The 144,179-nt window shown below is 39.4% G+C and overlaps 9 protein-coding genes across 9 annotated transcripts; all 9 read left to right on the top strand.

Moving 5' to 3' along the window:
• The first annotated feature begins 55,886 nt into the window (after positions 1-55,886).
• Positions 55,887-59,087, top strand: LOC132680437 (protocadherin alpha-1-like). Its single transcript, XM_060634133.2, has one exon. The coding sequence runs from the start codon at positions 56,673-56,675 to the stop codon at positions 59,085-59,087; it is 2,415 nt and encodes an 804-aa protein (XP_060490116.2). The 5' UTR covers positions 55,887-56,672.
• A 4,407-nt stretch (positions 59,088-63,494) lies between these two features.
• Positions 63,495-72,325, top strand: LOC132677253 (protocadherin alpha-4-like). Its single transcript, XM_078432281.1, has 2 exons — positions 63,495-65,897; positions 72,269-72,325. Exons 1-2 carry the CDS (start codon positions 63,510-63,512, stop codon positions 72,323-72,325), a joined length of 2,445 nt encoding a protein of 814 aa, XP_078288407.1. The 5' UTR covers positions 63,495-63,509.
• Positions 72,198-75,130, top strand: LOC132677098 (protocadherin alpha-5-like). Its single transcript, XM_078432246.1, has 2 exons — positions 72,198-74,812; positions 75,095-75,130. The coding sequence occupies exons 1-2, from the start codon at positions 72,419-72,421 to the stop codon at positions 75,128-75,130; spliced, it is 2,430 nt and encodes an 809-aa protein (XP_078288372.1). The 5' UTR covers positions 72,198-72,418.
• Positions 75,131-82,161: 7,031 nt separating this feature from the next.
• Positions 82,162-86,239, top strand: LOC132676619 (protocadherin alpha-7-like). Its single transcript, XM_078432215.1, has 2 exons — positions 82,162-84,604; positions 86,222-86,239. The coding sequence occupies exons 1-2, from the start codon at positions 82,208-82,210 to the stop codon at positions 86,237-86,239; spliced, it is 2,415 nt and encodes an 804-aa protein (XP_078288341.1). The 5' UTR covers positions 82,162-82,207.
• A 2,451-nt stretch (positions 86,240-88,690) lies between these two features.
• On the top strand, positions 88,691-93,142 carry LOC132677281 (protocadherin alpha-10-like). The gene is made up of 2 exons (XM_078432168.1): positions 88,691-91,331; positions 93,110-93,142. The coding sequence occupies exons 1-2, from the start codon at positions 88,932-88,934 to the stop codon at positions 93,140-93,142; spliced, it is 2,433 nt and encodes an 810-aa protein (XP_078288294.1). The 5' UTR covers positions 88,691-88,931.
• Positions 93,143-95,282: 2,140 nt separating this feature from the next.
• Positions 95,283-104,209, top strand: LOC132677259 (protocadherin alpha-10-like). The gene is made up of 2 exons (XM_078453190.1): positions 95,283-98,189; positions 104,090-104,209. The coding sequence occupies exons 1-2, from the start codon at positions 95,802-95,804 to the stop codon at positions 104,207-104,209; spliced, it is 2,508 nt and encodes an 835-aa protein (XP_078309316.1). The 5' UTR covers positions 95,283-95,801.
• On the top strand, positions 104,192-110,445 carry LOC132676862 (protocadherin alpha-11-like). The gene is made up of 2 exons (XM_078453164.1): positions 104,192-106,723; positions 110,431-110,445. Exons 1-2 carry the CDS (start codon positions 104,318-104,320, stop codon positions 110,443-110,445), a joined length of 2,421 nt encoding a protein of 806 aa, XP_078309290.1. The 5' UTR covers positions 104,192-104,317.
• Positions 110,446-111,534: 1,089 nt separating this feature from the next.
• LOC132677484 (protocadherin alpha-12-like) lies at positions 111,535-113,931 on the top strand. Its single transcript, XM_060629308.2, has one exon. It carries the CDS (start codon positions 111,550-111,552, stop codon positions 113,929-113,931), a length of 2,382 nt encoding a protein of 793 aa, XP_060485291.2. The 5' UTR covers positions 111,535-111,549.
• Positions 113,932-121,437: 7,506 nt separating this feature from the next.
• Positions 121,438-130,354, top strand: LOC132676523 (protocadherin alpha-13). Its single transcript, XM_078453092.1, has 2 exons — positions 121,438-124,053; positions 130,286-130,354. Exons 1-2 carry the CDS (start codon positions 121,657-121,659, stop codon positions 130,352-130,354), a joined length of 2,466 nt encoding a protein of 821 aa, XP_078309218.1. The 5' UTR covers positions 121,438-121,656.
• The last annotated feature ends 13,825 nt before the right edge of the window (positions 130,355-144,179 follow it).

Raw genomic sequence — 144,179 nt, 5'->3', positions numbered from 1 at the left:
AAAAAACAACAACAACAACAACAAAAAACCAAAATTCCAGAGGAGAACACAGGCAACAACCTCTTTGACCTCAGCTGGAGCAACTTCTTACTAGACATGTCACCAAAGGCAAGGAAATCAAAAGCAAACACGAACTATTGGTGCTTAATCAAGCTAAAAAGCCCTGCACAACAAAGATACAATCAACAAAACAACAAGGCAGCCTATGGAATTGGAGAAGATATTTATAAATGACATATCAGATAAAGGGTTAGTATCCAAAATCTGTAAATAACTTATCAAACTCAACATCCCCCCCACCCACCCACCCAAATAAGCAATGGCCAGAAGACATGAATAGACACTTTTCTAAAGAAGACATCCAGACGGCTAACAGACACATGAAAAGATGCTCAGCATCACTCACCATTAGGAAACTACAAATCAAAACCACAATTAGATACCACCTCACACCTGTCAGAATGGCTGAAATTAACAACGCAAGAAACAACAGGTGTTATTGAGGATGCAAAGAAAGGGGAACCCTCTTGTGCTGTTGGTGTCAAAGCAAACTAGTGCAGCCATTGGATAACAGTATGGAGGTTCCTCAAAAAACTAAAAATAGAACTGCCCTATGATCCAGTTGCACTGTTAGGTATTTACCTAAAGAATATAAAAATACAGATTTGAAGGGGCACCTGCACCCCAATGTTTATAGCAGCTTTATCAACAATAGCCAAACTATAGAGAGACTCCAAATGTCCATCAACTGGTGAATGGATGAAGAAGATATGGCATACACGCGTGCGCGCGCGCGCGCGCACACACACACACACACACACACACACACACACACACATACACACACTTGAATAGTACTCAGCCATCAAAAAGAATAAAATTTTGCCATTTGCAACTACATGGATGGAGCTAGAGTGTATTAGGCTGAGCGAAATAAGTTGGAGAAAGACATACCATAGGATTTCACTGATATGCGGAATCAAAAACAAGAACAAAAACAAAAAACAAAACAGATAAACATGGAGATGGGGGAAAAAGAGGAGAGAGGGAAAGAAACCACAAGAGACTCAACAATAGATAAACTGAGGTTTGATGGAGGGAGGTGGGTGGGGAATGGGCTACACAGGTGATGGGTATTAAGGAGGGTATTTCTTATATAATATAAATGTAACTTTTATATGCACTGGGAAATGAGAAAATTCATTTCACTCACTTTATTGTGGTGGGCTGGAACCAAACCCGCATTTTCAAGGTATTCTACCAATGTACCATGTTTTGTTTATCCATTCATTTATTGAAGGACATCTGGATTGCTTTCAATTTTTGGTAATTATGAATAAAGCCACCATAAATATTTGTATACAGTTATTTTTGTGGACAATTTTTCCAACTCATTGAGGTAAGTACCTAGAAGCACAACTGCTAGATCATACAGTAAGCCTATGTTTAGTTTTCTAAATAACTGCCAAAGTGTTTTATGAAGTGGTCTTGTTCCTACCAACAATGAATGAGAATTCCTGTTGCTTCACATCCTTGACAGCATTGGGTGTTGACAGTATTTTGGATTTTGGTCATCCTGATGGTTGTATAGTGGTGTCTCATTGTTTGTTTGTTTGTTTAATATAAAATTTATTGTCAAATTAGTTTCTTTTTTTAATATCATCATTGCTTTTATTAATGATTAATTTTCTTTCTTTTAAATGTGAAGTGAATTGTCAAATTGGTTTGCATACAACATCCAGTGCTCCTCCCAACTTTCCTCTCCCTCCCATCCCCCATCAACCGTCAGTTTATTCTCAGTTTTTAAGAGTCTCTTATGGTTTGCCTCCTTCCTTCTCTGTAACTCCCCCCTCGGTATCTCATTGTTTTAATTTTCAATTCCTGAATATTATGTGATGTTGAAAATCTTTTCATATGCTCTTTTTTGTTGTTGGCTGTTTGTATATCTTTTTTGGTGAGACAGATGTGTGTTCAGATCTTTAGTCAATTGAGTTTGTTTTATTGTTAATGTTTTTTAAAAATTAAATCCAAGTTAGTTAACATATAGTGTAATAATGATTTCAAGAATAGAATTTAATGGGGCGCCTGGGTGGCTCAGTTGGTTAAGCAGCCGACTTCGGCTTAGGTCATGATCTCGCGGTCAGTGAGTTTAAGCCCCGTGTCGGGCTCTGTGCTGACAGCTCAGAGCCTGGAGCCTGTTTCAGATTCTGTGTCTCCCTCTCTCTGACCCTTCCCCGTTCATGCTCTGTCTCTCTCTGTCTCAAAAATAAATAAACGTTAAAAAAAAATAGAATTTAGTGATTCATCATTTACATATAATACCCAGTCCTCATCCCAACAAGGGTCCTCCTTAATGCCCATAGTCCATTTAGTCCATCTCTCTACCCAACACTCCACCAGCAACTCTCAGTTTATTTTCTGTATTTAAGAGTCTCTAATGATTTGTCTTCCTCTCTGTTTTTATCTTAATTTTGCTTACTTTCCTCTATGTTCATTTGTTTTGTTTCTTAAATTCCACATATGAGTGAAATCATGATATTTGTCTTTCTCTGATTTATTTCGCTTAGCATAATACACTCTATTTCCATCCACGTTGTTACAAATGACAAGATTTCATTCTTTTTGATCTTTCACTCATCATTTGATGGACATTTGGGTTCTTTCCATACTTTGGCTATTGTTGATAGTGCTGCTATAAACACTGGGGTGCATATGCCCCTTTGAATCAGCACTTTTGTGTTCTTTGGATAAATACATAGTAGTGCAATTGCTGGGTCATAGAGTAGTTCTATTAAAAAATTTTAAATATAATATTGTCAAGTTGGCTAACATACAGTGTATACAGTGTGCTCTTGGTTTTGGGAGTTGATTCCCGTGATTCATCGCTTACCTACAACAGCCAGTGCTCATCCCAACAAGTGCCCACCTCAATGCCCATCACCCATTTCCCCCTCTCCCCCGTCCCACCATCAACCCTTGGATTGTTCTCTATTTTTAAGAGTCTCTTATGGTTTGCCTCCTTCCCTCTCTGTTTTTAACTATTTTTACCCCTTCCCTTCCCCCATGGTCTTCTATTAACTTTCTCAAGTTCCACATATGAGTGAAAACATATGATATCTGTCTTTCTCTGACTGACTTATTTTGCTTAGCATGATACACTTTGGTTCCATCCATGTTGTTTCAAATGGCATAATTTCATTCTTTTTGATCACAGAGTAATATTCCATTGTATATATCTACCACATCTTCTTTATTCATTCATTGGTCAATGCATATTTAGGCTCTTTCCATACTTTGGCTATTGTCAGTAGTGCTGCTATAAACATTGGGGTGAATGTGCCCCTTCAAAACAGCAACCTGTATCCCTTGGATGAATACCTAGTAGTGCAATTGCTGGGTCATAGGGTAGTTCTATTTTTATTTTTATTTTTAAATATTTTTTAACGTTTATTTATTTTTGAGACAGAGAGAGACACAGCATGAACGGGGGAGGGGCAGAGAGAGAGAGAGACACAGAATCGGAAGCAAGCTCCAGGCTCTGAGCCATCAGCCCAGAGACCGACGCGGGGCCGCGAGATCGTGACCTGAGCTGAAGCCGGACGCTTAACTGACTGAGCCACCCAGGCGCCCCCTATTTTTAATTTTTTGAGGAACCTCCGTATTGTTTTCCAGAGGGCTGCACCACTTTGCATTCCCACCAGCAATGCAGAAGTGTTCTTCTTTGTCTGCATCCTCACCAACATCTGTTGTTGCTTGAGTTGTGAATTTTAGCCATTTGGACAGGTGTGAGGTGATACCTCATTGTGGTTTTGATTTGTATTTCCCTGATGATGAGTGATGGTGAACATTTTTTCATGTGTCTGTTAGCCATCTGGATGTCTTCTTTGGAGAAGTGTCTATTGATGTCTTTTGCCCATTTTTTCACTGGATTATTTGGCTTTTGGGTGTTGATTTTGATAATTTTTTTAAAATAGATTTTGGATACTAACGTTTTTTTCTGATATATCATTTGCAAATATCTTCTCCCATTCTGACGGTTGCCTTTTAGTTTTTCTGAGTATTTCCTTTGCCATGCAGAAGTTTTTCTTTTTTTTTATGTTTTTTCTTTCTATAATTTATTTTTTTATAATTTACATCCAAGTTAGTTAGCACATGGTGCAATAATGATTTCAGGAGTAGATTCCTTAAGCCCCTTACCCATTTAGCCCATCCCCCCTCCCAAAACTCCTCCAGCAACCCTCTGTTTGTTGTCCATATTTAAGAGTCTTTTATGTTTTGTCCCCTCCCTGTTTTTATTTTTGCTTCCCTTCCCTTATGTTCATCTGTTTTGTATCTTAAAGTCCTGATATGAGTGAAGTCATATGATACTTGTCTTTCTCTGACTGACTAATTTCACTTAGCATAATACCCTCCAGTTCCATCCACATAGTTGCAAATGGCAATATTTCATTCTTTTTGGTTGCTGAGTAATACTCCATTGTACGTGTGTGTGTTTGTGTGTGTGTGTGGGGGGGAGTATATACACCACATCTTCTTTGTCCATTCATCCATCTATGGACATTTGGACTCTTTCCATATTTTGGCTATTGTCAGTAGTGCTGCTATAAACATTGGGGTGCATGTGTCCCATTAAAACAGCATCCCTGTAGCCCTTGGATAAATACCTAGTAGTGCAGTTGCTGGGTCATAGTGTAGTTCTATTTTTAATTTTTTGAGGGGCCTCCATACTGTTTTCCAGAGTGGCTGCACCACTTTGCATTCCCACTAGCAGTGCAAAAGTGTTCCTCTTTCTCCGCATCCTTGCCAACATCTGTTGTTCCCTGAGTTGTTAATGTTAGCCATTCTGACAGGTGTGAGGTGATATCAATGTGGTTTTGATTTGTATTTCTCTGATGATGAGTGACGTTGAGCAGTTTTTCATGTGTCAATTGGCCACCTGGATGTCTTCTTTGAAGAAGTGTCTATTCATGTCTTTTGCCCATTTCTTCACTGGATTATTTGTGTTTTTTGGGTGTGGGGTTTGATAAGTTCTTTATAGATTGTGGATACTAACCCTTTATCTGATACGTCATTTGCAAATATCTTCTTCCATTTTGTTGGTTGCTTTTTAGTTTTGCTGATTGTTTCCTTCGCTATGTAGAAGATTTTTATTTTCATGAGGTCCCAGTAGTTCATTTTTGCTTTGGTTTCCCTTGCCTCCAGAGGGGTGTTGAGCAAGAAGTTGCTGTGGCTGAGATCAAAGGGGTTTTTGCCTGCTTTCTCTTCTAGGATTTTGATGGCTTCCTGTCTTGTGTATAGGTCTTTCATCCATTTTGAGTTTATTTTTATGTAAGAGAATTATTTATGAAAGAGAATTATTTTATGTAAGAGAATGGTCCAGGTTCATTCTTCTGCTTGTCCCTGTCCAGTTTTCCCAGCACCGTTTGCTGAAGAGACTGTCTTTATTCCATTGGATATTCTTTCCTGCTTTGTCAAAGATTAGTTGGCCATATGTTTGTGGGTCCATTTCTGTGTTCTGTATTCTGTTCCATCGATCTGAGTGTTTGTTTCTGTGCCAGTACCATACTGTCTTGATGATTACAGCTTTGTAATACATCTTGAAGTGCAGTATTGTGATGCCTCCAGCTTTGGTTTTCTTTTTCAAGATTTCTTTGGCTATTTGGGGTCTTTTCTGATTCCATACAAATTTTCAGATTGTTTGTTCTAGCTCTGTGAAGAATGCTGGTGTTATTTTGATAGGTATTTCATTGAATATGTAGATTGCTTTGGTAGTATTCACATTTTAACAATATTTGTTCTTCCTATCCAGGAGCATGGAATATTTTCCATTTTGTGTGTGTGTGTCTTCTTCAATTTCTTTCATAAGATTTTTATAGTTTTCAGTGTATAGATTTTTCACCTCTTTGGTTAGATTTATTCCTATGTATTTTACGGTTTTTGGTGCAATTGTAAATGGGATCAATTCCTTGATTTATTCCTCTGTTGCTTCATTATTGGTGTATAGGAATGCAACCGATTTCTGTGCATTGATTTTATGTCCTGCGACTTTGCTGAATTCATGAGTCAGTTCTAGCAGTTATTTGGTGGAATCTTTTGGGTTTTCCCAAAATAGTATCATGTGATCTGCGAAGAGTGAAAGTTTGATCTCCTCATGGCCAATTTGGATGCCTTTTATTTCTTTGTGTTATCTGATTGCTGAGGCTAGGACTTCCAATACTATGTTGAATAACTGGCGAGAGTGGACATCCCTGTTGTATTCCTGACCTTAGGGGGAAGCTCTCAGTTTTTCCCCATTGAGGATGATATTAGCAGTGGGTCTTTCATATATGGCTTTTATGATCTTGAGGTATGATCCTTCTATCCCTACTTTCATGAGGGTTTTCATCAGGAAAAGATGCTCTGTTTTGTCAAATGGTTTCTTTGCATTTCTTGGTTCATGTGGTTCTTGTCCTTTCTTTTATTGATGTGATGTATCACATTGATTATTTTGTGGATATTGAACCAACCATGCATCCCAGGTATAAATCCCACTTGGTCATGGTAAATAATTTTTTTTAATGTGTCCTTGAATCCTGTTGGTTAGTATCTTCTGAGGCTCTTTGCGTCGATGTTCATCAGGGAAATTGGTCTATAGTTCTCCTTTTTAGTGGAGTCTTTGTCTGGTTTTGGAATCAAGGTAATGCCGGTTTCATGGAGTTTGGAAGTTTTCCTTCCATTTCTATTTTTTTGGAACAGCTTCAAGAGAATAGGTGTTAACTCTTCTTTAAATGTTTGCTACAATTCCCCTGGAAAGCCATCTGGCCCTGGAGTCTTGTTTTTTGGAAGATTTTTAATTACTAATTCGATTTCTTTACTGGTTATTGGTCTGTTAGAATTTTCTATTTATTCCTGTTTCTAGTATTGGTAGTTTATATATTTCTAGGAATTTGTCCATTTCTTCCAGATTGCTCATTTTATTGGCGTATATTTGCTCGTAATATTCTCTTATTATCGTTTGTATTTCTGCTGTGTTGGTTGTGATCTCTCCTCTTTCATTCTTGATTTTATTTATTTGGGTACTTTCCTTTTTTCTTTCTGATTGAACTGCCTAGGGGTTTATCAATTTTGTTAATTCTTTCAAAGAACCAACTTCTGGTTTCATTGATCTGTTATTTTATTTTATTTTTTTTGGTTCTGAAAGCATTGATTTCTGTTCTAATCTTTATTATTTCCTGTCTTCTGCTGTTTTGGGGTTTTATTTGCTCTTCTTTTACAACACTTTAAGGTGTAAGGTTTGGTTGTGTATCTGTGACCTTTCTTCCTTCTTTAGGAAGGCCTGGATTGCTATTTACTTCCCTCTTATGACTGCCTTTGCTGTGTCCCAGAGGTTTTGGGCTGTGGTATTATTATTTTCATTGGCTTCTATGTACTTTTTAATTTCCTCTTTAACTTCTTGGTTAGCCCATTAATTATTTAGTAGGATGGTCTTTAGTTTCCAAGTATTTGTTATCTTTCCACATTTTTTCTTGTGATTTCGAGTTTCATAGCATGTGGTCTGAAAAGATGCATGGTATGATCTTGATCTTTTTGTACTTGTTGAGGGCTGATTTGTGTCCCAGTATGTGATCTATTCTGAAGAACGTTCCATGTGCACTGGAGAAGAATGTGTATTCTGCTGCTTTAGGATGAAATGTTCTGAATATATCTGTTAAGTCCATCGGGTCCAGCGTGTCATTGAAAGCCATCATTTCCTTGTTGATTTTCTGTTTAGATGATCTGTCCATTGCTGTAAGTTGGGTGTTGAAGTCCCTTACTATTATGGTATTATTATCAATCAGTTTCTTTAAGGTTGTGATTAATTGATTTATATTTGGATGCTGTCATATTTTGAGCATAAATGTTAACAATTGTTAGATCTTCTTGGTGGATAAGCCCCTTAACTATGATATAATGCTCTTCTTCATCTCTTGTTACAGTCTTTATTTTAAAGTCTATATTGTCTAATATAAGTATGGCTACTCCAGCTTTCTTTTGGTGACCATTAGCATGACAGATGATTCTCCATCCCTTACTTTCAATCTGAAGATGTCTTTGGATCTAAAGTGGGTCCCTTATAAACAGCATATAGATGGATATTGTTTTCTTATCCATTCTGTTACTCTATATCTTTTGACTAGAGCATTTAGTCCATTGACATTTAGAGTGAGTACTGAAAGATATGAATTTATTGCCATTATGTTGCCTGTAGAGTTGGAGTTTCTGGTTGTGTTCTCTGGTTCTTTCTAGTCTTTGTTGCTTTTGGTCTTTTTTTTTTTTTCCCCGTCTTTCCTCCCTTTAGAGTCCCCTTTAAAATTTCTTGCAGGGCTGGTTTAGTGGTCACCAACTTCTTTAATTTTTGTTTGTCTGGGAAACTTTTTATCTCTCCTATTTTGAATGACAACCTTGCTGGATAAAGAATTCTTGGCTGCATATTTTTCCTCTTCAGCACATTGAATATATCCTGCCACTCCTTTCTGGCCTGCCATGTTTCTGTGGGTAGGTCTGCTGCAACCTGATCTGTCTTCCCTTGTAGGTTAAGGATTTTTTTCCCTTGCTGCTTTCAGGATTCTTTCCTTACCTGAGTATTTTGTGAATTTGACTATGATATGCCTTGTTGATGGTTGATTTTTGTTGAATCTAATGGGAGTTGTCTGTGCTTCCTGGATTTTGATTTTCCAGGGTAGGAAAGTTTTCTACTATGGTTTGCTCACATAACCCTCCAACCCCTTTTTCTCCCTCTTCATCTTCTGGGACCCCTATGATTCTGATGTTCCTTTTTAATGAGGCACTTAATTCTGTAATTCTTAAATCATGCTCTTTTGCCTTAGTGTCCCTCTTTTTGTCTGCTTTATTGTTCTCCATAAGTTTGTACTCTATATCACAGATTTGCTGCTCTGCCTCATCCATACTTGCTTCTGTAGCATCTATTAAAGATTGCATCTCATTTATAGCATGTTTTATTTCATCCTGACTAGATTTATCTCCGCAGAAAGGGATTCTAATCTGTTTTCAACCCCAGCTAGTATTGTTATTATCGAGATTCTAAATTCTGGTTCAGACATCTTGCTCGTATTTGTGTTGATTAAGTCCCTGTCTGTCATTTCTTCCTGTTCTTTCTTTTGGGGTGAATTCCTTCATTTCATCATTTTGAAGGAAGAAAATGAATTAATAAGGTAAAAAAGTTAAAATTAAAAAAATTAAAAACAACACAAAAAAATCAAGTAAATGATGCTAGACCCTAGGTGTGTTCTGGTCTGGTTGTTGAAAGGAGCTTGGTAGATTACAGAAAAAAGGGAAAGATAAGAAAAGGAAAAGAAAAGGAAAATGTTTGAAAATTTGAAAAAATGATACAATGAAATAGAATGAAATGATGGAAGTAAAAAAAATAGAATTTGAAAAATTTACAAAAAAGAAAAAATATAGTAGAAAAAAATTAAAAATTATTTTTAATAGAAATGGGATATAAAATAAATTTTTTTCTCTTTCTGTGTTCAAGAATAAGAAAAGAAAAAAATTGAATAGATGTACCAGCATACAGACTGAAGTATGATTGAAATTACATTGGTTTCCCCTAGAAGTCAAACTATGAAGCACTTTATAGTCTGTATACTAAGCAGGCAGAGAGACTTGTATTGTTCCTAAAGAGCAATGTTGACCCAGTTGGGTGGGGCTTAGTGTAATGGCTCTGTTCTCCACTAGATGGCTCTGCTTAGCTTACTGGGGTGGATTGTTGTGGCGACTGTTCATGTGCATGTGCATGTGTGAAAGGGTTGAAAATGGCCTCACCCCACTACCCAGTCTCTACTATCACAACTCTTTGCTCTCCCCGACCAGCAGTCACACACCCCTCTTTGTCTCCAGCTTCCATCCACTCTCTGCTTTTACACGTGTGTGACCAAGCTGTCAGGTTGCCAGGCAGTACCTTTCTCCTGAGTTTTATCTCACATGTGGCTGTGTTTCCCAACCCCTCACTTCTGAGGGACTGTGGCTTTGACCTGCTCAGACCTCCTGGGGGAGGGTCTCACTGAGCAATGACCAGGTACTGGCCTGTCCCCAGGAACATTTGGTAGACCATGCTGCTGCTGATGCCCAGAGACTGCAGCTGGTTCCCAGCCTGCCCCAAAAAAATGTTAACACGATCATGTAGCAGCAGTGTTTCAGGGATTATGGAAAATCACAACACACATCTGGCACCAGGCTTCCCCCTTAATGTCCTTGTTCCAGCACCAGCGAATGTGGTTGTTCTCTGGGGTCCACTGGGACCTTTGGCTGTGGGGAGGCCTCACAACCTCTACCAAATGTCCTCCCAGCAGGGGAACTGCCTCTCCTCGTGTTGCCTGAGGACTCCAAGGACCTTGTTCTCTGCTCCTGGGGATTCACACTTCCCACCAGAGCACCCCCAGGTATTGAGCAGACTCAGACTCTGCACTCCCCTTGTTTATAGAATCTTAATGGAATTTAAACCCTCTCCTTTCTCCTTTCTTCCTTTTTTGTTCAGTCCCTTGTGTACTCTTTCTTTTGTCTCCAGCTGCTTTCAGGTGGGGGGGGGGATGTTTTCTGTACTCTCCTCCCATCTCTGTCCAATCTCAACAAGCGAAAACAGCTCCCTGCCCTCTGCACCTTTCTCCCCCAGTTCACCTCTCTGTTCCATGTGCCTGCTAAGTTCTCTGGTTCAGGTTGTGCAGATTATTATATTAATCCTCAAATCAGTTTTCTAGGTGTGCAGGATGGTTTAGTGTTGATCTGGCTGTATTTCAGGGAAGAGAGATGCAAAAAAAAAACAAAAACAAAACAAAACCCAAAAAACAAAAAAAACCTTCCATGCTGTCTTGCCATCTTGGTCACTCAGAATTTTTTTTATCTTTATGAGGCCCCAATTGTTCATTTTTTATTTTGTTTCCCTTACCTCTGGAGACAAGTCAAGTAAGAAGTTGCTGCAGCCTAGGTCAAATAGGTTGCTGCCTGTTTTCTCATGTAGGTTTTTGATGGTTTCCTATCTCACATTTAGGTCTTTCATCCATTTTTAATTTATTTTTGTGTATGGTGTAAGAAAATGGTCCAGTTTCATTCTTCTGCATATCGTTATCCAGTTCTCCCAGTACCATTTGCTAGAGACTGTGTTTTTTCCATTGGATATTCTTTCCTGCTTTGTCAAAGATCAGTTGGCCATATGTTTCTGGCTCTATTTCTGGGTTCTCTATTCTGTTTCACTGATCTGAGTATCTGTTTTTGTGCCAGTGCCATACTGTCTTGATGATTACTGCTTTGTAATACCATTTAAAGTCTAGAATTGTGATGTCTCCAGCTTTGGTTTTCTTTCTTTTTTAAAAAGCATTTATTTATTTTTTTAATTTACATCCAAGTTAGTTAGCATATCGTGAAACAATGATTTCAGGAGTAGATTCCTTAATGCCCGTTACCCATTTAGCCCATCACCCCCTCCCACAACCCCTCCAGCAACCCTCTGTTTGTTCTCCATATTTAAGAGTCTCTTATGTTTTGTTCCCCTGTCTGTTTTTATATTATTTTTGCTTCCCTTCCCTTATGTTCATCTGTTTTGTATCTTAAGTTCTCATGTGAGTGAAGTTATATGATACATGTCTTTCTCTGACTAATTTTGCTTAGCATAATACCCTCTAGTTCCATCCAAGTAGTTGCAAATGGCAAGATTTCATTCTGTTTGATTGCTAAGTAATACTCCATTGTGTGTGTGTGTGTGTGTGTGTGTGTGTGTGTGTGTGTGTGTGTATGTATGGCATATATATATGCCATATATATATATATATATATATATATATATATATATATATATATGGCATAGATGTGGCATAGATAGATAGATATATAGATATAGATATCTATCTATGCCACATCTTTATCCATTCATCCATTGATGGAAATTTGGGCTCTTTCCATACTTTGGCTATTGTCAATAGTGCTGCTATAAACATTGGGGTGCATGTATCCCTTCAAAACAGCATCCCTTTATCCCTTGGATAAATACCTAGTAGTGCAATTGCTGGGTCGTAGGGTAGTTCTATTTTTAATTTTTTGAGTAAACTCCATACTGTTTTTCAAAGAGGTTGCACCAGTTTGCATTCCCTTGCGTTCTCTTGCAAAAGAGATCCTCTTTCTCCACATCCTCACCAACATCTGTTGTTGCCTGAGTTGTTAATGTTAGCCATTCTGACAGGTGCGAGGTGGTATCTCATTGTAGTTTTGATTTGTATTTCTCTGATGATGAGTGATGTTGAGTATTTTTTCATGTGTCGGATGTCTTCTTTGGAGAAGTGTCTATTCATGTCTTTTGCCCATTTCTTCACTGGATTATTATTATTATTATTATTATTATTATTATTACTATTGTTATTTTTGGTTGTTGAGTTTGATAAGTTATTTATAGATTTTGGATACTAACCCTTTATCTGGTATGTTGTTTGCATATATCTTCTCCCATTCCGTCAGTTGCCTTTTCCTTTGCTGATTGTTCCTTTGCTGTGCAGAAGGTTTTTATTTTGATGAGGTCTCAATAGTTCATTTTTACTTTGGTTTCCCTTGCCTCTGGAGAGGTGTTGAGTAAGAAGTTGCTGCGGCCGAGGTCACAGAGGTTTTTGCCTGCTTTCTCCTCTAGGATTTTGATGGCTTCCTGTCTTACATTTAGGTCTTTCATCCATTTTGAGTTTATTTTTGTGTATGGTGTAAGAAAGTGGTCCAGGTTCATTTTTCTGCATGTTTTCCAGCTTTGGTTTTCTTTTTCAATATTTCTTTGGCTATTCGGGGTCTTTTGTGGTTCCATACAAATTTTAGAATTGTTAGTTCTGGCTCTGTGAGGAATGTTGGTGTTATTTTGACAGGGATTGTATTGAATGTGTAGATCGCTTTGGGTAGTATTGATATTTTAACAATATTTGTTCTTCCAATTCATGAGCATGGAATGTTTTCCATTTCTTTGTGTCTTCTGTAATTTTCTTTTAATATTATTTTGTGATTTTAGTATTAGAGTAATAAATGTCTCATAAAATGCCTTAGGAAGTGTTCCTTCTGTTTCTATTTTTTTTTTTTTTTGGAAGAAATTGTACAAAATTTGTATAATTTCCTCTTTATATTTTTGGTAAAATTTGAAACAATTTGGGCCTGGTGATTTCTGTTTTCGAAGTTTATTAATTGTTCATTCAATTTCCTTAAAAGATATACACTTATTCAGATTATCTGTTTCTCCTTGGATGAGTTTTGTCAGATTGTGCCTTCCAAGAAATTGGGCTATTTCATTTAAGTTATCAAGTTAGTGGGTAGAGAATTGTTTATATTTATTATCATTTCAATGTCCATGGGATTACTACTAATGGTGACTTTTTCATTTCCAATATTAGTAATTTGTGCCTTCTTTCTTTTTTGCTTGCTTAGATTGGTTAGAGGTTTATCACTTTATATTTTTGAAGAATCAGGTTTTGGTTTCATTGATTTTATCTGTGGTTTACCTGGTTTATACTTTCATTGGCTTTTACTGTAATTTTAGTTTTATCTTTTCTTTTGCTTACTCTAGATTTAATTTGCTCTTATTTTTATAGTTTTATAAAGTGGGAGCTTAGATTATTGATTTGAGATTTTTTTCTTTTCTAATATATGTTTTCAATGCTATAAGTTTTTGTCTAAGCACTGCTTTTGCTGCAACCCACACATTTTGCTATGTAATATTTTCATTTTCATTTAGTTTAAAGTATTTTAAAATTTATTTTGTGACTCCTTATTTGACTCATATTATTTAGTTGTCTTTTGTTTAATCTCTACATACTTTGGGAATTTGCAGCTTTCTGTTAGTAATTTTTATTTCAATTCCACTGTGGTTTGAGAGCTTACTTTGTCTGATTTCTATCCTCTTAAGTTTGGTGAGGTGTGTTTTATGGCTCAGGGTGTGGTCTGTCTTGGTGAATGTTCTATATGATATTGAGAATTGTGTATTCTGTGGTTGTTTAATAACATATTCTATAATTCTATAAATGTCAGTTAGATTCAGTTGATTGATGATGCTTTTAGTTCAACTGTGTTCTTACTATTTTTTTCTGGATCTGTCCATTACTTGTTGAGGGGTTTTGAAGTCTTCAAATATAATAGTAGATTTGTATATTTCCTCTTTCGTTTCTATCAGTCTTTTGCTTCATGTGTTTTGATGCTCTGTTGTTGGGTGCATTCAGGATTACACATTTAGGATTGTTTAGTCTTCTTACAGAACTGACCACTTTTTCATTGTTTAATTCCCATATTTACCCCTCATCATTTTCCTTGCTCTGAAATCTGCTTTGTCTTAAATTGAAATGGCTATTCTAGCTTTATTTAGATTACTGGTAGTGTGATATATATATATATATATATATATATATATATATATATATATATATCTCCATATATCTGCTTTTAACCTATCTGTGTGTTTCTGCTAAGTGGGTTTCTTGTAGACAAAATATAGTTTGGTCTTGTTTTTTATCCACTCTGATAGTCTGTATTTTTTTTTTAAGTTTATTCAGTTATTGAGAGAGAGAAAGAGAGAGAGAAAGAACACACAGGTGGGGGAGGGGCAGAGAGAAAGGGAGAAAGACAGAATCCTAAGTAGGCCCCACACTGTCAGTGCAGAGCCTGATGCAGGGTTCGAACTCCCAAACCATGAGATTGTGACCTGAGCAAAAACCAAGAGTAGGACACTCAACTGACTGAGCCACCCAGGTTCCCCTAATGGTCTCTCTTTTAATTGGCATGTTTAGACCATTAACTTTCTTTTTGGATTTCTTTTTCCAAATGTTTATTAAATTCTAGTTGGTTAACATATAGAGCATTTGTTTCAGGAGTAGAATTTAGTGATTCATCACTTACATACAACAGCCAGTGCTTAATATAACAAGTGCCCTCCTTAATACCCATTACCCATTTATCCTCCCCACCTCCTCCCAACCTTCCATCCAGCAACCCTCAGTTTGTTTTCTTCAGTTAAGAGTTCTTAGGGCTTGCTTCCCACTCTTTTTTTTCCCTCTTCCTTTATGTTTGGCTTTTTGTTTCTTAAATTCCACATATGTGTGAAATCATATGGTATTTGTGTTTCTCTGCTTGACTTATTTCACTTAGTATAATACACTCTAGCTCCATCCACATTGCTGCAAATGGCAAGATTTCAGTATTTTTGATGGCTGAATAATATTCCATTATATATGTATAATATATATATATACATACATATATATATATATATATATAATGTATATTCCATTTTATATGTATAATGTGTGTGTGTGTACACACACACAAATATACACATACCACATCTTCTTTATCTGTTCATCAATCAGTGGATATTTGGGTTCTTTCCATACTTGGGCTTTTGTTGCTAATGCTGCTATGAACATCAGGGTACTTGTATCCCTTGGATCAGTATTTTTTTTAATTAGAGAGATATAGAGCACAAGTGAAGAAGAGGTGTGCAGAGAGAGAGAGAGAGAGAGAGAGAGAGAGAGAGAGAGAGAGAATCTTAAGCAGCCTCTACACTCAGCATATAGCCTGACATAGGGGTTGATTCCATATATCTCCATATATCTGATTTTAACCTATCTGTCTGTTTCTGTTAATTGGGTTTCTGCTAAGTGGGTTTCTTTCTGTTAAGTGGGAATCATGACCTGAACCAAAATAAAAAATTAGGTACTCTACCAACTGAGACACCCAGGGGCCCCTCAAGTAAGTATTTTTGTATCCTTTGGGTAAATATCTAGTAGTGCAATTCCTGGCTTGTAGAGTAGCTATATTTTTAACTTTTTTTTTAATTTTTAGAGAGAGGGTGCATGCAAGTGGTGGAGAGGGGCTAAGGAGGAGAGAGAGAAAGAGAATCTCAAGCAGGCTCCACAATCGGCATGGAGCCTGATGTGGGGCTTGATCCCATGAACCTGGGATCACTACCTGAACCAAAATCAAGAGCTGGATGCTCCACTAACTGAGCCACCAAGGCACTCTTATTTTTAATTTTTTGGGGAACTCCATACTGTTTTCCAGATTGGCTGTGCCCGTTTACATTCCCACTAACAGTGTAAGAGGCTTCCCCTTTCTCTGCATCCTTGTCAACATCTGTTGTTTTCTGTGTTGTTAATTTTAACCAGTCTCACAGTTGTGAGGTGCTATCTCATCATGTTTTTCTTTTGTATTTCCCCAATGATGAGTGATATTGAGCATCTTTTCATGTGTCTGTTGGCCATCTGGATGTCTTCTTTGGAAAAAAAAATGTCTATTAATGTCTTCTGCCCATTTCTTAACTGGTTTTTTTTGGGGGGTGTTGAGTTTGGTAAATTATTTTTATTTTATTTTATTTTATTTTATTTTATTTTATTTTAGAGAGGGTGCAAGTGAGCAAATGGCAGAGAGAGAGAGAGAGAGAAAGAGAGAGAATCTCAGGAGGAAGAGAGGCAGAGAGGGAGAGAGAGAGAGAAGCAGAGCTCACCCGATGTGGGGCCCATGCTTATCCCATGTGGAACTCGTACTCTCTCAATGCAGGGCAGGAGCTCACCCAAAGTGGGACATGAGCTCACCTGATGTGGGATTTCAGCTCACGAACCGTGAGACCATGACCAGAACCGAAGTGAGATGCTTAACTACTGAGCCACCCAGGTGCCTGGTATGTTCTTTATAGATTTTGGATACTAACCCTTTATGTCATTTGTAAATATCTTCTCCCATTTTGTAGGCTGCCTTTTAGATTTGTTGATTGTTTCCTTTACTGTGCTAGAACTGATACATGAATTCAGCAAAGTACAAAAAATCCATGTGGAGAAATCTGTTGCATTTCTATACTCCAATAATGAAGCAGCAGAAAGAGAAATCAAGGAATCAACCTCATTTACAATTGCACCAAAAGACATAAGATACCTGGGAATAAACCTAACCAAGAGATGAAAGAGCTGTACTCCTAAAAGTATAAAACACCGATGAAAGAAATTAAAGATGACACAAACAAATGGAAAGAAATTCCCTGCTCATGGGTTGGAAGAACAAATATTGTTAAAATGTCTTTGTTACCCAAAGCAATCTACACATTTAATGTAATCCCTATCAAAAATACCAACAGCATTTTTCACAGAGATAGAACAAACAATTCTAAATTTTTATAGAACCACAAAAAACTCCAAATAGCCAAAGCAACGTTGAAAAAGAAAAGCAAACCTGGAGGAATCACAATTTCAGACTTCAAGTCATATTCCAAAGCTATAGTGATCAAGACAGCATGGTACTAGCACAAAAATAGACACAGATTAACAGAACAGACTAGAAAACCCAGATATGGACCCACACCTATATGGTCAACTATTCTTCAACAAAATAAGAAAGAATATCCAATGGGAAAAAGACAAATGGTGCTGGGAAAACTGGACAGCAACATGCAAAAGAATGAAACTGTACCACTTTCTTACACCATACACTAAAACAAATTCAAAATGGATTAAAGACCGAAATGTGAGACCTGAAACCATCAAAATCTTAGAGAACACAGGCAGTATCCTCTTCGACATGGGCCATAGCAACTTCTTTCTAGATTTGTCTCCTGAGGCAAGGGAAGTAAAAGCAAAAATAAACTATTGGGACTTCATCATAACTATTGGGACTTCATCATAAACATCATAAACTTCATCATAAACTATTGGGACTTCATCAAACTATTGGGACTTCACCATAAACAGCTTCTTCTGCACAGCAAAGGAAACAATCAACAAAACTAAAAGGCAACTGACGGAATGGGAGAATATACTTGCAAATGACATATGTATAAAGGGTTAGTATCCAAAATATATAAAGAACTTATCAAACTCAGCACCCCAAAAATGAACAAACTGATTTAAAAATGGGCAGAAGACATGAACAGGCATTTCTCTGAAGAATACATACAGATTGACAACAGACACAACAAAAGATGCTCTACTTAACTTTCAAATAAAAATATACTGCTTCATGGGAACTACAGGTATAATATATCAGAGTGTTTCCCATTTCTCCTGTCCCTAATAATATTGTTATCATTAATTTCACTTATCTATAAGCTATAACCAATATATTCATGATGTTATTGTTTTAAACAAAGCAATCAATTAAGAATAAGAAAATTTAGGGGCACCTGGATGACTCAGTCGGTTAGACAACCGACACTTGATTTCAGCTCAGGTCATGATCTCGTGGTTCATGGGTCCAAGCCCTACCTCAGGCTCACTGCTCACAGTGTGGAGCCTGCTTCAGATCCTCTGTCTTCCTCTCTCTGCTCCCCCCACCAACTCGTGCTACCTCTCTCTCTCTCTTAAAAATAAATAAACATTAAAAAATAAAGAATGAGAAAATTTACAAATTATTTTACCTTAATATATTCCTTATCAAATGCCTCTATTTCTTTATATAGATCTGAGTTTCTGACATTATTTTTTCTCTTTGAAGAGCTTTTTAACATTTCTTTAAAGGTAGATCTAGGGTGACAAATTCACTCAGTGTTTAGTTTGTCTGAGAAAGTCTATTTCTCCTTCACTTGTGAAGGATAATTTTGCTGAATACATAATTCTAGGTTGATGGGATGTTTTTCTTTCAAAACTTTAAATATTTTACTCTATTCTTGTTCACATGATGTGATGGTTAATTTTATATGTCAACTCGACTGGGTCACAATGCCTAGATATGTGGTCAAACACTGTTTTAGATATTTCTGAGAGGGTGTTTTTGGATGAGATTGACATTTAACTCAGTGGACTTTGAAGAAACTATATTGTCTTCCATTATATGGCTGGGCCTCATCCAATCATTTGGAGGCCTAGATAGAGCAGAAGGCTGATTTCCCCTTAGTAAGAGTGAATTCTGCAAGCACATGGCCTTAGACTTTAACTGTAGTGTCATCCCTTCCCTGGTTTTCAGCCTGCTGGTTCATCCTGAAGATTTGGGGCTTGCCAGCCTCAGTAATACTGTAAGACAATTCCTTAAACACACACACACACACACACACACACACACACACACACACACACACCCCATTGGTTATGTTTTTCTAGAGAACTCTAACTAGTACACATAATTTCTGAAGATAAGTGTGATGTAATTCTTACCCTTGTTCCTCTGTAGATAAGGTTGATTCATTCCTCTGGCTTCGTTCAAGGTTTTCTTTTTCTTGTTAATTTTCTGGAGTCTGAATATTATATGTGTGGGTGTAGATTTGTTTTTGCTATTTATTCTGCTTGGTTTTATTTGAGCTTCCTGGGTCTGCGGTTTGGTGTCTGTCATTAATTTTGGCAAATTCACAGCAATTATTTTAACTATTTCTTCTGTTCCTTTCTCTCTTTCTTCTCCTGTTTTGCCCATTATGTATATGTTACATTTTTTTGGTAATTGTCCCACAATTCTTGGATATTCTATTCATTTCTTTTTTTTTCCTCTTTGCTTTTCAGTTTGTGAAGTTTCTATTGACATATCTTCAAGCTCACTGATTCTTTCCTCAGCTGTCGCCAGCTTATTGATGATCATTTATCATTTCTGTTACAGTGTTATTAATTTCTAAAATTTCCTTTTTTTTAATGCTTATTTTTGAGAGAAAGAGAAAGAGAGGGCACGAGCGAGTGAGGGGCAGAGAGAGGGGGACAGAGTATCCAAAGCAGGTTCTGTGCTGACAGGATTGAGCCTGATCTGGATCCTGAACTCATGAACCATGAAATCATGACCTTAGCCAAAGTTGGACGCTCAACCCATTGAGCCACCCAGGCACCCTGCATTTCCTTGTTTGTAAATTAGAATATTTATATACCTTTTAACCTTCATATTTTCAAAATAGACACTTCCAATAGTTTTCTTACCTCCAAACACAATGTCACGGTTGTTTGCATTCCAAATCTAAACAAGAGATAAAACACAATCCTAGTATAAAATGTACAGTGTTTACATGGATTCTACTGAGCTTTGGAAGTGCCAAGCCTGATAACAGACTGCTGTCATTCTGGCTCATATCCTTAAGTACCTGATTTTTCTTCAAATGTCAGGGTGAATTGTCATAATTGACTTCATGAAATCGAGGGTTACATCTATCATTGGAAATAATTAGCAGGGGCGCCTGGGTGGCTCAGTCGGTTAAGCGGTCGACTTCGGCTCAGATCATGATCTCGTGGTCCGTGAGTTCGAGCCCCGCATCGGGCTCTGTGCTGACAGCTCAGAGCCTGGAGCCTGTTTCAGATTCTGTGTCTCTCTCTCTCTCTGATCCTCCCCGTTCATGCTCTCTCTCTGTCTCAAAAATAAATAAACGTTAAAAAAAAAAAGGAAATAATTAGCAGAAGATAAAGTACTGAGTCATGTTATATACTTACAAAAGTCATTACAGATCTAAATCCCATTTACAAAGATGGCTTGAAAAAAAAACTTGTCTATCAGGAGAAGAGGAATGGAAGAGGTTTTTGCATCTCGAGTTCTTCTTTTTTGGTTTCTGTTAAAGATAGGCTTTGCCTGTGCTGCTTTTATCCCCCATCACATCTTCAAATTCATGGAAGATTCTAATTCCAGTTGATCATGTTACAGCAATTGAAATAGCTACTCTGTGGGAAGCAAGTTTTCCTGGGAGAATTGGAGAAAATTTTGCTTTGTTGCTTGAGTTTTTACTTTAAGGGAAAAAAAAACATATACAATTGACTTGGGTTTCATCTCTAGTGTTTCAATTAGATTCTTTATTAGATTTTCTTTCTTTAAAATTTTTTTTAATGTTTATTTATTTTTGAGACAATGAGAGAGACAGAGTGCAAGCAGCAGAGGGGCAGACAGAGGGAGACACAGAATCTGAAGCGAGCTCCAGATTCTGAGCCGTCAGCCCAGAGCAGGACACGGGGCTCAAATTCACGAACCGTGAGATCATGACCTGAGCCAAAGTTGGACGCTTAACCAGCTGAGCCATTCAGGCGCCCCTCTTTCTTAGATTTTCTATGTCTCTGCTTACATTACCATCTCTTCTTGTTGGTCTTCCAATTTTTTCATTAGAGCCCTTAATAATTTGAAGTACTGTAATTCCAATATCTCTGTCATGTTTGAATTTGATTCTGATGCTTGCTCTAGGTCTTCAGTCTGTGTCTTTATTTCTTTTAATGTACCTTGTAAATTTATTTTTGGAAGCTGGACATGTTGTACTAGGTAAAAGAAAATGAATTAAATAGGCCTTTTGTGTGAAAATTTAATATTCTGGATAGTGGCTATGTTGTTTTTACTGTTTGATTTACATAGAAGCTATTTTTACACCTAGCTGTAGGTGTCAGAGGTTAAAATTTCCTCTAATGTGCTTGTTTTTGTCTCTTATGTTGTCCCTTAGTGATCTTGTGCTCCTGGACTGTGACATACACCTGTGTTTCTCTGCTTTTTCCTGACTTTTTTATTCTAGCCTTATTGAGATATAGTTGATATACAACATTGTGTAAGTTTAAGGTGCATAATGTGATGAGTTGATATATGTATATATTGCAAAATATTTACTATAATAAGGTTAGTGAACACATCCTTCATCTTACATAATTACCATTTTATAGTTGTTATTATTGTTTTGGTGAGAACGTTAAAGCTGTACTCTGATGGTAACTTTCAAATATATAATATAGCATTCTTGACTATAGCCATCATGCTATACTTTAGATTCCTGGAACTTACTTACCTCGTAACTGAGTTTATGTCCTTTGACCAATATTTCCCCTTTCCCTCACCCCTCAGCCCTGGCAACCACTGTTCTACTCTGTTTCTATTAGTTTGATGTCTTTATATTCTACATATAAGAGAGATTCTTCAGTATTTGTCTTTCCCTGTCTGACTTATTTCTCTTATTTTAATGCCCTCAAGTTTTGTCCATGTTTTTGCATGTAGTGGAATTTCCTGTTTTTGTGATACACACACACACACACACACACACACACACACACACACACACAGATGGACACTTAGGTTGTTTCCATGTCTTGGCTATTGTCACTAATACTGAAGTGAACATGGGAGTGAAGATATCTTTTTTTAAATTTTAAATTTTTTAAAAAAGATGTTTATTTATTTTTGAGAGGCAGAGAGACAGAGAATGAGCAGGGGAGAGAGGGAGACACAGAATCCAAAGCAGGCTCCAGGCTCTGAACTGTCAGCACAGAGCCTGATATAGGGACTATAAGCTGTGAGATCATGACCTAAGCCAAAGTCAGACACTTAACCAACTGAGCCACCCAGATGCCCCAAGATATCTTTTTAAATGTTTATTCATTTGTGTGTGTGTGAGAGAGAGACAGAGCATGGACAGGGAGAGGCAGAGAGAGGGAGAGACAGAGAAACAGAAGCAGGCTCCAGGCTCCACGCTGTCAGCACAGAACATGATGTGGGGCTTGAACTCAAGCACTACAAGATTGTGACCTGTGCTGAAATTGGACGCTTAATTGACTGAGCCATGCAGGCATCCCAAAGATATCTTTGTTAAATACTGATGTAATCTCCTTCAGAAATATACCCAGGAATGCTTGCTGGATTATATTGTAGGTTTCTTTTTAATTTTTTTTGAGCAAACTCCATACTGTTTAAATATTGGCTGAATTAATTTACATTCTTACCCTGAGTTCCCATTTCTTCACATCTGTGCTGGCATTTGTTGTTTCTTGTGTTTATGTGTTGTCTTTGTTTGTTTTTTGGATACTAGCTATTCTAACAGGTATAAGATGATACCTCGTTGTGGATTTGATTTGCATTTCCCTGATTATTAGCAATGTCAAGCACGTTTTCATGTATGTATTCACTATTTGCATGTCTTCTTTGGGAAAATACCTGTTCAAGTCATCTTCCCATTTTAAACTGTTTTTGTAATTATTATTGTTATTTTTTTATTTCACGTTTTTATTCAAATTCTAGTTAGTTACCGTATATGGTAAAATTGGTTTCAGGGGTAGAATTTAGTGATTTATCACTTACATCTAACACCCAGTGCTCATCATAAGTGCCTTTCTTAATACCCATCATCCATTTAGCCCATTGCCTGCCCACCTTTCTCCATCAACCTTCAGTTTGTTCTCTATAGTTAAGAGTCTCTGGGATACCTGGTTGGCTCAGTTGATTAGGCATCCAATTCTTGATTTTGACTCAGGTCATGATCTCATGGTTTGTGGAATTGAGCCCGCATCAGGCTCCATGCTTCAGTACGGAGCCTGCTTGGCATTCTCTCTCTCTTTCTTTCTGCCCCTCCCCTGCTCTCTTGCTCTATCTCTCATAACAAATAAACAAACTTTAAAAAAGAGTCTCTTCTGGTTTGTTAGTTTTGGAATTATTGAGTTGTATGAGTTACTTATATATTTTGGATATTAACTCCTTATAAGATATGAGGTTTATGGGGCACCTGGATGACTCAGTTGGTTGAGCGTCTCACTTCGACTCAGGTCATGATCTCCTGGTTAGGTGTGTAAGTTCGAACGCTGCATTGGGCTCTGTACTGACAGCTCAGGGCCTGGAGCCCACTTCAGATTCTGTGTCTCCCTCTCTCTCTGCCCCTCTCCCATTCATGCTCTGTCTCTCCAAAATGAATAAATGTTTAAAAAAATTTTTAATAAAAAAGATATAAGGTTTACAAATATTTTCTCCCATTCTGTAGATTGCCTTTCTGTTTTTCTTTTTGATTGTTTCTTTTGTTGTGCAGAAAGATTTTCTTTTGTTATAACTCCTCTTACTGATTTTTGCTCTTGTTGCTTGTGATTTTGTTCTCATATCCAAAAAATCATTACCAAAACCAATGTCAGGGAGCTTTCCTCCATGTTTTCCTGTAGGAGTTTTATGATTTCATATCTGACATTTCAATCCTTAATCAACTTTGAGTTAATATTTTGTGAGTAGTAGAAGATAGGGGTCAAATTTTACTTTTTTACATTTTGATGTCCACTTTTTCCGGTACTATTTATTGAATAGATTATCCTTTCCCCATTGGTCATTCTTTTAAAAAACTTAAATCCAGAATAGTTGACATACATTGTTTTATTAGTTTCTGGTATACAATTTAATTATTTGACAATTCTGTATATTACTCACTGCTCATTGTGATAAGTGTACTTTTAATCCCCTTCACCTATTTCACCAGTCCCCCACCTCCCCTCTGGTAAACATCAGTTTAATCTATAGTTAAGAGTCTTTTTTTTTTTTTTTTTTTTTGGTCTCTTTTCCCTTGTTCATTTATTTTGTTTCTTAAATTCCAATATGAGTGAAATTATATGGTATTTGTTTTTCTCTGACTGACTTATTTCACTTATTGTTATGCTCTCTAGATTCATCCATGTTGTTGCTAATAACATTTCTTTTTTTTTTCATTTAATTCTTTTTATGGCTGAGTAATATTCCATTGTATATACATACTACATCTCCTTTATCCATTTTTTTATCAGTGGACATTTGGGCTGCTTCCATACTATTGTAAATAATGCTGCTATAAACATAGGGATACACATATATTTTTGAATTAGTGTTTTTATTTTCTTTAGGTAAATTTGCAGTAGTGTAATTACTGGATCATAGGATAGTTCTAGTTTTAATTTTTTTGAGGAACCTCCATACTGTTTTCCCTAATAGCTTCACCAGTTTGCATTCCCACCAACAGTGCATGAGGGTTCCTTTTTCTCCATATCCTTGCCAATAGTTGCTGTTTTTTGTGTTTTTGATTTTAGCCATTCTAACAGGCATGAGGTGATATCTCATTGTGGTTTTGATCTCCATGTCTCTGCCAATGTGTGATGTTGACTATCTTCTCATGTGTCTGTTAGCCATCTGGATGTCTTCTTTGGAGAAATGTCTGTCCATATCTTCTGCCCGTTTTTATTTTATTTTATTTTATTTTTTTCTTCTGCCCGTTTTTAAATTGGATTGTTCACTTTTGGGTATGGGTGTTGAGTTTGATAAGTTCTTTATGTATTTTGCATGCTAACCCTTTATCAAATATGTCATTTGCAAGTATCTTCTCCCATTCCATAGGTTGTTTTCTAGTTGTGTTGATTGTTTCTTTCGCTGTGCAGATGCTTTTTATTTATTTATTTTTAATTAAAACAATGTTTTAATGTTTATTTTGGGGGGGGGGGTCAGAGAGACAGAGAGAGAGAGAGAGAGAGAGAGAGAGAGAGAGAGAGAGAAGCAGGTTCCAGGCTCCAAGCTGTCAGCCCAGAGCCTGACATGGGGCTTGAACTCATGGACTGCAGGATCATGACCTGAGCTGAAGTTAGACGTCCAACCAACTAAGTCACCCAGGTGCCTGCAGAAGCTTTGTATTTTGATGCAGTCCCAAGAGTTTAGTTTTGCTTTTATTTCCCTTGCCTCAGGAGACATATCTAGAAAGAAGTTGCTATGGCCCATGTCAAAGAAGATAACTGCTGGTGGTTTCCTCTAAGATTTTGATGGTTCCAAGTCTCACATTTAGGTCTCTAATCCATTTTGAAATAGTTTGTGTTTGGTGTAAGAAAGCGGTATGGTTTCATACTTTTGCATGTTGCTGTCCAGTTTTCCCAACACCGTTTGTTGAAGAGACTGTCTTTTTTCCATTGGATATCCTTTCCTGCTTTGTGGAAGAATAGTTGTCTGTATAGGTGTGGATCCATATCTGGGTTTTCTAGTCTGCTCTAATTATCTATGTGTCTATTTTTGTGCCAGTACCATGCTGTTGTGATCACTATAGCCTTGTATATAGCTTGAAGTCCAGAGTTGTGATGCCTCCAGCTTTGCTTTTCTTTTCATCATTGCTTTGGCTATTTGGAGTCTTTTATGGTTCCATATAAATTTTAGGATCGTTTGTTCTAGCTCTGTGAAAAATGCTGTTGGTATTTTGATAGGGATTGCATTAAATGTGTAGATTTCTTTGGGTAACACAGACATTTTAGCAGTATTTTTCTTCCAACCCATGAGCAAGGAATGTCTTTCCATTTTTTGGTGTCATCTTCAATTTCTTTCATCAGTGTTTTATACTTTTCAGAGTACAGGTCTTTCCCCTTTTCGGTTCAACAACACAAACAACAGGTGTTGGTGAGGATATGGAGAAAGGGGATCCCTCTTGCACTGTTGGTGGGAATGAAAACTGGTGCAGCCTCTCTGGAAAGCAGTACAGAGGTTCCTCAAAAAGTTAAAAATAGGACTATCCTGTTATCCACCAATTGCACTACTAAGTATTTACCCAGAGAATACAAAAATAATTCAAAGGGATACATGCACACTTAGCTTTATAGCAGCATTATCTACAATAGCCAAAGTGTGGAAACAGCCCAAGTGCCCACTGATTGATGAATGGATAAAGATGTGGCATATATACACAATTGGAATATTACTCAGCCATAAAAAAAGAATGAAATCTTGACATTTGCAATGATATGGATAGAGCTAGATAATATTATAGTAAGTGAAATAATCAAGTTAGAGAAAGACAAATGCCATGTGATTTCACTCATGTGGAATTTAAGAATCAAAACAAATGAGCAAAGGGGGATAAAATAGAGAGTGGCAAACTAAGAAATAGATTCTTTTTTCATTAAATTTTTTTTAATGTTTTATTTATTTTTGAGGCAGAAAGTGACAGAGCATGAGCAGGGGAGGGGCAGAGAGAGAGGGAGACATAGAATCTGAAGCAGGCTCCAGGCTCTGAGCTGTCAGCACAGAGCCTGACGCGGGGCTCGAACTCACAAACTGCAAGATCATGACCTGAGACGAAGTCGGAGACTGGGTGGCCGATTGAGCCACCCAGGCGCCCCAGAAATAGATTCTTAACTATAGAGAACAAACTGATGGTTATCGAGGAGAAGTGGGTGGGGGAATTTGTTAAATGGGTGATGGAGATTAAGGAGTGTACTTGTGGTGAGCAGTGAGTGTTATATGGAAATGTTGAATTACTACATTGTACACCTGAAACTAATATTACACTGTATGTTAACTAAATAAGACTTAAATAAAAACTTAAAAATACAGTGATACCTTAAGGATAAGAAAAAAGTTAAAAAAAGTTCTTCAATGTACTATATGACATACTTTACTATTTATACTTAGGAATTAGACAAGAATGACTAAACTGATTTTCTCTGTGACTTCTACTGTGGACTCAAAACAATTTAATCCATTTTAAAGTTATTTAGTCCATTTTTAAGTCATTTGAAAACAGTGTAATCATCTGTGGGGCTTAGGCCTGGAATCAACCATGGCCTTTCCTGGCTGATAGACAACAAAAAGAAAAAAAGTATCTCATTCTCTTGAAACAGAAAGGAAAAAATGTGTGTGTGTGTGTGTGTGTGTGTGTGTGTGTGTGTGTGTGTGTAAATGTATACACTATATATATATACATGTGTATACATATATATACATATATGTATGTGTGTGTGTGTGTGTGTGTGTGTGTGTGTGTACACACTATTCTAAGACAAAATTATTTTGTTTTTAGACAATCCCATATCATGTAATTGAATAAAACTCTTGAAATACCCTTTGGGTAAGACTATTGCAATGAATTACTTTAAAATACATATGGCAACAAAAGTCTAAAGATTAAAGTAGAGATATTTGACTATGTCTAGTCAACAGATAAACAACATTATGTTATGGAATAGTGCTTCTTTTTTTTAGCTGGCATTATAATTGTCAAAATTAACTGAAATTTTCAAGCATCAATATTTTAAAATAAATTTTCCTGTCACCCTTAATTTGTGACCAGAAGATCACCTTGCATCATTATCAAAATATGAATATTTAAATAGAGGATATTCACATATTAGTCCACTACATTTTTATCCCTGTAAAACACAAGAACTGGGATAGGCAGAGTAATGCCTCTTCCCAAACATGTTCACATTCTACACCTGGAACTATCACTATGTTTTCTTACATGGCAAAAAGTTTTTGCAGATGTGATGTTAAGATGAGGACATTGTTCTGGATTATCTGAGTGTGCCCAGTGTAATCACAGGGTTCGTAAGGAAGCAGGAGGGTCAGAGATAGAGTCAGGGATTCTATTATGGAAGCAGATCAGAGCAATGCAGGACCAGAGGCTAAGATCTGGGTGGCCTGTAGAAGCTGGAAAAGGCAAGGGAATTGATTTTTCCCTGAGAGCCTCCAGAATAAAAACAACCCTGCTAACATCTTGACTTTACTCTAGTGAAACCTATTTCAGACTTATTATCTCTACAACTGTAAGATAATAAATTTGTGTTGTGTTGCTAAGGCCTGATCACTGTTCCACCCTGTGATCAGTATTGGACCTGGATAGTGGTCTACTATATAGTTCAGCTTTTAAACCCTGTGGTTTGCTGTTTAGAGCGACATCTAAACAGCTTTGAGGTGAGCCCATGAGTTTATACACAAATTTATGGAGTCACTCTTCTGATCCCCCTTGTTCTCCATGACTCTCTGGGGCCTCTATTTCTGGTCCTTCCTTCTGAAAGCTGAGGTTTCAGTTTCTCTTTCCATGATGTTGTCTGTCTGTAGGACCAAGAAAACAGTTGACAGGTTTTTAGAAAGTAACAGAGATTTATTTCCAGTTTCAAGATATACTATAAAGCTGTAATAATCAAAGCAATATGATAATTGTGCAAAAATTTGACACAGATCAGTGGGACAGAATAGACAGCACAGAAATAAACCTACATTTATATAGTTAATCTACAGCAAAGGAGGAAAGAATATGCAATGGACAAAAGACAGTCTCTTCAATAAACAGTTTGGGCAGTAACACGCAAAAGAATAAAACTAGGCTGCTTTCTTATACCATATACAAAAATAAACTTAAAATTGATTAGAGTATGGGATGCCTGGGTGGCTCAGTTGGTTAACCATCTGACTTTGGCTCATGATCTCATGGTTTGTGAGTTTGAGCCCCACCTCAGGCTCTGCACTGCTAGATAGACAACAGCCAATTTTCTGACAGTTTGACTGTCTGACAGTGCAGAGTCTGCTTGGGATTCTCTCTTTCTCTCTCTCTGCCCCTCCCCCCTCAAAATAAATAAATAAACTTTAAAAAATGGATTGAACACCTAAATGTGGGACTTGAAATCATAAAACTCCTAGAAGAAAACATAGGCAGTAATTACATATTTTCTTTTGATTTTCCATTTTAGTCAGTTGTCTGTATGACTACTGTCAATCCTCTCTTTTTGTTGTTGCTTTCCTTTGTTTTCCAGATAATGGTTGCTTTTTTTTTAGACATTGCAACTATAATCTCCTTAACTGTTGTTTGCTAGCTTTGCCATAGTTTCTTCATTGAATAATATCCTTCATTATTATGTGTTGTAGGACTCATTCCTTAGGTCCTATTTTCTACTTTTTCTGAACTAATCCCTTTGTCAATATCATTTAGTCTCATAATTTTAAATGTTGTTTACATGGCAACAATTTTCAAGTTTATAACTCCACTCTACATATTTCAAAGTACAGACTCCTACATCCAACTATATAGTAAACATTTCCACTGGAAGTGACAGATATACATCTCTAACTTCATAGATTACACAGTTGATTTTTCTCTCACAAATCTGCTCTTCTCACAGTCTTCCATATTTGAACTGAAGGCAATTCTATTACCTTCGTTGCTGAGGCAATAAACTGTTGAGTCATTTCTGGCAAACTTTCTTTCAAATCTCAGGCCAAAACGAATATATACATTTCATGATAATAATATTTTATCTATCTATCTATCTATCTATCTATCTATATTGAGAGAGAGAGAGAACATCTTTTATATGCTAGTCATCTCTCTAGGCAATAGGTATACATCACTGAACAAAATAGACAAAAAAGCCAAACTCTTGAGGGACAAGAAGGAGAGGCAAACAATAAATAAGAAAATGGTGAGTTACGTTTAATAAAGTGATAATAATTTATGTTTTGGCATAACAAAGTAGAACAGATTAAGATGATCAAGAATGTATGGGGTATAGAAGTACATGTCACAATACTAAATAGCTAAATAGGATAAATAATTGCAGATCTTATTACAAAGTTAATTTTAAGCAAAAATTTGAAGTAGCTGAAAGAGTTGGCCAAGTGTTCTTTTTTTTTTTTTTTTTTGCGGGGGTGGGGGGGGTTGGTGGGAAACATTACAGGCAGAGGGGAAAAGGGGGAAATCTAGAGGGAAAGCCATAAGGAAGATATGTTCTTGGTGTGTTCAAGGAACAGCAAGAAGACTGGTGTCATTAGAGCAGAAAAGTGAATGGTCATTAGTGCAGTAGTAAATGAGAACAGGATGTTAATGGGAGAACCAGACAATTTGAGCTTGGTTATAGTAAGGCTTTGTTTTGTACTCTGAGTGAAATGGGATCTAGGATTTTCTTTTCAGGACGGGAGTGATATAGCTAATGTCAGTCTGGCTGCCGTGTTAAAAATATAATGCTGAGAAGAAAGAGTAAAAGCAGAAAGATATGATAAGAGACTATATCAGTAATTCCAATGAGAAATTATGATGACTTTGACCATGTTGGTAGCACTTGGGAAAATAAAATAGTGAGATTCTTAGTATTTTTTTCAAATCTATGGAACTTGCAAGAATCAGACAATGAACATTCATTTATCCTTCATTTAAGTTTGTTAATTGTTAACACTTGCCACATTCTCTCTCTCGCTTGTTCTCTCTTGATTAAATATATATGTATTTATTATTTAAATATAAAATAACTATGGGGCGCCTGGATGGCGCAGTCGGTTAAGCGTCCGACTTCAGCCAGGTCACGATCTCGCGGTCCGTGAGTTCGAGCCCCACGTCAGGCTCTGGGCTGATGGCTCGGAGCCTGGAGCCTGTTTCTGATTCTGTGTCTCCCTCTCTCTCTGCCCCTCCCCCGTTCATGCTCTGTCTCTCTCTGTCCCAAAAATAAATAAAAAACATTGAAAAAAAATTTAAATATAAAATAACTAAATATATATTTATTATTTAATATATTTAATATAAATAATTAAATATATCTTTATTATTTAAATATATAATATTTATAAATATATAAATATATGTGAATATATTCAAATGTTAATCTCATTCAGAAACCCCCTCACAGATATACCTAGAATAATGTTTAACCAAATATGTGAGCACTCCATGGCCCAGTCAAATTGACACACAATGAGACTGTTAATTTTATAACAGAATTCATAATAGAAACCCTGAATAAGTAATGTCATAAATCTAACCTTTTCAAAATTGAGAAAATTTTCTCCAAAATGGTATAATCATAAAGAATGTGGAATGACCTTCAGTAATGAATATCAATTTACTCAACATAAGAAAACTCATACTGGTGGAAAATACATTGAAAGTAAGGAATATGAGAAGATGTTTAAATTTAATTCAGTCCTTACCAATATAGAGAATAAAGATAGTAGAAAATTTATAAATGTAAAGAATGTGAGAATGTCGTTATTTCTGTGGATAATTTAGTCATTACCAGAAAGTTCATACTGGTGAGAAATCCTGTGAGTATAAAGAATGTAGGAAGGTCGTTAGAGCTGAGTTCTTTTTGCAAACCAGCAAATTCAAACTGCTGATAAGGGTTATGAATAATAGCCATGTGGGAAAGCCTTTACTGTGAGTGGACAAGTTACTTAACATCCAGAATTTACACTAATGTGAAACCTGATGAATGTAAGATATGTGGAATGATGTTTCTACTTAATTCAGTCCTTACTAAATGTTAGAGAATTCATACTGGTGAGATTTTTTTTTTTTATGAATAGGAGAAACAAAATAAAGCTGTCACTGTATATGGACAATTTATTCAATGAAAGAATTCTTATAGGTGATAAATCATAGGAATATAAAGAATGTGGGAAGATCTTTAGACCTGACTGAGTTCTTTTTTCAATCCAGAGAACTCATACTGGTGATACATTTTATGAATGTAAGGACTGAGGAAAGACTTTACTGTGTGTGGATAAGTTACTCAACATCAGATAATGTAAACAGGTGAGAAATCACAGGAATATGAAGAATGTGGGAAGGTCTTTAGACCTAATTCAGTTTTTTCTTCCTGTCAGAGAATTCATACTGATTATAATCTTTATGAATGTAAGAAATGTGGGACAGCTTTTATTGTGTATGGAGAAGTTACTCAATTCAGAGAATTCATACTGGTAGGATAACTGGTTAGTGTAAGAAATGTGGAAAGATATTTAGACTTTATTTAGTTTTTATTATAATATAGAGGATTCATACTGCTGAAAACCTTTATGAATGTAAGAAATTTAATAAAGTTTTTACTGTGTAGACAACTAACTCAACATCAGATTATTAATATTGGTGAAAAAAACAACAACCCTATGAATGTAATAAAAGTGGGAAAACCAGGGGCGCCTGGGTGGCTCAGTCGGTTGAGCGTCCGACTTCAGCTCAGGTCATGATCTCGCGGTCCATGAGTTCGAGCCCCGCGTCGGCCTCTGGGCTGAGGCTCAGAGCCTGGAGCCTGCTTCCGATTCTGTGTTTCCCTCTCTCTCTGCCCCTCCCCCGTTCATGCTCTGTCTCTGTCTGTCTCAAAAATAAATAAATGTTAAAAAAAAGTGGGAAAACCATTATTATGCAAAAACGGGTTACTTAAGAATAGAGTATTAATATTGGTAAAAGGTTCTTTGAATTCAAGGAATGTGGGAAAGCTTTTAGCTATAATCCAAAACTTAATATGTGTTGGTTAATTTATACTGGGATGAATTATGAATGTAGGGAATGTAAGAAAGCCTATGGTCAAGGAAGGCACCCTAACCTGCAAAGGAGAATTCATACTGTGAAAACCACATAAATATAAAATATTGTGGAGAGGCCTTAAGTCATGGCTATAAAATTATTCAACTTCAGAGGATTCATATTGAGAAAATTTCTGAATGCAAGATACGTGATAAGAGCTATCCAATGCCATGCTTTCTTTAATTGGTATGAGGAGTCTTCCACCTTGAAATTGAGCTTTAAATTTGCCTCACTAAGTAATTCCTTAGCTAAAACAAATTAAAAGTACGAGAAACTTAGAACTGCCTCATTTGTAGATCCACAAAAACCTGTTCTACTCCTTTACTGATCTCCTCTTCTTCCCCTACCCCTCTCCACCTCCAGGACCATGTTTAACTTTCATCGATCTTTTTAAATGTTTTTATTTATTTTTGAGAGAGAGAGAGACAGAGCAAGTGGGGGAGAGGCAGAGAGAGAGAGAGAGAGAGAGAGAGAGAGAGAGAGAGAGAAAAGGAGACACAGAATCCAAAGCAAGCTCCAGGCAAGCAGGGCTTGAACTCACGAGCTGTGAGATCATGACCTGAGCAAAAGCTGGACACTTACCCGACTGAGCCACCCAGGTGCCCCTAGCTTTCATTGATTTCTTAAATTTACTCCTCCTCCTCCTTTTTCTTAACTTCAAAAACCACCTTAATGCATCTTAAATTGATACTTCCTTTTGGGGAATACCTCAGCATGTAGTTATGTTTATATCTCTGTGCTATTGTTTGGACCTTCCATATCCCAAAATGAAAAGAGAAAAGTGTCTTTCAAGATGATAATTAAAAAAAATATTATAAAGTTTTTTTTTTCCTTTTGAAAGAGAGAAAGTGAGCATGAGCAGGGGAATGAGGCAGATGGAGAGGGAGAATCCCAAGCAGGTTCCATACTCAGTGTGGAGTCTGAGGTGGGGCTCCATCTCATGACTTCAGCTGAAATCAAGACTTGGTTGCTCAACTGACTGAGCCACCCAGACATCCAAAGCTTTTGTCTTTTATTCATGTAGAACATTACATTAATTGATTTTCAGATGACAAAACAACTTTGCATTACCAGGATAAATCACCATTAGTCATGATGCATGATCCTTTTTAAACATTCCTGGATTTACTGTACTAGTATTTTGTTGAGTATTTTTGTGTCTGTAGTCATAAGAGACAGTTGTTGGTAGGGCTTTTTCCTCATGGTGTCTTTGTCTTATTTTGGTATCAATGGCCTCATAGAATGAGTGAAGATGTGTTCCATCCTTTATGTTTTAGACCAGGTTTGTGAATAATTCGTATTCTTTTTTTTTACTTTTTTGTTGTTTTTATTATGTACTACATTGATAGACTGCATAACCTAGAAAGGGTAGATGAGCATATAACCACGTTATTTTTCATCAATCAGGAAAAGGCTTCCTTAATTGATACCCTCCAAACCCTTTGAAAAATGGCAACCATTTTTTCTTTGCCCCCATTAGTGAACCTGTGGATGTGCACAATGGCTATGTGGGGGATGACCAAGCACATGGCCATGATGCAGATCCCGGGCAGAATCTTGAACCAAATTGCGCCATGGTTTCCAGGGCCAAACACTTCCTTTCTGGATCCCTAAAGGTGACTCAGCCTTGTCCCCTTCCCTGTAGGCTTTATTAATTCTTCTTTAGATGACTATCTGGTTCTGGGCTTTTCTTGTGGGTGGTTTTTAAATTATTATTACTAATCTAATATCTTCATTTAAAATTTTTTAATGTTTATTTTTGAAAGAGAGAGACCATGTGTGAGTGGGGGAGGGGCAGAGAGAGAGGGAGACACTGAATCTGCAGTAGGCTCCAGGCTCTGGCTGTCAGCCCAGAACCTAATGTGGGGCTTGAACTCAAGAACCGCGAGATCATGGTCTGAGCTGAAGTCAGATGCTCAACTGACTGAGCCATTCAGGTGCCCCAATATCTTCATTTGTTGTAAGTTAATTCAGATTTTTATATTTATTCTTGACTTTTGATAGGTTGTGTCTTTCTAGGAATTTTCCCATTTCATCTCCATTACCTATTTTGTTGGCCTACCATTGTTCATAGTATAACCTATCATTCTTTTTCCTTTTTTTATTTCTACATTTCATTTCTGATTTCAGTAATTTGATTAGTCTCTCTTCTTTTTCTTGGTCATTCAAGCTAAAGGTTTGTCAATGTTATTGATCTTTTCAAAGAGCTAGCATTTGGTTTCATTGATATTTATTATTTTTTTATTCTCTTGTTCAACAATATCTACTCTAATCTTTTATTATTTCTTTGATTCTGATTGCTTCTGTTTGCACTTCTTTTTTTCTTTCATTGTCTTAAGGTGGAATTTTCATTTATTGATTTAAGATCTTGCCTCTTTTTGAGTCAAAGAATTTATGGTTATAATTACCAATAAGTACTTGTCTTCCCTAAGTTATGGTATATTATGCTATATTTTTATTTACTTCAGACTACTTTCTTATTTTTCTTGAGATTTCTTCTGTTACCCATTGATTATTTAGTAGTGTATTGTTTACTTTTTACACATCTTTTGCATTTCCCAAATTTCTTTCTGTTATTAATTTTACATTTCCATGAAAGAGGAACATCCTTTTATGAGTTCATTCCTTTTAAATAGATTGAGGCTTAATTTATAGACCAGCATATGGTCTCACCGAGAGAATGTTCTACGTGTACTTGAAAAGAGCTTATTCTGATGTTGTTGGGTGGAGTTGTTTGTAGAATTCTGTTAGATCGAGTTTGTATAGACTGCTCTTCGAGTCTTCTATTTCCCTGTTGATCTTCTGTATAGTTGTTTTATACCATATTGATAGTGGAGTATTGAAGTCTTTGTCCATTGCTGAATTGTTTATTTCTCCCCTCAATTATGTCAGCCTTTGCTTCATATATGCATGGCCTCTGTTGTTAGGTGGATATATGCTTATAATTCATAACATAATTTTTATAATAGAAAACATAATTCTTTAGTTTTAGTAACATTTTTGCTTTAAAGTCTATTTTATCTGATGTAAGTATAGCCACTGTAATTTCTTCTTGGTTACTGTTTGCTTGATTTATCTTTCCCCTACTCTTTCAATCTATTTGTATCTTTGAGTCTAAAGTATATCTTCTGTAGGCAGCATACGATTTGGATCATGTTTTTAAAAATCAATTCTGCTAATTGCTGAATGGAGAATTTAACCCATTTACTTTTAGAATAATGGTATGCTGACAAGGAAACATTTATCTCTACCACTTTGCTATTTATTTTGTATATATCATATAGTTTTTTAAATTTTGGTTTCTCATTTACTCCATTACCACTTTCGTTTGTGTTTAGTTGATTCTTGTAGTCGTATGTGTTAATTGCTTCTCATTTCCTTTTTTGTTTTTCTATAGGTATTATCTCTGAGAGTATGAGATTATCTATAATATTCTGAAGTGGTGACAATCTCATTTTGATTGATATCAAGTTAACCTCAATTACTTACAAGAGCTCTTCTTCTGTGTGCCTCTATCTCCCCTGCTTTATATTTTGATATACACATTTCATTTTTATATATTGTGTGCTTAATAAGATATATTAAAATTATTTTTATGCATTTGTCTTTTAAATTATGTAGAAAACAAAAGGTGGACTTACTAACCAAAATAGCAATAATATTGACTTTTATATATGGTCATTATTTCCATTAGCTGGATCTTCATTCAAATTCAACGTTTACTGCCTACCATCCTTTGATTTCAATCTGAAATACTGTATTTGGCATTTCTTGTAGTCCATGTTTAGTGGTAATGAACTCCCCTGGTTTTATCTTGGAATGTCTTCCATTCCCCCTCAATTTTGAAGGACAGTTTTGCCAGATACAGAATTCTTGGGAGACAGAGTTTTCTTTCAAAATTGTAAATATATTATCCCACTATTTTCTGGTTTCCAGGATTTCTGGTAAGAAGTCAGGTGATAATTTTATTGAGCATCACATGCTGAGTAGCTTCTTTTTGCTCCATTCAAGATTCTTTCTTTGTCTTTGAACAGTTTGACTATACTGTACCTTAGTGTGTGTTTCTTTTGGTTTCCATTTGGAGTTCGTTGAGTTTCTTGGATTTGTAGATACATGTCTTCCATCAAATCTGAGATATTTTTGCCTATTATTTTTTCTTTTAAAATTTATTTTGAATTTTAATTTCAGTATAGTTAACCTATAGTGTTATATTAATTTCAGGTGTATAATACAGTGATTCAACAATTGGACATATTACTAAGTGCTCATCAGTATAAATGTACTCTTAATCCCCTTCACCTATTTCACCCATCTCCCCACCCACCTCCCCTCTGGTAACCACCTGTTGTTGTCTATAGTCAAGATTCTGTTTTATGGTTTGTCTGTTTTTTTCCCCTTTGTTTCTCTTTTTAAAGTTTATTTATTTATTTTGAGAGAGGCATAGACAGCATGAGTAGGGAAAGGGGCAGAAAGAGAAGGAGAGATAGAGAGAACCCCAAGCAGGCTCCACACTGCCATCACAGAGCCCACATGGGGCTTGAACCCATGAAACTGTGAGATTATGTATGACCTGAACCTAAACCAAGAGTCAGACGCTTAACTGACCAAACCACCTAGGTGCCCCTGTTTTGTTTCATAAATTCCACATACAAATGAAATCATATGGTATTTGTCTTTCTCTGACTTATTTCACTTACCATTATACTCTTTTTTTTTTTTTTTTTTTTTTTAATTTATTTTTGGGACAGAGAGAGACAGAGCATGAACGGGGGAGGGGCAGAGAGAGAGGGAGACACAGAATGGGAAACAGGCTCCAGGCTCCGAGCCATCAGCCCAGAGCCTGATGCGGGGCTCGAACTCACAGACCGCGAGATCGTGACCTGGCCGAAGTCGGACGCTCAACCGACTGCGCCACCCAGGCGCCCCATATACTCTTTAGCTCCATTAATGTTGTTGCAAATGATAAGATTTCCTTTTTTATGGCTAAAAAATATTGCTATATTATAAATATAATATAAATATTCCTATATTATAAATATAATATTCCTATATATTGTAAATATAATATTTGTGTATATGAATATATACGTATATATTTGAATATATTTGTATATATTCATATATAATATTCATATATGTTCATATAATATTCATGTATTCAAATATAATGTTCATATATATTCATAAATATATTCATATAATATTCATATATAAATATACTATTCATATACTATTCATATAAATATTGAATTCCTTGATTAATTTTTTATAGAAATATTTATTTTTACTGCTTTTGTGTTTCCTACCTTTCTACTGTCACTTTTGGTCTCTCCATCAGGATGTTTGTTTTCTTCTCCAGATTAGGGAAATTTTCAGCTATTATTTCTTCAAATAAATTTTTTCCCTTCTCTCTCTCTTCTTCTGGTACTCCTATAATGCAAGTATTGTTACATTTGATGGAGTCACTGAGTTCCCTAAGTCCATTCTCATTTTGCATAATTGTTCTTTCTCTCTTTGTTCAGCTTCATTACTTTGTCTTCTAGATCATTATTTCTTTCCTCTACTTCTTCCATCCTGCTTTTCTTTGTATCAAGTGTGTTTCTAATCTCATTTATTGTACTCTTCATCTCTGATTCTTTTTTTTTTAACTTTTTGAAAATCTCTGTGGTAATGTTCTCACTAATGTCTTCCATTTTCCCTCAAGTCCAGTGAGTATCATTATGATTGTTGCTTTAAATTCTCCATTGGGCATGTTACTTTTATCTTCCTCACTTAGATCTCTGACTGTGGCCTTGTCTTGTTCTTTCATTTGGGATAAATCCCTGTCTTCTCATTTCATCTAAGTCTCTGTCTGCTTCTCTGTTTAAATGTTTTATTTATTTATTTATTTATTTATTTTATGAGACAGAGCATGAGCAGGGAAGAAGCATTGAGAAAGGGGACAGAATCCCAAGCAGGTGCCACACTTCCAGTACAGAGCCCGATGTGGGGCTCAAGCTCATCAATCGTGAGGCCATGACCTAAACCAAAATCAAGGGTCAGCCAGTTAATCAACCGAGCCACCCAGGGCGCCCCTGCTGCTTTGTTTAGAAAAGCCAGTTACATCTCTTCCTGAAAGTAATGGCCTTATGAAGAAATCATGTATTGCCCAGGCCTGATGCTTTAGGGAGTGTCAATAGTGTGTACAGCATGCACTCTGCTTTTCTGTTCTGGCTGCTCTATCCTTCAGGCCAGTTGTTTGCAGAGCCTCACTTTGCCTGCTGTGGGCAGTGTTTGGTCTCTGTACTAAATGTGATGAATTTTAACTAGGTGTGCTCTGGTCTGCTTGTGAATGAGATCTGTCACTACTTCCACCAGAACTGAGGCCCTGCAAAACTCTCTGGTCAGGAGGCATGGTGTGGGCAGGGGTTTGTGCTAATCTTCTGGAGGAGAGGCCTGCCATGCTTGGACTGAGGTAAGTGTGACTGATAAGGGCAATTCCACCAAAGTACAGGGGGTATGTCTTAATGTAGGCAAGTCAGGCAGCCAGTTTCTGAACTGTGCTCCTTCCCACAGGTGGCTCTCTGTTTATTCTGAGGGGAAGGGGAGGGAAATGGCCCCAGCCATCTCCTTTGTTCTCAGAGCCATGTCCCTGTGAATGCTGTCTTTCAGGGATATGCTCCATAAGAGCAAATAATCTGCCCAATGTGTGTCTCAGGCACTCTTCAGATCACTGTTTTCATGATGTATACTCCCAGGTTGTTTTTCTGCCTTTTCTCCAAGAGCCTCCAGGCTCTGCAGCCAAACCCACTGACCTTTAAAACACCAGGCTTTAAGCTCCACTAGTTGTAAGAACTCATGAAATGCAGCCCCTCAGATTTTCAAAGCCATTGGCTATGGGAAACATTCTCTTTTCTGTGTTCCCCTCTCTCTTACCCTTCTCCACAACCATGGCTCCCTCCCTTCTACAGCAGCCAGAATCTGTATCTCCCTTAAACCATGCCTCCACATTTCCTACTCTCTTCAACATGGCCATTTCTCTCTCTCTCTAGTTGTGGAGTTTGTTCTGTAAGTCTTCATGTCAATTTCTAGGGCATTTAAGATGACTTGATAGTTACCTAGATGTATTCATGGGATGAGGAGAGCCTAGGGTCCTTCTACCCCACCACCATCTTCCTGTTAGTCTTTCCCTTTACCTTCAATCTGTATGTGTCTTTAGATCTGAAACGAGTCCCTGGGAGGCAGCATATAGATGGATCTTGCTTTCTTAAAGTTTATTTATTTATTTTGAGAGAGATAAAGAAAGAGAGAGAGAAATCATGGGGGTGGGGAGCAGAGACAGAGGGGGAGAGGGAGAATTCTAAGCAGGTTCGGCACTGTCAACGCAGAGCCCTACATGGGGCTGGAACTCATGGATGTGAAATCATGACCTAAGCTGAAATCAAGAGTCAGATACTTAAACAACTGAGCTACCCTGGTGTCCCTTGTTTTTTTAAAAAATGGTTGTTTATTTTTGAGAAGGGGGGGAGGGGTCAGAGAGAGAGAGAGAGAGACAGAAGATCTGAAGCAGGCTCTGTGCTGAGAGCAGAGAGCCCGATACAGGGCTTGAACCCACAAACCTATGAGATCATGACCTGAGCTGAAGTTGGACTCTTAACTGACTGAACCACCCAGGCACCACTGTTTTTGTTTTTTTTTTCTGTCACCATGTGTCTTTTGATTGGAGCATTTATCCATACATTCCAAGTAATTATTGATAGGTATGTACCTAGTGCCATTTTGTTACTTGTTGTATGGTTATTTTTGTAGTTCTTCTCTGTTACTTTCTTCTCTTGTTCTCTTCTCTCATGATTAGTTGGCTTTGTTTAGTGATATACTTGGATTCTTTTATTTTTGTATGTCTATTACTGTTTTTTTTTTTTAATTTGTGGTTACCATTAGGGATGTAGATTACATCTGCATATAGCAGTCCATATTAAGTTGATGCTTGCTTAAGTTTGAACCCATTCTTTACTCCTCTCCCCCACCAAGTTTTAGGTATATGGTGTCATACTTTATAACCTTTTAATTTGTGAGTCTTTTGACTGAGTTTTACAGACATACTTAGTTTTTACTGCTTTTTGTTTCCTTTTTTTCTTACTCTTACTTATGATCTTTCCTTTCCACTCTAAGAGTCCCCTTTAACATTTCTTATAGGGTTGGTTTAGTGGTCCTGAATTCCTTTAAATTTTGTTTGTTTGGGAAACTCTTTATTCCTTCTTCTATTCTGAAAGATAGCCTTGGTGTATAGAGTATCCTTGCCTGCACACATTTTCTTTTCAGCATCTTGAATATATCATGCCACTGCCTTCTGACCTGAAAAGTTTCTGCTGAAGAAATGAGCTTAATTGCATAATAGGGTTTCCCTTAAATGTAACTGCTTTCTTTTCCCTTGCTGCTTCCCTTTATCACTACTTTTTTTGCCATTTTAATTACTGTGTGTCTTGTTGTGGACCTCATTAGGTTGATTTTATGGGGAGATCTTTGTGCCTCCTGAATCTGGATGTCTATTTATTTCCCCAGATTTGAAAAGTTTTTCTCTCTTTTTCTTCTGCAAATGTTATTATGCTTGATCGTGTTACTGAGTTCCCTAAGTCTGTTCTCATTTTGCATAATTTTCTTCCTCTCGTCTGCTCAGCTTTATTATTTTCCATTACTTTGTCCTTCAGGTTGCTGATTGATTTTTCTGCTTCCTCTAGCCTACTATTTATTTCTCCTAGTGTATTTTGAATCTCATTTATCTTGTTCTTTTTCTCTGATTGGTTCTTTTTTATCTCTTTTTTAAGGGTCTCACTGATGTCTTCCATTCTTTTCTCAAGTTCAGTGAGTACTTTTATAATTATTATTTTAAATTCTTGATCAGGCGTATTACCTATCTCTGTTTCACTTAGGTCTCTTGCTGTGATCTTGTCCTCTTCTTTCATTTGGGACATTTCCTCTGTCTTTTCATTTTGTCTAACTCCCTGTGTTAGTTTCTCTGTTAGGACAGTCAGCTACATCTCTTGCTTGAAAGTAATGGCCTTATGAATAAGAGATCCTGTAGTGCCTTGCATTGTAGTGTTCCCTGTTCACTGGAAACTGGCATTTCAGGCATGTCTCCTATGTGTGTTGTGTATGCCCTGCTTTTGCAGCTGAGCCATTTTTTCTTTCAGTCCATTTGTCTGCAGTGGCTCTCTTTGCCTGTTGTGGGCAGTGTTTTTGTCCCTGTGGTGTTATTGGGCCAGTCTAGGGCCACTTGGACTTGAGTTGAGTCAAACCAGGTGATTGCCAGAGATGCAGTAACACAAAACTGCAAGGTGTTTTCCCTGTTTTGTCCCCTGAGAAATTTTCATTGGTGGGCAGGCCCTTCAATCAGACCGTCTCTCTGTCCCCATCCCACTTCTGGGGCCACAGTTGGCCTGGTGTACGGGTGTATGTGGTTATCTTTCTCTCTCTCTAGTACAGGAGTTACCCTGGAGTGGTGCTGTCCTCTGTCGGGGCTGCTTGCACGCTGTCAGGCCTGCAGTACTACCCTGAGTGAGCTGTGGCCAGGAGCATACTGGGGGGGCCACATCTACAACATACTCAGAGAATGGGGGTGGTAGCAGTGTTAGCAAGTTAGGTAGCAAATGTTAGCCCTGCACTGGCTCCTGCTGACATTTTCTCAAGTGATCTTCTTGTCCATTTATATTTGTCTTCAATTTCTGGGTCTCCAGTAATGTAGTATTTGTATTCTTTATGGTATCTCATATGTCCCTTAGGCTCCACTTACTTTTCTAAAATTTTTTTTAAATGGCTATTAATTTTTGAGAGAGAGAGAGAGATAGTGAAAGAGAGAGAGAGAGAGAGCGCAAGCGCAATCTGGAGGAAGGGAAGACAGAAGGTGACAGAGGATCTGAAGCAGGCTCTGCACTGTCAATGCAGAGCCCGATGCAGGGCCAGAACTCACTGACCATAAGATCATGACCCGAGGTGAAGTTGGACAACTAACCAAATGAGCCACCAAGGCACCCCCTACTTTTCTTTTTTCAATAATTTTTCTTTCTGTTCCTCATATGATAAATTACATTGTCCTGTCTTCAGGTATCTGCTAATTCTTTCTTCTGCCTAATCAAATCTGATGTTCCGCCCCTGTGGTGAATTTTTTTCATTTTAGTTATTGGATTTTTCAGCTCTAGAATTTGTTTGGCTCCTTTTTGTAATTTCTGTCCTTGTGTTAGCATTCTCATTTTGTTCATATATCATTTTCCTGATTTCTTTTACTTCTTTGTCCACATTTTCCCTCAACTCTTTTGGCATATTTAACACAGTTATTTTAAAGTCTTTGTACATTAAGTGTAATGTCTGAGCTTTCTGAGTCAATTTCTGCCAATTAATTTTGTTCTTTTGAATGTTTTACTGTTCTTTTGTATGCCTTGCCATTTTTTTTTGAGCATTGGGCATTTAGCTATTATGTGTTAAGTCTAGAAATCAGGTTATACCCCTTTCCCTGTACTTTGATAGTTTTTTAATTCCTAAAGGCTATAGTAGACTTTTTGCTTTGAGACTTTCCCAAACTGTTTTTCAAAAACTATTCCTTGTCGAGTGTGATCACTGAAGTCTCTGTTTTTATAGCTCATGTTTTGTTAATGTTTTGAAAGAGATTCCTTGAATGCTGGGAGCTGAAATGAACAAAGAAAGAAACAAAAAAAATTCATGAGAGGAAAAAAGAGAACAGCCACCTCTCCCAGGATTACCAGATTGGCTCTATGTTGAGGTGCTTCTTCATCACTTAGCTGGTCTTGGCTTGTTCTGTGCCTAGGGATCAACCCAAGATGATAGTTTATGGTCTTCTCAGGACATTTCTGAGCATGCATCTTTCCTGGGTATGCACCTGGCTTTTTTTTTTTTTTTTTTTTTCAACGTTTTTTATTTATTTTCGGGACAGAGAGAGACAGAGCATGAACGGGGGAGGGGCAGAGAGAGAGGGAGACACAGAATCGGAAACAGGCTCCAGGCTCCGAGCCATCGGCCCAGAGCCTGACGCGGGGCTCGAACTCACGGACCGCGAGATCGTGACCTGGCTGAAGTCGGAGGCTTAACCGACTGCGCCACCCAGGCGCCCCTGCACCTGGCTTTCTAAATTCTCTCATATGAGGAACATTTTTTTGATGTTTTTCAAAAAAAAAAGTCGGGTGGGGGGAGCTTGAGAGGCTCAGTTGGTTAAGTAGCCAACTCTTGGTTTCAGCTCAAGTCATGATCTCACGGTTTGTGGGTTTGAGCCCTGTGTAGGGGTCTGTGCTAACAGCATGGATCCTGCTTCGGATTATCTCTCTCTCTCCCTCTCTCTCCCCTCCCCCACTTGCACATGTGCACTCTCCCTCTCAAAATAAATAATAAAAAGATTTTTTTACTCCAGCTTCTCTTTCAGGTCTCAGATGGTCTTTTGTTATGACTCCATGCATAATCTTTTGCCCCAGATGTCTGGGGGTTTCAAGTTTACTTTGTAGTTTTGTGAACCAGTGCCTACCACTTTTCCAACCTGCACTCTGATTTACCTGAAAGAGAAAAGTGCCTTCAGTCCTTTCAGCATCACCTAGGCAGGTTAGAACAGCAAACCCAATAACTTGCAAATAAGTCCTGCTGTGCTCTATCTGGTTCAAGGGAGGCAACTAGAAAGTGGGCTGCCATCTGTTCATGAGTAAGTTTAATGATCCATCAGGGAAGAGGTGAGGCAAAGATGAGTAAAACACAAAGATTTTCTACCATTTTGAAGATGGCTTTTTACTGATGGGGTATTTGCTTGATTGCTCTAAACATTTGAATGTTTTCCAGAGTTCCTATAAGGTTGGCCCAGACAGCTTCTTGTTGTTTACTTATGATGTTTCTGTGGTGGAATGAGAACTTGGAGCTTTCTAGGCTACGTTTTTGCTGATAATACTCCTGATTTTTAAATTAATGTTCACATTTGAAATAATTGTACATTCATATGTACAGTTGTAAGAAATAATAATCCACTCTACCCTTTACCCTCTTCCCCCAATAGTAAGGTCTTGCAAAACTATAGTTCAATAACACATCCATGACATTGACATTGATATAGCCAAGATACAGAACATTTTCATCATCATAAGTATCCCTTTGATTGCCCTTTTATACTCACACCCACTTCTTTGTTAACCCTTGTAATCACTAATCTGTAATCTATTTCTAAAATATTATCATTTCAAGAATGATACATAAATGGAATCAGGCGTTATGTAACCTTTTAGGATTAGTTTTTTTTTCCTTCACTTGGCATAGTTCTCTGGAAAATCATCCATGTTTTGTATGTATCAATGGTTAGCTCCTGTTTATTACTGAATACAATCCCATGATATGGATGTACCATAGTTTGTTTTATTACTCTCACACTGAAGTATATCTGCATTGTTTTCACTTTTCTGGATACTGTGAATAATTCTGCTAACAACATTTTTGTAAAGGTTTTTGTGTGAACATGTTTTCATTTCTCTAGAATAAAAGCCCAGGAGTACAATTATATGTATATGTTTCTTTATTATTTTTTAAACGTTTTCTTTTTTTAAATCTTTAAAAATGTTTATTTCTGAGAGAGAGACTGAGCATGAGTGGGGGAGGGGCAGAGAGGGAGATGCAGAATCTGAGGCAGACTCCAGGCTCTGAGCTGTCAGCATAGAGCCTGTCAGCATAGAAACTTGAACCCACAAACTATGAGATCATGACCTTAGCTGAAGTAGGACGCTTAATCAACTGAGCCACCCAGAGAAACACCCTGTATGTTTCTTTAAAGGAAATCTGCCTAACTGTTCTCTAGACTGACTGTGGTATTTTTCATTCTCACTAGGTATGTATGAGTGAGCTACTTTCTCTACATTCTTGCTTACATTGATGTCACAATTTTCATTTCAGCCATTCTGATATTTTTTAAAAATTTAAATCCAAGTTAGTTAACATATAATGTAATAATGATTTCAGGAATAGAATTTAGTGATTCATCACTTACATGTAACACCAAGTGCTCATCCCAACAAGTGCCCTCCTCAATGCCCATCACACATTTTGCCCAGCCCCCACAACACCCCTCCAGCAAACCTCAGTTTGTTCTCTGGATTTAAGAGTCTCTAATGGTTTGTCTCACTCTCTGTTTTTATCTTATTTTTGTTTACCTTCCTCTACATTCATCCGTTTTGTTTCTTAAACTCCACATATGAGTGAAATCATATGAAATTTGTCTTTCTCCAATTGACTTATTTCGCTTAGCATAATACACTTTAGTTCCATCCACGTTGTTTCAAATAGCAAAATTTCATTATTTTTTTTAATTTTATTTTTAACGTTTATTTATTTTTGAGACAGAGAGAGACAGAGCATGAACAGGGGAGGGGCAGAGAGAGAGGGAGACACAGAATTGGAAGCAGGCTCCAGGCTCTGAGCCGTCAGCCCAGAGCCTGACGTGGGGCTCGAACTCACGGACTGCGAGATCGTGACCTGAGTTGAAGTCGGACGCTTAACCGACTGAGCCACCCAGGTGCCCCAAAATTTCATTATTTTTGATTGCTGAGTAATATTCCATTGTATATATATACCATATCTTCTTTATTCATTCATTAGTCGATGGACATTTGGGCTCTTTCCATACTTTGGCTCTTGTCGATTGTGCTGCTATCAACATTGGGATGCATGTGTCCCTTCGAATCAGCATTTTTGTGTCCTTAGGATAAATACCTAGTAGTGCAATTGCTGGGTCATAGGGTAGTTCTATTTTTAATTTTTTGAGGAACCTCCATACTATTTTCCAGAGTGGCTGCACCAGTTTGCATTCCCAACAGCAGTGCAAAAGGGTTCCTCTTCTCTGCATCCTTGCCAACATCTGTTGTTGCCTGAGTTGTGAATTTTAGCCATTCTGACAGACGTGAGGTGGTATCTCATCATGGTTTTGATTTGTATTTCCCTGATGATGGGTAATGTTGAATATTTTTTCATGTGTCTGTTAGTCATCTGGATGTCTTCCTTGGAAAAGTATCTATTTATGTCTTTTGCCCATTTCTTCACTGGATTATTTGGTTTTGGGGTGTTGAGTTTGATAAGTTTTTTTAAAATAGATTTTGGATACTAACCTTTTTTTCTGATAGGTCATTTGCAAATATCTTCTCCCATTCTGACAGTTGCCTTTTAGTTTTGCTGATTGTTTCCTGTACTGTGCAGAAGCTATTTATCTTGATGAGGTCCCAATAGTTCATTTTTGCTTTTGTTTCCCTTACCTCTGGAGACATGTCAAGTAAGAAGTTGCTTTAGCCAAGGTCAAAGAGGTTGTTGCCTGTTTTCTCCTTTAGGATTTTGATGGCTTCCTGTCTTATGTTTCATCCCTTTTGAGTTTATTTTTGTGCATGGTATAAGAAAGTGGCCCAGTTCTTCTGCATGTCGCTGTCTAGTTTTCCCAACAGCATTTGCTGAAGAGACTGTCTTTTTTCCATTGGATATTATTTCCTGCTTTGCCAAAGATTAGTTGGCCATACATTTTTGGGTCCATTTCTGGGTTCTCTATCCTGGTCCATTGATCTATGTATATGTCTGTTTTTGTGCCAGTACCATACTGTCTTGATAATTACAACTTTGTAATACAGCTTAAAGTCTCAAATTGTGATGACTCCATCTTTGGTTTTCTTTATGTAGATATAGATATAGATATAGATATAGATATAGATATAGATATAGATGTATATGTATGGTTTATTTATCTTTGAGAGAGACAGAGACAGCATGAGTGGGGTAGGGACAGAAAGAGAGAGAGGGAGGGAGAGAGAATCCCAGGCAGATTCCATGCTATTAGCACAGAGCCCGATGTGAGGCTCAATCTCGCCAAACTGAGAGATCATGACCTGAGCTGAAACCAAGAGTTGGACGCCTAACCGACTGAGCCAGCCAGGTGCCCTGGTTTTCTTTTTTCAACATTACTTTGGCTATTTGGGGTCTTTTGTGGTTCCATACAAATTTTAGAATTTGTTCTAGCTCTGTGAAGAATGCTGGTGTTATTTTGATAAGGATTGCATTGAATGTGTAGATTTATTTGGGTAGTATCAACATTTTAACAATATTTGTTCTTCCAAGCCATGAGCATGGAATGTTTTTCATTTCTTTGTGTCTTCAATTTCTTTCATAAGCTTTCTATAGTTTTCGGTGTATAGGTCTTTCATGTCTTTGGTTAGGTTTATGGCTTGGTATTTTATGGGTTTTCGTGCATTTGTAAATGGGATCGATTCCTTGATTTCTCTTTCTGCTGCTTCACTATTGGTGTATAGAAATGCAACCAATTTCTGTACATTGATTTTATATCCTGCAACTTTGCTGAATTCATGGATCAGCTTTAGCAGTTTTTTGGTGAGGTCTTTTGGGTTTTCCACATAGAGTATCATGTTGTCTGTGAAGAGTGAAAGTTTGACTTCTCCTGGCCGATTTGGGTGCCTTTTATTTCTTTTTGTTGTCTGATTGCTGAGGCTAGGACTTCCAACACTGTGTTGAATAACAGTAGTGAAAGTGGACATCCCTGTCATGTTCCTGACCTTAGGGGTAAAGCTCTCAGTGTTTCCCCATTGAGGATTATATTAGCTGTGGGTCTTTTGTGTATGGTTTTTATGATCTTGAGGTATATTCCTTCTATTCCTCTTTTCTTGAGGGTTTTACCAAGAAAGGATACTTTGTTTTGTCAAATGTTTTTTTTCTTAAAATACATTTTTAAATATTTACTTGGATTTGAGAGAGAGAGAGAGAGGGAGAGGGAGAGGGAGAGGGAGAGGGAGAGGGAGAGGGAGAGGGAGAGGGAGAGATGGAGATAGATAGAACGGGGAGGGGCAGAGGCATGGAGACAGAATCTGAAGCAGGCTCCAGGCTCTGAGCTGTCAGGACAGAGCCTGACACAGGGCTCGAACTCACAAGTCGCAAGATCAGGCCCTGAGCCAAAATCACATGCTTAACCAACTGAGCCACCCAGGCACCCTTCAAATGCTTTTTCTGCATCTGTTGAGAGGATCATGTGGTTCTTATCTATTCTTTTATTAATGTGATGTATCACACTGATTGATTTACAGGCATTGAACCAGCCCTGCATCCCAGGAATAAATCCCACTTGATCGTGGTGAATAATTCTTTTAATGTATTGTTGGATACAGTTTGCTAGTACATTTTGATAGTTTTAATTTGCATTTTCCTAATAGCTACTGGTGTTGGAAATATTTTCACATATTTATTTGCCATCTGTGTACCTTTGGTAAAATATCTTTGCCCAGGTTCTAATTAGGCTGTTTGATTTTCTAGTATTTAGTTTTGTGTGTCCATTATATATTGTAGATACAAGTTCTTTGTCAGATATGTACTTGCAACAATTTCTCCAAAATTTGTAGATTTTCTTTTCCTGCTCTAAATGTGGCATTTCATAGAATAAAAGTTTTTAAATTTTGATAAAGTTCAATTTATCAATTTTTCCTCTTAAAGACTGTGCTTTTGGTGTCAGATCTAAGAATTCTTTGCCTTCCCTTAGATGCTACAGATTTTCTTCTCTCTATATATGTATTTTTAAGTTTTAGTGTTTTATATTTTACCTTTATGTTCGCGATCCATTTAGGGTTTTTTGTTTGTTTGTTTTTGTAGTTTTTGATCCACCACATTTTTGTTATTTTATTTGTTTATGTTGAAGTACAGTTGACACACAGTTTTACATTAGTGTCAGGTGTACAGTACAGTGATTTGACAATTATATGTTATCCTATGCTCAGCACAGGTGTAGGTATCATCTGTCACTGTAGAATGCTGTTACAATACAAATTACTGTGTTCCTTATGCTGTACCTTTCATCTCCGCAAGTTGTTCATTCCATAGCTGGAGTCTTGTACCTCCTATTTCCCTCCTGATCCATTTTGAGTTATTTTAGTATAAGATGTGAGACTTAGATCAAGGCAACAGTGGTGGTTTCTTCCTCTTCTTCTTTTCCTCATCTTTCTCCTCCTCCTCCTCCTTTTTCCTCTGCTACTTCTGCTTCTTCTTATTGCCTAACAAAGTCCAATTGCTCCAACACTGTTTATTAAAAAGCTTTCTTTTCTGCATTTAATTGTTTTTCATCGTTGTCAAAATTTAGTTAGTTGGGCACATTTTCATGGATCTATTTTTGGATTCCTTATTTTGGTCTGTTGACCTACAGGTCTATTCATCTGTCAATAACATAGTCTTGGTTTCTCTCTTTACATAATAAGTCTTAAAATAGGATACACTCATTCCTTCTCCTTTTTCCTTGTTTTTGAAAGTTGCCTTAGGTATTCTAGTTCCATTGCCATTCTATATAATCTAATTGATAGCTACAGAAAATGTTTGCTGGGATTTTGGTAAGAATCATGTTGTCTTTATATTAATTCATGGAAAATTTACATCTCCTTATGATATGTTGAGTCATCCAATTCATGAACACAGTCTGTCTCTCCATTTATTTATTCTTCAGTTTTTAAAATCAGTAGTGTTTAGTTTACTGAATACAAGTCGTATACATATTTTGTTACATTTATACCTAAATATATTTTTTGAGTGAATGTGAATGTAAATTATATTTTAAATTTAATTTTGGTGTGTATATTTTCACTGTTAGTATGTGTAGGTACAATTCATTTTGTATGTTTATCTTATTTTTTTGTGATGTTGCCAAGTTCACTTACTCTGGGAGTTTTCATTTATTTATTTATTTTTGATTCCTTGAGATTTTAATGTACACATTTATGTCATCTGTAAATAAGGACAATTTTATTACTTTCTTTCTCATCTGTGTGCCTCTTATTTCCCCCCCCCCCTTTTTTTTTTCTTTATTGCACAGGCTAAATCTTCCAGCGGTAGGCTAAACAAGAGTAGTGAGTTCAGGTCTTTGCTTTGTTCCCAGTCTTAGGGTAAAAACTGGGATTCAATCCTTCACAATTAAGTATAATGTTAGCTATAGGTTTGTTATGGATACTGTTTATCATGCTAAAGAAGTTTCATGGTTTCTGAGAAGTCAGATGTAATTCTTATCTTTTTTTCCTCAAGGGGTAAGGTGTTATTTCCCTCTGGCTTCTTTCAGGACACAGATTTCAGAAAATATGTGACTTTCTGTAGTTTGAAATGGATATGCCTTTATGTAGATTTTTTAAAAGCATTTATAGTCCTAAATTATCTGAGCTGCATAGATCTGTGATTTGGTGTCTGCCATTAATTTGAGGGAAATTCTCAGTCATTATTATTTCAAATATTTCTTCTGTTCCTATCTCTTTGTTCTCCTGGTATTCCAATTATGTATATGTTATACCATTTGTAGTTGTTTCACAATCGTTGGATATTCTTTTCTGTTTTTTCATTGTTTTTTTCTCTTACCTTTTTGGTCTTTGATGATTCTATTTATATATCTTCTAACTGAGAGATTCGTACCTTACCCATGTCCAGTCAACTAATGATTCTATCAGAGACATTTGAGATGTAATCAATAATAATAAAATTATTATTTCTGTTACAGTGTTTTTATCTCTAGCATTTCTTTTTCGTTCTTTCTTATTATTTCCATTTCCCTCTTTACATTGCCCACCTGTCCTTAATGCTGTCATCTACTTTATTCATTAGAGCCTTGAGCATATTAATCATAGTTGTAAATTCTTGGTTTGATAATTAAAACACGCCCTTGTCATATATGGTTCTGATATTCATTCTGTCTCTTCAAATTGTGGAGTTGTATTTTGTTTTTGTTTTTGACTTTTGGTATGTCTTGTAATTTTTTCTTGATAGCTGGACAGATGTGCTGGGTAGAAGAGACTGCTATCATGTTCCTGTAATAGTATGGTAGTGAGGAGTGCAGAGAGGGGAGACATTCTACATTTCTGTGATGAGGTTTCAATCTTTTTAACTTTTTGTTTTAATTTACTTTGAGGGGGAATGGGCAGAGAGAGGAGAGAGACTCCCAATCAGGCTCCATGCTACCAGTGTGGAGCCATATGTGGGGCTTGATCTCACAACTGCAAGACCATGACCTGAGCCAAAATCAAGAGTCGGACGCTTGACCGATTGAGTCACCCAAGCGCCCCAGGTTTCAATCTTTTATTGAGCATATGCTTCTGGACTGTGAACTTCCCAAGTTTTCTCACTTCTCCCCACCCCCAGGTGAAACAGGATAGTTACAGTGTACTGGAATTGGGTATTTTCCCTTTCCCTCATGGAAAGCTAGAGCCTTCTGGAGCTGGATATTTTCCTTCCCTCAGAACAGTTAAGCTCTGATAATAACTCAATAGGTTAGCCTCTCATTAATTAGTTTCCCCTCAGGGAGACTCTTTTTAAGAAGAGCAGAATGCTCTGGATATTTCAAAATGGTTCCTTTTTCGCTCCCACTGCCAGAAGCATGAGAGGATTTTTCTCTTTCAGACTCTGTGGGAGTCTGTCCATGTTCCTGGAGGTAAATCTCAAAATATCACGATTCCATGACTGCTTCCCCCTGGAGTTTTCAATTCTCAGACTTCTACATACTAAGTCTCCAGTGATTCATCAATTATAGTTCAGATTTCCCTACTCCAGCACTGATTACCACAGTGTTTTCTCCTCTTGAGTCTCTGTACCAGTAAGTTGTGACTCCCTATATCTCCCTGTGACTCTCTTATCTTTGGGTCATTGATTTTCCCAGTGTTCTCTCATCCACCCAACTTTTACACATCCAACAAGAGTTGTTGGTTTTCCAGTCTGTTCAGCTTTTAACTTGTCAAAATGGAGTGGTGATTTCCAAGCTCCTTACATTCAGAACTAGAAACTGTAAGTCCTTGAAAATATTTTTTATTTTTATAAAGTCTAATTTGCCTATCTTTTGTTTTGTTGCTTATGCCTTTGATATCATATTCAAGAAATCACTGCCAAAACCAGTGTCATGCAGTTTTTGCCCTATATTTTCTTCTAAGAATTTCATAATTTTAGTCTTATATTTAGGTCATGGATCCATTTTGAGTTCATTTTTGTATGTAGTGTTGGGTAAGGTTATAACTTCATTCTTTTGCATCCTGTTTTCCCATCAACATTTGTTGAAAAGACTCTTTTTTCTCCCATTGAACAGACTTGACACCTTTGTTGAAAATAATTTGACCTTATTTATATATGAGGATTTATTTCTGGAATCTCTATTCTATCGGTCTATGTTTGTCTTTAGGCCAGTGTCTTTAGGCCACACCATTTTGATTACAGGAGCTTTGTAATAAGTTTTAAAATCAGGATGTATGAGTCCTCCAGCTTTGTTCTTATTCAGGATTGTTTTGGCTGTTTGAAGTCCCTTGAGATTCCATATGAAATTTTTTTTTATTTTTTATTTTTATTTTTTAACATTTATTTATTTTTGAGACAGAGAGAGAGCATGAACAGGGGAGGGTCAGAGAAAGAGGAAGACACAGAATCTGAAACAGGCTCCAGGCTCTGAGCTGTCAGCACAGAGCCTGACGCAGGGCTCGAACCCACAGACCGCGAGATCATGACCTGAGCCGAAGTCAGATGCTTAACTGAGCCACCCAGGCACCCCTCCATATGAATTTTTAAATGAGATTTCCTATTTCAGCAAAAAACATCATAGGGATTTTGATAGAGATTACATTAAACCTATAGATCACTTTGAGTTGTATTGACATCTTAATAAGTCTTTCAATCAATGAACATGAGATCTCTTTGCATTTGCTTATATATTCTTTAATTTCTTTCAGAAATGTTTTTGTTGGGGCACCTGGGTGGCTCATTTGGTTAAGTGTCCAACTTTTGATTTTTGGCTCAGGTCATGATCTCACAGTTTGTGGGTTTGAGCCCCATGCAGTCAGCATGGAGCCTGCTTGGGATTCTCTCTCACCCTCTCTCTTTCTGCCTCTCCCATTTGAGCATGCGTGTGTTCATGTGCTCTCAAAATAAATAATCTTTTTTAAAAAAGTGCTTTTGTTGTTTTCATCATACAAGTCTTTCACCTTGGTTAATTCCTAAGTATTTTATGATATTATGAATGAAATTGTTTTCTTAATTTCCTGTTCAATTGTTCACTTTTAGTGTATAGTGTTGCAGCTGATTTTCATGTGTTGACTTTGTATCTGCCACTTTGTTGAATCATTTATTAATTTCAAGTTTTCTGTGCAATCTTTAGGGTGTTCTATATATGAGATAGCATCTGTGAACAGAGATAATTATACATCTTCTTTCCCATTTTGGATGCCTCATTTTTGGGGAGAGGGCGGTTATTTGCTCTGGCTAGAACTTTCAATACTTTGTTGAATAGAAAAGGTGAAAGCAGGTCTCCTTGCTTTGTTCCTAATCTTAGAGGAACAGCTTTCAGCCTTTCACCACTGAGTATGTTTGCTGTGGGTTTTTCATGTATGGCATTTTATTATGTTGAGGTGGTTTCCTTCTATTCCTAGGATTCTGAGTGTTTTTATCATGAAAGAATGTTGAATTTTGTCACATGCCTTTTCTGCATCTATTGAGATTATCATGTGTTTTTTTCCTTCATTCTCTTAATGTGGCTTATTACATTGATTATGTATACTGAATCATCCTTACACTCCACAAATAAATCCCACATGCTCATGGTGTATAATCCTTTTAATATGCTGCTGAATTCAGTTTTCTAATATTTTTTTGAGGATTTTTTTTTTTTTGGAGGAATCAGTGTTCATGAGGGAAGTTGATCTGTAGTTTTCCTTTCTTGTAGTGTCTTTGTCTGCCTTTGGTATCAGGGTAATGATGGCCTAATAGAGTAAGAAAGTGTTCCTTCCTCTTTATCTATTTGGAAAAGCTTGAAAAAGATCAGTATTATTTCTTGAGTGTTTGGTAAAATTCACCAATGAAGCCATTGGGCAAGGGCCTTTCTTTGTCAGGAGATTTTTAAAAATTACTGATTCATCTTTTTACTAGTTATAGGTCTATTTGGATGATGTAGCTATTTTCTCTGTGCTTACTGTGGACATTGCATTTAATATCTTACATTATAGTACTCTGAATTTGTACCAGCTTAAACTCAATAATATACAAAAACACTCTGCTATTTTAACAGCTCTCTCTGATAACAAAATTTCTAGTCATTTATGTCCGCATTTATTTTTTCCTTGAATATAATATCATGTAGCCTTTTATTTTCATAGTAACTACCATGATAATGCAGTCCATGGTTAACTATTTTTTAAGTTTCAATTAAGTGTCATCTGATCATTGTAAATGACATTTTTCTTATACTGAGAATATCTTCAAATCCAACAATTTTCATCAAAATAAAGAGGATGAAACATTACCATATGGCTTATGGTTGAGATTATATTTAAAGATCACTGTAATTCCCAACATTAAAACATGATAATTTATAGTTTTCAGTTAAATAGAGATACGTTTTAAAAGTCAAAATAAGCTTTTAACTGTAGAAAACAAAGTATATTTAATTCAACAGTTTTATGTTTGGAATATCTGAATGACAGCAAATTGCAGTTAGCATTATTCTATGTATTCTTCATAGTAATAAAATGCATAAAAGGAAATTTATACCACATTAAACTACCTTGTACATTAAAATATTGACAGTATTGTCTAAATCTATTAGCATTTAAAAAAGTATCAAGTTCTGAATTTGCTTCATTTCAAGAATAAGAGGGTACTGATGTATCTTATATTCCTGTACCTTTGTAATGAGGCAATTACTACATTGGAATTGCTATTAAAATTATAATCTGTTTTTTTTAAAAATAACATCATGTTTCATCTACATTTTAATTATCAAGTAAACAGTGACTTAGGCTTTCTGATTAGGAACTTATATGAATCCTTATTTATATTAATATCCTTAAATATCCATGGTACTTGAAGTAAAAATGTTAAGGCCATCCTTTTTAAAGTAACTTGTGATAGTTTATTCAGATCACATTTATTAGTCAAATTTTGATGTAATTATGGGGTTCTGATTATAAATTGCACTAAAGTTGAAAGAGAAGTTTAATAGGTTTTTCTCAAATAGTTTTTTTCTGAAAACCTAATCTTCACTTTAGATTTACATTTAAAAATTTGACTACAGATTATTATAATATTCTCAGATATGTGTACTTGATATTGATTCAATGTTAATTTTATTCTTATTGACATATGACAATGACTTAACAAGAAAAAAAGGTGCAGCTGAAAATTTGATATAGGAATAAAGATCCAAGGGACAGTAGCTTAATTTGGAATAATGACTTTTAGAGGCGAAAGTTATTAGTTCAGCACTTAGATGTTATATAACAAGAACAAAGGAAAATGTCCCAAATTTCATTATTCTAAGATTTCAAGTATCAAAAAGTGATGTCGCTGTTCATAAACACTGAAAGAATTTTAAATGTATTTCAGAAAAATTTCTAAAAATATCATAAGTAAGTTCCTGGTAATATTATTTTAAAAATTAACACGCACAATATCCTAGAATAAGGTGAACTTTAGTGGCCAAAGTGTTTTATTTTAAAGCTCCAGTATTCATTTACAAATATTTAATAATAAAAACATGAGCTGATAAATTGTTTTAAATGAAAAGATGTAAGGTTATTGGTGCATATTTCTATTTTCCCAAAATCTAATTGTAATATATTTGTGACCACTGCTAAAGGACAGTATTGAATTACATACTCTTAAGTGAGAGTGTACAGTCTTTAAAAGACATAATTGAAAGTGATTGCATTGAATAAATTGCAAATGAATATATAGCCTATTTTGGAAATCAATGAAGAATCTACAATCTACAGCATTAGCCACATGATGTCGCTGTATACCACAAAGTCTTGTCAATGTTAAGGTATAGATCACCAAAAACTAAGGGAGGAAGCTCCATTTTGTTACAGCCTCAGAGAAGACAAAAACAGGAGACATATTATTCAAGATATAAAGTAAAGAAAGCATGATTTTGAAGTGAGAGCGGTACCAAAGGTGTAGTGGTTTTGCGATGCTGTTTCCTAGGCAAGGAGGCAAGGGATCCCAGCGCCTGCTGCTCTTCGTTTTGCTCCTCGCAGCCTGGAAGACTGGGAATGGTCAGGTCCACTACTCGGTCCCGGAGGAGGCCAAACACGGCACCTTCGTAGGACGCATCGCGCAAGACCTGGGGCTGGAGCTGGCAGAGCTGGTGCCACGCCTGTTCCGGGTGGTGTCCAAAGGCCGTGGGGACCTTCTGGAAGTAAATCTGCAGAATGGCATTTTGTTTGTGAATTCTCGCATCGACCGCGAGGAGCTTTGCGGGCTGAATCTGGAGTGCAGCATCCACCTGGAGGTAATTGTGGACAGACCGCTGCAGGTTTTCCATGTGGAGGTGGAGGTGAAGGACATTAACGATAACCCACCGGTTTTCAGAGGGAGAGAACAAAGGTTATTTATTCCTGAGTCTAGACTGGTGGATTCACGTTTCCCGATAGAGGGTGCTGCCGATGCGGACATTGGGACCAATGCTCTAATAACTTACACCCTCAGCCCCAGTGATTATTTCTCTTTGGATGTACAGGCAAGTGATGAACTGAGTAAGTCACTTTCACTTGAATTGAGGAAATCTTTGGATAGAGAAGAAACACCAGAACTTCGTTTATTATTGACGGCTACTGATGGGGGCAAACCAGAGCTGGAAGGTACAGTTCAGCTGCTGATCACAGTGCTGGACGTTAATGATAATGCCCCATTGTTTGCCGAGGCTGTGTATAGAATCCATTTATTAGAGACTACAGCAAATGGAACATTAGTGACTACATTAAACGCCTCTGATGCCGATGAAGGTGTAAATGGCGAAATTGTCTTTTCCTTCGGCAGTGATGTTCCCCTAAACATTCAAAAAAACTTCAAAATTGATTCCAGCTCAGGAGAAATTAGGCTAATTGGTAGACTGGATTATGAAGAAACAAAATCTTATGAAATTCATGTAAAAGCAGTTGATAAAGGAAGTCCTCCAATGTCAAATCACTGCAAGGTTTTAGTGAAAGTGCTAGATGTAAATGATAATGCTCCACAACTGGCAGTCACATCTCTGTCTTTGCCAGTCAGAGAGGACACTCCACTCAGCACCGTCATTGCTTTTGTTTCCGTGTCCGACCGCGACTCCGGTGTCAACGGGCAGGTGACCTGCTCTCTGATGCCTCACATCCCCTTCAAGCTGGTGTCCACCTTCAAGAATTACTATTCGCTGGTGCTGGACAGCGCCCTGGACCGCGAGAGCGTGGCGAACTATGAGCTGCTGGTGACCGCACGGGACGGGGGCTCGCCTTCGCTGTCGGCCACGGCCAGCGTGTCCGTGGAAGTGGCCGACGTGAACGACAACGCGCCGGCATTCGCGCAGGCCGAGTACACGGTGTTCGTGAAGGAGAACAACCCTCCCGGCTGCCACATCTTCACGGTGTCCGCGCGGGACGCGGACGCGCAGGAGAACGCGCTGGTGTCCTACTCGCTGGTGGAGCGGCGGGTGGGCGAGCGTGCGCTGTCGAGCTACGTGTCGGTGCACGCGGAGAGCGGCAAGGTGTACGCGCTGCAGCCGCTGGACCACGAGGAGCTGGAGCTGCTGCAGTTCCAAGTGAGCGCGCGCGACGCGGGCGTGCCTCCGCTGGGCAGCAACGTGACGCTGCAGGTGTTCGTGCTGGACGAGAACGACAACGCGCCCGCGCTGCTGCCGCTGCCTGGGGCGGGCGGCGCGGGCGGCGCCGTGAGCGAGCTGGTGTGGCGGTCGGTGGGCGCGGGCCACGTGGTGGCGAAGGTGCGCGCGGTGGACGCCGACTCGGGCTACAACGCGTGGCTGTCGTACGAGCTGCAGCCGGCGGCGGGTGGCGCGCGCAGCCCGTTCCGCGTGGCGCTGTACACGGGCGAGATCAGCACGACGCGCAGCCTGGACGAGGCGGACTCGCCGCGCCAGCGCCTGCTGGTGCTGGTGAGGGACCACGGCGAGCCGGCGCTGACGGCCACGGCCACCGTGCTGCTGTCGCTGGTGGAGAGCGGCCAGGCGCCCAAGGCCTCGTCGCGGGTGTTGGCGGGCGCCGCCGGCGCGGAGGCGGCGCTGGTGGATGTCAACGTGTACCTGATCATCGCCATCTGCGCGGTGTCCAGCCTGCTGGTGCTCACGCTGCTGCTGTACGTGGCGCTGCGGTGCTCGGCGCCGCCCAGCGAGGGCGCGTGCGGGCCGGGGAAGCCCACGCTGGTGTGTTCCAGCGCGGTGGGGAGCTGGTCGTACTCGCAGCAGAGGCGGCAGAGGGTGTGCTCTGGGGAGGGTCCGCCCAAGACCGACCTCATGGCCTTCAGCCCCAGCCTTCCACCCGGTCCCATTGGGGGGAATAGAGAAGAACAGCTGGATGTGGATGTTGATCTTTCTGCCAAAGTGAGTACAGATTTTTAAATCCTTTCAAAAATCGTTTTTTATTCTTCAATGTTTCTGTTCTTTTGGAAACTTATGTTTTTGGTGTTAGAGTTTTCCAGGGTTTTGTGGTTAAAAGATTTGAACTCCTTGTGACAAATGTTTTGAACTGAATTAGCAATAAGTACTGAGAACCAAACTTGTAGTGTTGTTGTTGTTGTTGTTGTTAATAGGTACAGTAGTAGGATTATTTTATTGCTAAAGATAGAAACCAAATATATTTTCTTGGGTGAATTGTATTGTTTAGAATATTTGACTCCAATTGTGTTTTACTAATCCTTGCACAATGCTTCAATAGCTTTTGCCACTTTTTTTTTTTGGAATTCCTACTAGATGTTAGTCCAAATGTCACTGGTTCATTTTATGAGTTCACCATAAATGCTCACCACTTCTTTTGGTTAATATATCCTTAGTTTCAAATATTAGTTTACTAAGCCTGTTGTCTGTATGAAGCCTCTTTTACTTATTTATTCATTTGTCTGAAGTCTTAGTTCCTTGTTTTTACTTGAACATGATTCATTTTAGTCCTTGTGCTCACATTTGGTAATACATTGTATTGTGGCTAGTTTCTCAGTTGGGTAAAGAAAACCACACACACACACACACACACACACACACACACACACACACCAGAATAATAATTTTATTGGTTTAGAATTGTATCTTTAGGATCACCTGGGTGGTTCAGTCGGTTAGTGTCCGACTTCAGCTCAGGTCCTTATCTCACGGTTTGTGAGTTCAAGACCCACGTGGGGTCTGTGCTGACAGCTCAGAGCCTGGAGCCTGCTTTGGATTCTGTGTTTCTTTCTCTCTCTGCCCCTCCCCCGCTTGTGCTCTGTCTCTCTCTGTCTCTAAAAAATAAATAAATGTAAACAAAATTAGAATTGTATCTTTGTTCATCTTCAGTTTCTCACTACTTTAATTAGTAAGCATTGAAAAAATCAATAGTAAGTGAACTTTTATACTTCCTTCAGTGTATCTTCGTTTAGAAAACATTGGTTTTGAAAGTATATTATTAATTTTGTTAAGAATTGTTTTCCATCAGATGAGGCTCCTGGGTGGCTCGGTTGGTTGGGCATCTGACTTTGGCTCAGGTCATGATCTCATGGTTTGTGGGTTCAAGCCCTGCATCGGGCTTTGTACTGACAGCTCAGAGCCTAGAGCCTATTTTGGATTCTGTGTCTCCTTGTCTCTCGCTGCTCCTCCCCTGCTTGTGTGCTCTGTCTCTCTCTAAAATAAATAAACACTTGGGGCGCCTGGGTGGCTCAGTCGGTTGAGCGTCCGACTTCGGCTCAGGTCACGATCTCATGGTCATGGTCTGTGAGTTCGAGCCCCGCGTCGGGCTCTGGGCTGATGGCTCAGAGCCTGGAGCCTGCTTCCGATTCTGTGTCTCCCTCTCTCTCTGACCCTCCCCCGTTCATGCTCTATCTCTGTCTCAAAAATAAATAAACGTTAAAAAAATTAAAAAAAATAAACACAAAAAATTTTTTTAATTGTTTTCTGTCAGAAAACTTTGTTGAGAATGCTACTTTCTATCTAATTTAAAAACTACTCTACTAGCAAAACTTATTAATCATTAACCTATTTTGCAAACACTTAGTAGTAAGGATGCTAATGTCCAAAAACTCCAGTAAGTCAATGTTATTACTTGTGACCTTCCTCTGAATACTAACCTGTCTATTAAGGTGTGTTATATAGTATGTAAACCCTCCAAATAACTGCAACCAAATTAAACAAAATGAAATTATTTTGTAGTCATTTCTCTATTTAGCATTTGATCATTTCTCCAAATAGATGGACTTCCATTCAAGTTTCCTTGCCACTGGAAACTGAACCTTAGCCATATTAGAGATTAGAAAACAAGCAATTATTTCTAAACCATGAAAGACAAAATGAAAATACTAATCTTGCTTGTGGAAGGTGAATGGGTTCCAGTGTATATAATTATATAGAATATATCCACCTGAGTTATAACTACAACTTACTACTTCCTGTATGAGCATCCTTATCAAAACCTAGTTAATACTCAGTGACATTGTGGGCTGAAGCTAACATATACAACAGAAAGATAATCTTTTTTTCCCATTTTCCTTTCAATTTCTCTCACTATCCTTTGTTGACTTCTGTCCATCAAATGTTCACCACAGCATGTCCAACCTGAATTCACATGTTATTTCATTAGGCCTTATTTTCATCCTATTGTAATTATAGGGTCATGCAAAGTTTTTGTCTCCCAGGATGTGGAACGTCAGTCTTCAAATCGAGCTGTCCTCTTCAAATTCTTGACTAACAAGATTCTCAGTTAATAAGACATTTTAAAGACTTTTGAGTTTTTCTCTTTAGAAATATATTGCTGCTCTACCAGATTAATACTAATCTTTCTCACATAAATATCCTTTATATTCTTTTGTACTCCTCATCTATGCATTTAATTATTTTCAAAATAAAGTAAATGGACAGGGAGTCTTTTCCATTGTCTTCCAGTGTGTTTCACATGTGTGATCATTTTTTGCAAAACTACAGTTTGGGTCCTCAGACAGAACAACAATGCTAATTGATGTTTTAATTCAGAAAAGGATAGTTTTGTGTGAGTGTGGCTCTTCATAGAATGGAAGCCTAAAGCCAAAAGCCATTTTCAGTAGATTGATATTTTGTCCTAGACAACCATGAGGGAAAGAGGTTTGTGAATATAATAGGCAAAGAAAGCTTGAAAATAATTATCATTAAAAAAGAAAAGAATTATGTCCTTTTATGTTAAGTTTCCTTATGTTAGGAAAATATATTGTGCTCTAGTTATTGAGAATTCTTCATTGGCTATTAAAACTCAGATGTCTCTAAGATCATGACTGCCAAAAAGCCAAATGAAACTAAGCTAAAATCCAGGTTTTCACTATGCAAATTGAAATATATCTTAATTAGGGCATCATATAAGGAAAATATTTTTGTATCTCTGGAAAATAATAGAGGCTGCTGCTGAGACATCATATTTGCCTAACTAGCTTTGTGACCACCTTAACTTAATGCATTTTATTAGGCAATTGAAGAGAACCAAATCATTCTATTAGGTAAATATTCAGGAAATACCTGGTATGTATTCTGAGCTCTTAAGCTAATAAGATATAACTATTCTCTTTAAAAGTTTGTATTTTATAAAAGAAGGCTCCAGCTATTTGGATCTTTGTACTTATTACATGACACTCCTGTCATTAGACATACATACCCAAATGCCTAAAAAGGATAAATTAATGTAATAAATGGCCCAAGTGATTCAGTCTGTATGCTATAGTATATAAAAGAGAGTAAAAGTACCTGCTAAATTGGTTTAATCATGAAAGTCTTCATTTCATTGGTCAAGAAAATTTTTAATGGTATAAAATGGGGGAAATTGCTGTATGAGGCATTTGGAAAAGATGGATCGTACTTATGAGGACGAATGATTATGTTTATTTGGTGAAAAATATTGTTGGAAGCAGGAAATTGTCCACTAGGACTAAAATACATGAGCACAGTACAAGAAAATAGAAATGTATGTACACTAGACACTGGAGAACAGGCAAGTATTTATAAATCATAAGAGACAAATTGAGAATACCAATCTTGATTGTTGGAGGTGAGTGTATTTGTTAATAAAATTATTTGGAATACTTTCCCACACTAATTATATATTACAACATCGTAGTTCCTTCTTAAAGCTCTTTGCACCTTCAGCCCTGAGGTGAATTAATGAAGACTTTCAGTTAAGTGCTGGTAATTTCTGCTTCCTTTTTCAGACATTTTAAAAAGTCCCTTTCAAAGACTTATTCTTGGCATTGGAGGTTTCCTAGTTCAGAGGGTTCTCTGAAGTCTTCAACACCAGAAATATGAAATACAAAGATCAAAAGTGTGTCATCATTAATAACTATTTCCCCCCATTTTCAGGAACACATATAATCAGTCAAGAATTTTCCTAATCAACATTTAACAATTCTGTTTGCAAAATGTGTATTAACTCCAGTTGGGTCTCTATAAATAGTTAAAACCTGTATGAAAAAAGGATTTCCACTGAAGTAAAAGTTGCCCCTGTGGTGAAACTAAGGGTCACATTCAATCAGAGGTACAAAACGTGTAACTTAGTAGCACAAAATGTGTTGCTATTCTCCAACAGCATTAAAGTACGCGGAATGGCAAAAGAGTAAGACTGAGCAGTATCAGAATTTATTACTTACGGTTTGGAGCCACATGATGTCGCTCTGTACCATAAAATTGATCTGCTAGAGAAAAAGAATATCCCTTCTGTTATAAAGAAGCTGCATCCACCATTCAGATAGAAATGGAGGATACATCGGCATAGACCGAACGGTTAGAAGATATTTCTTGATTTTGAAACGAGATCCCTTAATGAAAACAAAGCACTGCGGGCTCGAGATGGAGTTTTCCTGGGCAAGCGGCCAGGAATCCAAGCGTCTGCTGCTCTCACTTCTATTCCTCGCAGCCTGGAGGGCGGGGAGTGGCCAGGTCCACTACTCGGTCCCGGAGGAGGCCAAACACGGCACCTTCGTGGGACGCATCGCTCAGGACTTGGGGTTGGAGCTGGCGGAGCTGGTGCCACGCCTGTTCCGGGTGGCGTCCAAAGGCCAGGGGGACCTTCTGGAGGTAAATCTGCAGAATGGAATTTTGTTTGTGAATTCTCGCATCGACCGCGAGGAGCTTTGCGGGCGGAACCTGGAGTGCAGCATCCATCTGGAGGTGATCGTGGACAGGCCGCTGCAGGTTTTCCATGTGGAGGTGGAGGTGAAGGACATTAATGACAATCCTCCTGTGTTCCCCGGAACACAAAAGAATCTATTTATGGCGGAATCCAGGCCTATTGACACTCGGTTTCCACTAGAGGGCGCATCGGATGCAGATATCCGGGCCAACGCTATGCTGACCTACACACTGAGCCCCAATGAATATTTCTCGCTGGAAAAGCCGTCCGATGACGAGCGGGTAAAACGTCTTGGACTACTACTAAGGAAATCTTTAGACAGGGAAGAAGCTCCAGAAATTATTTTAGTGCTCACAGCCACTGATGGCGGCAAACCTGAGCTGACTGGAACCGTTCAGTTACTCATCAAAGTGCTAGACGCCAACGACAACGCCCCAGCTTTTGACAGAACACTCTATGAGGTGAAAGTACAAGAAAATGTTTCTAATGGAACGTTGGTAATGAAACTAAACGCCTCAGATTTAGATGAAGGCTCTAATGCAGACATTATTTATTCATTCTCAACTGATATTTTACCAAATGTAGAATCCAAGTTTCACATAGATCCAATTACTGGAGAAATTATGGTAAAGGGATATATCGATTTTGAAGAAAGCAAATCCTATGAAATTCTTGTAGAGGGTATTGATAAAGGACAGCCCCCACTCTCTGGCCATTGTACAGTTATGGTGGAAGTCGAGGACACCAACGATAATGTTCCAGTAATGGAATTCAAGTCCCTGTCACTCCCAATCAGAGAAGACGCTCCACTAGGCACGGTCATCGCCTTGATCAGCGTGTCCGACCGTGACTCCGGAATCAACGGGCAGGTGACCTGCTCTCTGATGCCTCACATCCCCTTCAAGCTGGTGTCCACCTTCAAGAATTACTATTCGCTGGTGCTGGACAGCGCCCTGGACCGCGAGAGCGTGGCGAACTATGAGCTGCTGGTGACCGCACGGGACGGGGGCTCGCCTTCGCTGTCGGCCACGGCCAGCGTGTCCGTGGAAGTGGCCGACGTGAACGACAACGCGCCGACATTCGCGCAGGCCGAGTACACGGTGTTCGTGAAGGAGAACAACCCTCCCGGCTGCCACATCTTCACGGTGTCCGCGTGGGACGCGGACGCTCAGGAGAACGCGCTGGTGTCCTACTCGCTGGTGGAGCGGCGGGTGGGCGAGCGTGCGCTGTCGAGCTACGTGTCGGTGCACGCGGAGAGCGGCAAGGTGTACGCGCTGCAGCCGCTGGACCACGAGGAGCTGGAGCTGCTGCAGTTCCAAGTGAGCGCGCGCGACGCGGGCGTGCCTCCGCTGGGCAGCAACGTGACACTGCAGGTGTTCGTGCTGGACGAGAACGACAACGCGCCCGCGCTGCTGCCGCTGCCTGGGGCGGGCGGCGCGGGCGGCGCCGTGAGCGAGCTGGTGTGGCGGTCGGTGGGCGCGGGCCACGTGGTGGCGAAGGTGCGCGCGGTGGACGCCGACTCGGGCTACAACGCGTGGCTGTCGTACGAGCTGCAGCCGGCGGCGGGTGGCGCGCGCAGCCCGTTCCGCGTGGCGCTGTACACGGGCGAGATCAGCACGACGCGCAGCCTGGACGAGGCGGACTCGCCGCGCCAGCGCCTGCTGGTGCTGGTGAGGGACCACGGCGAGCCGGCGCTGACGGCCACGGCCACCGTGCTGCTGTCGCTGGTGGAGAGCGGCCAGGCGCCCAAGGCCTCGTCGCGGGTGTTGGCGGGCGCCGCCGGCGCGGAGACGGCGCTGGTGGATGTCAACGTGTACCTGATCATCGCCATCTGCGCGGTGTCCAGCCTGCTGGTGCTCACGCTGCTGCTGTACGTGGCGCTGCGGTGCTCGGCGCCGCCCAGCGAGGGCGCGTGCGGGCCGGGGAAGCCCACGCTGGTGTGTTCCAGCGCGGTGGGGAGCTGGTCGTACTCGCAGCAGAGGCGGCAGAGGGTGTGCTCTGGGGAGGGTCCGCCCAAGACCGACCTCATGGCCTTTAGTCCCAGTGTACCTGACTCTAGGGACAGAGAGGATCTGCAGCCAGCAACTGGAGATTCCCTTTCAAAGGTTAGTTTTAAATATCTTTTAGTTAACCTGAATTATTTAAAGTTTTACTTTCCTTTATTCTATCAATTTCTTCCTAATTAAAAAATGTTTACAGTGAAATTTCTCTGAAATGCTTCTTCACTTGTTTTGTACCCAGTTTAGCTAATATCTTTTAGAATTATAGGACCCCAAGGCAATATATGTTGTCTTCATCATTCAATGCATATTTATATAATTAATGTTATAAATTTTGTGCTTACCGTCTTCACTATTTATTTTCAGTTGTAATCAACACTTGAGAGAACCTTTTCCTTTCATTTGCCTATAATACATTGAAAAGTGCCCAGATATAATAATATAACTCAATCAATTATTTGAAAGTGAAACTTTTATTTCTTCTGTGCTCTGGCACAGAGAACAAACCCAAGCCTCTTGTTAGTTCTCTGGCAACGCTTGTGATGTGTGTGGCTCACAGGCCTTCCCGGGGATTGTGACTCAGGCTTCTGACCAGATGCTGCTTCTGTCTGGCCCCCTGCGCTTAAGGTTACTCTCCGTCCGGGGTCGGTCTGTTGGTATTTTTTTTTTTTTAATGTTTCTTTTTAAGCTTTATTTATTTTTGAGAGAGAGAAACAGAGTGTGAGGGGGGAGGAACAGGGAGAGAGGGAGACACAGCCTCCTGTTCTACTTAAGAAGCTACTTAAATTTGGGGCACCATCTGACTTCTGCTTAGGTCCTGATCTCATGGTTCCTCTCTCTCTCTCTCTCTCTCTCCTCCTCGTGGGATTCTCTCTCTCTGCCCCTCACTCACTTGCATCCTCTTTCTCTCTCAAAAAACAAAGCTACTTAAACGAACCTCCAAAATAACTTTTCCTTATTTCTCCCCAGATGTAGCCAGTTTTAACTCTATAACTGTTACTAGTTTTTACCTGTTTCCTGTGCTTTATCTATTGAGAATTTTTGCATCCATATTCATCAGGGATATTGGCCTGTAGTTCTCTTTTTTTACTGGGTCTCTGTCTGGTTTAGGAATCAAAGTAATACTGGGTTCATAGAATGAGTCTGGAAGTTTTCCTTCCCTTTCTATTTCTTGGAATAGCTTGAGAAGGATAGGTATTATCTCTGCTTTAAACGTCTGGTAGAACTCCCCTGGGAAGCCATCTGGTCATGGACTCTTATTTGTTGGGAGATTTTTGATAACCAATTCAATTTCTTCGCTGGTTATGGGTCTGTTCAAGCTTTCTATTTCCTCCTGATTGAGTTTTGGAAGAGTGTGGGTGTTTAGGAATTTGTCCATTTCTTCCAGGTTGTCCAATTTGTTGGCATATAATTTTTCATAGTATTCCCTGATAATTGTTTGTATCTCTGAGGGATTGGTTGTAATAATTCCATTTTCATTCATGATTTTATCTATTTGGGTCATCTCCCTTTTTTTTTTTTTAATTTTTTTTTTCAACGTTTTTTATTTATTTTTGGGACAGAGACAGACAGAGCATGAACGGGGGAGGGGCAGAGAGAGAGGGAGACGCAGAATCGGAAACAGGCTCCAGGCTCTGAGCCATCAGCCCAGAGCCTGACGCGGGGCTCGAACTCACGGACCGCGAGATCGTGACCTGGCTGAAGTCGGACGCTTAACCGACTGCGCCACCCAGGCGCCCCTCCCTTTTCTTTTTGAGAAGCCTGGCTAGAGGTTTGTCAATTTTGTTTATTTTTTTTCAAAAAACCAACTCTTGGTTTCGTTGATCCTGTGCTTTATCTAAATATAATTGCACAAAATGTGTTATGTGTGTGCCTGTGTTTGTGTGTTCTTCATATTTATCATTCATCATTCTCTGGAATCATCCATATTGCTGTGTGTAGTTGGAGTTCATTTAATTTGTTTTCTCTCCAGTAGTTTATGACTATATTATGAGTAATTTTCCCATTGTTGAGCATTTTGAATTGTTTCTCCTTTATGTCTGCTTCAAATAATGCTATCATAAATATATTCCAAAATTTTGGGGTGCCTGGGTGGCTCACTCAGTTGAGCGACTGACTCTGGATCTTGGCTCAGGTCATGATTTTACGGTTCATGGGTTTGAGCCCCGCATCCTCACGGAGCCTGCTTGGAATTCTGTCCTCTCTGCCCCTCACCTGCTTGTGCTCGCTCTCTCTCAAAATAAATAAATAAACTTAAAAAATATTTTCAGTGCCCATGTACACAGAATTGAAATTAGAACATAAAATATTTGCATATATTCATCTTTAATATACAAAACAGATTTCCCAAATGTTTTTTATCCATTTACACTGTGCTAACAGTGTATTGCTCTATATCATCTCCCTAATTGGGCATTGTCAGATTGTCTATGTAGTTGCTATTTTGCTGGGTGTGTTTAGTATTTCCATGTTATGTTTCCTGATTTATAAATGAGGTTGAGCACCTGTTTGTATTATTATTGGCCATTTTATATCTTATGTATACAATTGCTGTTTGAGTCTCTGCCTGTTTTTCTATTGTGTTGCATTTTCGCTTGCTTTTTGAAAATTTCGTATATTCTGGATATAACAACTTTCTTGCTTTTTCATTCTTCTCCTCTTCATTATTTTATCTTTTGGTGAATAGAAATTTTAAATTTCAGTTAAGTTCAATTTATCAATCTTTTCATTTTTATTCTATGTCATGTAGATAATTTCTTTGGTATGTTTTGTTTCATTGTTCACATAAGATATACATCCTTTTTTTTGAATTTTTTTTTTTTTGTCTTTTGTGACATAGGGGTCAAGATTAATTTTCCCCAATGACATTCAACTGAAACAGCACCATTTCTTAAAAATGAATTCCACGTTTTGATAAAATATCCATTATATGGGTATGATCTTTTTTGTTCTATTTTTTAAATTTTTTTTTAATGTTTATTTTTGAGGCAGAGAGAGACAGAGCATGAACGGGGGAGGGTCAGAGAGAGGGAGACACAGAATCCAAAACAGGTTCCAGGCTCTGAGCTGGCAGCACAGAGCCCGACACGGGGCTTGAACTCACAAACCGTGAGATCATGACCTGAGCCGAAGTCGGTCGCTCAACCAACTGAGCCACCCAGGTGCCCCTGTTCTAATTTTTTTGACTTAAAAACATTTTCTTACATCAATGCCATGTTACCTCTTCCATTTCCACCTAAATTTGTATATAAATTTCATAAGAACAATTTGGTGAGGTTTTTATTTAGATTGCCTTAAGTCTATTTAGAAATCTGAAGCACGTTGATATCTTTACAAAAATGAGTCAATTCATGAGCATGGTCTATTTATCTAAATAATCTGTATGTTTCTTAATATTTCACAGTTTTCTGTGTAGAGGTCCTTTACATATTTCACTAGATTTATTTTTAGCTATTGACATTGGTAATCATGATAGATATCATCTCTAAGTTAAATTTTATTCTGTTTAATAATGGCACATGTGGATGTATGGTGTGGTTTGTTTTTGTTTTTGTTTTTTTTAATGCTTATTTTGAGAGAGAGAGAAAGAGTGAGAGTGAGTGTGGGGGAGGGATTGAGAGGGAGGAAAAGAGAGAATCCCAAGAAAACTCCACACTGTCAAGGCAGAGGCCAACATGGAACTTGATGTCTTGAACCCATGAGATCATGACCTGAGCCAAAGTCAGACTCTTAACTGACTGAACCACTCAGGTGCCCCTAGAATAATTTTTAGTAATTAAATTTTTTGTCAAATTTGGTGCAGCAGCATAAATTATTTACAAATCTGTAAAAGACTGCTTCAACTTCATGCGTTATTTTTGGGCAGTGTGGTAGACTTTTGTAAACTTTTACAAATAGCAGAGAAATATAGCTTAATAAAATTTTATTCTGGAGGATTTTTTTAGTGTTTATTTTTGAAGGAGAGAGGGACAGAGCATGAGTGGGGGAGGGGCAGAGAGAGAGGAAGACACAGAATACTAAGTGGGCTCCCTGGCTCTGAGCTGTCAGCACAGAGCCTGATGCAGGGCTTGAACTCACCAGCCTTGAGATCATGACCTGAGCCTAAGTCGGACCCTTAACTGACTGAGCCACCCAGGTGCCTCTATTCTGGAGTTTTGTAGGTAATGAATGACATCTAGACTCCAATGCAAAATTAAATTTTCTAGTGTAACATCTTCCTGAATGCTTCCCATTATATTAAGTAGAGATACCTCAAAACTCTATCTGGTTTTCTTAACCTAAATCCATTGTCAAGGAAGGAGTTTTCTTTCTGTATCAAGGTTTAAATATAACTAAAATTTTTAGAGAAACTAGCAAATGAAAGGATCAGTTAATAAGGTAACCTATAATATTTGATTGAAATAATGGTTTGGAAAAAGATCTAAAGAATTTTCTTTACCTGTGGTGTTGTCTATGGAATTAAGAGCAGAGAGTCTATAACTATTGAGAACTTAACCACCCAAAAGAGATGAGTATTGAAAGACAAATGCAAGGCGATAATCCAAAAACTTAGTATTTTTGAACAGATGTGAAGATGGGTGTCAAGAGTCTTGTTTTCCCCTGAAATTTCTATATGAAAAAAATCACAAACTAAAAGAAGCATATGATACTGTTGATGCCATTTTTTCCTTTGTGTATACTTTCAAAATATTTAAATATATACTGAAAATACTCTATAAATTACCATGCATACATAGTTAACATCACACTGTCAGTTTGGCTGTTAAATACTTGACATTTACTTTTTTCAAAAGTAAATCTATTTATAATATATTTTTGGAGTTTCATATCAGTCATGGTTCTATAATAGAAGGTAAATCAACCTTAACATGATATTTTCAACATACTTGTTATCATTTTTTTTGGTTTTTTACTTTTGTATATTAAACTGTTTTCAAATTATCATTATCAGGAACAGATAAGTAATCTTGAAAATCGAAATTTCTTTAGTGTTTGGGTGATCTGAGAACTGAGAGAAAAGCCATGTTAGTAGAGAGAATAAGAACTTTTGAAAAACTAAAAGGAATGGTAAATGTACTGTTAAATATTATATAAGAACTGTATCCAGTAACATTATCCTATATCTTTACTACTTTGAACACTGGGAAGCAAGTGTATTTCAAATGACTTTGTATTTTCTACTAAATTCTTATTTATCTTCTATTTTTTGTATTACACTTTTCCACATTTGTTTTATACTTTGACCCAAAAATAATACTTCAAGTCTCATATATCACTTAAACCAAACCTAAGGAACAAATTTGGGGTTTATGCTTTATATATACAAGGATCAAATAATAGAACTATTGATCCCCTGGACCCTATGTCTTCATAGGTAAGGCGTATTTTTTAATATTTATGGAATTCTAGGGAGTATATATACAAGCAGAAGTTTAAATACTTTTTCAGTGGAAAAAATTGGTGACATTTTCTTTTGGGACATTTCCTTCTGACCATATTTATAAGTAAGTCCAAGTGGTATCATGCAGCAGATGAACTGGATGATTAAAAAGAGATGAAATTAAGATAGAGTTAGTCCAGTTAATAATGTGATTTCTATCTTTTAATTTTTACTGGAACCCACACATTTTATGGAGTAGTGTATCCACAAACAATATTAGTAGTTTGATTTGCTGCATAAAAGCAAAGATATGTGCTTTCACAATTTGTATCAACTGTGACTTATCAGGAATGCAAGCTGAAGAAATGCTGCCTAGATGCATCTAATTCAAAAAATGGTGTCAAGATGTTGACCAAGTCATGCTGTGATTTTGGCCTCTAGAAAATGCAAATCTCCAAATTATGATTTTTTTTAGTCAGCAGTTAAAAGTAGGTGATATATAGAGAAATTAAAGAAATGGATTTTTAGCAATTTGAATATCAAACTTCCAAAAGGGAACTCAGACAAGAATGCTATTCAAATAGCTTGTTACTTTGAATATAACAAGTCAATATTAAATACTGCAAATAGGAATATAAATGTTTCATGAGTAATGTAGAAGTAGTTACAAACATTCCATCAAAATAATAGAAAACACTCAAGAAATTTCACAAGATATATTTAAATATGCAAATAAATGAAAAACTAAAGCTTTTAAAGTTAGTTAGGAATTCTATAAAGAATAGACCAATACAAATTACTCTAGTAAACATTGGTGTGGCATGATTAAAGTAGAATGGATTTTGCAATATTTTAATGAAAACTGATACCCTTTATTGTAACATTAATGATACATTTTGATTAGAGAGAAGGAAAATAAAGAATTCCTAAGAGTCATTGAAATTTGGAAATATTTAACGAATGGAAACAAAGCATAACAAAGTAAAAGCTCACCCTTCTGTCCACATGATGGCGCTGGAAACCGCAAGTTTGGTGGTGGTGTTTTTTTTTTTTTTTTCCCCCCGAAAAAGGAATACAGTGAGTTTATTTTCCTTAGGCAGAAAGGAAAAAGGCCACTCCATTTTTTGCTCTGATGCTGAAGCTGAAAAGGTGAGCAAATAAAAAATTATAGCAAATTGGAAATTATGTTTCCAAAAGCTATCGTGTGGTAGTGCAATAGACATTTGAAAATTGCAACGAATTTGCGATGGTATATTCTCAGAGGAGTCCAGGTTCCCGGCGCCTGCTGCTCTTGCTTCTGCTTCTTACAGCCTTGGAGTCAGGGAGTGGCCACGTCCACTACTCAATCCCGGAGGAGGTCAAACACGGCACCTTCGTGGGCCGCATCGCCCAGGACCTGGGGCTCGAGCTAGTGGAGCTAGTGCCACGCCTTTTCCGAGTGTCGTCCAAAGGTTATAGAGACCTTCTGGAAGTAAATCTGCAGAATGGCATTTTGTTTGTGAATTCTCGGATCGACCGGGAGGAGCTGTGTGGGCGGAACGCGGAGTGCAGCATCCACCTGGAGGTGATCGTGGACAGACCACTGCAGGTTTTCCATGTGGAAGTGGAGGTTAAGGACATTAACGATAACCCGCCCAGGTTCTTGCGTCGGGAACAAAGATTATTTATTTTAGAGTCAAGAATAGTAGATTCCCGGTTTCCGCTAGAGGGCGCATCTGATATGGATGTCGGAGCAAACGCAGAATTGAAATACAAATTAAATCCTAATGAATATTTTGACTTGGATGTTAAAACAAACGAAGAAGAAACAAACATTTTAGAGCTAGTATTGAAGAAAGCATTAGATAGAGAAGAAACCCAAGAACATCTTTTATTACTGACTGCAGTTGATGGAGGAAAACCTGAACTAACAGGTACAGTTCAATTATTGATCAGTGTATTGGATGCGAATGATAATGCCCCAAAATTTGATAAATCAGTTTATAATATAAGATTATTAGAAAATGCACCGAATGGGACATTAGTTATTAAACTGAATGCCTCAGATGCAGATGACGGCATTAATAAGGAAATAGTGTACCTTTTTAGTAATCTTGTTCTTGATAACGTCAGATCTAAATTTATAATCGATTCAAATAGTGGGGAAATAACAGTTAAGGGAGAACTGGATTATGAAGACTGTAATTTATATGAAATTAATATTGATGCTGTAGATAGAAGTTCATTCCCATTAACTGGACACTGCAAAGTTATAGTAAAACTTCTGGACGAGAATGATAATACCCCAGAGATGGTCATAACTTCCATATCTCTGCCTGTTCAAGAAGACGCTTCACTGGGGACCGTCATTGCCCTGATCAGTCTGTCCGATCGCGACTCAGGTCCCAACGGCCAGGTGACCTGCTTTCTGACACCCCATGTCCCCTTCAAGCTGGTGTCCACCTTCAAGAATTACTATTCGCTGGTGCTGGACAGCGCCCTGGACCGCGAGAGCGTGGCGAACTATGAGCTGCTGGTGACCGCACGGGACGGGGGCTCGCCTTCGCTGTCGGCCACGGCCAGCGTGTCCGTGGAAGTGGCCGACGTGAACGACAACGCGCCGACATTCGCGCAGGCCGAGTACACGGTGTTCGTGAAGGAGAACAACCCTCCCGGCTGCCACATCTTCACGGTGTCCGCGCGGGACGCGGACGCGCAGGAGAACGCGCTGGTGTCCTACTCGCTGGTGGAGCGGCGGGTGGGCGAGCGTGCGCTGTCGAGCTACGTGTCGGTGCACGCGGAGAGCGGCAAGGTGTACGCGCTGCAGCCGCTGGACCACGAGGAGCTGGAGCTGCTGCAGTTCCAAGTGAGCGCGCGCGACGCGGGCGTGCCTCCGCTGGGCAGCAACGTGACGCTGCAGGTGTTCGTGCTGGACGAGAACGACAACGCGCCCGCGCTGCTGCCGCTGCCTGGGGCGGGCGGCGCGGGCGGCGCCGTGAGCGAGCTGGTGTGGCGGTCGGTGGGCGCGGGCCACGTGGTGGCGAAGGTGCGCGCGGTGGACGCCGACTCGGGCTACAACGCGTGGCTGTCGTACGAGCTGCAGCCGGCGGCGGGTGGCGCGCGCAGCCCGTTCCGCGTGGCGCTGTACACGGGCGAGATCAGCACGACGCGCAGCCTGGACGAGGCGGACTCGCCGCGCCAGCGCCTGCTGGTGCTGGTGAGGGACCACGGCGAGCCGGCGCTGACGGCCACGGCCACCGTGCTGCTGTCGCTGGTGGAGAGCGGCCAGGCGCCCAAGGCCTCGTCGCGGGTGTTGGCGGGCGCCGCCGGCGCGGAGGCGGCGCTGGTGGATGTCAACGTGTACCTGATCATCGCCATCTGCGCGGTGTCCAGCCTGCTGGTGCTCACGCTGCTGCTGTACGTGGCGCTGCGGTGCTCGGCGCCGCCCAGCGAGGGCGCGTGCGGGCCGGGGAAGCCCACGCTGGTGTGTTCCAGCGCGGTGGGGAGCTGGTCGTACTCGCAGCAGAGGCGGCAGAGGGTGTGCTCTGGGGAGGGTCCGCCCAAGACCGACCTCATGGCTTTCAGCCCTGGCCATCCACCCTGTCCATTAGTGGGTGATACGAGCCAACATCAGGATTTAAATGATGATCATTGTGCCAAGGTAAGTCTGAATTTTCATAATTAACATTTAATATATACTTGAAATGTTAAATTGTTTCCCAAGAATTTTTTATGTTTTCCAATTTTTAAAAATTGGAATACATTTACTTAAAATACATCTGTTCATTTTTTGGTTAACTATTGTAATCTATGTGGTTTGTTACTGGTCTTAATTTAAACTGGAACCAGACTTTCTATTTGTGGTGTTTCTTTTAATTGTGATAAACATTTTTTTCTAATTAATTCTGTAGAATTTTCATTTCTTTGTGTTTGATCCAAATAGTGTAGAAAGAGAAATTCAAGGGAATTTGCACTTTGAGCAAGTAAATTCATATAAAATATGCATTCCTCAGGCACTGCAAATCTCTTGAAAAAGTAAATTTTGAAAAATCTCTTAATTTGAATTTTATTTGGTGAGTTGCTTTTCAAGGAGAGCTATTTCTTTAAAAAATTTTTTTAATTTAAATTCCAGTTAGTTAACATACAGAGTTACATTAGTTTCAGGTGTACAACTTAGTGATTCAATATTTTCATACAATACCGGATGCTCATCACAAGTGCACTCCTTAATCCCTTTCATCTATTTAACCCTATGGTAAACATCAGTTTGCTCTGTATAGTTAAGGGTCTGTTTCTTGATTTGCTTCTTTCTTTTTTCCCCTTTTCTCTTTGTTTTGTTTCTTAAATTGCACTTATGAATGAAATCATATCGTATTGGTCTTTCTCTGACTTATTTTTCTTAGCATAATACTCTCGCTCCATCCACCTTGTTGCAAATGGCAAGATTTCATTCTTTTTACGGCTGAGTAATATTCCATCGTGAATCTATGTACCACATTTTCTTTATCCATTCATCAGTTGAAGGACACTTGGGCTGTTTCCATACTTTGGCTATTGTAGATAATGCTGCTGTAAACATCAGTGTGCATGTATCCCTTTGAATTATTATTTTTGTATTCTTTGGTAAATACCTAGTAGTGCAATTGCTGGATTATAGGGTAGTTCTATTTTGAACTTTTGGAGGAATCTCCATACTGTTTTGCAGAGTGGCTGCACCAGTTTGCATTCTCACCAGCAGTGTAGGAGGGTTCCCCTTTCTTCACATCCTTGTCAACACCCATGGTTTCTTGTGTTTTTGATTGTAGCTATGTATGCCATGATATCTCATTATAGTTTTATTTGTATTTCCCTGACTGCGAGTGATATTGAGCATCTTTTCTTTTGTCTTTGGTCCATATGGATGTCTATTTTGGAAAAATGTCTATTCATGTCTTCTGCCCATTTTAAATCAGATTATTCATCTTGGGGTGTTGAGTTTTATAAGTACTTCCTATATTTGGATATCAACCCTTTATTAGATATGTCATTTGCAAATATCTTCCCCATTCTGCAGGTTGCCTTTTACTTTGTTGACTGATTCCTTCACTTAGCAGAAGTTTTTATTTTGATGAAGTTCCAATGGTTTATTTTTGCTTTTGTTTCCCTTGCCTCAGTTGACATACCTAGAAAGAAGTTGCTATTGGTCATGTCAAAAAGGTTACTACTTGTGTTCTCCTCTAGGATTTTCATGGTTTCAGGTCTATCATTTAGGTCTTTAATCTACTTTGAATTTATTTTTGTGTATTATTTTGTGTAAGAAAGTGGTCCAATTTGTTCTTTTGCATGTTATCATCCGGTTTTCCCAACACCATTTGTTGAAGAGACTGTCTTTTTTCCCTTGGATATTATTTTCTTCTTTGTCAAAGATTAATTGACCATTTAGTTGTGGGTTCTTTTCTGGGTTTTCTATTCTGTTCTGTTGATCTCTGTGTCTATTTTTGTACCAGTACCATACTGTCTTGATCACTACAGCTTTGGAATATAACTTGAAGTCCAGAGATGTGATGCCTCCAGCTTTGGTTTTATTTTTCAAGGTTGCTTTGGCTCTTCAGGGTCTTTTGTGACCTAAAATGTAAATTTTTGGATTATTTGTTCCTGCTCTATGAAAAATGCTGCTGATATTTTGATAGGGATTGCATTGTATGTGTAGATTGCACTGGGTAGTTTTGACATTTTAACAATATTTGTTCTTTGAATCCATGAGCAGGGAATGTCTTTCCATTTCTTTGTGTCATCGTCAATTTCTTTCACAAGCGTTTTATAGTTTTCACAGTACAGGTATTTTCCCCCTTTGGTTAGGTTTATTCCTAGGCATCTTATTGGTTTTGGTGTAAGTGTGAATGAGATTGATTCCTTAATTTCTCTTTCTGCTATTTCATTATTGGTGTATAGAAATGCAACAGATTTCTGCACATTAATTTTGTGTCTTGTGACCTTACTGAATTTGTGTATCAGTTCTAACAGTTTTTTGGTGGAGTCTTTCAGGTTTCCTACATAGAGTATCATGTCATCTGCAAATAGTCAAAGTTTGACTTCTTCCTTGCTGATTTGGATGCCTTTTATTTCTTTTTGTTGTCTGGTTGCTGTGGCTGGGACTTCCAGTACTATGTTAAATAACAGTAGTGAGAGTGAACATCCTTATCTTTTTCATGACTGTAGAGGAAAATCTGTCAGTTTTTCCTCACTGAGAATATTAGCTGTGGGTTTTTAACATATGGCCTTTATTATGTTGAGGTATGTTCCCTCTAAACCTACTTTGTTGAGAGTTTTTATCATGAATGGATTTTGTGCTTTGTCAAATGCTTTTTCTGCATCTACTGAAAGGATCATATGGTTCTTATTTATTTTTGGGGTGTATTACATTGATTGATTTATAAATAAATTAAAGTAATATTCTTTATTAATGGGGTATATTACATTGATTGATTTGTAAATATTGAACCACCTTGCAACCTAGGAATAAATCCCACTTGATCATGGTGAATGATTTTTTTTTAATGTATTGTTGGATTCAGCCTCATAGAATAAGTTTGGAAGTTTTCTTTCCCTTTCCGTTTTTTCAAATAGTTTGAGAAGAATAGGTATTAACTCTTCTTTTTTTTTAAACTTTTGCATTCCCATCTTTTTTTAAAAATATTTACTTATTTTTGAAAGAGAGAGAGAGACACACACACAGTGTGAGTAGGGGAGGGGCAGAGAGAGAGGGAGACAGAATCTGAAGAAGGCTCCAGGCTCCAAGCTGTCAGCACAGAGCCCAGTGTGGAACTTGAACTCATGAACTGTGAGATCATGACCTGAGCTGAAGTTGGACACTTAACTGACTGAGCCACCCACTCACCCCTATTAACTCTTCTTTAAATGTTTGGTAGAATTTGCCTTGAAGTCATCTGGCCCTGGACTTTTGTTTCTTGGGAGTTTTTTGATTACTGATTCCATTTCTTTGCCATTTCACAAATAGGTCTGTTCAAGTTTTCTGTTTCTTCCTATTTCAGTTTTGGTAATTATATGTTTCTAGAAGTTTATCCATCTCTTTCAGCTTGTCCAATTTATTGTCATATAGTTTTTCATAATATTCTCTTATAATTGTTTGTATTTATGTGGTGTTGGTTGTTATTTCTCCTCTCTCTTTGTGATTTTTAAAAATTTGGGTCCTTTCTCTTTTCTTTCTGATAAGTCTGCCTAGAAGTTTATGAATTTTATTAATGTTTTCAAAGAACCAGCTTCTGGTTTCATTGATCTGTTCTATTGTTTTTCTCTTTTTTTAAGTTTGTATATCATTTATTTCTGCTCTAATCTCTCCTATTTCCCTCCATCAGTTGGCTTTAGGCTTCATTTATTGTTCTTCCTCTAGCTCCTTTAGGTGTAAGTTCAGGCTGTTTATTTGAGATTTTTTCTTGTTTCTTAAGGTAACCCTGTATTGCTATATACCTTTTTTCTTAGGACAGCTTTTGCTGCATTGCCAAGGTTTTGGACCATCGTTTGTTTCTATGTATTTTTAAAAATCTCTTCTTTGATTTCCTGGTTGACCCATTCAATGTGTATCATCATGATGTTTAACCTCCCTGTATTTGTGGTCTTTCCAAATTTTTCTTGTGGTTGACTTCTAGTTTCATAGTGTTCTGGTTCGAAAAGGTGCATGGTGTGATTTCAGTCTTTTTATATTTGTTGAGGCCTGATTTGTGACCTAATAAGTGATCTATTCTGGAGAATGTTCCATGTGCACTCCAGAAGAATGTGAATTCTACTGCTTTAGGATGGAATGTTCTGAATATAACTGTTAAGTCCATCTGGTCCAATGTGTCATTTAAAGCCATTGTTTCCTTGTTTATTTTCTGTTTAAATGATCTGTCCATTGATATAAGTGGGGTGGTAAAGTCTACTGTTATTGCATTATTATCAATTAGTTCCCTTATATTTGTTATTAATTGTTTTACATATTTGGGTGCTTTCACGTTGGGTGCATAAATATTTACAATTGTTAGATCTTCTTGGATTGTCTCCTTCATTATGATATAGTACCCTCCTTTAAGGTAAGTGTACTCTTAATCCCCTTTACCTATTTCACCCTTCTTCCCACCCACTTCCCCTCTGGTAACCATCTTCTCTTAGTTAAGAGTCTGTTTTTTTGTTTGTTTGTTTGTCTCATTTTTCCCCTTTATTCATTTGTTTTGTTTCTTAAATTCCACATATGAATGAAATCATATGGTATTTGTATTTCTCTGACTGATTTATTTTACTTAGCATTATACTCTCTAGATCTATCCATATATTTGCAAATGGCAGGATTTCATTCTTTTTATGGCTAAATAATATTCCATTGTATATATATACCATCTCTTCTTTAGCCACTCATCTATCAATGGAAATGGGCTGCTTCCATAATTTGGCTGTTGTAAATAATGCTGCAGTAAACAGGGGTGCATATATCCCTTCAACTTAGTGTTTTCATATTCTTTGGGTAGATACTCAGTAGAGTAATAAATGGACCATATGATAATTCTATTTTTAAATTTTTTATGAACTTCCATATTGTGTTCGATAGTGTCCACACCAGTTTGCATCCCTACCAAAAGTGCATGAGGGTTCCATTTTCTCCATATCGTCACCAATACTTGTTGCCTTTTTTTTTTTTTTAATTTTAGCCATTCTGATAGGTATGAGGTGATACCTCATTATGGTTTTGACTAGCGTTTCCCTGCTGATGAGTGAATGTTGGACATCTTTTCATGTGTCTTTTGGCCATCTGTATGTTTTCTTTGGAGAAATGTCTATTCATATTTTCTGCCCATTTTTAATTGGATTATTTGGTTTTTGAGTGTTGAGTTGTATAAGTTCTTTATACATTTCGGATACTAACCCTTTATCAGATATGTCATTTGGAAATATCTTCTCCCATTCAGTTGGTTGTCTTTTAGTTTTGTTGCCTGTTTCCTTTGCTGTGCAAAAGCTTTTTATTTTAATGAGGTCCCAATAGTTTATTTTTGCTTTTATTTACCTTGCCTCAGGTGACACATCTAGAAAGATGTTGTTATGGCCAATGTCAGAGAAATTACTGCAAGTGCTCATTTCTATGATTTTTATGATTTCAGCTCTCACATTTAGGTCCTTAATCCATTTTGAGTTTATTTTTGTATATGGTGTAAGAAAGTGGTCCATTTTCATTCTTTTGCATGAGCTGTCTGCTTTTTCCAACATCATTTGTTGAAGAGACTGTATTTTTTTCCATTGCATATTCTTGCTTCCAAGTGTTGTGAGTTTCAGAATTTTAGTGAACATTTATATTTCTTGCTTATTTAAAAGAAAGGTATGTGTAAGTCAAAGAAAGGAGGGTCACAAGGATGATTTGAGCTTTGGAAGCTGTATTATCTGAGTAACTGATTATGTTACCCATGACTGTAACTTTTTTGTAATGTAGTTTGATTTTTTTAACTCTAAATTAGACTGTGATTTGTATGGTCACATAAATTCACCCCTCTAGCCCACACCTAGTTGGACTAATATGTAATGTCCACAGCAGACTTTCAAGAACCATTTATAGTACTTAACTTTAAAGAAATGAGGACGCTTTAAAAATGTGAATGAGTAGGCTTAGCTTAATTATATTCATAGTTGCTGTTTATAGAATTGTTATTAGTATACCTTTTGAGTTTATAGTCAACATATCATCCTGAAATATTCTTTAACTTATAACTAGCTCCCCTATTCTCCATTTTAAAAGGAAATCTAAGTTAAGACTACGATTTCCAACCAACCAGTCTTAAACATTTTTTATAAACCTATGCCACTATAAATTATATGACTAAATGCTATTAAAGACAATTAATTATGAGAAATGTGGTTTTAAAATTTGTACCTGCTCTTATTTAGTGTTACTACATAAATGGTATGCCTCTGTGGTTTTATTGTCCATTTTTGTGCTAATTAAAAACATGCAGATTGGAAAAATCTCAGGCAGATCAAAATTGGAAAGCAATACAGGTGTAATAATTATTCTACTTGCAATTGGGAACATGGGAATAAAATACTCATGAGAATTTGCTCTATTAAGTAAAACTGAAAATGATAAAACACCCCAAGCTTGATCGAAGGATTGCTCTAAGTATGACAGATGAATACTAACATTATGTGATGAAATAAATTTATGTTATGAAATAATCTCAATTAAATTGGAGACTGTAAAAACAGGTGGACATTCATAAAATCTGGGACTTAGAAAGAATGGAAAGAATAAAGAGATAAGAACCATGAACTTTTGGAATGGAGTATATAAATTCTGATGAAAAGAGAAATTCAAGATACTTTCTCCATGCAAAATTCACTTAATACAAATGATTTCTCTTCAAAGACCCCACTAACCCTCTATTATTGTGTTTTCTCAAGAAAGGTATATGAATTAGTTGCTTATATTCCTTGCTTCCTACAAACAAATACCTCTTCTAAGTTTTTCTTCCACTCGTAAATACTTGAGATCTTGGGTCCCTAGAGATACCAAGAATTTTCTTAACAGAAATCTAAGAAATGAAGTTGCCTGAACTTTATATAAACAAAATATTTTAAAATTTACTGCTCCTGACATGATTCATTTTATTTTTATTTTAAAACTGGGAAAACGTATTTTCAAGGCATAAGGAGACCACAGTTATGGTCACACTAAATATTCAGAAGTTAAGTCTCTTAATGCTTTCAGCAAACATGAGAAGTGTTGTTCTACGCTTTAACAAAACTGAAGGAAAAAAATCAGGTTAAAATAAAATTTAACATTTATTAATAAAATTGATAATTATAGTTCGTACTTACTATTTGACCACATGATGTCGCTCTTTACCGCGAAATTCTCTCATTCAAGACAAAACGAAGTCCTCCGTTTTCATATTAGAAAGATTCTCCACTGTGTTTTTCTATGCGGATGTTGAACAATGGAGAGCACATCAGGATAGTAACGAAGGGGTAAGATTCCTCCAAATATTGAGATAAGTTACGCCGATTTGAATAATTTTAAAATCCCAATTAATTTGAAATGGTGTACTCGAATCGAGGCGACCGGGGGCACCAGCATCTACTGCTGTTTTTTATAATCCTCACAGCCTGGGAAAGCGGGAGCGGCCAGGTCCACTACTCAGTCCCGGAGGAGGCCAAACACGGCACCTTCGTGGGCCGCATCGCGCAGGACCTGGGGCTGGAGCTGGCGGAGCTGGTGCCGCGCTTTTTCCGAGTGGCGTCCAAAGGTCGCGGGGACCTTCTGGAGGTAAACCTGCAGAATGGTATTTTGTTTGTGAATTCTCGGATCGACCGCGAGGAGCTGTGTGGGCGGAGCGCGGAATGCAGCATCCACCTGGAGGTGATCGTGGACAGGCCGCTGCAGGTTTTCCATGTGGAAGTGGAGGTGAAGGACATTAACGACAACCCGCCCGTATTCCCGGAGACAAAAAAGAATCTGTTTATAGCCGAATCCAGGATGCTTGACTCTAGGTTTCCACTAGAGGACGCTTCCGATGCAGATATCGAGGAGAACGCTCTGTTGACTTACAAACTGAGCCCCAACGAGTTTTTCTCTCTGGACGTACCAACCAATGGCGAACAGGAAAAACCTCTTGGTCTTGTATTACGGAAATCTTTAGACAGGGAAGAATCTCCGGAACTTCATTTATTGCTCACAGCCACTGATAGAGGCAAACCTGAGCTGACTGGCACTGTTCAGTTACTCATCAAAGTGCTGGATGCCAATGACAACGCACCAGTTTTCGACAGAACACTCTATGCGGTGAAATTACCAGAAAATGTTCCCAATGGAACATTGGTAATTAAACTTAATGCCTCAGATTTGGATGACGGCATGAATGGGGATATTATTTATTCATTCTCTAGTGACGTTTCCCCAGATGTAAAATCTAAATTCTACATGGATGCCATAAATGGAGAAATTATAGCAATAGGACATATAGATTTTGAAGAATGTAAAACCTACAAAATTCGAGTAGAAGCGATCGATAAAGGCTATCTACCACTAGCTGGTCACTGTACAGTTCTTGTGCAAGTTTTGGACGCTAATGATAATGCTCCAGAGTTGGCTGTTACTTCCCTGTCTCTCCCTATCTCAGAGAATGCTCAGCGGGGCACAGTCATCACCTTGATCAGTGTGTCTGACCGAGATTCTGGAGCTAATGGCCAGGTGACCTGCACACTGTCGCCCCATGTCCCCTTCAAGCTGGTGTCCACCTTCAAGAATTACTATTCGCTGGTGCTGGACAGCGCCCTGGACCGCGAGAGCGTGGCGGACTATGCTCTAGTAGTGACAGCACGGGACGGGGGCTCGCCTTCGCTGTCGGCCACGGCCAGCGTGTCCGTGGAAGTGGCCGACGTGAACGACAACGCGCCGGCATTCGCGCAGGCCGAGTACACGGTGTTCGTGAAGGAGAACAACCCTCCCGGCTGCCACATCTTCACGGTGTCCGCGCGGGACGCGGACGCGCAGGAGAACGCGCTGGTGTCCTACTCGCTGGTGGAGCGGCGGGTGGGCGAGCGTGCGCTGTCGAGCTACGTGTCGGTGCACGCGGAGAGCGGCAAGGTGTACGCGCTGCAGCCGCTGGACCACGAGGAGCTGGAGCTGCTGCAGTTCCAAGTGAGCGCGCGCGACGCGGGCGTGCCTCCGCTGGGCAGCAACGTGACGCTGCAGGTGTTCGTGCTGGACGAGAACGACAACGCGCCCGCGCTGCTGCCGCTGCCTGGGGCGGGCGGCGCGGGCGGCGCCGTGAGCGAGCTGGTGTGGCGGTCGGTGGGCGCGGGCCACGTGGTGGCGAAGGTGCGCGCGGTGGACGCCGACTCGGGCTACAACGCGTGGCTGTCGTACGAGCTGCAGCCGGCGGCGGGTGGCGCGCGCAGCCCGTTCCGCGTGGCGCTGTACACGGGCGAGATCAGCACGACGCGCAGCCTGGACGAGGCGGACTCGCCGCGCCAGCGCCTGCTGGTGCTGGTGAGGGACCACGGCGAGCCGGCGCTGACGGCCACGGCCACCGTGCTGCTGTCGCTGGTGGAGAGCGGCCAGGCGCCCAAGGCCTCGTCGCGGGTGTTGGCGGGCGCCGCCGGCGCGGAGGCGGCGCTGGTGGATGTCAACGTGTACCTGATCATCGCCATCTGCGCGGTGTCCAGCCTGCTGGTGCTCACGCTGCTGCTGTACGTGGCGCTGCGGTGCTCGGCGCCGCCCAGCGAGGGCGCGTGCGGGCCGGGGAAGCCCACGCTGGTGTGTTCCAGCGCGGTGGGGAGCTGGTCGTACTCGCAGCAGAGGCGGCAGAGGGTGTGCTCTGGGGAGGGTCCGCCCAAGACCGACCTCATGGCTTTTAGTCCCAGCCTTCCCCCGTGTCCTGGATCTCTGAATCCAACGGAAGATCCACAAGCTTCTTTGGAGTCTTCTGGAAAGGTCGGTTGTTCAAATATTTTATTTATTTATAGATTTATATTTGAAGCCTGAAAAATATTCTCGTTACCTCAGACGGTACTTAAATAGTTTTACCCAGTTATTATAGAGATCTGTCAATATTTTCTTGTTTTTCAGAAGTGAGTACTTTTATACCTGACTTTTGAGTTTCAATTTCTAATTGAGAATCATTAAAAACCATACATTGAGTAGGTATTTATTGGGTGCTGAATCAGTTTTATTTAAAATCTGTTATGGGGTTGTATTGAATTTCTATAGCCAGGCTACCTCTCTGCCTGAGAAGTATCAGTTGAAAAACAATTTAATTGCTACACATTAAGTATACTTCAGCATCACTCTGTCATTTATTCATTTCTAAAGTATGCATGATATTTTAGTATAATTCTGTTGTTTATAAGAAACCCATAAGCAGAAATATGTAGTAGCTGTTACCTTGTTAACTTTGTAGTTTTTTACTTTCCTCTGGATGGAGACTGGAAACATGGTTGGTCAGCACTACTCAGTGTTTACGTCAATGAGTAAATTTCAGTGTGCCCTAGAAATCAGTTACTTTGCTTTAGGAATCAAACACCAAATGTTAGAAATGTAACACTCCTTCCAACTTGTGTAAAATATGTTTCTTTATGCTTGACATTGATATTTTATCTGATATTAGAGAAAATACTTCCTGACATGTACTTTCTTTCTTCAAATGACTTTCTCCTTTTTACTAAAAATTTTGTTAGTATATGTTTGAGCATTAGAGATATATCTAAGTTCTACACTCTGAATTCTCTTGAAATTCATAGTCTGTAACTTAAAAAGTTACTCCATCAGTGGAGAGGATGATTTACTTTCCCTCTCAATATTCTGAAAGACAGAAATCTGGAGATGAGATTGTACACCTTTAAACTTATTACATGTTAAACTTATATTTCCTGAATTGTGGTGGTTCTTCACACTGGGTCTTTAGTCCAAGCTTTTATTTTCTAATTTATATTTTAGAAACTTCCTTTATATTTATGTAGCATTTTTGTTATGTGACTTATTTTTATATTGTGGTGTTTTTATTGTGTTAGATATTTTACAAGGTACTCCTTAATTAAAAACTCAGCAGAGTGGGGAACCTGGGTGGCTCAGTTGTTAAGCGTCCAGCTCTTGGTTTTCGCTCAGGTTATGATCTCATGGTTTGTGAGTTTGAGCCCCTCCCCAGGCTCTGCACTAACAGCATGGAGCCTGCTTGGGATTCTCTCTCCCTCTCTCTCTGCCCTTCCCCTGCTCATGCATGCTTTCTCTTCTCTCTCAAAATAAATAAATGAACTTAAAAAAAAAAACTCAGAGCAAAATCAGAGTACCTTTGAGAATAGAGCCACAATATAACAATGAAAGTGCAAGTGAAATTAATTTAAATAATACATTTCAGCATTTTTTTCTTTTCCCTTATAGAGGACATGTTTGTTATATGTTACAAAGTGATCTGTTTTCTTTTCATCATGTTTATTTCCAAACTTGAGTATTCTCTGAGCTCCTGTAATCAATCTTGTCTACGTCTATCAGGATAACTCACCTTAGATCTAGACTTATACCTTCAAATATCTCTGTCCTTGCACTTTTTTTCAGGTTCCATATGTCACTTGAATTGGGCTCAGGTATTTGATTATATGTTATATGGATTATATGGATCAAGGAGTGCTAGAAATCTAACTCCCCGCTCCTTTAGTCTCTTAGAGCTAGTATTATTTATTATTTACTATGTTTTCTATAATTATAAATTTTATTCTTTATTATTGATAGCTGTATTGATATAATTGGTAATTTCATCCTTTATATTAATATTTATTTTCTTTTTAATATGGGCTATCATCATGTGCAAATTTTCAGAAGATCTAGCAATGAATTTATCTTTTGGATCATCAGGAAGCATGCACACACTGGGATCCAGGGAGGTTAGGATTTGAAACAGCTGAGAAGTTCAAAATGGAGAAGTGAGAGCATGGAAGACACTTTAGTTTTTTGCCCAGTAACTAGCCCTCTGTGTTTCTGTGGGTAACACTCCTCAATTCAAGCAGCAACCATTAAATCAATAATGAAACTTCCTATGTCAGCCCCTAAATTGTAGTTTTTATATAGGGTTAACTATCTAAGTTCTGACTTAATCTTAGACACTTTTGAGAGTGAAGGGACACTATAAGTAAGTATACGAGACTACAGACATAAACAGAGTATATCCCAGGTAACTTGGGGTCTATGGCCAGCCTATCCTATCCTAGACCTGATAATGCTAACTGCATTAGCAACATCTGGAGTCCTTATTGAACATTCTGGTTCCCAGACTCTACTCCACAATTTCTGAAATAAGTAGGACTGGCAAACTTGCTTTTCAATAAGCACTCCAGGTGTTTCTTATTCAGCTGAAGTTTTAGATCTAATAGGCTTATGAGACACTTAGCGAAGCAAGTTCCTATTATTTGAGAGTATATAATTTAACTACCCCTGCTTTGTATTCATTATTGCAGATTTAACTGGCACATTTATGCTATTACTTGCTATAAAATGCACATTAACAGGAATGGAGTATAGTTTATATTATTACCTTGTGTTGCGATGATTATTCACTAATAAACTTATTTTTAGATTCCAGAAAGTAGCTCAAACTAAACATTGATTAGTATCGTAGATAGATACATAAGTTGTTACGCTTTAATTTGTGCTTTACAAGAAAAATAGCCACTAAAACCAGAATTTGAATGGATTTTCACCTAGGGTCAATCTGAAGAAGTAGAAGATTATAAAAACAATTTAGTGGCACACATGAATCCATGAATTAAATGACTCTCATTCCTGTCACTTTTTTTGTTCATAAGTGTTAGTCTGTTTTTCAGCTCTTAATAGCAACTGAAAGAATTCAAAATTATTGATCTCTGTTATAACTTACAATATCATTAAAGTAAAGAAAATAACCTTTGGATAAGACCAAAGGTCCTATTATTAAGTTTTTCCTTTTTGGGAAAAAAAGAACTTTTTCTCTTTTTTCAGTAGTGCAGATATATTAATAGAGAATTTCATTTGCTAAATACTTGATTCTAAAAACTTCAAGAGAGAAAATATTTTACTCCAGGTGATGATGAATATTTTATTGACACTGATAAAACTATTAGATAATTCCCAAACTGTATATTTGGGGTACTCAAAAAGCTTAAATATAACAAAGATGAAAGTGCTTATCTTTAGAATCATAATTAAAGTTCTTTTTTCCCATGTAAGATACATATAAAAAATGTGACTTCTCCCTGTATAACTGATTTCTCAAAAAAAGTACTTTTCTGCTTTCCTAAGATGGGAACCACCCACCACTCAGCCTGTGTAGTAGCAATCGTAAAGGTATTGCAGAGTGATAATATTATATAGGTAATAATTTTTACCAAAAAGCTGATTTTGGTCTCGACCATTATGAAAATAAATGTGGCTAAATCGAGGGCTGAAAATATTGCCATTTATGAGCCACTCACTTTCCTTAAGGTAATATCCTAGGTCTCCTTAAGGTAATATCCTAGGTATTTAATGTATCATAATTCACACAACCCCCACATTATTATTGTATGAATGTTATGAAACTGGAAACAGAGACAGAGAGAGTCACACAACCAGTAAGTTTAAGAATAGGAATCAGAATGGAGTCATTTCCAATATTGAGCTGGTGTTCTCCTCTCAACTTTCTAGTGATGACTGAAATTTAAGAGTTTCAAACACCTCACAGAGAAGTGATACTTGAGATTAGCGTCTGGTAAGGTTTATTTAATCGCAAAAATAATGAGAAAGAGAAATGAATTAAGTATCAAACTTGAAGACATATAAATTTGTTATCCAGCAAAAAACTAATACACTGGTATTATAAAATATTAAGAGCATTTTCAAATGTAGCTAATGAGAGTCAGGGGGAAGAAATTACTTCCCGAGATTCTGAATTTAAGAAAACGCTGAACTGAAGGTCGACAATGATTATTATTATGTACAAAAGAGACCTCATGTGAAGTTTTGAAGATCCATAGAGCTACAAATATGTACAAATAGAATCAAACGCTGTGAATGAAAGACAAGTTGTTAAAACTCACGGAATTGTACTTACACATTCAGCCACCGGATGTCGCTGTCTTCCACAAAATTTTTTTTGGAACAAAGGCATAATCCTGTTTCTCGAGGACTAGAAAGGAACTACATTCGCAGATCTCGGCCGTTTCCATAAAAGTGGATGTAAGAAATCGAATAGGAAAATTCAGGCAGCAGTTGTTCTAGACCGCTGATTCATCAATTTGTGAATCGGCAGAAAGGTATGATGTTGGTCTACAGACCCAGGGGGCCAAGAGACTGGCGCCTGCTTCTCTTGCTTCTGCTCGTCGCAGCCTGGAAGGCGGGGAGCGGTCAGGTCCACTACTCGGTCCCGGAGGAGGCCAAACACGGCACCTTCGTGGGCCGCATCGCGCAGGACCTGGGGCTGGAGCTAGCGGAGCTGGTGCCGCGGTTTTTCCGAGTGGAGTCCAAAGGTCGCGGGAATCTTCTGGAGGTAAATCTGCAGAATGGTATTTTGTTTGTGAATGCTCGGATCGACCGGGAGGAGTTGTGCGGGCGGAACGCAGAGTGTAGCATCCACCTGGAGGTGATCGTGGACAGGCCGCTGCAGGTTTTCCATGTGGAGGTGGAGGTGAAGGACATTAACGACAACCCACCAGTCTTCTCCGTCTCAGAACAAAAGCTTTCAATACCCGAATCTCGACTGCTTGACTCTCGATTTCCGCTAGAAGGCGCATCTGATGCTGATGTTGGAGAGAATGCAGTGCTTACTTATAGACTCAGTCCAAATGAGTTTTTCATTCTTGATATTATAAGCAAAAAAGACAAAGGCAAATTTCCAGTGCTTGTTCTAGGAAAAATGCTGGATCGTGAAGAAAATCCTCAGCTTCAGTTATTATTAACGGCAACCGATGGAGGCAAACCCGAATATACTGGATCTGTTACTCTGCTGATCTTGGTGTTGGATGCCAATGATAATGCGCCTATGTGTGACCGATCCGTTTATGAAGTTAAAATGTATGAAAATTCAGCGAACCAAACGTTAGTAATATGGCTGAATGCGTCTGATGCGGATGAAGGAATAAACAAAGAAATGATATATTCATTTAGTGCTTTGGTTCCATCCAGTGTAAGAAGGAAATTTCTAATGAATGAAAAAACGGGAGAAATACGAATAAATGATGCTATTGACTTTGAGGATAGTAACACTTATGAAATTCATGTAGATGTGACAGATACAGGAAACCCACCTATGGTTGGTCACTGCACTGTCTTAGTGGAAATTCTGGATGAAAATGATAATTCACCTGAGGTGGCTATCACTTCTTTGGCTCTTCCGGTACAAGAAGATGCTCAGGTGGGCACTGTCATCGCCCTGATCAGCGTGTCCGACCGTGATTCTGGAGCTAATGGCCAGGTGACCTGCACACTGTCGCCCCATGTCCCCTTCAAGCTGGTGTCCACCTTCAAGAATTACTATTCGCTGGTGCTGGACAGCGCCCTGGACCGCGAGAGCGTGGCGGACTATGCTCTAGTAGTGACAGCACGGGACGGGGGCTCGCCTTCGCTGTCGGCCACGGCCAGCGTGTCCGTGGAAGTGGCCGACGTGAACGACAACGCGCCGGCATTCGCGCAGGCCGAGTACACGGTGTTCGTGAAGGAGAACAACCCTCCCGGCTGCCACATCTTCACGGTGTCCGCGCGGGACGCGGACGCGCAGGAGAACGCGCTGGTGTCCTACTCGCTGGTGGAGCGGCGGGTGGGCGAGCGTGCGCTGTCGAGCTACGTGTCGGTGCACGCGGAGAGCGGCAAGGTGTACGCGCTGCAGCCGCTGGACCACGAGGAGCTGGAGCTGCTGCAGTTCCAAGTGAGCGCGCGCGACGCGGGCGTGCCTCCGCTGGGCAGCAACGTGACGCTGCAGGTGTTCGTGCTGGACGAGAACGACAACGCGCCCGCGCTGCTGCCGCTGCCTGGGGCGGGCGGCGCGGGCGGCGCCGTGAGCGAGCTGGTGTGGCGGTCGGTGGGCGCGGGCCACGTGGTGGCGAAGGTGCGCGCGGTGGACGCCGACTCGGGCTACAACGCGTGGCTGTCGTACGAGCTGCAGCCGGCGGCGGGTGGCGCGCGCAGCCCGTTCCGCGTGGCGCTGTACACGGGCGAGATCAGCACGACGCGCAGCCTGGACGAGGCGGACTCGCCGCGCCAGCGCCTGCTGGTGCTGGTGAGGGACCACGGCGAGCCGGCGCTGACGGCCACGGCCACCGTGCTGCTGTCGCTGGTGGAGAGCGGCCAGGCGCCCAAGGCCTCGTCGCGGGTGTTGGCGGGCGCCGCCGGCGCGGAGGCGGCGCTGGTGGATGTCAACGTGTACCTGATCATCGCCATCTGCGCGGTGTCCAGCCTGCTGGTGCTCACGCTGCTGCTGTACGTGGCGCTGCGGTGCTCGGCGCCGCCCAGCGAGGGCGCGTGCGGGCCGGGGAAGCCCACGCTGGTGTGTTCCAGCGCGGTGGGGAGCTGGTCGTACTCGCAGCAGAGGCGGCAGAGGGTGTGCTCTGGGGAGGGTCCGCCCAAGACCGACCTCATGGCTTTTAGTCCCAGCCTTACCCCGTGTCCAGTACCAGATGTGCAAAGGGAAGAACAGTCTAGTGGAGAGGACTACTCAAGGAAGGTGAGTTATTACTTTTTATTTCCATATGTTGCCTTATGAATAATATTTTATTAACCGCTTTCCCCCGTCTTATGTATGTCTCGGATATCTTCATCCTTTATAACATAGCATATTTCTATAATCAAATATTTTAGTAATACCTAATGTAATATTTATTTTAAAGTTCATGTTGTATTTTGTCTATTGTACCTTATGCATTTTTTCTTGATACTTCAATTTTTTAAATTATTCAACCTATTTTTAAATATTTATATTTCCAATACAAGTATTTGATGTAGTTTGTAGGTTTTTTTCCCTTAAACCACTGTCTTTTTTTTATGTTACAAGTATTTATGAGATTAGTACTTTATTTAATTTGTACTCATTAGTACTTTAATTTTATTTAACTTTCAAATCTAAATTTTGAAATGACCCTATTATCTTAACAAAGACTGCTCTGGTAAATTCTCTTGATGGTGAAACAATATAACTTATAATGCATACTATATCCTCAGTAGGCAGTGTTTACATTTTGTTTTTAATGGTAAGATATGTAGACTTAAAGTTTGTTCATAAATGTCATAATTGGGGCACCTGGATGGCTCATTCGGTTGAGCATCCTACTTTGACTCAGGTCATGGTCTTAATGTGTTCAAATGCAACATTGGGCTCCCTCCTATGAGCAGGAAGTCTGCTTAGGATCCTCTGTCCTCTTCTTTCTCTGCCCCCCACCCCCCGCCCACTCGCAGGCTCTCTCGCAAAAATAAACATTAAACATAAAAATAGTTATTATGTAATAGTTATTGACATAATTTTACGCAGTAGCTTTTTATCATCTACTCCTCTATCAGCATGAAATCTTGCTTATGATATTCAAGTATTAGCTTTTTCATTCTGAGGAAAGAGTCATGATTATGTTTAATAATGGAGAATATTTGAAAATCACTTTAAGGAGCTCAAAAAAGTTACTTTAGTCAAAATTAATATGAAAAATTTGAAGAGAAAATTGAATTGTTTTCTTAGAATGTTTCCTACTGATTTCATATCATATAAGTGCAATTTAGGTTATAACTACTTTAGTCATCTTAAACAGGGTTGTGTTGGAAGAGGTGGACTGAGAAATGCCAGATAATTAACTCGCAGGATGCCAACACTATCCTATTCATTATTACATTCTAAAACATGTTATCTGATCCCTATGATTTAATTTTTGTTTAAGTTCAGTGTTACCAAAATAGCAGTGCAACTAGTTTACGATCTTGACTCTGGTTCTTAGCAATACTTTTTCCTTTCTGTATGCAGACTGAATTTTTACTCTGAATGTGCCTCACAAAAAGCTTCCCATAAATCTTGAAATCTCAGGGCACCTGGGTCACTCAGTTGGTTAAGTATCCCTCTATTGATTTTGGCTTAGGACATGATCTTGTAGTTCATGAGTTCGAGCCCACATTGGCTCCTCACCAACAGTGCGACAGTGAGGAGCCTACTTGGGATTCTCTCTCTCTTTGTCTCTGTCTCTCCCCGCACCTCCCCCCCCCCCAAAAAAAATAAAAAAAAAAAAACCCAAAAAACCCTTGAAATCTCTATTCAAGTTTAGGAACACCAGAAAAGACAATTGTGGCAGGAGTTTAAGCATGGCATTGCCTTCAGTGTTAATACTTCCCATGGCCAGTCTCTAACTCTTAGAGATTACAAATGATAAGTTAATGCAAAGTATTTAAACTTGTGTACAGAATTCCTTTCTTTTATATCTGCCTTCTCTTTCAGCCCTTTATAATGTCATTTTATCCCCCTTGCAGAAAGGTCTTATACTAAGGTATCTGTTTATCTGAGCAATTAATGAAACACAGAATTGTGTGTTTACCAATTTAGTCTTATTTATTTTACTTTGCTTTTGGGGGGGCATGTTTTTTTTTTTTTTTTATTTTTTAATATATGAAATTTACTGTCAAATTGGTTTCCATACAACACCCAGTGCTCATCCCAAAAGGTGCTGGGGGGGCATGTTTAAAACACAACTATGCACCAAAAATTTAACATAACTAATTAGCGTTTTACCCAGCCACATAATAATTTTAAAGTCTTTGCAAGAGGTAGTGCAAATAGGAGAGGAAACAAGGTGGGATTTTAGGATAAGTTGGGAGATAGTAAAGACACATGTTTTTAGTTTGACAATGTCTTCCTCTGTCTCTGTTTTAAGATAACTATTTCAAAAAACTTTATGGATGGTTTCTTTTCATTCTATTTAGAATTATTGAAATTTTGGAATGAAACCAAAAAATTTTCGAAGTCACGAATTGCTTTTAACATACTTGTCATAAAAGGAATATGTCAATTTCTCTTAAAGTTATAACATCTTAATTTTATAATCATGTTTAATATATTCTTTATTGGATGGCATTAAACTCAGGCTAATCATGAGTACTCTACAGCTCTTCAAGGCATAGTATTTGTTATAGTCTGTGTCAAGATCAGTAACCAACCCATAGCTTTACTGGTATACCATAGTTATTTAGCTATATGATAGCCTTGGAATTTGGGGACTTGAAAACGATCTTTAATGTGTACTTTATGTGTACTTAATTAACCAATTCCTTAAACCAAAAATGGAATGGACCTTCAGTATGGCATCATTCTCAAAGGGACTGGATTATTTAAATTAGCAAACGCAAGGGGATTTATTTCTTAGTCATGTTTTTTTTCTGAATTTAGTCACTCTCACCCCCCCCCATGTGCTAAAATTTTTTGCTCTTCTTTAGGCAAGTATGTTGGTCTTGAGTTTATGGCTTCCACAATTAAAAAATAATTAAAAGTGGTTATAACTATAAATCTTTTGCATAGATCTATAATAATCAAATCGCTATTTTATTTTTTTCATTTTTTATATTTTTTACATTCATTTATTTTTGAGAGACAGAGAGAGACAGAGCACAAGTGGGGGATGGGCAGAGAGAGGAGACACAGAATCCGAAGCAGGCTCCAGGCTCTAAGCTGTCAGCACAGAGCCCGACATGGGGCTTGAACTCACAAACCACGAGATCATGACCTGAGCTGAAGTTGGACGCTCAACCGACTGAGCCACCCAGGCGCCCCTCAAATGACTGTTTTAAAAAGTGTTCCAAAATGAAGACTACAGCTCACTTTCACATAAAACCTAAGATTCCTTTGTGTAGCCATTTACAATATTTTTTTAGTAAGAAAGTTTGGGATTTTCCAAGTGGCTGCTATCTTATCAAAAGGATTTCAAATACTGGATATAGTTGGTTTCTTAACAGCCTTGAGAATGATTAAACTATTTTTCTCTTTTCATACAAGACTGATAAGCTTATTGCAGTAGATAACAGTTCCTATGCAAATTTCAATTTGGTTTTTGTATCTGAGATAAGAATAGGAAAATAAAATTGAGTGAATGAATTAGATTTGGAATGCTTTATATACTCTAGTCTCCTTAAACCATTTTTGGAATAAAATGTGTGTAAACAATCAGACAAATATAGCTTGAATTCCTGATTCAGTGGGTTGGGGGGTAGAAAGAAATTATTTTTCAAATAGTAGTGGATATAATGCAAATTTAAGTTGTTCTTCAGGATGGAAACTACAACATTCACCCTTAGCAGATACTATAATTGAAAAAAAAAGCTTTAAAATGAGACAAAGATAAATATACTTTTTATTTCTAAGGGTCAGTACTTGGTAAATTCATTAACATCAAATAAAATAAATCTTTGGGTAAACTGATAAATAGCTTGCATATCAGCATTGATTTGAAACACCATTATATTGAGGTGGTAACTTAGAGAACTTGCATCTTGAATTATTCTGTGTACAACTGAACTAAATGTTTAGAATAATTTAACATAGTACAAGGATTAAGCAATAGAAATTAGTGTTAGCAACGGAGTAAACTTAATAAAAGTCCATTCTAAAGTAATCAATTTCTAAAAGTCTAAAAAACACGACACTAATAACCAAGAAATGTGGACTTTTCATGCTTATATACATGATAATTATACATGATAATGTATAGTTAGTGCAGTAGTAGTACGTCCTCTTAGATGTCTATATCCAAGATAAAACTCTTCTTAGGATTCTAACTTGTAAGACAAAAACTACCTTTGTAGAGCTAGTGGTCATACACAAGGAATGTATAAATAAAGAATTAAAAGCCTACAAAGTAAAACATGGACCAATATATGAAGGAATTTTGAGAGAAGCAGTATAGGTGAAAGAAATAGTATAAACACAAAGGCACTTCCATTTTGAACCACAGGATGTCGTTGTTCTCCAAGAAGAAGATTATTTTAACAGAAGAAAATTACCATTATTCACGGACCAGAAAGAATCTCCACTGTTCCGGTGTTTTAAAGACTATACACACCCATGTTGTTAAGATCCAGTAGAGATCTCAGGAACAGACTCAAAAGAAAGATCTAAAAGGACTACACATTTCCTCTCATGAAACGTTGATTTACTAACCTGAAACAGAGCAGGATGTTAGCTTCAGGATCAGGTGGCCAGGAAGTCAAGCGCTTGCTGCTCTCGGTTATGCTCCTTGCAGCATCGGAGGCCGAGAGCGGCCAAGTCCATTACTCTGTCCCGGAGGAAGCCAAACACGGCACCTTTGTGGGCCGCATCGCGCAGGACCTGGGGCTGGAGCTGGCGGAGCTGGTGCCGCGCTTTTTCCGAGTGGCGTCCAAAGGTCGCGGGGATCTTCTGGAGGTAAACCTGCAGAATGGTATTTTGTTTGTGAATTCTCGGATCGACCGCGAGGAGCTGTGTGGGCGGAGCGCGGAGTGCAGCATCCACCTGGAGGTGATCGTGGACAGGCCGCTGCAGGTTTTCCATGTGGAGGTGGAGGTGAAGGACATTAACGACAACCCGCCAATGTTCCCAGCGACACAAAAAAATTTGTTTATTTCCGAAACTAGGGCTCTTGACTCTCATTTTTCACTAGAGGGCGCATATGATGCAGATATCGGGGCCAACGCTCTGCTGACTTACAAACTGAGCCCCAACGAATATTTCTCTCTGGAAGTACCCACCAACGAGGAACAGGTAAAACCGCTCGAACTAGTACTAAAAAAATCTTTAGACAGGGAAGTCGCTTCAAAGCTTCTCTTGGTGCTCAAAGCAACCGATGGGGGCAAACCTGAGCTGACAGGTACCACAGAGTTACACATCACAGTGCTGGATGCAAATGACAACGCCCCAGTATTTGACAAAGCAGTCCATCGTGTAAAATTACTGGAGAATTCGAGAAACGGTACCCTGGTTATTAGACTTAATGCCTCGGATTTGGATGAAGGTTCCAACAGTCACATTCTTTATTCATTTGCAACTGATGTCTCCTCTAATACAGAAGCCTCTTTTCACATAGATTCAGATAGTGGAGAAATAAAAGTAAACGGAAAAATAGATTTTGAAGAAACTAAATTATGGAAACTTCAAATAGAAGCAGTTGACAAAGGAAATCCTCCGATGTTTGGTCACTGCACAGTCTTGATAGAAGTCTTGGATATTAACGATAATGCTCCGGAGTTGCTAGTGACTTCACTATCGCTGTCTGTTCCAGAGGATGCTCCACTGGGGACCGTCATCGCCCTAATCAGTGTAACTGACCGTGACGCTGGTGGCAACGGGCAAGTTACCTGCTCACTAACACCCCATGTCCCCTTCAAGCTGGTGTCCACCTTCAAGAATTACTATTCGCTGGTGCTGGACAGCGCCCTGGACCGCGAGAGCGTGGCGGACTATGCTCTAGTAGTGACAGCACGGGACGGGGGCTCGCCTTCGCTGTCGGCCACGGCCAGCGTGTCCGTGGAAGTGGCCGACGTGAACGACAACGCGCCGGCATTCGCGCAGGCCGAGTACACGGTGTTCGTGAAGGAGAACAACCCTCCCGGCTGCCACATCTTCACGGTGTCCGCGCGGGACGCGGACGCGCAGGAGAACGCGCTGGTGTCCTACTCGCTGGTGGAGCGGCGGGTGGGCGAGCGTGCGCTGTCGAGCTACGTGTCGGTGCACGCGGAGAGCGGCAAGGTGTACGCGCTGCAGCCGCTGGACCACGAGGAGCTGGAGCTGCTGCAGTTCCAAGTGAGCGCGCGCGACGCGGGCGTGCCTCCGCTGGGCAGCAACGTGACGCTGCAGGTGTTCGTGCTGGACGAGAACGACAACGCGCCCGCGCTGCTGCCGCTGCCTGGGGCGGGCGGCGCGGGCGGCGCCGTGAGCGAGCTGGTGTGGCGGTCGGTGGGCGCGGGCCACGTGGTGGCGAAGGTGCGCGCGGTGGACGCCGACTCGGGCTACAACGCGTGGCTGTCGTACGAGCTGCAGCCGGCGGCGGGTGGCGCGCGCAGCCCGTTCCGCGTGGCGCTGTACACGGGCGAGATCAGCACGACGCGCAGCCTGGACGAGGCGGACTCGCCGCGCCAGCGCCTGCTGGTGCTGGTGAGGGACCACGGCGAGCCGGCGCTGACGGCCACGGCCACCGTGCTGCTGTCGCTGGTGGAGAGCGGCCAGGCGCCCAAGGCCTCGTCGCGGGTGTTGGCGGGCGCCGCCGGCGCGGAGACGGCGCTGGTGGATGTCAACGTGTACCTGATCATCGCCATCTGCGCGGTGTCCAGCCTGCTGGTGCTCACGCTGCTGCTGTACGTGGCGCTGCGGTGCTCGGCGCCGCCCAGCGAGGGCGCGTGCGGGCCGGGGAAGCCCACGCTGGTGTGTTCCAGCGCGGTGGGGAGCTGGTCGTACTCGCAGCAGAGGCGGCAGAGGGTGTGCTCTGGGGAGGGTCCGCCCAAGACCGACCTCATGGCCTTCAGCCCTTGTGTTCCTCCCGGTTCAAGTTCTGGAGATAGTGGAGAACAACAGGATATTTTCGGGAATGATGTAAGTACAGTAATTCTGGAACATATTTTATGCCTTTTGATATCAATTGCATAGTATGTTCAGCAATATTATTGTAAATTTATTACTTCATTTATTTGTTTCTGGTTTTTTCCCTTGGGGTGGTTTATTTTAAAGCACATTGGAAGTCCATCCGTTTTCATTACTTTTCACTAAAGTCTTCATGAACATGCCTGGAACATTATTTATTTGCTGGAAATAATGAGAGTGGTAGTAATTGCAATAATGAAACAGATGGCTAACACTTTCTATAAATGAAGGTTAAATCCTCCTGTAAAGAAAACAAGGATCACTCATGGGAAATGGAGGATATGGGCAAAGCTTACATCTTCTAGTTTTCAACTTTGCAGCAAGTTCATTCTTCCTATTTATTTTCTTATTCTAATTGATGTCCTCCACTAATTATATTAAATGTATTCAAAATTACCACAATAACGCATAACTTCATAATTTAGTTATTTTGAGTTTGAAATCTATTTAAATCCTTACTTTTCTATAAACTATACGCTTATTACTAATGGGCATGGGCTGTTGAGGTGGCTTCCTTTTATAAATAATTTCGTTTCTTTATCATCAATGGCATGCTTCTTTGAGATACTGGGTGAAGTTTCAGCCTTACCTTTGAAGAGGACTTTACTTTTTTGTCTTTAAGTCTCTCACAATTTCAAGCTTATTTTCTTCATAGTCTTCAGCTGCTTCAGATAAACTACATTTTTTATGTAATTCTTTTTTTTATGTTTGTTTTTGAGAGAGCACAAGCAGGGCAGGGGCAAACAGAAGGGGACAGAGGATCCCAAGAGGGCTCTGTGTTGACATCAGTGAGCCTGATGTGGGGCTTGAACTTAACGAACTGAACACCAAATGGCAAGACCATAACTTGAACCAAAGTCAGTTGCTCAACCAACTGAGCCACCCAAGTGCTCTTTTCTTTACTTCTCAATATAATTTCAGTTTTGCTAATTGCCTGTTGAATCTATTGCTGCTGTCCTCCATATTAATTCATTGATTTCCATTTATTTGGAAGATTTATTTTATATTTGATCATATTTATGCTTCTTACATTCATGGGACTCATTATGAGGCTGTATGGAAATTTTTTAGGGTAGGGTAGAAAAAATCACACTCCTTTGTGTTTTGAGTTTAAGAGAGTGTTCCCATAATGGGGAAAGGTGATACTGATTCATGTGTTCCCCAAGCCACTTGGTCACTGAAATGACTTTGGTTTAAACAGCTTATGCATAACAACCATGGAATATACACAAAGGCACTTCTATTTGACAATGATGTTGATCACATTTCACAATTTAACATTGTATACTGTAGATACATTTGATGCAAACTTTTTTTTTGTCCAAAAGGTATATTTATGTGAATTGCTTAAAGAATCACAGAGGGGGTGCCTGGGTAGCTCCGTTGGATAAGCCTCTGACTCCATCTCACCTCAGGTCATGATCTGTCACTTCCTGAGTTTGAGCCTTGCATCAGGCTCTGCTCTGGCATCGTGGAGCCTGCTTCAGATTCTGTCCCTCCCTCTCTCTCTCTCTATCTCTGATGTAAAAGTTTATTATTATTATTTTTTTGCTCCAGTGTACAAGTTAGAGATCTTTTAACTATATTGTGTGAAAAATAAGTTATATATATTTATATATGGAGTAGAATGATGTTATGAATAGGGTGAAGTTAATAGAAATGGTGAGACGTCATTAGTGACCATTTTATACCCAGGAAAAAAAGATGATTTCTATGAAGATGAACATTAGGAAATCTTCAGAAAAGGAAAAACCAGGGCCTAGTATATCACACTGAAATTCTCTTCCTCCAAAGCTACAAAATAGAACAAGAACAAAGTCACTAGCTATAAATAAACCACTACTATTTGAACTATTTCAGTTTATTAGACAATATGCAAAGACTTAAAATATATAATTTTATTTCATCTTTATAACAACTTGTGAAGTACACGTGACTACCTGAATTTTAAAGATGAACTAAGCAATGGGAAGATATTTGTGTAGCTAGTCTACTGCCATTCCGCTAGCACATGATAAAGTTAAAACTCAAATGCATATCTTTTGATTCCAGAGCCATTCTTTTATTCACCATAGAGCTTACTACAGTAAATCTTTTCTTTGATCAGGCATAGTTTTGGCTCGGAAGGTCAAGCACAAACTGTTTACAAGTGAATCCTTCTTTCTGTTTTGCTTAAGAAAAAGCCTTCATGATTATTGTCATATTTAATTTTGTAGAATGTCATAATTGAGATCAGAATTGAGTTTTTTAATGTTAAGTGATTTTTTTCTCAGAAGAGTTTGTGATCACATTATCATGTCTTCATGCCACATTGGGATAGGTATTTATATTATTCAATCAGTAGATAATGAAGAATTGCCATTGTAAAGACTATATATATATTTTTGGAAGTAATATAAATAAGAATTATTTAATATGTGAGAAAATCCATAAGATTCTGATCTGCAATGTTCTAGCAAAACACTAAAGCCAAATGACAAATATGAAAATGACCCTGCCCTTTTCATGCTATGAATAAGGATGTTTTGGACAAATATAAGTGATAATATGATTATTTCCAGGATCCTGAACATCCACAAAGGATTCAATAAGTGTTTCCAAAATGTCATACTTCAGTAACAGCTTTAAGGTGTATATTGCCCTGAAAATCTTTGAATCTGTGTAGGTTTTTCAGAATTCAGTCTTGTTATCTGTAAGATTTGTGCTCACTGAACAAATGATCTGTGATCAAATAACTGTGTATACTTTAATGAGCAATGATAGCAAACAGTGAACATCAATGAGTATATCCTATAATTTTGATAATACAATGTTGACTACTACTTCTAATCCATTGATTTTTAAGAACCTCCTGGGTTTCTAAGTATGTTTCAAGATTAGTTTCTCTGTTTTATGTTTTCAATAATAATGTTACCAGACTTGTTATGCTATATTAGTGGATTATGAAGACTAGAAGAACATTAAATCATGCACTCTAATATATGGCTAGCAGGACCTACAGTTGAAACTTAATACTAATCAGATTGGTTTAGTAAAGGTCAGGCACAAAGTTCCTTTCAATCAATTTTACTGAATCAATGTTAAGAACAATATTGATATGAACTTCTTGACATTAGCTTATTGCCAGATCTTGAGCCCATCCCCAAAGATGAATTCAAAGATAGTATGATCTCTTTTATATGAGCTAGTTGAGATGGTGATACCTGAACGATCACAGCCAAAATGCAAAAGATGGGTCATTGGTTTATACAACACATCAACTCTTTTTAAAAAGTGTTTATTTTTAGAGAAAGAGAGCGAGTGGGGGGTGGGGGGCAGAGAGAGAGGGAGAGAGAGAATCCCAAGTAGGCTCTGCACTGTCAGTGCAGAGCCTGACAGACATGGGACACGATTTTACAACCATGAGATCATGACCTGAGTTGAAATTAAGACTTGGATGCTTAACTGATTGAGATACCCAGGCAGCCCTATATCAAACTCTTTTGTGACTTGGTGTTCATCTTACATCCTTTCAGAAACTCAAAAAAAAAAAAAAAACCCACTACCATATTACTGGAGAGTAATTGGTAAAATGACATCTGGTTTTAATTCAAACATGTAATATTATCTAGCTTGGGTAACCTTTCTGATGTTTATCTCTTTATCTACCTTTCAGGACTCCATACTGCATGTAACGTTGCAATCCCCAATTTCTGTAATGAAATGATTGGCGATCTCTTGCTTCCTTTTTCTCCAAAATAAATCTAACATGTTTCGGATAGCATGTTAAATCTACTGTTAATGTAGTCTAATGTTATATTTTGATTAGAGGCCCTTATAACTGATTGCTTCACACATGCATAAGAAAATTCAGTGTTATAAAAAGTGAAGAGTCTGCTTTACTAATTTTTGATTTTTTGTCATTTTTTAAATATGAAATTTATTGTCAAATTGGTTTCCATACAAAACCTGCTTTATTAGTTTCTTAAGAAGGAATTTTGCATTTACTAAGAATTCTAACAGGATGATAATATCAGCCATAGTGTATATATATGTGTGTGTGTGTGTTCAAGATAAAGAAAAATACTAACATACATATACATGTACTAGTAATTTTTGTATGCCATTTAAATATTTTTATTTATTATTTATTTATTATTATTTTTTAGATATGGGCCTGTTATATTGTAACATTTCAAAAGGTATTATTTATTTATTTATTTATTTATTTAAATATGAAATTTATTGTTAAATTGGTTTCCATACAACACCCAGTGCTCATACCAACAGGTGCCCTCCTCAATACCCATCTCCCACCCCCCATAAACCCTCAGTTTGTTTTCAGTTTTTAAGAATCTCTTGTGTTTTGGCTCCTTCCTTCTCTAACCTCTTTTTAAATATTTTTAAATCAGAGATGAATCAGCAAAATCATACAACAAGCGGTGCCCGGGTTGCTCAGTCAGTTAAGCATCCAACTTTGGCTCAGGTCATGATCTCACAGTTTGTGGGTTCACGCCTCATGTCAGGCTGTGTGCTAACAGCTCAGAGCCTGGAGCTTGGTTCAGATTCTGTGTCATCCTCTCTCTCAAAAATAAACATTAAAAAAAAATTAAATCCTACAACAAAATACTCAAGCTATAATGATCTTTATTCTAAATAACTTTCTACTTTAAAACTTCCATTATATTCTCTTTTGACTCCTTTAATTCCAAGTCTATATGAAAAGACAGAAGACACATAACCAAATTACATCTTCATGCAATGAAAACTTGTATCAACAATTCCCATTTTCTACTTGGTGTTTTATGAAATTGAATTTACACAAACAGTAAAGTCATTTGTCATTTGGTTGAATTGTTTGGTTATTTTCTCCATATATATTTAGCACAGTATTAGGTACTTACAGGAGTTAATTAGAAATTATTTCCCTTGTTATGGATGAACTTATGATCCCAAACCCAGAATTGTTTCAACAAGGAGCAGGTCAGCTATTTTCATGTATATATCTTGACAGATATACATAAACCAATGTTGGTGACTTGGAAATACCAACATGGCACACACATTTTCATGGTGTTTTTTATTTATTTCATTGAATTATAATAAAATTTATTTTATAATTGAAAGACACCTTCTATATCATTAACATAAAGGTTTTGATACCTCACATTTTGATTCCTCACATAATTTTTGATACCTCACATAATACTGTTAATGCAACTTACCTGATAAACCATGTGTGTCAAATATAATTTAATCTACATCCATAGACTTTTCCATTATGAATTGTGTTTTAAACATTAAATTTGAAAAAATATTTTTGTTTTTCAAAGGATATAGGATTGTAACAAAAACAAATGTATATAACAAAAATAATTGGAATTAAATAGATATGAATAGAAGGCAAGTGCACATAGATAAGAACACAACATGCAGAACTTAAAGACTAAAGAGTTGTTATTAAAATCTCAAATTGGTCTTTGAGTTTCCTAGCAGCCAAAGTAACAAGAGAGACTAGAAGTAAAGCAATTCAAATTGGATAACATTTTGATATGAGAAGTAGTATCTTTAGGAAATGTTTAACCCTACCTTTTCATAAGGCTACCTGGAGAATTAAACTCTGTGTGTATTTATGTAGATAAGTAAAATAACAATTTTATAACTCTAAATCAAACATAAGAACAAAAATTTCAATTTCATAATTAAGAATAAAATGCCATTTTCCACATACCATCGGTTTCAATATAACTTATAATACGAGTGTTCCCTAAATAAGCACTTTGGAAATATTATTTTGGGAGTAAAATAATATGAAACGTGTGAAGTTTATTATATTTTTCTCTTTAAGTAAAATTCTATAATGTATGGTGTAGTGTACAGTACTCACTATTCAGGCGCAAGGTGTCGCTCTTTACTTGGTGGAAGTAGTTCTTTCAAGGGTTGGTCTGACCGGCCAGGAACGCCCCGTACAAAAACGACTCCATCATGCCTAACGCTACTGTTAAAGGATTCTTTGAAACTTCTCAAAAATTCAGCTAGATTTTTAACCCTTAACTGGAGTCTCTGGTACTGTAAGTGTGAGAACCTTAATTTGGAAGTCAATGTCGTATGCGATGTTTGACTCTCAAAGAAGGGGATTGCGCACTCGGCGTCTGCTGCTGTCACTTCTGCTGCTCACAGTCTGGGAAGCTGGGAGCGGCCAGGTCCACTACTCGGTTCAGGAAGAGGCCAAACACGGCACTTTCGTGGGCCGAATTGCCCAGGACCTAGGGCTGGAGCTGGCGGAGCTGGTGCCGCGCCTTTTCCGGGTGGCGTCCAAAGGCCGCGGGGACCTTCTCGAGGTAAATCTGCAGAATGGCATTTTGTTTGTGAATTCTCGGATCGACCGGGAGGAGCTGTGCGGACAGAGCGCAGTGTGCAGCATCTACCTGGAGGTGATCGTGGACAGGCCGCTGCAGGTTTTCCATGTGGAAGTGGAAATAAGGGATATTAACGACAATCCACCCGTGTTCTTTCTCAGAGAACAAAAGCTGCTGATTCCTGAATCTAAGCAACCCGACTCTCATTTTCCTCTAGAGGGAGCTTCTGATGCAGATATAGGAGAGAATGCTCTATTGACCTACAGACTAAGTCAAAATGAGTATTTTTCTTTACAACTACCAACACATAGTAAGCAGACTAAAAGACTGTCGCTTACATTAAAGAAATATCTGGATCGAGAGAAAACTCCAGAACTTAATTTGCTACTGACAGCTGCAGACGGGGGAAAACCAGAGCTCACTGGCACCATTCAGCTTTTCATCCACGTCTTGGATGTTAACGACAATGATCCAGAATTTGAGCAATCAGAATACAAGGTGAGATTGATGGAAAACGCAGCTAAAGAAACTTTTGTGATAAAGCTAAACGCCACAGATAGAGATGAAGGAGTGAATGGAGAGGTAACATACTCCTTGATGTCAGTTAAACCCAATGGAAAACTCTTATTTACACTAGATGAAAATAGCGGAGAAGTGAGGGTCAATGGAACTTTAGATTATGAAGAAAACAAGTTTTATGAAATTGAAGTACAGGCTACAGATAAAGGGAATCCCCCAATGGCAAGTCACTGTACAGTCTGGGTAGAGATCTTAGACGCCAATGATAATGCCCCTGAAGTCACCTTGACTTCCCTGTCTCTCCCTGTACGAGAGGACACTCAGCCCAGCACGGTCATTGCGCTGATCAGTGTATCCGACCGTGACTCCGGTGCCAACGGACAAGTGATCTGTTCTCTAACGCCCAACGTACCTTTCAAGATCGTGTCCACGTTCAAGAACTATTATTCACTAGTGCTGGACAGCGCCCTGGACCGCGAGAGCGTGGCGGACTATGCTCTAGTAGTGACAGCACGGGACGGGGGCTCGCCTTCGCTGTCGGCCACGGCCAGCGTGTCCGTGGAAGTGGCCGACGTGAACGACAACGCGCCGGCATTCGCGCAGGCCGAGTACACGGTGTTCGTGAAGGAGAACAACCCTCCCGGCTGCCACATCTTCACGGTGTCCGCGCGGGACGCGGACGCGCAGGAGAACGCGCTGGTGTCCTACTCGCTGGTGGAGCGGCGGGTGGGCGAGCGTGCGCTGTCGAGCTACGTGTCGGTGCACGCGGAGAGCGGCAAGGTGTACGCGCTGCAGCCGCTGGACCACGAGGAGCTGGAGCTGCTGCAGTTCCAAGTGAGCGCGCGCGACGCGGGCGTGCCTCCGCTGGGCAGCAACGTGACGCTGCAGGTGTTCGTGCTGGACGAGAACGACAACGCGCCCGCGCTGCTGCCGCTGCCTGGGGCGGGCGGCGCGGGCGGCGCCGTGAGCGAGCTGGTGTGGCGGTCGGTGGGCGCGGGCCACGTGGTGGCGAAGGTGCGCGCGGTGGACGCCGACTCGGGCTACAACGCGTGGCTGTCGTACGAGCTGCAGCCGGCGGCGGGTGGCGCGCGCAGCCCGTTCCGCGTGGCGCTGTACACGGGCGAGATCAGCACGACGCGCAGCCTGGACGAGGCGGACTCGCCGCGCCAGCGCCTGCTGGTGCTGGTGAGGGACCACGGCGAGCCGGCGCTGACGGCCACGGCCACCGTGCTGCTGTCGCTGGTGGAGAGCGGCCAGGCGCCCAAGGCCTCGTCGCGGGTGTTGGCGGGCGCCGCCGGCGCGGAGGCGGCGCTGGTGGATGTCAACGTGTACCTGATCATCGCCATCTGCGCGGTGTCCAGCCTGCTGGTGCTCACGCTGCTGCTGTACGTGGCGCTGCGGTGCTCGGCGCCGCCCAGCGAGGGCGCGTGCGGGCCGGGGAAGCCCACGCTGGTGTGTTCCAGCGCGGTGGGGAGCTGGTCGTACTCGCAGCAGAGGCGGCAGAGGGTGTGCTCTGGGGAGGGTCCGCCCAAGACCGACCTCATGGCTTTTAGCCCCAGCCTTCCTCCAGGCCTGGATAGAGAAGTCGAAGGGCAAAGTCAAGAGGCAGGATCAAATCATCCTGGGCAGGTGAGTTCTATAGATTCCTCTTCTTTTGAAGTCTATGTTAAATTTGAAAAATCCAGTTTATTTCATAGAAAAATTTAATGAATACTCTGTTTTGAGTATTAATGTTTTAAATGAGTATGAAGTTTTTAAAGAACAATTTCCTTTAGTGAAATGTCAAATGGGATAAAAATCCAATTTTAATCATGAGAAGAATCAGGTTTTTAGCCAATAAATGTCCCATTTCTCCTAATGTTTTGGTATAAAATAGTGAAAGAAGATGTTTCTCCTCTCATCACTTTATGAGCAACAATTTCTAATTTTCTTTTTTTAATTAATTTTTTAAATTTACATACAAGTTAGTTAGCTTATAGTGCAACAGTGATTTCAGGAATAGATTCCTTAATGCTCCTTACCCGTTCAGCCCACCCCCCTTCCCACAACCCCTCCAGTAACCCTCTGTTTGTTCTCCATATTTAAGAGTCTCTTATGTTTTGTTCCTCTCTCTGCTTTTATATTACTTTTGCTTCCCTTCCCTTACGTTCATGTTTTGTATCTTAAAATTCTCATATGAGTAAAGCCATATGATATTTGTCTTTCTCTAATTTCGCTTAGCATAATACCCTCTAGTTACATCCATGTAGTTGTAAATGGCAAGATTTCATTCTTTTTGACTGCCGAGTAATACTCCATTGTATATATATATATATATATATATATATATATATATATATATATATATACCACATCTTCTTTATCTATTCATCTGTCTACATTTGGGCTCTTTCCATATTTTGGCTATTGGCATTGTGCTGCTATCAACATTGGGGTGCATGTGCCCCTTTGAAACAGCATACATGTATCCCTTGGATAAATACCTAGTAGTGCAATTGCTGGGTCATGGGGTAGTTCTATTTTTAATTTTTTGAGGAACCTCCATACTGTTTCCCACATTGGCTGTGCCATTTTGCATTCCCACCAGCAGTGCGAAAGAGATCCTCTTTTTCTGCATCTTTGCCAACATCTGTTGTTGCCTGAGTTGTTAATGTGTTAACCATTCTGACAGGTGTGAGGTGGTATCTCATTGTGGTTTTGATTTGTATTTCCCTGATGATGAGTGATGTTGAGCATTTTTTCATGTGTCAGTTGGCCATCTGGATGTTTTCTTTGGAGAAGTGTCTGTTCATGTCTTTTGCCCATTTCTTCACTGGATTATTTGTTTTTTGGATGTTGAGTTTGATAAATTCTTTATAGATTTTGGTTACTAACCCTTTATCTGATATGTTGTTTGCAAATATTTTCTCCCATTCTATCGATTGCCTTTTAGTTTTGCTGATTGTTTCCTTCACTGTGCAGAAGCTTTTTATTTTGATGAGGTCCTAATGGTTCATTTTTGTTTTTGTTTCCGTTGCCTCTGGAGACATGCTGAGTAAGAAGTTGCTGTGGCCAAGATCAAAGAGGTTTTTGCCTGCTTTTTCCTCGAAGATTTTGATGGCTTTCTGTCTTACATTTAAGTCTTTCATCCATTTTGAGTTTATTTTTTGTGTATGGTGTAAGAAAGTGGTCCAGATTTATTTTTCTCTGTGTCACTCTTCAGTTTTCCCAGCACCACTTGCTGAAGAGACTGTCTTCATTCCATTCGCTATTCTTTCCTGCTTTGTCAGAGATTAGTTGGCCATACTTTTGTGGGTCTATTTCTGGGTTCTCTATTCTGTTCCATTGATCTGAGTGTCTGTTTTTGTGCCAACAATTTCTAATTTTCAATGACCTACCTAGACCACTTCATTTCATCTCTAATCCTCACTAATGTAGATAATCACTGTGGATCATTTCAATTTACTCATCCTCTTTGTCTTTTAACACAGCCTTTTACTTTTATATTTTCACATTATTAGGTTGCTTGAGTTTTCTCAGTTCAGCCTTGTGTCAAAGATTGAACATTAAGTCTGAAAAGATTTACCTTTCTTTTTCTGTGGCATTAAACATAGATCATACATTTATTGTCCATTAAATAATCTTTAGTTTTGCCTCAACTGATAAGTTAAAACCTGTTCTCATATTATTTGCAGTTAAAAATTAGTCTTGCATTTTTGTATGCTGTTTTCATTGAAATAATGTAATTAAAGGTTCTGTTGATTTATTTTTTAAGTTTTTAATGTTTATTTATTATTATTATTATTATTATTATTATTATTATTATTATTTTGAGAGATAGAGTGTGAGGGGGTAGAGGCAGAGAGACACGGAGACACAGAATCCGGAGCAGGCTCCAGGCTCTGAGCTGTCAGCACAAGAGCCCCACACAGGGCTCGAGGAATGCAAGATCATGACCTGAGGTGAAGTCTTCTGCTTAACCCACTGAGCCACACAGGCACCCCTGTTGATTTTTTTTTAAACCTGTAATGGGCACAGATTTATCTACAACACACTCAAACAGAACTCCCATATTTATGCTTGCAAAGTTTACTAGGCAAATAAAGTTATTCATATTACTCAACTAAGTCTTCAAACTTGCTGGAGACATACACATAGGGCTATAATATCTGCAATATATGCTAGTTGGCAGTCTTTCCTAAGCTTTGTGAATTCATATAGAAAGGAAAATGTTAAGTCTATTAAAGTGAAATGAAAATTACCATTTTGACTCCTCTCACATTTTAAATGTCCTGTCTTTAAATGCTTTCTCTAGTGCTTGTAAAATTTTCTTTCTATGTGGTATAATCACATCTGATGATTCTATCAAAGGTTGTTTACCTCTAGGTCATTCCTCTAATTCAGTGATCCTTAGCTATATGCAGGGTGGCACAATTACTGATCTCTTTGAGAATTTAATGAAATTAATATGTGGCTGTTCTCCCTTTAAAATTATAGGTTAAAATTTCTTTCTTTTATAGTAGGTAATTAAAATAAAATATAAAATGTCTCAGACTTAAAAGATTAAGCCATTGTATCATTTATGCAACTTTGTAAATATAATAAATGTGAATGTAGGGCACACATTATCATCCATCTCCAAATGAAGTTCTTAGAATGACTCAAGGTCATTTAAATTTAAGAAACAAAGATACTAGAATGATTTAAGTACATGTTAAATTTTTGTAAATTATTACTTTTATAGTACAAAAATAGTTGATGCACATTTTTAGATAATTCCAAATTACATGGACTATGTTCTACAAGTTTTGTGTCTTTTATACTTATTCTTAATTTCAAGATTACATTCAGTGGTGTAAAATTATAATTTCAACCATTTTCTAGTTTAGTTGTTTAAGTATTAAGCTAATTTTATATGTTCCTATCTTTTTAGTAATTTAATTATGTCTAATGGTGTGTAAGGACTACATAACACACTACTTTTTCAGTAAAGTTTCTTAGCAATCATTGTACATTGACTATTTTTGAAAATGAGAGATAGAAAATGAAGAAGCATGGTAGTGATATTAGACAATTTAAATAGTCCAATAGCATCAAAAAAAATTTTTTTGGTTAATTAAGAGCCAGTTTTATAGTTGATTTAAGTTATCTTATACTTGTAGAACCATTATTGATTATTTTTTTCCTGGTTCAATAAATATTTCTTATCTCAGTTCCTTTTGTTATATGTAAAAGGAATGGTGACTGATCATTGACTTTAAAGATTTTGACTTGAATTTTAATGAGCTTATACACTCTGTATTTAATTGCTCACAACTAGCTGTAGGATCTTATCTGTGTTGTGTTTTCCCTTAAAGGTGCTCTTGATTTAATTAATCAGATTATGAAAAGTCCTTTCTTTCTCCCTTACAATCGTAGTCACCATTCTGACTTTCTGAAGAGAAGCATATTTTGAGTGACTACTAACTGGCCTGATGGGAAAATTTTTAAAGGGAAACCAGAAGTTCATTGTAAAGTTGATATTCTTTTGATTTTAGTTACTGAGACTGGGCTCCAAAACATCTCACCAGTTCTTTTCATATTAGGGCTCCACTTCTACTTTAGACAATTGTGAAATTTGGAGGCTTTGATTCAACATTTTACAGGAAAATGCTTTCCTCCTGCTAGAATAAAACTTCACTGGATCTGTACCCAAGCCTCATTTTAACATGTTATGGGAATGAGAGCAGTTGTATGAAAAGTCATCACATTTGAGTATCAAGGAGCCAAAACAATGACATGCTTCATATTTATGTTGAATTCTCATATCTACCAGAAGTATGAATAAAATAATTTATATGAATGAAATATTCAGTTAATAGACATATCTTAGTTTCTTTTTCTTTACTAAATGAGGGATCCTTGAGTTTTCCCTAAAGTCCTACAATTAAGTGCTTGTGAAGGATAAAAGGCACTACAAGTGGGAATTGTAAGCAAAGTAAAGTCGAGGGTGATGTATATTATTCTTTGTTTTGTTCTCCGTGATAGGCAAAGAGTAGCTTTTTATGGCTATTTTATGATAGACTTTGAAGCAGAATATTTAATAATCTGAAGAATAATGGAAATGATTGTGCTTTGTTACTTCTATCATATACATTAAATAAATAGTCATTTACAAACGATCCATGAAAATATCCAAAAGTCAAAAAACTTAGTGTCCCGGGAAGTGGCTAAACCAAAAAGAACCTCAGGATCTTTCTTGTACTTACATAATCAGTCACATGATGTCGCTGTACACTCAGAAGGTGGAAAAGGAAAACTTTGTCTCGCGTTCAGCTTCCAACCACTGGCAGAATAGGATCGACTCCATATTGACCGGAACGCTGGGTAAATTTTATCAAACCTATACCTACGGAAAGGAAGACTGCTCACAAAGGTTCCCAGGCGAGCAATCCCTTAAAACTAACAGTCCCATCTCAGAGATCTCGTTAACTACAATGGTGTTTTCCTGGAGAGGAGGCCCAGGAGCCCGGCGATTGCTCCTGGCGCTTCTGCTCCTTGCAGCTGGGAAATCTGGGAGCGGCCAGGTCCACTACTCGGTCCAGGAGGAGGCCAAACACGGCACTTTCGTGGGCCGCATCGCGCAAGACTTGGGGCTGGAACTAGCGGAGCTCGTACCGCGCTTTTTCCGTGTGGCGTCCAAAGGCCGCCGAGACCTTCTGGAGGTAAATCTGCAGAATGGCATTTTGTTTGTGAATTCTCGGATCGACCGAGAGGAGCTCTGTGGGAGGAGTGCCGAGTGTAGCATCCACCTGGAGGTGATCGTGGACAGGCCGCTGCAGGTTTTCCATGTGGAGGTGGAGGTGAAAGACATTAATGATAACCCGCCGGTGTTCAGAGAAGTAGAACAAAAGGTACTTATCTCTGAATCTGCACCTCTGGATTCTCATTTTCCTCTAGAGGGCGCTTCCGATGCGGACATCGGCGTAAACTCTCTTCTGACCTATAGGTTAGGTACAAATGAGTATTTTACTCTTAAATTAATAACGAAAAACGATAAAAGTATATTGCCTGAACTAGTTCTACGGAAGTCATTGGATAGAGAGGAGACGCCAGAACTTAATATATTGCTGACCTCCCAGGATGGCGGTAAACCCGAGCTAACAGGATCTGTTCAGATTAAAATAAGCATCCTGGATGTGAATGACAACGCTCCGGAGTTTGATAAGGCTGGCTATAGAGTAGTGCTGTTTGAAAATGTCCCAAACGGCACGAGAGTGATTCAATTAAATGCTTCTGATCTAGACGAAGGGGTCAATAGAGAAATTTCCTATGCAATCAGACTGATTTTGCCAGTGAGTGAGAAATGCATGTTTTCAATAAATGCAGAAACAGGTGAAATCAGAATTTATGGGATATTGGATTTTGAAGAGAATAATGAGTATGAAATTCAGGTTAACGCCATTGATAAAGGGATTCCTTCCATGGCAGGTCACTGCACAGTCCTAGTGGAAGTTCTGGACCTGAATGACAATACCCCTGAGGTAATGATTACTTCGTTGTCTCCCCCGGTGAGAGAGGATGTTCAGGTGGGCACTGTCATCGCCTTGATCAGCGTGTCCGACCGTGACTCTGGCGCCAACGGGCAGGTGACCTGCTCACTAACACCCCATGTCCCCTTCAAGCTGGTGTCCACCTTCAAGAATTACTATTCGCTGGTGCTGGACAGCGCCCTGGACCGCGAGAGCGTGGCGGACTATGCTCTAGTAGTGACAGCACGGGACCGGGGCTCGCCTTCGCTGTCGGCCACGGCCAGCGTGTCCGTGGAAGTGGCCGACGTGAACGACAACGCGCCGGCATTCGCGCAGGCCGAGTACACGGTGTTCGTGAAGGAGAACAACCCTCCCGGCTGCCACATCTTCACGGTGTCCGCGCGGGACGCGGACGCGCAGGAGAACGCGCTGGTGTCCTACTCGCTGGTGGAGCGGCGGGTGGGCGAGCGTGCGCTGTCGAGCTACGTGTCGGTGCACGCGGAGAGCGGCAAGGTGTACGCGCTGCAGCCGCTGGACCACGAGGAGCTGGAGCTGCTGCAGTTCCAAGTGAGCGCGCGCGACGCGGGCGTGCCTCCGCTGGGCAGCAACGTGACGCTGCAGGTGTTCGTGCTGGACGAGAACGACAACGCGCCCGCGCTGCTGCCGCTGCCTGGGGCGGGCGGCGCGGGCGGCGCCGTGAGCGAGCTGGTGTGGCGGTCGGTGGGCGCGGGCCACGTGGTGGCGAAGGTGCGCGCGGTGGACGCCGACTCGGGCTACAACGCGTGGCTGTCGTACGAGCTGCAGCCGGCGGCGGGTGGCGCGCGCAGCCCGTTCCGCGTGGCGCTGTACACGGGCGAGATCAGCACGACGCGCAGCCTGGACGAGGCGGACTCGCCGCGCCAGCGCCTGCTGGTGCTGGTGAGGGACCACGGCGAGCCGGCGCTGACGGCCACGGCCACCATGTTGCTGTCGCTGGTGGAGAGCGGCCAGGCGCCCAAGGCCTCGTCGCGGGTGTTGGCGGGCGCCGCCGGCGCGGAGGCGGCGCTGGTGGATGTCAACGTGTACCTGATCATCGCCATCTGCGCGGTGTCCAGCCTGCTGGTGCTCACGCTGCTGCTGTACGTGGCGCTGCGGTGCTCGGCGCCGCCCAGCGAGGGCGCGTGCGGGCCGGGGAAGCCCACGCTGGTGTGTTCCAGCGCGGTGGGGAGCTGGTCATACTCGCAGCAGAGGCGGCAGAGGGTGTGCTCTGGGGAGGGTCCGCCCAAGACCGACCTCATGGCCTTCAGCCCCAGCCTTCCACAGTCGGGAGAAGATTGTTTAAATTCTTCCAGTGAAGTAAGTCATTGATATTATTTAAGCATATTTGTTTTCTTTAATAACTTTTTGTTAGCGTATAAATAATCTTTTCTTTTTTCTTTGTGTTATCTTTTCTTTTTAAATTCATTTATTTTGAGAGAGAGAGAGAGAGAGAGAGACCAAGCAGGGAAGGGGCAGAGAGAAGGAGAGACAGAATCTTAAGCAGGCTCCACGCTGTCAGCACAGAACCCGAAGCAGGGCTGTATCTCACAAACCCTGGGGTCATTACCTGAGTGGAAATCAAGAGTCGGTTTAGCCTACCGAGCCGTCCCGGGGCACCCCTCAATTGAATCTTTTAAAGTGTAGGGGCGCCTGGGTGGCTCAGTCGGTTAAACGTCCGACTTCGGCTCAGGTCACGATCTCGCGCTCCGTGAGTTCGAGCCCCGCGTCGGGCTCTGGGCTGATGGCTCAGAGCCTGGAACCTGCTTCCGATTCTGTGCCTCCCTCTCTCTCTGCCCCTCCCCTGTTCATGCTCTGTCTCTCTCTGTCTCAAAAATAAATAAAACGTTAAAAAAAATAAAAAAAATAAATAAAAAATAAAGTGTATTTTACATCTTGTAATTTTTTTTTACCGCAAAAATATCCAGAGGCTTCTCTGACTAGAGAATAAAAACTTAAGTCATTCAGCCTGGTAGTGAAGGCCTTAAACTTTCCTGCCTTTGCCTACTACTATCTCACATATCTTTAGTTAGAACATGAAATATAGCATCATTCCATCAATAATTTTAATCATATATGGTATTGAAGTACACCACCTAGGTGGTTTCCTCCATTGTAGAAGTATAGGTATACTCTTTATTAGAGTTCCTTGAAAGATAACTTTTCTTTAAAAAAATTTTTTTTAAGTTTTCATTTATTTTTGAGAGAGACAGAGCATGAATGGGGGAGGGGCAGAGAGAGAGACACACACACAGAATCCGAAGCAGGCTCCAGGCTCTGAGCTGTCAGCACAGAGCCGGATGCAGGGCTCAAACCCACAAGCCGTGAGATCATGACCTGAGCTGAAGTTGGATGCTTAACTGACTGAGCCACCCAGGCACCCCAAGATAGATAACTTTTCAACTGGAAAGTGTTCCCTTTGGAGAGATAAGTATGAATAAATGAGCAGAGTTAGCTGTAGTGAATGTGTACTTGAAGGATAGAGCAGGGGAGATTCTGAAGGTAGGAAAACTAGTAAAGAATTTTTTTATTGTACTCTAGATATCAGGTAATGGAGACAAATCATGACAGTCAAAATGGATTGAAAGAAAAATGTACAAGAGTTATTGGCAAAGTAGAGGCAACCTAATAATGACCGATTCATTACAAATCATAAAAGAAAGACAAAAGTAGAGGACGACACTAATGTTTTTAGTTTGGTCACTTAGGAGGATGAGATTGCCAGTAACTGAGATGCAGGGTACAGTAGGAGAAACAGTTTGTGTATGGTTGTCCAGCTACCAAATGGAGAGAAACATTTAAGAAAATATTACTTTTGTGGTTCTTGGAGCATGCCATTATGATTGGAAATGTCATTTTGATCTGGAACTCAGGGGAGATTATAAAAGTAGATTTGGGAGTAATTCCCTTAGAGAACAACCTATGAAAGAATTAAATCAGAAGATATACATAACAAAATGAAATCAATGTGTCCAAGTAAAGAATTTAGGTGAATAGGTATGTTAGTTCCTGGGGTTGCTGTAGCAAATTACCAAAAACTGGCTGGCTTAAGACAACAAAAAATTACTCTCTCTCCACTCTGGGAACCAGAAGTCCAAAATTAAAGTTTTGGCAGGGCTGTACCCTCTGGAGCTTGAAAGGAAAATGTGTTATCTCTGATATCTCCTGATGGCTATCGGCATTCCTTGGCTTTTGGCCACACCACTCTGTCTCCCTGGTCACATTGCCTACTTTTCTTCTTCTTTTTTATTATTATAATAATTTATAGTTTTATATATTCAAAATCTGAATGTATCCATTGTTTATAAATGTAGATTCATAATTACAAGTCAAATCGGGTAGTATTTATAAGTCTGATCTATATCAAAAAGGTAAAAGTATTATTTATTATACTTATTATATAGCAATTTAATTTCTTTTGGACACAATAGAAACATATTTCTAGTTACACTCTTGGTTAAATTTATATTCCTTAGTGATGTGTTTATCCTCTGGAGTTATTACCGAGCATCAGAAATTCAGAGGAGAGGTTGAGGCTACACCTAAGACTTTAGTCAGAGATTCCAGTCTGTAATTATTGGGATGTCCATTACTCTTTTCAAAGCTACTATTTTTTTCCTGAATTTTGAGCCTTTAATATGGGCACAAGATTCTCCAAAATTTGAAGATTAAATTTTTTGCTTATGTTTATCTTTTTGATCCTTAAAACATTTAAAATGATTTTTTTGAGGTGTAAAACTTCTTTGTAAAGAAATACACAATGTTAAGAACTGTGTAGAATAAAAAACGTAAGCTTCAAATGCTGGTAAACATTAACAGTTGGAGCCTATATTTTCAGATCTTTTGTCTGTGAATTAATAGGTCAAATTATAGGTATTCTATATAAATACCTTCTATATTCTTATATATTCTATATAAATACCTTCTATATAAATACCTATAAATGTCACTTTTGTTCAATAATTCTGTCTCTATTTTTCTTCAAATGGTTTTTCAATTTGAACCCATTGCTAGAATAATTGTATAACATTCAAAAAAATTTAAAGTAAAATATCCTGTTCATTGCCACTATCACATAATTTTTTGATAAAAAAGTTTTATTTTTATTGGACTTTGTGCATATAATCTTTCCAATAAAACAAAAAGTAAAAAATAAAAAATAATATATTATAAACATGCATATATAATGATTGTTTTTTAATTCCATTAAGTAATACCATTATTTTTTATCATCCCTGTATTTATTTTATTTTAATTTAAATTTTAGGTAGTTAACATACAGTGAAATATTGGTTTCAGGAATAGAATTCATTGTTTCATCACTTACATACAGCACCCAGTGCTCATCACAACAAGTGTTCTCCTTAGTACCCATCATCCTGCCTAGCCCATCTCCCATCCTCCTCCCTCCATCAACCCACAGTTTGTTCTTTATCATTAAGATTCTCTTGTAGTTTGTTTCCCTCTCTTCTCTTCCCCCTCCTTCCCATATGTTCATCTGGTTTGTTTCTTAAATTCCACGTATGAGTGAAAGAAATCATATGGTATTTGTCTTTCTCTGATTGACTTATTTTGCTCAGCATAATATATCCTAGCTCTATCCACATCATTGCAAATGGCAAGATTTCATTCTTTTTGATGGCTGAATTACATATTTGTACATATATACTATATCTTCTTGTCCACTCATCAGTCTGGACATTTGGGCTCTCTCCATAGTTTGGCTATTGTTGATAATGCTGCTATAAACATTATGTTGCGTGTACCCCTTCAAATCTGTATTTTTGTATCCTTTGGGTTAATACCTAATAGTGCAATTGCTGGATTGTAGGGTAGTTCTATTTTTAGTTTCTTGAGGAACCTCTATACTGTTCTCCATAGTGGCTGCACTAGTTTGCATTCCCACCAACAGTGCAAGAGGATTCCTTTTGCTCTGCACCCTCAACAACACCTGTTGTTTCTTGTGTTGTTAATTTTAGCCATTCTGACATCTGTGAGGTGGTATCTCATTGTGGTTTTGATGTTTATTTCCCTGGTGATGAGTGATGTGGAGCATCTTTTCATGTATTAGTTAGCCATCTGTATGCCTTCTTTGGAAAAGTGTCTATTTATGTCTTCTACCCATTTTTTAACTGGGCTATTTATTTTTTTGGGTGTTGAGTTTGATAAATTCTTTACAGATTTTGGATACTAACTCTTTATCAAATATGTCATTACAAATATCTTCTCTTATTCTGTAGGTTGCCTTTTAGTTTTGTTGATTGTTTCCTTTGCTGTGCAGAAGCTTTTTATTTTGATGAGGTCCCAATAGTTCATCTTTGCTTTTGTTTACTTTGCCTTCAGCGACTTGCCTGGTAAGAAGTTGCTCTGATTGAAGTCAAAGAGGTTTCTGCCTGTGTTCTCCTCTAGTATTTTGATGGTTTCCTATCTCATATTTAGGTCTTTCACCCATTTTGAATTATTTTTGTGTATGGTGTAAAAAAGCGGTCCAGTTTCATTCTTCTGCATGTTGCCATCTAGTTTTCCCAACACCGTTTATTGAAGAGACTGTCTTTTTTCCACTGGATACTCTTTCCTACTTTGAAGATTAGTTGACTATATATTCGTGGGTTCATTTCTGGGTTTTCTATTCCATTCAATTGGTGTATGTGTCTGTTTTTGTGACAGTACCTTATCTTTGTAATACAGCTTGAAATCCAGAATTGTGATGCCTCTAGATTTTTTTTAAGGTTTGCTTTGGCTATTGGGGTCTTTTGTGATTCCATACAAATTTTAGGATTGTTTGTTCTAGCTCTTCGAAAAATGCTGGTGGTATTTTGACAAGGATTGCATTAAGTGTGTAGATTGCTTTGGGTAGTATAGACATTTTAACAATGTTTCTTCTCCAATCCACGAGCGTGGAATGCTTTTCCATTTCTTTGTGTCCTCTTCAATTTCTTTCATAAGTGTTCTATAGTTTTCAGAGTACAGATTTTTTATCTCTTTAGTTAGGTTTTTTCCTAGGTATCTTACTATTTTTGGTGAAGTTGCAAATGGGATCAATTCCTTGATTTCTTTTTCTGCTGCTTTGTTATTGGTGTATAGAAATGAAACAGATTTCTGGATGTTGCTTTTATATCCTGCGACTTTGCTGAGTTCATATATTAGCTCTAGAAATTTTTTGGTGGAGTTGTTCGGGTTTTCTACATAAGAGTATCATGTCGTCTGCAAGTAGTGAAAATTTGACTTCTTCCTTGCCAGTTCGGATGCCTTTTATTTCTTTTTGTTGTCTGATTGCTAAAGCTAAGATTTCCAGTACTATGTTAAATAGTAATGTTGAGAGTGGACATCCTTGTCTTGTTCCTGACCATAGGGGAAAGGCTGTTGGTTTTTCCCCATTGAGGATGATATCAGCTGTGGGTCTTTCATATATGGCCTTTATAAATTTGAGGTATTTTCCATCTATCCCTACATTATTGAGGTTTTTTTTTTAATCAAGAATGGTTGCTGTATTTTGTAAAAACATTGCCTCCTCTTCTGAATATCATCTTCTTCATATGTTTGTTTGCCTTATAAGGATACATGTGATTGCACTTTAGGGCCTACCTAGGTAATCCAGGCTAAGCTCCTTCTCTCAGGACCCTAAGCTTAATCACATAATTTTCCATAGAAAGTAATATTTGCAGGTTCCAGGGATTAAGATGTGGGCATATCTTTTAGGGGAGTTGCCATTCAACCCACTATAGTAAGCTAAAAATCACAAGGTAATACAACAAACAGCTGAAATAAAACTCAAAGTACAATACATCAAGTAAATGTTAGAAGTTTGAGGGGAAGAGGAGGAGATAAACAGAACAAACTCCCCCCCGCCAAGAAGTAGAAAGTTTAAATGTGTGTGTGTATAATATGTGTACATGTGTGTGTATACATATTTAAAGACACTTGAGTATTTTTGTAGTGTGAGGAAAAGAAGCAAGTAAAGAAGGAGATACTGAAGATGAGGCAGATTAAGAATGTAGATAAAGATGAAAAGTATGAAGGATAATGTTTTAAGAGGATAAGATTGGCTTTAAAAGTGGGGACCACTTTTCCTTAGTAGGCAATGAAAAAATAGAGAATATAAAGAAAAATGTTGATATAAGAAGAGAGCCATTAAATTTATGTTTGATTACTTATCTCTCTGGGTAAATTATCTGAGAATGAAATGGTGGGAATGAGGCTGGGAATTTGAGAAGAGAAAGAAGAAAATCTAGAAGAATCTCTGTATGTAGGAGGAAAGAGTTATGAATTCATTTGAGAGCCCAATCAAGGTAAAGGTGAGAGTAAGCTTGTAGGGAATACAGAGATGATGGTGAAGTGGCATCCCTAAATGGAGAAGCTCAATAAGAGAGAAAACGAGTAGTTAGGCTGTGTATTGGAAGCTAAGGGAAATGTTAGCGGAATAATGTAAGTAGTTAGGTGCTTTTGGGGTGTCTGACGTATTATAAATAGTTGATCATATAATCAAGGTTAGGTAGAAAGGAAAGGGAAACAGGATGGAGCTTGATAAACAAGAACAACTGGAAAGAATCGAGGGACTGTTCCCACTATAAGAGTAAAGCTATGGTAATAAAAGTAATGGAACATGAGAGGAGGATGAGTTTAAGAGAATATCAAATACACTACCCATATTTTCACAGATGAGCAAAAATACAAAAATGAACTCAACTATTGTTTCCTGCAGATTTGTGCATAGAACACGCAAGATAATTGTTGGAGCTGTACTGCATCCTTTTTTTTTTATTTTAAAATGTTTATTTTTAAGAGAGAGTGAGAAAGAGTCACAGCGCAAGTGGGGGAAGAGCAGAGAGAGGGGGAGACAGGATTGGAAGCAGGCTTCAGGCTCCAAGCTGTCAGCACAGAGCCAGACATAGGGCTTGAAGTGGTGAACCATGAGATCATGATGTGATCTGAAGTTTGATTTTTAACCGACTGAGCCACTCAGGAGCCCCTGTACTGCATCTTTCATAGCCCTATTTCACCTGGAACTTTTTGGCTTGGTAAAGATAGTTGTAGCAGTAGGTAAATGTAAAATTTTCTTCCTTTCTTCCTTGCTAAAGATGTGTTAGCATCTACCTGTTGATTTTTGGAATATCAGTCAATTTAAATGATAGTAAGTTTTTTTCCAGTGATGGTGTGCAAGAGAAGAGGGAAGTTTAGCTTATTTGTAGTAATCTAAATTCCATCAAATAGATAGGATGCTACTTCTTGGCATGTTTTATACAAAGAGAAATTTAAAGCATTGTTATATTTTAATAGTCTAAATTGTTGTGTTTATGCACAAGTGTGCTCCCATACAAACTCATACACACATTGACAGGACACTTCCTTTAAATACAAATATTGTGTCCATATTTCACCGTCATATTTGGGGGAAGTTACAAATACAGTATATTTATTTAAAATCTGGTATATCACTTATTAATATTTTTCACAATCATTTGTTTTCTTCTTATAATTGATTGTGTTTCCATTTTGAGTCAATGGCTGTTGTGTGAGCAGTTATAAATAAATATTATAGGAAAAAGATATTCCCAAACAAAACCCCCAAAACTAGGCAGAACTGGAAACTGACTTCCAAAAGTAAATGCCGAAAATTCCTCTTTCAAAATTCTGCATGAAAGTTTCTGCAAAAATTTATTTGTGGAAAAATGGAATTCATCGACAAATTTTCAACTAGCATCCAATAAAAAGAAGAATGTAGTGATTTACTGTCTCTGGAAAGAAAGACATTTAATCTTCAGTTGGGTATTTGCAGTGAAAAACCTCACGAAATGCAAAAAAAAAACCCAACCCTACATCAACGGAAAATAGGAATACTGAATCATGTTTACAGTTACAAATTCATGCGCTTGGTGTCGCTCTTCACTGAGAACGTTTGCCTGAAGAACGTGCCTCCGCTTCTTCCGTCCTGCAGAAGATTTGGCAGATAGTGGAAAACCTCTAGTGAATCCTTCCCCAATAGAAGGCCGTGAGAATCAGTTTGCGGTAAGGTATTACATATACATTAAGCTATCTTTGAATCCTTTTGAGTGTACCATGCTGTTTTCCTGGCGAGGAGGCCCCGGAGCCCTGAGTTTTCTCCAGTCGCTTCTGCTGCTCACAGCCTGGGAGGCTGGGAGCGGCCAGATCCACTACTCGGTCCTGGAAGAGGCCAAACACGGCACTTTTGTGGGCCGAATCGCACAGGACCTGGGGCTGGAGCTGGCAGAGCTGGTGCGACGCCAATTCCGGGTGGTGTCCAAAGGCCGCGGGGACCTACTGGAGGTAAATCTGCAGAATGGAATTTTGTTTGTGAATTCTCGGATCGACCGGGAGGCGTTGTGCGGGCGGAACGCGGAGTGCAGCATCCACCTGGAGGTGATCGTGGACAGGCCGCTGCAGGTTTTCCATGTGGAGGTGGAGGTTAAAGATATTAACGACAACCCGCCTGTGTTCCCTGAAAGTAAGAAAAGAATAATCATTGCAGAATCTAGACCCCCAGAAACTCGGTTTCCACTAGATGGCGCATCCGATGCAGATATTGGAGTAAACTCAGCCTTGACCTACCGAATCGATCCCAACGACTATTTCGCTTTGGACACACAAAACAATCGTGAACAAACGTCTTCGTTGTCACTTGTGTTGAGAAAATCATTGGACAGAGAGCAAATTCAGGAGCATAGTTTATTATTGACAGCCAATGATGGGGGTAAACCGGAGATGACCGGCACAGTTCAGTTGCTGATCGAAATTCTGGATGTGAATGACAATGCCCCAGAATTTGACCAATTCATTTATAAAGTGACGGTATTAGAGAACGCATTTAATGGTACATTAGTGATCAAGCTAAATGCCACAGATCTTGATGATGGTACGAATGGAGACATAAGCTACTCATTTAGAAGGCCTGTATCTCCTGCAGTGCTGAATGCATTTATCATAAATCCTAACAGTGGAGAAATTAGAACAAAGGGTAAACTAGATTTCGAAGAAAAGAAATTGTACGAAATACCGGTGGAGGCAATAGACAAGGGGAATATTCCAATGGCAGGTCATTGTACCATTTTGGTGGAAGTACTAGATATAAACGATAATATCCCACATATTACCATCACTTCTCTGTCACTCCCGGTACGAGAGGATGTTCAGGTGGGCACTGTCATCGCCTTGATCAGCGTGTCCGACCGTGACTCTGGCGCCAACGGGCAGGTGACCTGCTCACTAACACCCCATGTCCCCTTCAAGCTGGTGTCCACCTTCAAGAATTACTATTCGCTGGTGCTGGACAGCGCCCTGGACCGCGAGAGCGTGTCGGACTATGCTGTAGTGGTGACCGCACGGGACGGGGGCTCGCCTTCGCTGTCGGCCACGGCCAGCGTGTCCGTGGAAGTGGCCGACGTGAACGACAACGCGCCGGCATTCGCGCAGGCCGAGTACACGGTGTTCGTGAAGGAGAACAACCCTCCCGGCTGCCACATCTTCACGGTGTCCGCGCGGGACGCGGACGCGCAGGAGAACGCGCTGGTGTCCTACTCGCTGGTGGAGCGGCGGGTGGGCGAGCGTGCGCTGTCGAGCTACGTGTCGGTGCACGCGGAGAGCGGCAAGGTGTACGCGCTGCAGCCGCTGGACCACGAGGAGCTGGAGCTGCTGCAGTTCCAAGTGAGCGCGCGCGACGCGGGCGTGCCTCCGCTGGGCAGCAACGTGACGCTGCAGGTGTTCGTGCTGGACGAGAACGACAACGCGCCCACGCTGCTGCCGCTGCCTGGGGCGGGCGGCGCGGGCGGCGCCGTGAGCGAGCTGGTGTGGCGGTCGGTGGGCGCGGGCCACGTGGTGGCGAAGGTGCGCGCGGTGGACGCCGACTCGGGCTACAACGCGTGGCTGTCGTACGAGCTGCAGCCGGCGGCGGGTGGCGCGCGCAGCCCGTTCCGCGTGGCGCTGTACACGGGCGAGATCAGCACGACGCGCAGCCTGGACGAGGCGGACTCGCCGCGCCAGCGCCTGCTGGTGCTGGTGAGGGACCACGGCGAGCCGGCGCTGACGGCCACGGCCACCGTGCTGCTGTCGCTGGTGGAGAGCGGCCAGGCGCCCAAGGCCTCGTCGCGGGTGTTGGCGGGCGCCGCCGGCGCGGAGGCGGCGCTGGTGGATGTCAACGTGTACCTGATCATCGCCATCTGCGCGGTGTCCAGCCTGCTGGTGCTCACGCTGCTGCTGTACGTGGCGCTGCGGTGCTCGGCGCCGCCCAGCGAGGGCGCGTGCGGGCCGGGGAAGCCCACGCTGGTGTGTTCCAGCGCGGTGGGGAGCTGGTCGTACTCGCAGCAGAGGCGGCAGAGGGTGTGCTCTGGGGAGGGTCCGCCCAAGACCGACCTCATGGCCTTTAGCCCCAGCCTTCCTCCGTGTCTGAGTTCTACAGAGGGAACAGGTGAAGGAGAAGCTGATTCAGAACGTTTGAAAGAGGTGAGTTCGTATTTAAAACTGTCTTACTGTTTTAGCCTTATTCACACTTTTATCGTTTAAGATTCATTCTCAATTGTAAGATTATTCTTTAATTTGCTCGTCGTTATGGAATTTAATGAGTATTATTGACATAGTGGGTCGAATTATTTTTCAGGTAAGTTTTAGTAAAAAGTCATAATAAACTGCCCATAACGGTAATCATTTGTGGCGGTTTTTTGTATTACACAGGGTTTCTAATTATTTGTTTCCTTTTTAAATGTTTATTTATTTTTGAGAGAGAGAGCGTGAGCGAGGGAGAGGCAGAAAGAGAGGGAGGGGCGGAGAGAGAGGGAGACAGAGGATCGGAAGTGGTGCTGAGATCGCAGAGCCTGATTCGGGGCTCAAACTCACGACCTGATCTGAAGTAGACCACTTACCTGACTGAGCCATCCAGGCACCCGTATTATCATTTATTTTCTGTGTGAGCATTTATAAGAAACCACACGTTGTGAATACTTAAGCATTTAGAAGAGGTTTGTTTTAAAGAGGCTAACCAGAATTTTAAAACTTTAAATGTTTTTATAAAATTTATACATATGCCATTTTACGTGTTTTATTTTAAAGAGGACATAACCTTTTACATAAATGCCCTTTAAAGGTGCATTTTTGTTTCTTTAAAAAATTTTTTTTTCCGGGGGCTCCTGGGTGGCTCAGTGGGTTAAGTGTCCGACTTTGGCTTTGGTCACGATCTCACAGTTCGTGGGTTGGAGGCCCGTGTTGGGCTCTATGCTGACAGCTTAGACCCTGGAGCCTGCTTCGGATTCTGTGACTCCCCCTCTCTCTGTCCCTCCCCTGATCGCATTCTGTCTGTCTGCCTCTCAAAAATAAATAAACATTAAAAAATTTTTTTAAAGGGGCGCCTGGGTGGCTTAGTTGGTTGGGCGTGCAACTTTGGCTCAGGTCATGATCTCAAAGTTTGTGAGTTTGAGCCCCCCCCCCCCCAGGGGGCTCTGTGCTTACAGCTCAGAGCCTGGAGCCTGCTTTGGATTCTATGTCTCCCTCTCTCTCGGTCCCTAACCCACTCGCATTCTGTCTCTGTCTCAAAAATAAATAAACAACAAAAAAAATTTTTTTAAGTTTTTTTGGCTTGGTCCCTCCTCATTTTCTTCTAGTCACATCACCATTCCTGTCAGGTATCCAGTACAAACAGGCTTGTAATTTTCCTTTCACATATTTATTTGCAGTCACTGGATTGCTACACACGTGCATACGTCTGGTGGCTTTTTGTTAGTGTTTATTTTAGTTTATTAGGATAGATAATGCATTTTACATTTCCTCAATCACCAATACCTTTGGAAATCCCCACATATCTAATACTTTTGTATGTTGTCAGACAAGTATCCAATTTCTTTTTTGTTTTTGTTTTTCTTATTTTTTAAAGTAAGCTCCACAGGGGTGCCTAGGTGGCTCAGTCGGTTAAGCGTCTGACTTTGGCTCAGGTCATAATCTCACGGTTTGTGAGTTTGAGCCCTGCTCAGAGCCTGGAGCCTGCTTTGGATTCTGTGTCTCCTTCTCTCTCTGCCCCTCCCCCACTTGTGCTCTGTCTCTCTCTATTAAAAATAAATAAATGTAAAAATAAATTTAAAGTAGGCTCCACACCTAATGTGGAGCACAACATGCTGCGTGAACTCACAATTGGATGCTTTAAACAACTGAGCCACCCAGTTGCCCCATGATATTTTTAATAGCTGTGTAGTACCCCATAATACAGGGTGAATCATTGATATATTCAGTTATTCACCTGTTGATGAGTATTTTGTTTCAAGTATTCATTAGCCCTCCTAAACCATGGTGTACTATTACTTACATGTTTCTTATTTATTTATTAAAAATTTTTTACATTTATTGATTTTTATTTTTAATTTTTTTAAACATTTATTTAGGTTTGAGAGACAGAGCATAAGCAGGGGTGGGACAGAGAGAGGGAGACACAGAATCGGAAGTAGGCTCCAGGCTCTGAGCTGTCATCACAGAGCCCAACACGGGGCTCGAACTTATAAGCCATGAGATCATGACCTGAGCCAAAGTTGATGCTTAACCGACTGAGCCACCCAGGCGCCCCTACATTTATTTGTTTATTTTGAGAGAGAGAGAGAGAGAGAGAGAGAGAGAGAGAGAGAGCACGAGCCAGGGAGGGGCAGAGAGAGAGGGAGGGAGAGAATTCCAAGCAGGCTCTGTGCTGTCTGGATCCAGATCCTGGGCTCAATCTCACCAACCTTGAGATCATGACTGGAGCCTAAATCAAGAGCCTGACGCTTAACCTACTGAGTCACCCAAGCACCCCTCATTTATATATTTCTAAAATATTGGTGGTTTCATTTCTGTGAAATTCATTTTCAGATGTGGAATTGACACATCAAAGGGTATTAATAATTTTAATTTTCAAATGTTTTGCTAGAGTACTTTTCAAGAATTTTGTAGTACTTTTAGTTTCCACCAAGTTATGAGCAACCTCTTTTATCTCTAAAAGCAAAAGCAGTCTTACATTCTGCCAGTGTGATATCTCATTGTTACTTTAATTCCTACATACTACCAGTGAACTTCAGCATACTGTCATTTATGTTTGGTTTTCTTTGATTTATCAATTAAATTCTTTTCCCATTTTTATTTGAAAAAAAATGTTTTCAGTTTGAGAAAGTTCTTTTTAAAATATAGATATTAACTTTTATCTTCTACCTATATCACAAATATTTTTTCTCCTATACAACTTATATTGATGTAGTTATGTATATTTTGCCATATAAAGGTGGTTTTTACATTTCTGAACTAAAATACATCTATTTTTCTTTTATGGATTTTACAGTCTCCATGTTTATTTAGGAATATCTTAATTTTTATATGGAACATCCATTAATTAAATTAATTTAATAAACATTTATTTCTAATTTAAGTTAATTTGAAAAATTGAAGTATAATTGACATATAACATTATATTCGTTTCAGATATACATATAATGGTTTGACATTTGTATATATTGGAAAATGATCACCACAATAAGTCTAGTTAACACCTATCACCATACATAGTTGCAACTTTTTTTTCTTGTAATTAGAACTTTTCCTATATACTCTTTTAGCAACTTTGTTTTTAATATTTATTTATTTTGAGAGAGAGTGAGAGCAGGGGAGGAGAGAGAGAGAGAGAAAGAGAGAATGGGAGAGAGAATTCCAAGCCAGCTTCATGCTGTCAGTGCAGAGCCTGACTTGGGGCTCAAACTCACAAACTCAGATCATGACCTGAGATAAAATCAAGAGTTGTAGGCTTAACTGACTGAGCCACCCAGGCATCCCTAGCAACTTTCAAATATACAATTTAGTATTATTAAGTATAGTCACTGTACTGTACATTATGTCCCCAGAACTTATTTATTTTATAACCAGAAGTTTGTACCTCTTGCTCACCTTCAGTCATTTTGCCCACTCCCACCCCCTGCAAATGGCAAACACCAATCCATTCTCTGTATAGTTTGGGGTTTTTTAAGGTTCCACACCAGTGAGATCATTTTTCTTTTTTTCTTTTTTATTTATTTTTTAAAATTTACATCCAAATTAGTTAGCATATAGTGCAACAATGATTTCAGGAGTAGATTCCTTAGCGCCCCTTACCCATTTAGCCCATCCGCCTCCCACTACCCCTCCATAACCCTCAGTTTGTTCTCCAAATTTATGAGTCTCTTCGGTTTTGTCCCCCTCCCTGTTTTTATATTATTTTTTTCCCTTATGTTCATCTGTTTTGTCTCTTAAAGTTCTCATATGAGTGAAGTCAAAGGATTTTTGTCTTTCTCTGACTGAATGATTTCACTTAGCATAATACTCTCCACTTCTATCCACATAGTTGCAAATGGCAAGATTTCATTCTTTTTGATTGCCGAGTAATACTCCATTGTGTGTGTGTGTGTGTGTGTGTGTGTGTGTGTGTGTGTGTGTGATCACATTTTCTTTATCCATTCATACATTGATGGACATTTGGGCTCTTTCCATACTTCGGCTATTGCTGATACTGCTGCTGTAAACATGGGGGTGCATGTGTCCCTTCGAAACAGCACGCCTGTATCCCGTGGATAAATGCCTAGTAGTGCAATTGCTGGGTTGTAGGATAGATCTATTTTTAGTTTTTTGAGGAACCTCTATACTGTTTTCCAGAGTGGCTGCACCAGCTTGCATTCCCATAGTGAGATCATTTTTCTTTTTTTTTTATGTTTATTTTTTTTTTTTTAAGAGAGAGAGAGACGCAGAGCATGAGTAGGGGAGGGGCAGAGAGAGAGAGAGGGAGACGTAGAATCCAAAGCAGGCTTCAGGGTCCAAGCTGTCAGCGCAGAGCCCGATGCGGGGTTCGAACTCACAAACTGTGAGATCATGATCTGAGCTGCAGTCTGACGCCCAACCAACTGAGCCACTCAGACGCCCCTTGAGATCATTTTTCTTAAAGTAGTTATTTCTTGCTGTAAACTTACCTCTTAGCACTGCTTTTGCTGCATCCCCTAAGTTTTACTATGTTGTGTTTCCATTTTCACTTCTTTCAAAATATCTTCTATTTCCCTTTTGTTTCATCTTTGACCCACTGTTTTTAAGGAGTGTGTTGTTAAATTTCCAAGTATTTGTGAATTTTCCCATTTTCCTCTGGTTATCGACTTCTAGTTTCATATGATTATGGTCAGAAAAGATACTCTGTATGATTTTAGTCTTTTAAAATTTGCTGAGACTTACTTTGTGACCTAATACATGATCTATCCTGGAGAATGTTCCATGTGCTCTTGAGAGGACTTTGTATTCTGTTGAAGTTGGTGGGTATGTTCTGTACATGTCTATTAAGTCCATTTGTTCTAGTTCAGTGTTTTCATACTGATTTTCTGTCTGGATTATCTCTCCATTGATGAAAGTGGGTGTACTGAAGTTCTCTGCTATTACTGTAATGTCATCTATTACTTCCTTCAGATAAGTTGGTATTTGATTTATATATTTATGTGCTGTGATGTTGGGTAGATATATAACAATTGTTATATTCTTTTGTTGACTTTTATCACAGTATAATGACCTTTGTCTCCTGTTATGGTTTTTTACTTAAAGTCGGTTTTATCTAAGTATAGCTACTCCTCTTCTCTCTTTTGGTTTCCATTTGCACAGAATATATTTTTCCTTCTCTTCATTTGTTTGTTTGTTTATTTATTTATTTATGTATTTATGTATGTATTTATTTATTTATTTTAGAGAGAGTGAGCACAGGGTGGGGGACAGAGCAGGGGGGAGAATCTCAAGCAGGCTCCATGCTTAGAGTGGAGCTCAATGTGGGGCTTGATCTCAAGACCATGAGATCGTGACCTGAGCCTAAATTAAGAGTCAGATGCTTAACTGACTGAGTCATTCAGGTGCCCCACAATTTACATCTTTTCAAAGGGTGTATGCATTAACAAATAATTATAACTATCACTAGTTTTAATATATCTGTTCTTTGACTCTTAAAGTAGTTATGGCACCACTGTATTACAATATTAGAGTATTCTGAATCTGACTCTATACTTACTTTACCAGACTGTGGTATATTTTCATATGTTTTCATGTTACTAGTCATCACCCTTTCATTTCAGCTGGAAGAACTCCTTTCAGCGTTTCTCATAAGGCAGGTCTAATGGTGATGAACTCCCTGAGCCTTTTTTTTTTTTAATTGGGGAAAGTCTTTATCTTGTCTCATTTCGAAGGATAATTTTACTGCATAACATATCCTTGGTTGGTGGCTTATTTTTATTTCAGCACATTGAATATATCAACCATTCTCTCCTGGCCTGCGGTGTTTCTGCTGAGAAATCTGTTAATAGCCTAACGGGGGTTTGCTTGTATGAGAGAAATTTTTTTTCTCTTGTGTTTTTAAAATTCTTTCTTTGTTTTATACAGTTTTATTATAATTCATCTTAGGGAAGAGTGTTTCAGATTGAAATTTTGGGGTGACCTACTAGCTTCATGAACTTGGATGTCCAAATCTTTCCTCATATTTGAGAAGTTCTCTGTCATTATTTCTTTAAATAAGCTTTCTACCCTTTTCCCTCTTCTCCTTCTGTGACTCCAATGATTGTTTCTTTTTAAAGGTGTCCCATAAATTCCATATGTCCCAAAGGTTTTCTTCATACCTTTCTCTATTTTTTGTTGTTGTTGCTCCTTTTGACTGGGTTATTTAAATTATCTTTGTTGCTCCCTCTAGTGTCTGTTGGCAGCATTTCAGTTTTCTGGTTCTACAGCAGTAAGCTCTTCTGTTCTCAGTGGCCAGTAGGCATCCAAGTGTGCTGGTTTCCTGTCAGCACCCCTAGTCAGGTAGACAGATACCAATTCCTTAGATAGCTTTCCGAAAACCCAAAAGGCTAGACACACCCTCACTTCTCTCCCTCTTTCCTGAAGGAGCAAGCTGACCCCTTGCTATTTTTGTTCTCTATAGCCCCCAGGCATCCAAACAATGCCAGTTCCATCAGTTCTCTGATTGAGGCAATACAGAAACTAGTCCTTTAGACAGCCCTGAGACACGTTATACTCTTCTCTTTCCCCTTGAAGGTGAAGTAGTGACAGTATTCTTTCCGGGTGCTGAGGTGTACCAGTATGGGTGAGGGGCTGGTGTGAGCAAAGTTAAAATGATCCTTCCTACTGATTTCAGTGCAGCTCTTTCAGCCTTGTGTTCACCTGGGGTACTCCAGCTTCTTAACTGGATTCTGGAATCCTCAAAAATGAATTTTGGCTTATATATCATTGTTAATGGTTATTTTTGTGTGGGAATAAGGGCTGGGAATTCCTATTCTGACATTTTGCTGGCATCATTTTGATACATTTTGAGTTAATTTTTGTAGCAGGTGTGAGGTAGTGATCCAACTTTATTCTTTTGCAAGTGGATATCCAGTTATCCTGGCATCATTTATTGAAAAGAACTATCCTTTTCCTGTTGAAATGTTTGGGAACCATTGTTGAAAATCAATTGATCAATAAATGTGGGAGTTCATTCCTGGATTTTGATTCTATTCCATTGATTTATATGTCTATCCTTATCCCAGTACCACATTGCTTTCATTATTGTAATTTTGTGGCAAGTTTTAAAATCAGGAACTATTAGTGCTCCAACTTTGTTCTTTTTTTCAAGATTGTGTTGGCTGTTCTGTGTGATTTGCATTTCCATGTGACTTTTAGGATCAGTTTATCAATTTCTGCAAGGAAGCCAGCTTACTTTTGATAGGGATCAATTTGTAGATCAATTTGGGCAGTATTGCCATCACCATCTTAACTATAAAAAGTCTTCTGATCCATGAACGTGGGATTTTCCCCCCATTTACTTAGTTCTTTAGTCCCTTTCAACAATGTTTTGTAGTTTTCAGAGTATGCATTTTATATTTATTTTGTTACATTTATTCCTTAGTATTTTGAGTTTTTGATGCTATTATAAATGGAATTGTTTTCTTATTTCATTTTTTGCTGGTTCATTTTTAGAATGGTTAGTGTGTAAACTCTAATTGATGGATTTTTAAAATGTATATTCAAGTTAGTTAACATACAGTGTAGTCTTTGCTTCAGGAGTAGAACCCAATTATTCATCTGTTACGTATGACACCCAGTGCTCATCTTGAAAAGTGCCCTTCTTAATGCCCATCACCCATTAAACGCACCCTCCCACCCACCCACACCCTTCTAGAAACCCTCAGTTTGTTCTCTGTATTTAAGAGTTTTTTATGGTTTGTGTCTCTCTCTGTTTTTTTCTTATTTTTTCTTCCCTTCCTCTATGTTCATCTGTTGAGTTTCTCAAATTCCACGTATGAGTGAAATCCTATGGTATCTTTCTCTGACTGACTTATTTTGCTCAGCATAATGCCCTCCAGTTTCATTCACGTTGTTGAAAATGGCAATATTTCATTCTTTTTCATTGCCGAGTAGTATTTCATTGTGTATATGTACCACATCTGCTTTATCCATTCATTAGTTGATGGACATTTGGGTTCTTTCCATAGTTTGGCTATTGTTGATAGCACTGCTATAAACATTGGGGGTGTATGTGCCCCTTTGAATCAGCATTTTTGTATCCTTTGGATAAATTCCTTGCAATGCAATTGCTAGGTTGTAGGGTAGTTCTATTTTTAATTTTTTTGAGGAACCTCTATACTGTTTTCCAAAGTGGCTGCACCAGTTTGCATTCCCACCAACAGTGCAAGAGGATTCCTCTTTCTCTGCATCCTCCACAACACCTCTTGTTTCTTGTGTTGTTAATTTTAGCCATTCTGATAGCTGTGAGGTGATATCTCATTGTGGTTTTGATTTGTAATTTCCCTGATGATAAGTGATGTTGAGAATCTTTTCATGTGTCTGTTATTCATCTGGATGTCTTCTTTGGAAAAGTGTCTGTTCATATCTTGTGCCCATTTCTTCACTGGATTGTTTGTTTTGTGTTGAGTTTGGCAAGTTCTTTTTTTTTTTAATTTTAAATCCTTTATTTTTTAATTTTTTATGTTTTAGCTTAAAATAACAGAAATATATTCTCTCAAAGTTCCAGAGTTAAGAAATCCAAACTCAAGACATCTGCAGGGTCATAGTCCCTCCTAACCTTCTAGAGAAGTGTTATTCCTTGCTCTTCCAGTTTCTGGAGGCTGGTAGCTATTTTTGGTATTTCTTGGCTTTTAGGTATCATTCTAACCGCCATGTCCATTTTCACATTGATTTCTTTGTTTTAAATGAAAAAAATATTTTTTCAGGAATAGAACTTAGTGATTCTTCATTTACATATAACACCCAGTGCTCATCCCAACCAGTGTCCTCCTTAATGCCCCTCACCCCCTTAGCTCTTACCCCACCCAACACCCTGCCAGCAACCCTCAGTTTGTTCTCCATATTTAAGAGTCTTTTATGGTTTGCCTCCCTCTCTGTTTTTATATTATTTTTGCTTCCCTTCCCTTATGTTTATCTTTTTTGGGTCTTATTTATTTTTTATATTTATTTATTTTGGGGAGAATACAAGTGGGGGAGAGGTGGAGAGGGGGGCAGAGGATCTGAAGTGGGCTCTGCACTGACAGGCTGACAGCAGCAAGCCTGATGTGGGGCTTGAACTCATGTACCGTGAGATCATGTCCTGAACCGAAGTCAGACGCTCGAGTGACTGAGCCACCCAGGCGCCCTTGTTTTCTATCTTAAATTCCACATATGAGTGAAATCATATGATAATTGTCTTTCTCTGACTGACTTATTTCGCTTAGCATAACACACTCTAGTTCCATCCAAGTTGTTGCAAATGGCTTGATTTCATTCTTTTGGTAGCCAAGTAATATTCCATTGAATATATATACCACATCTTCTTTATCCATTCATCAGTCCATGGACATTTGAACTCTTTCCATACTTTGGCTATTGTCTATGGTGCTGCTGTAAACATTGGGGTGCATGTTCCCTGTAAATCAGCATTTTTGTATCCTTTGGATAAATACATAGTAGTGTAATTGCTGGGCCATAGAGTAGTTCAATTTTTAATTTTTTGAGGAACCTCCATTCATTTTTCTAGAGTGGCTATACCAGTTTGCACTCCCACCAGCAGTGCATAAGCATTCCCCTTTCTCCGCATCCTTGCCAACATCTCTTGTTGCCTGAGTTGTTAATTTTAGCCATTCTGACAGGTGAGGTAGTATCTCATCATCATGGTTTTGATTTGTATTTCCCTGATGATGAGTGATGATGAGTGATGTTGAGCATTTTTTTCATGTCTGTTATGTTCATGTATTTTGCCCATTCATGTATTTTGTATTTTGCCCATTGCTATTCATGTATTTTGCCCATTGCTTCACTAAATTATTTGTTTTTTGGGTGTTAAGTTTGATAAGTTCTTTGTAGATTTTGGATACTAACCCTTTGTCTGGTATGTCATTTGCAAATATCGTCTCCCATTCTGTCAGTTGCCTTTTAGTTTTGTTGATTGTTTCCTTCACTGTGCAGAAGCTTTCTATTTTGATGAGGTCTCAATAGTTCATTTTTGCTTTTATTTCCCTTGCCTCCAGAGACATGTCAAGTAAGAAGGTGCTGTGGTCAGCGTCAAAGTGGTTGCTGCCTGTCTTCTCCTGCAGGATATTGATGGTTTCCTGTCTCACATTTAGGTCTTTCATCCCTTTAAATTTATTTTTGTGTATGGTGTAAGAAAGCGGTCCATTTTCATTCTTCTGCATATCACTGTACAGTTCTCCTAGCACCACTTGCTAAAGAGACTGTCTTTTTTCCATTGGACATTCTTCCCTGCTTTATTGAAGATTAGTTGGCCATATATTTGTGGGTCCATTTCTGGGTTCTATTCTGTTCAACAGATCTGTGTTTGTTTTTGTCCCAATACCATACTGTCTTGATGATGACAGCTTTGTAATACAGGTTAAGGTCCAGAATTGTGATGCTTCCTTCCTTGGTTTTCTTTTTCAACATTCCTTTGGCTATTTGGCTATTCTTTTGTGGTTCCATACAAATTTTAGGATTGTTTGTTCTAGCTCTGCGAAGAATGCTGATGTTATTTTGATAAGGATTGCATTGAATGCATAGATTGCTTTGGGTAACATCAACATTTATTTTTTTTAATTTATTTTTTTAAATATGAAATTTAATGTCAAATTGGTTTCCATACAACATCCAGTGCTCATCCCAACAGGTTTCCTCCTCAATGCCCATCACCCACCCTCCTCTCCCTCCCACCCCCCATCAACCCTCAGTTTGTTCTCAGTTTTTAAGAGGCTCTTATGTTTTGGCTCCTTCCCTCTCTAACCTCTTTTTTTTTCCTTGCCTTACCCCATGGTCTTCTGTTAAGTTTCCCAGGAACCACATAAGAGTGAAAACATATGGTATCCATCTTTCTCTGTATGACTTATTTCACTTAGCATAACACTCTCCAGTTCCATCCACATTGCTACAAAAGGCCATATTTCATTCTTTCTCATTGCCATGTAGTATTCCACTGTGTATATAAACCACAATTTCTTTATCCATTCATCAGTTGATGGACATTTAGGCTCTTTCCATAATTTGGCTATTGTTGAAAGCGCTGCTATAAACATTGCGAGTACAAGTGCCCCTATGCATCAGCACTCCTGTATCCCTTGGGTAAATTCCTAGCAGTGCTATTGCTGGGTCATAGGGTAGATCTATTTTTAATTTTTTGTGGAACCTCCACACTGTTTTCCAGAGTGGCTGCACCAATTTGCATTCCCACCAACAGTGCAAGAGGGTTCCCGTTTCTCCAGATCCTTGCCAGCATCTATAGTCTGATTTGTTCATTTTCGCCATTCTGACTGGTGTGAGGTGGTATCTCAGTGTGGTTTTGATTTGTATTTCCCTGATGAGAAGCGACGTCGAGCATCTTTTCATGTGCTTGTTGGCCATCTGGATGTCTTCTTTAGAGAAGTGTCTATTCATGTTTTTTGCCCATTTCTTCACTGGATTATTTGTTTTTGGGGTGTGGAGTTTGGTGAGTTCTTTATAGATTTTGGATACTAGCCCTTTGTCTGATATGTCATTGGCAAATATCTTTTCCCATTCCGTTGGTTGCCTTTTAGTTTTGTTGATTGTTTCCTTTGCTGTGCAGAAGCTTTTTATCTTCATGAGGTCCCAATAGTTCATTTTTGCTTTTAATTCCCTCGCCTTTGGGGATGTGTCAAGTAAGAAATTGCTGCACCTGAGGTCAGAGAGGTTTTTTTCCTGCTTTCTCTTCTAGGGTTTTGATGGTTTCCTGTCTCACATTCAGGTCCTTTATCAATTTTGAGTTTATTTTTGTGAATGGTGTAAGAAAGTGGTCTAGTTTCATCCTTCTGCATGTTGCTGTCCAGTTCTCCCAGCACCATTGTTAAAGAGACTGTCTTTTTTCCATTGGATATTCTTTCCTGCTTTGTCAAAGATTAGTTGGCCATACTTTTGTGGGTCTAATTCTGGGGTGTCTATTCTATTCCATTGGTCTATGTGTCTGTTTTTGTGCCAATACCATGTTGTCTTGATGATTACAGCCTTGTAGTAGAGGCTAAAGTCTGGGATTGTGATGCCTCCCTCTTTGGTCTTCTTCTTCAAAATTACTTTGGTTATTTGGGGCCTTTTGTGGTTCCATACAAATTTTAGGATTGCTTGTTCTAGCTTCGAGAAGAATGCTGGCGCAATTTTGATTGGGATTGCATTGAATGTGTAGATAGCTTTGGGTAGTATTGACATTTTAACAATATTTATTCTTCCAATCCATGAGCATGGAATGTTTTTCCATTTTTTTATATCTTCTTCAATTTCCTTCATAAGCTTTCTATAGTTTTCAGAATACAGATCTTTTACATCTTTGGTTAGGTTTATTCCTAGGTATTTTATGCTTCTTGGTGCAGTTGTGAATGGGATCAGTTTCTTTATTTGTCTTTCTGTTGCTTCATTATTAGTGCATAAGGATGCAATTGATTTCTCTACATTGATTTTGTGTCCTGCAACTTTGCTGAAGTCATGTATCAGTTCTAGCAGACTTTTGGTGGAGTCTACCCGGTTTTCTATGTATAATATGTCATCTGCAAAAAGTGAAAGCTTGACTTCATCTTTGCCAATTTTGATGCCTTTGATTTCCTTTTGTTGTCTGATTGCTGATGCTAGCACTTCCAACACTATGTTAAACAACAGCGATGGGAGTGGACATCCCTGTCGTGTTCCTGATCTCAGGGGGAAAGCTCTCAGTTTTTCCCCATTGAGGATGATATTAACTGAGGATGATATTAGCTTTTATGATGTTTAAGTTTGTTCCTTCTATCCCTACTTTCTCGAGGGTTTTTATTAAGAAAGGATGCTGAATTTTGTCAAATGCTTTTTCTGCATCGATTGACAGGATGATATGGTTCTTATCTTTTCTTTTATTAATGTGATGTATCACATTGTTGCGAATGTTGAACCAGCCCTGCAGCGCAGGAATGAATCCCACTTGATCATGCTGAATAATTCTTTTTATATGCTGTTGAATTTGATTTGCTAGTATCTTATTGAGAAGTTTTGCATCCCTATTCATCAGGGATGTTGGCCTGTAGTTCTCTTTTTTTGCTGGGTCTCCGTCTGGTTTAGGAATCAAAGTAATGCTGGCTTCATAGAATGAGTCTGGAAGTTTTCCTTCCCCTTCTATTTTTTGGAACAGCTTGAGAAGGATAGGTATTATCTCTGCTTTAAATGTCTAGTAGAATTCCCCTGGGAAGCCATCTGGTCCTGGACTCTTATTCGTTGGGAGATTTTTGATAACTGATTCAATTTCTTTGCTGGCTATGGGTCTGCTCAAGTTTTCTATTTCTTCCTGTTTGAGTTTTGGAAGTGTGTGGGTGCTTAGCAATTTGTCCATTTCTTCCAGGTTGTCCAGTTTATTGGCATATAGTTTTCATAGTATTCCCTGATAATTGCTTGTATTTCTGAAGGATTGGTTGTAATAATTCCATTTTCATTTATGATTTTATCTATTTGGGTCATCTCCCTTTTCTTTTTGAGAAACCTGGCTAGAGGTTTATAAAGTTTGTTTATTTAAAAAAAAAAAAAACAACTCTTGGTTTCATTGATCTGCTCTACAGTTTTTTTTAGATTCTATGTTGTTTACTTCTGCTCTGATCTTTATTATTTCTCCTCTTCTGCTGGGTTTGGGGTGTCTTTGCTGTTCTGCTTCTACTTCTTTTAGGTGTGCTGTTAGATTTTGTATTTGGGATTTTTCTTGTTTCTTGAGATAGGCCTGGATTGCAATGTATTTTCCTCTCAGGACTGCCTTCGCTGCTTCCCAAAGCATTTGGATTGTTGTATTTTCATTTTCATTTGTTTCCATATATTTTTAAATTTCTTCTCTGATTGCCTGGTTGACCCATTCATTCTTTAGTGGGGTGTTCTTTAACCTCCATGCTTTTGGAGGTTTTCCAGACTTTTTCCTGTGGTTGATTTCAAGTTTCATAGCATTGTGATCTGAAAGTGTGCATGGTATGATCTCAATTCTTTTATACTTATGAAAGGCTGTTTTGTGACCCAGTATGTGATCTATCTTGAAGAATGTTCCATGTGCACTCGAGAAGAAAGTATATTCTGTTGCTTTTGGATGCAGAGTTCTAAATATATCTGTCCTGTCCATCTGATCCAATGTATCATTCAGGGCCCTTGTTTCTTTATTGATCCTGTGTCTAGATGATCTGTCCATTGCTGCAAGTGGGGTATTAAAGTCCCCTGCAATCACCACATTCTTATCGATAAGCTTGCTTATGTTTGTGATTAATTGTTTATATATTTGGGGGCTCCTGTATTTGGCAGATGGACATTTATAATTGTTAGCTCTTCCTGATGGATAGACCCTGTAATTATTATATAATGCCCCTCTTCATCTCTTGTTACAGCCTTTAAAGTCTAGTTTGTCTGATATAAGCATGGCTACTCCAGCTTTCTTTTGACTTCCAGTAGCATGATAGATAGTTCTCCATCCCCTCACTTTCAATCTGAAGGTGTCCTCAGGTCTAAAATGAGTCTCTTATAGACAGAAAATAGATGGGTCTTGTTTTTTTATCCATTTTGATACCCTCTGTCTTTTGATTGGAGCATTTAGTCCATTTACATTCAGTGTTATTATAGAAAGATATGGGTTTAGAGTCATTGTGATGTCTGTAGGTTTCATGCTTGTAGTGATGTCTCTGGTACTTTGTGGTCCTTGCAACATTTCACTCACAGAATCCCCCTTAGGATCTCTTGTAGGGCTGGTTTAGTGGTGATGAATTCCTTCAGTTTTTGTTTATTTGGGAAAACCTTTATCTCTCCTTCTATTCTGGTTGACAGACTTGCTGGATAAAGGATTGTCAGCTGCATATTTTTTCTGTTCATCACATTGAAGATTTCCTGTCATTCCTTTCTGGCCTGCCAAGTTTCAGTAGATAGGTCTGCCACTACTCTTATAGGTCTACCTTTGTAAGTTAGAGCCTGTTTATCCCTCACTGCTTTCAGAATTTTCTCTTTATTCTTGTATTTTGCCAGTTTCACTATGATATGTCATGCAGAAGATTGATTTAAGTTACATCTGAAGGGAATTCTCTGTGCCTCTTGGATTTCAATGCCTTTTTCCTTCCCCAGATCAGGGAACTTCTCAGCTATGATTTGTTCAAGTATACCTTCAGCCCCTTTCTCTCTCTTCTTCTTCTGGAATTCCTATTATACGGATATTGTTCCATTTGATTGCATCACTTAGTTCTCTAATTCTCCCCTTATACTCCTGGATTTTTTTATCTCTCTTTTTCTCAGCTTCCTCTTTTTCCATAATTTTATCTTCTAATTCACCTATTCTCTCCTCTGCTTCTTCAATCTGTGCTATGGCCGCCTCCATTTTATTTTGCACCACATTTATAGCATTTTTTAGCTCCTCGTGACTATTTCTTAGTCCCTTGATCTCTGTAGCAATAGATTCTCTGGTGTCCTCTATACTTTTCTCAAGCCCAGCAATTAATTTTATGACTATTATTCTAAATTCTTGCTCTGTTATATTGCTTAAATCATTTTTGATCAATTCGTTAGCGGTAGCTATTTCCTGGAGTTTCTTTTGAGAATTCTTCCGTTTGGTCGTTTTGGATAGTTTCTGGGGTGGTGCAGAACTGCAGGGCACTTCCCCTGTGCTGTCCGGAGTAACTTGTGTTGGTGGGCTGGGCCGCAGTCAGACCTGATGTCTGCCCCCAGCCCACCACTGGGGTCACAGTCAGACTGGTGTGTACCTTATCTTCCCCTCTCCCAGGGGCAGGACTCACTGTGGAGTGGTGTGACCCCTGTCTGGGCTACTTGCACACTGCCAGGTTTGTGGTGCTGCTTTGATGGGATCTGGCGTATTAGCCAGGGTGGATCTGCAAGGTGCACAGGGGCGGGAGGAGCAGGCTTAGCTAGTTTTGCTGGCAGTGGTCCCCTGGGGGAGGGGCCCTGCAGCACCCGGAGGGAGGCCAACCCCTCGGAGGGATGGATCCAAAGAAGCACAGTGTTAGGCATTTGTGTGGTGCAAGCAAGTTCAGTGATGGGAACTGGTTCCCTTTGGAATTTCGGCTGTGGGATGGGAGAAGGAAATGGCACCTGCCAGCACCTTTGTTCCCCCCACTGAGCTGAGCTCTGTCTTCCGGGGTTCAACAACTCTCCCCCCGGTGTCCTCTCACCCTCCCCGCTCTCCAAGAGCAGAGCCGTTGACTTTTAACATTCCAGATGTTAAGTCCCACTGGCTGTCAGAACTCACGGAGTTTGGCCCCCAGCTTTTGCAAACCAGACTTCGGGGGCTCTGCCTTGCTGGGTGGGCTGCCCACCTACCGCTGCGGCTCCCTCTCCCTGGTCCTTGTAGCACGCATCACCTCTCTGCCCTTCCTACCCTCTTCCGTGGGCCTCTTGTCTGTGCTTGCCTCTAGTCCATTCTGCTAGTCTTCTGGTGGTTTTCTGGATTATTTAGGCAGATGTGGGTGGAATCTAAGCGATCAGCAGGATGAGGTAAGCCCAGCATCCTCCTACTCTGACATCTTCCTCCTAGCTTTTCTTAATAAATAGACCCCTTAATTATGATATAATGCCCTTCTTCATCTCTTTTTACAGTCGTTGTTTTAAAATCCAGTTTGTCTCATATAAGTATGGCTACTCCAGCTTTCTTTTGATGTCCATTAGCATAATAGATGGTTCTCCATCCCCTAACTTTCAATCTGCTGGTGTCCTCAGATCTAAAATGAGTCTCTTGTAGACAGCATATAGATGGTCTTTTTTTTTTTTTTTTTTATCCGTTCTGATACCCTATATCTTTTGATTGGGGCATTTAGCCCATTTACATTCAGATTGATTATTGAAAGATATGGATTTAGTGCCATTGTGTTATCTGTAGATTCCATGTTTGTGGTGATGTCCTCTGGTACTTTGTAGTCTTTGATGCTTTCCACTCACAGAGTCCCCCTTAGGACCTCTTGCAGGGCTGGTTTAGTGATCATTCAGTCCTTTAGTTTTTGTTTGTCCTGGAAAGTCTTTATCTCTCCTTCTATTCCAAATGATAGTCTTGCTTGATAAAGGATTCTTGGCTGCATATTTTTCATATTCAGAACATTGACTATTTCCTGCCACTCCCTTCTGGCCTGCCAAGTTTCAGTGGATAGGTCTGCTACTAACCTTATGTGTCTACCCTTGTAGCTTAAGGACATTTTACCCTAGCTTCTTTCAGAATTCTCTCTTTATCTTTGTATTTTGCCAGTTTCACCATGATATGTTACAGTGATTAACTGGTTTTTGTTGATTTTGAATGGAGTTTTCTCTGCCTCTTGGACTTGGATGTCAGTTTCCTTCCTCAGATTAGGGAAGTTCTCATCTATAACTTGTTAAAATAAACCTTCTGCCCTTTTCTCTTGCTCTTCTTCTTCTGACACTCCTATGATATGGATATGGTTTCATTTCATGGAATCACTTAGTTCTCTAATTGTCCCCTCATGACCTAGTAATTTCTTTTCCATCTTTGTTTCAGCTTCATTATTTTCCATAATTTTATCTTCTATTTCAGCTATTCTGCTGTCTGCTTCTTCCATCCTTGCTGTCACTGTATCTAGTTTATTTTGCATCTCAGTTGTAGCATTTTGAAATTCATCCTGACTAGTTCTTAGGTCTTTGATCTCTGCAGCAAGAGTTTCTCTGGTGTCTTCTATACTTTTTTCAGCCCAGGTATTAGTCTTATGACTGTTTTTCTAAATTCTTGTTCAGATATATTATTTATATCTGTTTTGAGCAATTCTCAGGCTGTGATTTCTTTTTTTAATTTTGTTTATATTAAAAATTTTTTTCTTAAATGTTTATTTATTTTTGAGACAGAGAGAGGCAGAGCATGAATGGGGGAGGGTCAGAGAGAGAGGGAGACACAGAATCTGAAGCAGGCTCCAGGCTCTGAGCTGTCAGCACAGAGCCCAACATGGGGCTCGAACTCACAGACCGTGAGCTCGTGACCTGAGCCAAAGTTAGACGCTTAACTGACTGAGCCACCCAGGCACCCCACTGACTGTGATTTCTTTTTGACCTTTCTTTTGAGGGGAATTCCTCCATCTTGTCATTTTGACTAGGTTTTTGTCTTTTGTGTTTTAAGAGCTTGTTATGTGTTTTGCACCTGAGAGTACTACTATATTAAAAAGGGGGTCATACCCTCTCCAGGGCCTGGCACTCCAGGGAGTGTTTCTGCTGTATGTTGCGTGCACTCTGTTGTTGCATTTTAGCTGCTCTGTTCCACTGGTCAGTCCTCTGCAGAGCTGTTCCTTGATTGTAGTGGTGGAGTGTTTGGACCTTTAGGTAGGTGTGCTTTGATTTGTTGAAGTAACCCTAGAAAAATAAGGGAGGGTGAAAGCCTTATGCCGTAAAAAGAGAAAAATGAAAGGGGAGAAAAGTAAACCAGAGAATCAAAAAACTCGATCCTGCCAAACTATCTCCTTCCAACTGTGGAGATCCTTCTGCTGCTCTGCAGATCAATTTCCTGGGTGTTCCAAGTGATCTCAACCTCAAAACAGCTGTGTTTGAGGGATGAGGACAATCCTGGTCCCCCTACTGCTCTTCCATCTTAATTCCCCCTGAACTCTTTTTTTTTATTTCTTTAAGGTCAATAGTAATGTCTCCTCTTTCATTTCTGGTTTTAATAATTTTCATTTTCTTGTCTTTTCTCTTGGTCAGTCTAGGTAAAGGTTTGTCAATTATGTTGATCTTTTCAAAGAACCAGCTTGTGGCTTCAGCTTCATTGTCTTTCTCTACTATTTTTCCATTATTTATTTCATTTATTTCTGCCATAATCCTATTTATTCTCTTTCTTTTGTTTGCTTTGGGTTTGGTTTGCTCTTATTTTTCCAGAAACTCAAAGTAGGAGGTTAGGTTATTGATATGAGGCATTTCTTCATTTTCTGTGTCAACATTACAGCTATACATTTTCCTCTGAGCACTGCTTTAGTTGCATCCCATAAGTTTCTCATATATTGTATCTTCATTTTCATTTGTCTCAGAGTGTTTTCTAATTTTCCTTGCTCTTCTTTGACCCATTGGATACTTTAGCATATGTGATTTAATTTCCACATATTTGTGAATTTCTCAAATTTCATTTTGTTATTGATTTCTAATTTCTTTCCATTGTGGTCAGAGAACACACTTTGTATGGTATCAATACTTTTAACTTTATTGAAGCTTATTTTATGCTTAGTGTTGGGAAGGGCAGTCTAATTTGTAGTCTTTCACCCTTCACTTATTCACATAAGAATGGGCCTTGGACTTGGAACACTTCCTTACCAAGAGATAAGGAGTTCACACAGCCTGTCCTAGGCTTATCATCTTGTGTGGAAATATCATTCCCTATTTTAGGCTCAGTGAAGCACTTTTGTTTCTGCTTAGAGTGTGTGAATCATATGGCATCTGACCAATCCCACTGTTAGTCTTCTGTGGAAAGGGGTAAAGGTTTTTCCACTGCGGTACAAGAGTGCACACAGTCATATTGCCCTGCTATAGCCTCTAGGAGAAACCCACTGGCCTTGGGGTACTGATGCTCAAAACTGAAATTGATTACCACACTTTCCAAAGCTCCAGTGGCCAGAATTCACTCTTAGCACTCTCTCACATCTTGGTCCAGTTTTCATGGCACTTAGTAACTTCTTTTCATATATATTATGCTTGAAGTCCAAATGTTTTATAGAATCTCATCAAAGATGAAAGCTAATAATGTCACTGAACTCTTTTTAGTTCTAATTATTTTTTTCTTTAATTTTCTTGGATTTTATGAGTAGAAAATTATATCAGCTATAAACTTATCTTGTAACCATACATGTTATCCTCTTTCTAACACACACACACACACACACACACACACACACACACACAGAGTCACACTTTCTTATCTTGTGTTGTTTAGAGTATCCAAGTCAGTATTGAATAATACTATGACATGAAATGTCTTGTTATGCTCATGATTTTTCATGGAAATAATTCTGGTGTTTTACTGTTTAAAATGAAGATGGTCATTTGTAACAGCTGTCAAATTTTATCAAATTTCTTTTAAGAATCTATCATAATGATGATCTAGTGATATTTGTTTAGCATGTTTTGAAACCATAATGTGAGATTTGTATGTTGTCTTT

This window comes from Panthera onca, chromosome A1 (assembly GCF_046562875.1).
Source record: "Panthera onca isolate mPanOnc1 chromosome A1, mPanOnc1 haplotype 2, whole genome shotgun sequence".
NCBI classification, from domain to species: Eukaryota; Metazoa; Chordata; class Mammalia; order Carnivora; family Felidae; genus Panthera; species Panthera onca.
The sequence above is the reverse complement of the archived record's forward strand: the minus strand, read 5'-3'. Positions and strand labels throughout refer to the sequence as shown.

Coding starts and splice junctions, on each gene's coding strand:
- LOC132680437 (XM_060634133.2), top strand. CDS start 56,673: ATGCTGTTTCCTAGGCAAGGAGGCAAGGGATCCCAGCGCCTGCTGCTC.
- LOC132677253 (XM_078432281.1), top strand. CDS start 63,510: ATGGAGTTTTCCTGGGCAAGCGGCCAGGAATCCAAGCGTCTGCTGCTC. Junction 65,898..72,268: donor CTGGAGATTCCCTTTCAAAG/GTTAGTTTTAAA, acceptor TATTTTCCTTAG/GCAGAAAGGAAAAAGGCCAC.
- LOC132677098 (XM_078432246.1), top strand. CDS start 72,419: ATGGTATATTCTCAGAGGAGTCCAGGTTCCCGGCGCCTGCTGCTCTTG. Junction 74,813..75,094: donor ATGATGATCATTGTGCCAAG/GTAAGTCTGAAT, acceptor TGATCCAAATAG/TGTAGAAAGAGAAATTCAAG.
- LOC132676619 (XM_078432215.1), top strand. CDS start 82,208: ATGGTGTACTCGAATCGAGGCGACCGGGGGCACCAGCATCTACTGCTG.
- LOC132677281 (XM_078432168.1), top strand. CDS start 88,932: ATGATGTTGGTCTACAGACCCAGGGGGCCAAGAGACTGGCGCCTGCTT. Junction 91,332..93,109: donor GAGAGGACTACTCAAGGAAG/GTGAGTTATTAC, acceptor TCCCCCTTGCAG/AAAGGTCTTATACTAAGGTA.
- LOC132677259 (XM_078453190.1), top strand. CDS start 95,802: ATGTTAGCTTCAGGATCAGGTGGCCAGGAAGTCAAGCGCTTGCTGCTC. Junction 98,190..104,089: donor AGGATATTTTCGGGAATGAT/GTAAGTACAGTA, acceptor TGTATGGTGTAG/TGTACAGTACTCACTATTCA.
- LOC132676862 (XM_078453164.1), top strand. CDS start 104,318: ATGTCGTATGCGATGTTTGACTCTCAAAGAAGGGGATTGCGCACTCGG.
- LOC132677484 (XM_060629308.2), top strand. CDS start 111,550: ATGGTGTTTTCCTGGAGAGGAGGCCCAGGAGCCCGGCGATTGCTCCTG.
- LOC132676523 (XM_078453092.1), top strand. CDS start 121,657: ATGCTGTTTTCCTGGCGAGGAGGCCCCGGAGCCCTGAGTTTTCTCCAG. Junction 124,054..130,285: donor ATTCAGAACGTTTGAAAGAG/GTGAGTTCGTAT, acceptor TGCTCCCTCTAG/TGTCTGTTGGCAGCATTTCA.